The sequence below is a fragment of the Strix aluco genome, chromosome 1 (assembly GCF_031877795.1).
Source record: "Strix aluco isolate bStrAlu1 chromosome 1, bStrAlu1.hap1, whole genome shotgun sequence".
Classification (NCBI taxonomy): Eukaryota; Metazoa; Chordata; class Aves; order Strigiformes; family Strigidae; genus Strix; species Strix aluco.
The window spans coordinates 119,392,608-119,536,786 of record NC_133931.1 but is presented as its reverse complement, the minus strand read 5'-3'; the positions used below and the strand labels follow the sequence as shown (position 1 = coordinate 119,536,786).

The window sequence follows — 144,179 nt, the reverse complement described above, 5'->3', positions numbered from 1 at the left end:
CTGGTGAGTGTGGTTATGAGCATTCCTTCCAGGGAAGCATAAACTATGGATGGGCTCTTCTGGGGCACTAGATAACTGAAACATATAAACAGTACACAGATATATGTTTAGTGAAAACCAAACTTCATGGCTCAAATAATTTTCACAGGAATGAAATGGGGAGCATGGGGGCTAGAGCTTTAGTGGAAGAGAGAACATCATGGAAACATGAAGAGGGGAAAAAGCCACAGAGGAAAAACAGATTATGGTGTAGGAAAAAAAAGCTGATGGAGAGCTTTCCAAGCAGAGAGTTGGCTGAAAGGAGGTTTGGAGCTGTGACAGAAGAACGTAATTCCTATTTGACTCTTGTTCTGTTCAGGAAGACAGGCAGTTATATATTATTTCTAAATGAGGAGCTTCGCATCATAGGAATACTTTATTTTCTCCTCAGAAAAGAAAAAAATATCCACATAAGACTCCAGTTTGGCTCAAATAGTTTAGGTCAAATAGATAAAAAATATTTATCAAGACTTTGCTACTTGTGTCTTTACAGTGTGCCCTTGCTGGGGTTTATCAATGCCAAGAGCATGTTATAATTCTAGAAGAAGGGAGGCAAGGGAGCCCTAATAAATAAGTTACAGGGAAATTTATGCTTCCAGCCACCTGCTACCCAGTCAACTGTGTTAATGCCTGGCAAAATCGAAGTCCCTGTGAGATTTCCTGTCTCTTGAATATTAGTTTCCCCTGTAGTAGGTAGATACCTCTCTAATGGGTTTCTGGCCACCTGCAGACCTGTCCAGCTGGGTAAATTGCATTGCATTGTAATGAACCTGCTTAAGCAACCAGGAGGAAAGTTGCTTCAAAATTATTTCCATAATGGGAAAAAACCCCCTTAATTAAAATATTATGCTCTTAAGTATCAAAGAGAACAGTTAGAACACTGAAAAAAACTAATAGTAGCTTGCTTTTTTGTCCTAGCTTAAATGATAATGAAAGTAGTTGATGATACCTATTGCAGGTCATATTACAGGACACACTAAGTTGTGTGATCTGTGTAGTGAGACATATGGGGACATTGCAGGCATTATCTGGACATGCTGTTTGGATATTTTATTAAAATACGTTTTCTAGACACTTTGTTATGCACCTGGAGCCTAATGTATTCATAGTTAATAAATTCTAATGGATATATAAATGTACAAAGGAGGCAAGGTCAGTGAGAAGGTAGATGTGTCCCATAAATAGCATACTCCAGAGACTTGCCTATGAAATGACAAATTTCACCCTTCTTTCCTTTTCACCCTCCCCTCCTAAAAATACCCCTCATGGGAAAAGTAGCAGGGGGATCCAATGGATATGTGACTCATGGAAACATCAAGGAAGAATGGAAAGGATAATAACCTAGTTTTTCACATTGCTGCGTGACTTGTCTCAGAAAATGAAGTGGCAAACCTTGATAAAAAAGATTTTTCCAGCATGGCAAAGGTGTCAGGCAGGGACAGTCATCTCTAACCATAACAACTGAGAAGGTGTTGTCCTTTCTGGAAAACCCCTGCCTTCAGGATGAGGAGGCGAATAGCCCAACCTCACAAGCTAACTCCTGCACACAAGCAACTGGGAAATCTTGATTGATAAGTATAACCTAGAAGGATATATTCCTGCCTTGTATTTTTTGATTGCAATTTTATTATTGCAGATCTCTGTTTTAAACTGTGTATTACAAAATGAAATGGTCCTTATCTTTTATCCCTATCTTGTATAGTAATAAACTGATTCACTATTACCAGGTAGACACTGGGTACTGTAATTGCGATCATTATAATTGCTGGATTTCTCCCAGAGTACCGCATACTGTAGGCATGGTTACAAGTCCCCCCAGACTCTGTAAGGTAGCGGCTATATGTCTGAAAATGCATGCTGTAAACTGGTAAATTTGACTGTTGTGATGCCTCAGTGGGGCTGGGTTACTTGTCTGCTCTGGTGGCTTTCCTAGTAGCCAAGATTATGGTGTGACTCTGGGTAGCAGAGATGCCCTGAGAGATAGAAAGGATGTTATGTTTGCAAAGAGGAAGCTATTGTGCCTCTTTTTTCATAATCATAAGGAAGTGAGAAGAAAGGTTGGAACTATGAGCAGTTCTGACCTTCCATGTGGCAAAATCACCTTATGATCATGGTAAATAGCTGCCTCTTCTCTGTGTTATGTCAATGCATTGGAGCTTTGGAGTTTGCATTTGGCTTTGGTTGAGTAAATACTGTGATTCTGTCTGGGCTCAGGGTTCTTCTAGCTTCTCTTGAGTTGTTAAATGAACCTCTGTGTTGAGGCATTGCTCACTGGGCACATACTCCCGAAAGAGAGAATGAAACAGTCAGCAGTTAGTGACAGCAATTACAAACAAAATCCATGCCAATTCCAGCTTTGAAAGTTAAAATATGGCAGCTTTTACTACCATTTCTGAGTCTTTGCTCCTTTTGTGATCTTTCTACAGCTACATGAAATGCCGTTAATTAACCTGCCATCACCTTCTTTTCTGTGAATCAGTAGTCACACTATCTACTTGGTATGCTGAAGTTTTTCACTGATGTATGTTCCTCCCTGTGCTGACATTTTATTTAACCTCTTTGTAATCTACTAAGTTAATTCAGTTTTGCATGATTTTTTTTCCCTGTATGCGGGTATTTCTAGTGCTCCTGGTCTTTCTATTAATTTTGAAGTAGATAACCCACATTACTGTAAGGTGACCCAGATGGTCATTCTTTCAGTCTGATTCTGAGCCCTGGCTTGGATTTGGCCATGCTTTTGTGTAAGGTAAGGCTTCTCTGTCAGAATATACCTTACAAAGGGAGCTCACTAACTAGCATTTTTTTATTAGATAGTTTATTTGTCTGTAATTCTAAATTTTCAATGAAAAGAAAAACTACAAAAGGAGAAAATTTGCATTTAATAAAGAAGCTATGAAAAACTGAAGCGTGAAAATGTCCTCCAGTTTGAGGCAGCCTTAGGGTAGTGAAATTAATAAGTAAAATTTAGATAAAATGGAGAAAGATATCTACCACTGCAATGCAGAGAAATGGAATTAAGGAGTCTAGTGATTCTTTCTTGTAAAGGTCAACATCATCGACTGAATTTTTGTGAACCTAATAAATTCTAAGATATGCTATAAATAGGAGCATCTCAAGGGCAATACTTAAGTCATTGAATTGAAAAATGGGACAAAATAAATAGTAAAATGATAATGAGAAATGGCAAATCAAGTTAAAATGGTACGTTTAGACCTGGCTTTCTTGATAATACAATTTTAAAATGTTACCAAATCAATTCTTATTTATAATGCATTTTGGAAAGAGATTAAGTGACTTCGGATACAAACCAGGTTTCTACACAGGTTTTCAGTAATGCCAACACTGTATGTATTTCACTATTTTTAAAGGCTGTCACAACAATAAAAATATCTATTTACATATTTACAATTTGATATGAATTTTAACCTGTAAATTCAGTGTTTTATGAGAAAAGGAACCCATGTTTTACTGTGCTACATTCATTATAGAACTACAAAATTTTATCTCAATTTTCACTGATAGAAGTACAATTTAGTAGTAAGGAGGATAATTAGTCACAGGCTTGCAATAAATTTTGTAAAAATATTTCTTTAAATCAAGAATTCAGGGAATTCCAATAGTTAATGCCCTGTAGGGGATCAACTTAGATGATCACAGTGGTCCATTCCAGCTTTAAACTATATTCATATCTTTATAACAGATATCCCCCAATTGTATATTTGTGTATAATTTTTATTTTTATACAATGAATCAGACTTCAGACTGGTCTTTTCTCATGAAGAAGAATGTCTGTAGTCAGTGCTCAGCATCCAAAAATGTTCTGTTCCCAGCTCTGTCCTGACTGTAAAAGCTTCTGTTGTGTGCTTTGTCCTGACTGTAAAAACTTCACTGTCCCAAGAGCATGTCATGGTTCAGAGACCAAGTTTGTCTTTGATGTAGTTGGGGCTTGATCAAATAATTATATCATCAGAAGATGAGCAGGACCTGGAGAAGGGATCTGAGCTGGTGACCAGTCTCTGCATCAATGCAGAGGAGACAGCTGCCTCCTGGGCTGGCTGGCACCTCTCTGTGTTCTGCCTCCCATCAAGGATGCGCCAGCTTCACCAGCCAGCCAGGTGCACACTACCCTCCAGCAAAACAAAGGGTTTGAGCTGGTGAGATGGAGAGTAAAAATTCAAACAAATGGTGGCAGCCCTAGGTCCATAGATGAATATTTTCCGAAGTTGTCTTATGTAATGTTTAACCAATTTCCTGAGCTAATGCTTACTGAACAGAGTGGTGAAGGATAGCACCCAGATTGTCACTGTAAACTGAACTGTCACATTAAACTACATGAAAAGAAAAATGGGAACCTGTGGACACACACTCTTCTATCTAGTACACCTCTTTGTTTGTGAGGTCTTTTTCATTCCCCTGTTCCTCAGAGAGATACTATACTTCCAAATTAATGTATTTTGACTACAACTTCAGCCTTCTCCCACTTGTATTTTGTCTGCTGGGAGTACACACAGCAGATCAAGGTAAAGCAATAACAGGAAAGCATCTGAGCATAGACACACAATAACCAGAGGCACTCACACAGAGCAAGTGGTAAGGTCATGGTGAAGTCACAGGGAGAGCAGAATCTAAAAGAAAAAGGGACCAAAACAGGATACATACATAGAAATAATGCTGATAGCATCTTCATCTTGTGTTCAAGGCACTCTGCCCCCTCACAAACAAGAGCAGTGTGACTCGATGGGTAGGAACTGAAGGATAAAAGAGTAGCAGGTAATGGATCACTGTGGCCCTGGGCCTCTGTAATTCCTGCCTAGCAGAAGTCAGGGTGGTGATGGATAGCTGCTCACCCAGGCCAAAAGGATGCAGGATCCCAGTAGAAGTGTGAGATGTAGCAAAAGACCTGAGAGCACTGTGGGGAACAGCTGGAGCAGCTGTGGGTGTTGTTGGGGCAGGGGACGAGCACCTGGGAAGCAGTGAGCCAGGTGAGGAGCCGTCCCTGCAGCAAATTACACCAGTTAAACTGGCCCTTGTTCCTCATGCTGGAAACCTTTAGTCAAGCAAGTATTTTTGACCTAAGGTTGTGAGTGAATTATACTTTCTTTCTGTGTACTGAATGTCACATGAGGTGAACCAATGATCCCTTGGGATCTTAAACTGTTAAATGAAGTCAAAGCTGACTGGGACAGCAAAAAAAGTGGAATAAGTTGTTATAGGTTAACCCTGGTAGGCATGGTAGGCATCTCAGCCCCACACAGGCACTCACTCTCTCCCCCATGGCAGCATGGGGGAGAGCATCAGAAGGGCAAAAGTAAGAAAACTTGTACACTGTTACATCAGTACGACAGACCCCAGATACCTCCAGACCCCAATGGAGTTTGCCTGTTAAATACATCTTGTGTAACAGAAAAAAAATGTAAGAAATTGACTTTTTCACTTTTGTAAACCTTTAGGAAAACTTGTGGATTTATTTGAACCTCTTTAGGGCAGATGAGATACTCTGAAGGAGAAAATACATACTCAGACTACTAGCTTTCAGCATGTATCAGGGAATCTAACAGCCAAAGCTGTGCTCTATAATTATGGTATCCAAGATAGATGAACCTAAATAGTTTTTGTATAGATTTCTGAAAGATCAATATTGCTGCTTCTTTTTTAAGCCTGTCCTATGACATAGATAGATACATCGCTAGAAAAGTTGTGTATTTGGCTGCTGCAGATGTGGGAGAATTTCTGACAGGTTCCCTGAAGATACTGAAAGAAACAGTTAGAGCTTTCATTATATTCTCTGATGTGTAGGAGTTTAAGATGTTACATATAAATGTAGCATACTGGTTCCTTTATAAAAGTGGTCTAGGTTTGGAGTAAAAATTATCCTTTAAGTGTTAAGTCTTTGGATATCTAAACTTGTAACATAATTTGAAGGGGTATTGGTAATGGTGAGTGATTTCTTTTCTCTCTCACAAACCCCAGGAACAATAGAAGTGAAGGTCATCATGGCTACAATCAAGACCCGCTCTAATTTCTGAGTCCTGATATAACATACATATTTTCTTGGATTCTGAATATTAACAACAAACAAAAAAGCAGTTTGAATCCCACTGTTCTTTTTCCCTCATAAGCGGAATAGAGAAGACGAGAAAACAATGTCAGGAAACCCTTGCATTTATTTTTAGACCTGTTCGTTAGTGGTTTTCCCTCCTCCCATCCAGACAAACTCTTGCTGAAGCTGATGGCTAAGGATTGCAAGACCTGTCCATTTCTTGTTGTGTGGTTTGCTTTTGGCTGAACTGAAGGCCTGGTGAAGTTCAACAGTTCAGTGAAGCAAATAGCAACCCCCTACCCAAAAGGGTAATGCCCTGCCTGCATAAAACTGTGACTGTGATTAAAACAGAAAAGTGGTAGCTGGAAAGAATTTAAATGCACATTTCTTCCTGTCACTGTGCGGTTTTTGCACTTACCAGACAGCAGTTTCATGCATGCTGTAAATCCATTCTTGTGCCCTGAGGCCAAAAGAGACAGTCCTGCCTTTCTCTTTCTGCTCATAGCCCTGCTGTCTCCCTTGGTCAGGCATTAACTGATCTCCCAGAAAATTTACCCTACCAAAAACCCACAAAGAACTGAAAGAACAGTTGTGGTCTGGCTGACTGTGTGGTTGCACAAATGGTAATGCCAGTGCCAGAAATGAGGTGGGAACATGCACCCAGGGACGTTGGGATAGCAGGATAACTCTTTCTAGGTGGCCACATAGTCTTCAGGTGGCTTAAACCATTTGTGAAAGCACATCCTGAAATATAGTCAGGCAGGGAGACTTAGGAGTTGGTGATGTGAATTATTGGGGGGGTGAGTAGTGAAAGAGCATAGCCCCACAGGAATTCAACAGTAGATGCCAATTAAAGGATCAAAGAGCAAAGATTCAAGTGCCAAAATTAGGTGATGATATTTGCAACAGAGAATGATTAGAATAGTGAGGTGTTAATATATGCAGCTGGAAGAGAACTTTAGAGAACTAATGGGTAAGAGTGAAGTAAAAATAATTAAAATTATATTTAATGAGGGAACCAGGAAATCAGATTAGCTCTGTTTGCTCTCTGAGGAAATGAGAAGGAAGATAAATGAGAGTGAATAAAGATGATAAAAAAGCAAAAAAATATTAATGGAGGAAAAATGAAAATCACTAATTTGCTTCCTTTGTCTAATGGCATTATAAGAAGAAATAAGAAAAATATAATTGTGACATTAGGGGAGTTTCGTATTCCTTGATGATACATCAGTCTCTGTTCCAGCAGTATTTGATCATCTGGATAGCTATCAGTAGGTAAATCCTTTGTCAAAATTAATCAGCTTTAAGAAAGCAAGATTTAAAAATCTGTTCTGTATAGGCTCATCTGTAGTGGAGGTAAAGTTTGCTTTCTTTGGCTGTACAGTACCATATTTCTGCCAATATGTTGTGGAAAAGCATCTGGCTTATTCTTGCTCACAGAAAAAGACACAACAGTGCATTGTACTGTATGGTGAAACTACTGACTTGAGCATCTGTTGCAGTTAGGGAGGAATTTATTGATATATTAATATCAATGCCATATGGCATATAGAGAGTTCCTTGCTCTTAAAATTCCTGGTATTTTTATGAGGCTGGTCAAATGTAACCAGCAAGTTCCTCCAATTGTGCAAGTGTTACAATCTTGTGTATGCATGGGGAGGGTGAGAGCCCTGAGACGATGCCGATGGCATGGAGGGAGGCAGTGCCAGAACTGGGAACAGAAAGAAAAGCTCTTGATTTCCTGGTTATGGTGTTTCGTATTAACCAGCTACATTTCTTGGGGAACAAAAAATGGCACAAAGATAACTGGGAGGTTCAAATAGCAAAATCAGTGCACTCTGATAAATTTAAAATTATTAGTGTGAGAAGCCAGTGGGAGAAACGTCAGGGGGGACTGAGTGCTTAGCTGCATCGCTACAGGCTTGGGGAGGTGTGGCTGGAGAGCTGTCTGGAAGAGAAGGATCTGGGGGTTCTAACTGACAAGCAGCTGAACACGAGCCAGCAGTGTGCCCAGGTGGCCAAGAAAGCCAACAGCATTCTGGCTTGTATTAGAAATAGTGTGACCAGCAGAAGTAGGGAGGTGATAGTCCCCCTGTACTCTGCACTGGTGAGGCCACACCTTGAGTATTGTGTCCAGTTTTGGGCACCTCAATACAAGAGAGATATTGAGGTGCTGGAGAGTGCAGAGGAGGGCAACAAAGCTGGTGAAGGGCCTGGAGAATAAATCCTATGAGGAGCGATTGAAGGAGCTGGGACTGTTCAGTCTGAGGAGGAGAAGGCTGAGGGGAGACCTCATCACTCTCTACAGCTACCTGAAAGGACATTGTAGAGAGGTTGGTGCTGGTCTCTTCTCACAGGCAATTAGCGATAGAACAAGAGGGAATGGCTTTAAACTGCAACAGGGGAGGTTTAGACTGGACATTAGGAAAAATTTTTTCACAGAAAGAGTGGTCAGACAGTGGAACAGGCTGCCCAGGGAGGTGGCGGAGTCACCATCCCTGGTTGTGTTTAAGGGTCGTTTAGATGAGATGTTGGGACATGTGGTGTAGGGGAGAACTTTGTAGAGTAGGGCTGATGGTTGGACTCGATGATCCCAAGGGTCTTTTCCAACCTGAATGATTCTGTGATTCTGTGATTCTGTTTGCACAGCATTTCTCAGAGGGGGATACAATCCTTCTTTGCAGACACACAAAGGTGGCCCACATGGCTACACACAATCTTCCATAGCTCATCCCTGCACTCCCAATAGCTCCTCACACCTTGAAGTCTCATCTCTGAATACCACGTGCAGAAAATCTTCATCAGAGGAGACCATGAGTTTCAAAGAGTGTCTGGCAATATGCTTGGCCGCAGATAGTGTGATACAGTTGTTGATGTATGCAGGAGATTGCTCAGTATAAATCCTTAGAATCTGCATCTTGTTTTTTTCACAGGCTCAGTAGCTGTCCTTATCTCCTAAGCACCAGAAGGCTCCACAGCTCAGACTTCCAGCAACACAGGCTGTCAGTTCTTCCTGCCAGCTGGGGAGAAGAGCAGAAGCATGGCAGCCTTTACAAGGACTTCTTCTTTCTGTTTTATTCCACAAGTTTCTTTGGAGGTGGCCTGTTGTCTTCTCCACACTCTTGTAGCAACTGGCCCTGGTGCAGAGGCCTCTTTCAAGCTAAGTCTGATGTCTTCAGAGGAGGTCTTTGGTGCTTCTAGCCAAACAACCTATGTGTACCTGAAACGCGGCCACTCACATGGATTTGTTTGTCCATTAAGAACTGGTGTATGGGAGCAGGGAGAATAATCAACATGAACCTCATGAGGCACTTTTCTTGAGATCTGTGTATATACTTACCTGGTGGTTTCCTGTCAGCCTCCAGGCTCCAGCCTCCAGGAAGCCTCCAGCATCCTTATCTTATGCCTCTTAGGGAGGACAGAGACCAACGCAACATACTCCTAGCCCTCTTAGCTTCTATAGTGTTATTTACACTTTGCATGTTTTAAAATACAATTAAGGATCTAATTTGATCTGTCTATGGTTTGTCTAGAATCTCTATATCTGCCACAGAATATTCTTATTAATATATAATTAATTAAGGTAGGTTAGCAAAGCACCAGGAAGGCTTTAATGTTTGTTAGGTGATTCTGAAGAAGCAAAATCTTGCAAAGAGAATTTTAATACTGTCTTTCCTGCTAAGGGGGCTTGTCAGGTGTGAACATATCTTGTCACACAGAAATACAAGTGTAAAAACCACAGGCTTTAACAATAACTATATACACACACGCACATATGTATATCGTTGTGGTTTAAACCTGGCCAGCAGCCAAACACCACGCAGCCTCTTGTTTGCCCTCCCACGCTCCGGGGAATGGGGGAGACAACTGGAGGGGTAAAGGTAAGGAGACTCATAAATTCAGATAAAAGCAATTTAATAATTGAAATAAAATAAAATAAAAATAATTATAATAATAGAATATACAAACGAGTAACACACAGTATGATTGCTCACCACCCACCAATTGATGTCCAGCCTGTTCCCAGCTAGTGATCCCAGAGCAGAGAAAATCCTGAAACTGCAATCCTGGAAGAGAGAGAGTGAGCTTCCTGGCCAGCCCTCATCTATACACTGAGCAAGGTGTTGTATGATATGGAATATTCCATTGACTAATTTGGATCCGTTGCTCTGTCTCTGCTCCCTCCCAGTTTCTTGTTCACCTGCACACTAGCAGGACATGGGGAGTTGAAAAGTCCTTGATTTCTTATCAACAGCTAAAACCATCAGTATGTTATCAACATTCTTCTCATACCAAATCCCATACTGAATCCAAAACACAGCTACTATTCTAGCTACTAAGAAGAAAAATTAGCTCTATCCCAGCCCAAACCAGGACATATATATATATGCAAATGTACACATATGTGTGAACCTTATCAGAGATCTTAGGAGAAAAATCTACAGTGTAGTTTCCTGTTTAGAAGTAAGAGAACTAAGGGGCTACTAGTCGTTTATGATACATATGCACACAAATACTTTCAGTTAAAAGAAAAATCAAACATATCAAACTAGAATAAAATGTTTGATAATTTCTGACAAAATTTGCAGGAAATACTAGACCATATTAGTAATGTGAGTTGGGCTGTGTACAATTACATTATAATGTTGGCACATTGACAGTTTTCTATAATTTTAGCTGAGATCTTAACTTTGGATCTCCTTGATTTTAAACCTACAGGAGCATTTCCTATTTCTTATAGCTTGCAACTGAATTTACCTTGCTAGGTTAAATAACTCAACCTTTACTGTGTTCAGAAAAAGATAGTGAGAGAGAATTGACAGCTTGTGGATAAGATGGCTGCTAGAAGTCCATGATTCTGTTAGTGATAAAGCAAAGACTTTTTGAATTTTAATGCACATGAGCTGTAAATAGTATGCTATTATTGCATATGGGGCATTTGTTACAGAGCTGAACTAGTCTGTCTTCAGTAATCAATCTTTTGCTGTTATGGCTCTGGGTAATATTTTTATAGGGTAAACTGTGCCACTTGATTGTGAGAGGTTTCATCTCTTGCCCTCTGAAGCTGATGGCGTTAGCATTTCTCAGAGACAAGATACTAGAGTAGATAGAAACACAGGAACTGCCAGGTCAGATCAGTCTATAAACTTCACAAAATACAATAGGAATATTTTTAGCCAAGCCTCAGCACAACTTTCACAACTGCACTCATAATACTGTGTGACAAAAATTAGGTTTGATTGCAATTTCTATTTATCATGATACGGTTTTTCATCTGCAGTAGTAATTTTTTTCAAACATGGAGAATGATGGACATAAAATAATGTTCACTTCAAAATAAGTTTGCCAGTTAGAGAGAGAGAGAGGTTGTTTCCAGGTCTGCACCCTTATGAAACATGACTTCTCTCATCCTCCATTTGGGACTGCTAAGTTCATCCCATGAGCCCTCAGCAGTTCTCTGCCTCTCTCATGTCTTTTTCCATGATTCCACTGGTTCCCATAAATACCCAGCAGTCACTAAACCATCTTCTTATTGAGTCTGACTTCCATGCACACTTCTTGCATGTTCCTTCTAATGCATTTATTGGTCTTCAGAGATTAAATGAGGCACAAGTAACACATATAGCTTTTGGAGATTAATTGCTCTATTTTGGCTCTGTCTAGACCAGGGTTTAAAAATTTGAGCTCACACTGAATCAACTTAGTATTACTGGTATTAAAAAAAGGTCAAACAGGACCTCTAATGTCATTGTACTGACTTGATTAGTTTAAAAACTCAAGAGGCTTGTTTTTAACTAATATTTTTTTGGTGCTATTCTGAGCCTTCAGGTGCAAAACTTGACTTTCCCAGGGTTCCTTCTCTGCGAAGAAAGCTGGAAGTGTCCCTGTGCGGTGTCCTGAGTCCAGCAGCTGAGCTCCCGGGAGAAATGCCAAATGTACGAGGCATGGTAAAATCATGAATTGAAAATACTACTAACTAGGCCAATCTAATTAATGCCTTCTAAACCCAAGAGTTTACAAAATGAAGCATGTAATTAGAAGTAATACCAGTCCTTTGAAATCCTCGTCTTGAGAGGCGTGGATGTTATATGGTATAACTAGAAAACAGGACTGGGATCATTAATAATATTCCTAAAAGAAAAGACAAGGCAATGAATGGAAATGACCAGGCTTGGGTGTCTTTGATGGTGGTGGGTAGAAGTGCCTAATGGTCAGGACTCCTCGAGTCCTGTGACTGTGTTCAGTGAGTTGTGCAAATTGAGTGTGGGAGTCAGTATGATGCAGAAGTTCCCTTGTGTCTTGAGCCCCTCTTCTACTATTTAAGCTATGAAGCTTCAGCCTGAAAAATACATGTCCCAGTTCACAGGGATCCTGTGGGCTTTGAGTTTATCATCTGGAAGGTGCAGTAGGTATTGCTGGCAGGAAGCTGTGGCATCCTTTATAGCTTCAATATGATTTAATGGGGGAAGGAATTCCTTCTTGGGCTACAGAGGCTTAAGCTATGGGCGTCTGAGTGCCAGTGAATTGGGTTGAGATTTTTCTTTTGAAGGGGAAATCCTGTTGGTGGGATAATTTGGAGTGGAAATCACTGGTGTGATGATATTTTCTTTTTGACATCTCAGCGTGTAGCCTGCACCTGGGTTCAGTTTTCTTGAAGTAACATGGTAATAAACTGTGCACTGGAAAGCCCTGTCTTTGGCTATCTCTGCTGCAGCATCCTCTGTTTCTAGGATGCATGGAAAATACACAAAGATCCAGACAACCATGGGCTTTTTCTCCTCTCTCAGTCCTTGTCTTTTCCATACTGGATCGCCTCAGTTCAAAGACCTCCTACCTGCCTGGTCTAAAAGGGGAGCTTTGCCATTAACTTTCCCCGTGCAGTTGCTTGGCAACACAAGGTAAAGATCTAAACAAAAGGACAAAGGAAAATTATTTCATTCACAAGACAGCCTGAACAGCTTTGGAGGTAGTTGCTTGGTAGTCTTTCTGTGGTTTATGCTACAAAATTTTGCTCACAAAACAGTGTGACACCCCCAGTTATCACCGGTATGCTGAAAAAAACCCTTGTTGCAGACACACATATGGCTACAGAAAAGTGTTTCCTGGCTTGGCTCTTGCTGTCTGGGGAAGAGGTGTAAATAGATCAACAGAAAAATGCAGCTTGGTGGCATATGTTACCCCCACCCCAGGGGCTCTGACAGCAGAGTTCTCAGCTACTCTGTGCAGAGTCACACCCTAAGCATGTGTCGGCTGCGACCCCTCATGTCCTCGCTCCTCTCATCTCTGGCCAGGAGAAAACATCAGGGACTGATTCATTCATGTCTCCTTGCTGTCCCCAATGCCAGGTGACATGTCTCATTATGTACCGCGGTGGCACTTGGCACTTCCACTCAGTGCTGGAATGAGATGCAACTCCTCACAAGGCACGTAATGTATGCGCTATCGGTGCCAAAGTGGAGCCTATCTCTTGTAAAATGGCTTTGATACGTCGATAAATGGAGCTAGCTGACAAAAATTCCTTAACAATGAAGTATCATTTCAAAGCCAATATTTTTTTAGAGTGCTGAAGGTACAAGGAGCCCTAATGACTAACAGAGGATCGTTATGTATGCAGGTGAAAAAGAAAGATGACAAGGATTTTAAATCAATCTATCACATTATGCATTTACCTGCCAGCAGTGAGTTTTTCACCCCTTTCATTTTCCACTGCCAAATACCACAGATTCAGGCTGGTAAGCAGAGAATTTGGGGGCAGAATTTACATTAAAAATGAACCTTTTACATAAATTATGACCTCTTTTGTTTCCCTGCTGACTGATGCACTTTAGCTGTCACATGCCCATTGTAGAGGGACTATTCTTTCCCTGATGTGTGCATGTAATTCTCATTAACATCAAGGCGACTTACAAGTGCTCATTTGGGAAAGACAGAACCCAAAGTGCCTCTAAATGCTTATGACAGGGTTCCCAGATTGCCAGGTCCTACAAGCCACAATCCAAAATTTTCATCTGTCTGAGCCCCTCTCCCTCCACAGTGTCTCCCTCAGCCTCCCTGTGAGTCCCACTGCCCTAACTCAGAGGTTCCTCCCAGACCCTGCCACAATCCCCCTCTGCCTCCCTGAATCCTTCCAACAATCTGAAGGCCTCACGGTCTCTCCTAAACTCGCACTTCTCCAAACAGCTTGAGTGATCACACCTTGCAGCTGCCAGCCCACGACCTCTGCTGTAGATCCCTGATGATGCCTGCTTGGCCAGCAGCGGCTGTGGCAGCAGGCAGCAGGCAGCCCCTTCACACCCGCAGTGCCACATGTTGCCTCCCTCCAGGCACCGCATGGCACAGGCATATTTTGCAATCTGCTGGCTCCTTTGCATGTCTCATGGAGCTCCCTGAGCTGGAGAGAGGCAAACACATGTGAATCATCCCTCCTGCTTCCAGCAGACCTCCATGAGCAAAGGGGCCTCCTTACCAGCTGCAGCCTTCCCAGTCCTGTGGTTTGACCTGCTGTTCTTCCCCCAGCTCTGGGACATCTGGTGTAAAAAATGAGAGCAGGCTGGGGGTGCCGGCAAGATGTGTGTGGATCACACAGAGTTGTTTGGCCACCCTGTATTGTGGTCCCGAAGTGCTGGGACTGCAAAGTGAAGGCGCCACTGTGGGAGGTTAGCTCTTAAAGAGAGGAGGCTATTTGTACTTTGAGAAGTGCTTTCATCTTCTTACGCAGCTAGACTGATCTCTGTGCTAGGCACAGGCAGGGAATCTAGCTGTCAGTGGCTTCTCTCATTCCCAGATGCTCTTATGGTCTTAGTACTGTCACGGAAGGTGTGGGACCAAATCAATCCCACCTGCAGATATGGTGGGATTGGTAGGCAGGGAAGGAGTGGAAAAATGGCATAGTTATTCCAAGAGCAGGGGAAAAATGACCGATAAAAGTTGACAGCACTCATGTTTAGTGTCTGTAACTTGTTTCTTGGTCTTGTGGGTGAAAGATCACAGAGAATTCTTAGATCATCATTTGATTAGAGCTATCAGTTTCTTTTTTGTGACACTTCCCCATACCAGTGTAAAATGAGAAATAGCTCAACTAATAGTCTAGCTGATGTTAGAGGAGCTTAGAGCATAGAAATACTTCTAAATCATTTATCTCTGAGGGCAGTCAGCCCCTACTGCAGCCTTCCAAGAGACTGAAGACTAATCACAATAATAAAGTAACTCATAAAGTAACAAGATGTCTACAACATGATATAGAGGAGGGAACTGCCTCACTGAGGAAAAGAAAATTGCCTCCCAGTGTCATTGGTATTTCTTAAAAGTAGAAGTCATGAAGGAGAGAAGTATGGCAAAAGCACAGACATGGATCATCACTTCACCTTTGGGAAGATGCCTCAAGTGGCTCTGTGCAGAAGGGAGCAGTGAGCTAACCGCTCACTCCCTGGACCACCTGGCTGAATACTGAGACTGAGATGTTTCCTAGCAGCATGGGGTTATTGGGCACTTGAGGTTTAGATGAGTTTAGAAGGTGCTTTTTAATCTCCAGAATTTGCTCAGTATGAAGCCTTGTGGATCTATCAGCTTTTGCAAACCCTAAATTAAAACAACAAAACAAAACACGCCTCTGGCTATTTTATAATTTTGTATAAAGATGAATCTGGGCACATGCAACTTTGAGTTAGACATTTGCCTCCTGCCAGGTTTCATAATATGCTGAAGTCACATAAGTTCAACAAGCCTAACAATGCACATTGTGGTATGATTTACTCCTTAATAATGCAGTTATTTTCAGTAAGAAATGTCTTTTCTTTTTTTTTTTCCACTTAATATCTCCTTCTTGGGCACTAATGTTCTTTGTCTGGCAAAAAGTCTTCTTTTTAACGTCAGTATGGGTAGGCAAACTGAGAGTGGCAAAACGCTCTTTGCAGAGAGTGAAACTGGCAAGTGCCTGACAGGTTGTAACGGTATTAAGTGGCACAACTTTCAGGCTGGTAAACATGTGCACTTCTTAGTATTTGCTTTCATGTGGGGAGGGGGTGTAGTCTCAATATTTCACATATGTAACCTAAGGGGAAACAGAGCCTTCATACTGGTACAGACCGGTATCTGTGCTGAGACTAGTCTGTTTTCAGTAGTTCTAAAATATAATGAAACACTTGCTCTGTGCTCTTTCCTTACCAGCAGTATTCTCTCTAAAAGTTTAAATATCTTTCAACAGTTGTTTCCTATGCCTGACGAAGGGAGTAAAAAGATGAGGAGTAACAGTTAGATGTGAGAGAGGATTAAGGTTGTGGGAGTGGTGCGCGATGCATATGTTGACATTTCAACTCTAATTAACTAAGAAGCCTTGAGTCAGTGGTGGCATGTAGCCACACGGCTGCTGGAGCACACTGGGGATTTGTCTTTTTCTAAGATAGACATCCAAGAATTGTGAGCTGAATTGCCATCTGGAGGTGCCCATCTCTATACACAGAAGAAAATTGGATGGCTGGCTTAGACCTCACTTTTGGATGACTAGAGAAGATGAAGATGAATCCCACTGCTGTGACTCAGCACTTGATCTCTTTCTCTGGTGTTTTGTGGAGGATGTTAACTTACTCCTTTCAATTTTCCTGCTTCCAAGCCTCTTTTGTTGCTTCCTTCCACCCTTGTCCTCTCCTCTTCCCCATGATATGCCTGAGCAACTCTTTGGCAAGAGGCAGCAAATAACCAAGGTTTTTGTTTCACAAATAATATCAGGTTTTAAAATTTGTTGTATGTGGTGGAAAAAGATGAGACCTCCATTTGGTGTTGGTTTGTTTTCTTTTTGGTGAAAGAATGGTAGCCTGGTGACTATACTTACCCACGTAATTCAGAGCCCTTTCCACCATAAGATCAACTGAACTGTGACCTTGTGTCATACTCAATTCCTCTCCACCACTAGGAGGTTTACCACCTACAGACTACTGACGTGTTTTAATAGAAGTTTTGTAACTTCCTTGTCACAACCCTGCCCCCAAGAAATCTACTTCTCTGAAAGCTTTTGCGTTTAACTATGTAGGATTTTGAAAGACAAGTAAAATGAAGCTGCAAAATACTACCCCCCTTCAATACATTCAGGATTTTGGCTTCACCCTCTCTGGCACTCTGAGGGGGAAATCTCTGCCCCCTCTGTAATTCATAATGAAGTCGCTGCACCTTGTCTAAACTTGTCTATTACAATTTTGAAGTGATAACTTGGCTTTTGCTCTCAGTACAGATGATGCCTTTCCAAACTAATTTTAGTAGTCTGCGCTGAGTTCCATGTGTGGCTACGCTGTCACACTCAGTATGGGACCAGAGTGTGAACACAGCTGCCTGCCTCAGACAATTTGAACATGTAAATGGTGGGACACTTTAGTCTTAAATAGTAGCTTTGATGTTACATCCCTTATATGCAAGAGGCTTTCTGTATTTGAGGACTGCCTTTATTTGCATTCGAATGCAATGGGAGAATCACTGCAGCAGTTCAATGGGAGCAGGCAACGTAGTGTCTGGAGCAAGAAGGAAAGAGAACTATATCCAATTGAATCCAGACAGATGGATTTGTGCCAAGCTAGAATTTAATTAAAACACTGGGATTAAATCCACTTCTCTAGCAGCACCCTCTTTAATTAAGTGCTGAAGGCAGTAATATGACTAAGCTGTGTATCTTCTTGTTAGGCCTTCAGTGCAAAGTCTTCAGAAGAGAGAGAGATGAACCTGTACATTGAATAGTTAGAAAAACTAGACAATTTGCCACAACAAAATGCTTTCACTGAAAAGCCAACAGCATTGGTGACAACTGGTTCTATTTCACAAGCTAAAGAAAACAATAGAAACCATCATCTGTACAGAGATGAAGACATATGTTAGGAAACTGCAGTCACATTCTTTGCTTAATAAAGTACTTCTCTTTTATTTAGTCATTCTGTCCATGTAGAATCTAGGGTCATATATAAAATATATAGTATTTTAAGTGGTCTTCAGTACTTTGTTCAATATACTTGAATTTGTGTTCAGGAAGGTTTCAAACCAAGCTTTAAAAATGTTCTCACAATGCCAAAGCCCCGCTTCAGGGGATCACTTAGTCTTGATTGGCTGACAAGATATGTTTTTATTCTGTCCACAGGGGTAGCTAGTTTTAAAGGTCTAAAAATAGCCATGATATTTGGAATATTAATTCTCAGTTGGACCTGTGTTGCTCTTCAGTGTTTGGAAAAGAGTGAAGTCTTTACAATCAAAAGATAATGATGTATTGGAAGGTGGAACTCAAGCTTCTAGCAGCCGCACCAGAGTTCAATTACTCTGGAGATGAGAAGGAATTTAAAAAGACAAGTCCTGTCACTACCAATGACCATCAAATACATTTTACAGTCATATAGTCTTGTTGTGTGTGGAATATTGAGATGATGCCAAATCTTACAGATGTATTTTAAAGTATTACTTTTTTATGCTGCTGTACATGATGGCCACCAGGTTCTTGGGTCAAAAATCTTGGACAAATTCTATGTGCATGTTAATCTATTGCCTCTGTTTTCATTCCTTCCAGTGAAATAAAGAGCAAAAGAGTTTAAAAAAAAATCTGATAAACTGCTGAATGATCACAATATGTTTGCCAATAGCAAACAAGCCAGCAAGTTCTTGAGACTTTGGCTTACACTGAATAGTAATTTACATCAGGAGTTGAGCACTGGAACTGGTTTGGGGGGAGAGGAGAAGAGAAGATTTGTCTTCTAATGTTTCTTTTGTACTGAGAGAAATAAGCTCTCACAGACAGTAATTCAGGACAGCTAAATTGGACGTTTAATGAGTTCTGTGAATTAGGTGCCTAAAGAGAACCAGTATCCTCATGCAGTTATGCTCCTAACAACATGTCTAGAGATTAGAAGTTATTTCAACTGCTTGAGGAATGAGGAGCTACTAACTTTAGGAAATTATGTAAAAAGTGGCTTTGTATATTTGTTAGCAACAGTAGTTGTTTGAATCTTGCCATCTTTTTACATTGTCATCTTCCTTACATTCTGAATGTATATTATGAACTTACAGGTCCTGGTTTTCATACAGTAACATCAACTACTATACTGCATTTAATGTAAAAAATAGTTTCAGTGCTGGGACCTATATCTAAGCTGTAAAGATAAAAGCTAAAGTTGGGTTATAGGCAAAAGATGATAACGATTATTTCATATTTGAAAGTCTGTGTGAATTACTAATGACCAGTTTTCTCTGCTTCTGCAATTGGTTAACATTTACTTTGCATTTTTCAAATTTTTCTACAGTCTTCTTTTGCTATGGCACTTATTACTTGTCTGCTAATAGTCGTCTAAGACACTGTCATTATTTTTCAGCTGGCAACAGTGGAGAGTGGCCCTGAACATTTTTCCTTCATACAAAGCTCCATCTGATTTTCTGGACTGTTTTACTTGAGTAAGGCCCATAGAATTAGGTCTGGCAGCACCATTATCAGGAAGAGCAGGCATGTTTTGATTGCTCAGTGCTTTCTCCAGCTTCAGCATAGCTTAGCAGATTTTGGGATGTCTGATTACTCCTATTTAAAGGGCTTGGAAATGATGAGCCATTTCCTATTTCTCTATCATTTGCAGATTTTGTTTGTACAATATCTTCCAGCCATTTGAGAACATATGCACCTAAGGGATCACAGCTGCCTCTTGTATGCATTTACATTTGTTTTAGAACATACACTGACTCAAGGCAATAATCATAAAAAAAAAAAGGGTATTTTTTTTAAGAATGATTGAAGAGAGACTTAGAAAATCTTTATCTTCAGTGAAGACAGAGAAACAGAAAATGGGCTTGGAAGAGATGAAATATGGAGATTCCCAAATATATTGAAGAGTAACATGAAGATAATATGGATGCCTCTGTCTTTTTGGTGTAGCAAGCACTAAAAAATTCAGAACAAACTTCATCAAGATGGTTATTTACATGACATATACTGGGCCTGTCCTGTTTGCCCACATAAATGCAAAAAGGACGAAGACATGTCATGACCCTTTTGTTAAAATGCATATTCAGGTAAAAAATATGAGTTTTCCTAATAAAAGGTAATCAGAAAAGATCTCGAGATTCACTGCAAGCACAGTGGTGTCAATAACAATATCTATAATGATGCTTACTAACACTTCTGATAGTTTCTTCCAGGTCATTTCAAGGTTCTGTCAAGTTTCATTAGTATGTTCACTAGGATTCCTTCTGTATCAAAAGTAGACAGTGATTTTGGGTCATCCTTCATGCTGCCTGTCATGGACATAAGTGTGTTTTTTGCTGAGAAAAATACTTAACAAACCATCTACAAACCAAACAAAATAATGGTTTGAAATGCAAGGGAAGTTATGAAATACAGCTATCAGTTGCGGAAATTTGAGACTTCCTAGAGAGAACGAAGAGCTGCGCTTCTGAAATACATGTTCATGTAGTCAGAAGGAGTACCAGAGAAAAAAATTGTAGGTGGATCAAATCTCTAAAACAGCATTGTATGAAGTTATACACGTAGATCAGAATGAAATCAAAACACAACATGAGGAGGTGAGAAAATGAATAGATGATTGTGAGGTAGGCAATGATCAGTCTGAACTGCAGCACTATAGGAGTACAGTATAATTAGCTAGTAGCAGCCAGAGCAAAACCAATTTAAGAAGCAACTTTAACAAGCCTATAAAAATCTGGGTTTAATTCTTAGTTCTAGACTCTGAATAAAGACTTGACCATATCCAAATCTGCCTAAATATGAGGGTAGGATAAGACTTCTTCAAGACATATCATAATTCTGTAGGTAGAAGTGGATGACACAGTGATAAAGACACCAATGTTCACACATTGGTTTGCATACCTCCACACTACATATTTGCCTCCACTACTGAAAACCAGTGGGTTTTTAGACTCCTACCATAACCTAAATGGTTAAGTTTTGCTTCTGCTAGCTGGTTAGCAGGTGGACCTTTCATTGGCTTTAAGATGACAAAACCAACTATCACAAAAATCAGTCAAAGCAGTTCAGATCTTTGTCCCTGGGAAAACCAAATAAAACCACCACTTGTTTGTTTGTAATTAGAAATAGTTAGGAAATTTTATTCATTTCACTTTACCCATCTAAAATATAGGCCTTTAAACTATTCTCTAGACAAGAGAAACTGATACTGTAAGAGGAAAATTCACCCCATCCTCAAGTAGGTGTTTGAAACAGTAGATATAACTTGCACTTCGGAGATGATGTCCAATTTAGCCAATGGTAGATAAGCTGAATGCTACCCTTGAAGGCTAATTGACCACATTTGTAGTAGCATCTCATACTTTTGATGTATTAGTCACAAAAAACATCAACAACCATGGAAAATACGAAAGACAGAGCTGACAATAAAGGCATTTGATGAAGACACTGGGTTCAGAACCATCTACACTCACAGCAGCCACATTACTGTCTGTGAGGTAGGAATGTACATTTTCTGTATCTTTTCATGTTGTTTTACACTATGGGACCACAGTTTGTTATTCTGTAGGCACTATCACAATATAAACATGAAATACAAATTCCTTTAGCTCAAAAAATATTATATGCATAAAGTAGTAGGTGAAAATATTTGCCAAATATTAAACTCTCTCTTTAGCCTGCAAAGTCTGAGCTAAGAAGTGAGCTAGAAGAGCAGCATGAGAGCAGCCTGAAAATCCTTCTGCCTGTAGAGATGCTCTTTGCATTTCTAAGTGCATTACACTGTCACAAGGAATCCCCAAACCTGACTAAAACCTTCAGATGTTTAATAATCATACAGACCTTTATCTTTAAGCAAACTCTCTATTCTAGCACTTCTAGTGCTTCTTCACCTTCTGTTGTAGAATCATGGTTGCACCTCAGAAGATATGTATATATGTGTGCTTACTATATTTAATACACACACAATATGTTATTTTCTAAAATGTATATATTGGTAATCACCAGCAGCTCCAAAGAAAGCTGGTAAAAAGGCTGAAAGCTCTGTCGCCATTGGTGTCTAATGAAGGGCCTTCAGCAAGTATGTGCCAATATGAAATCACAAGGTCAGACTTGTGCTGAGCTGTGCATTATATTTGAAGCCCAGAAGAAATGGCAATCTGTATTAAAGTTCACAACCTGTGTGAAATGAGACTTGATTAAAATAATACAAGTTGTTAGCTCTGAAATGGTTCTTTATGTGAAAGGAACAAAACTCACCACACATAAATGTACAGTATAAAAAGTACTGAAATCTTCTCATGTGCATTTAAAGCAGTGCTTAGCATTGTAATAAAACACATGGTTCAGTTATAATGTGGGGTCAGTAATGCAAGGAGCAAGAAGAATAGCGTTAAATTAAAGAAAATGAGAGATCTGACTGACTATCAGTTTAGCACTATTACTCATGATGAGAAGTAAAATGAAGTTCATGACCCCATCTACTCTGCCTCTACTCTCTGCTCCTTCATGTCCTTCATCAGAAGGTACTTCCTCAAGGAGATTCATAAATCCATAGTTTTCTCCAATGAATTGGCACACACTTATTCTAACTGTTCTAACCAGCATACTTCTGTAAACAGAAAAAGCTGCTACTCTGAGGCAAGTTACTATGTCCTCTGCTTGTGTCTGACAGATGTTTGGTATTTTTCTCTTAAACTAGATGGTGACATCCTCACAGCATTTATTCAGTCTGTTTGTCTATATAGTGCTGTGCACATTTACATTGTTATGTACAGTACCTATCAAAGAAGAACGAAATAGTCCTTCATAATGCATATAAACTATTTATTACCCATAGTAATAAACTGGTACCGGTTTATTTCAGCCTGGAGAGTAACCTGATCTTTTCCAGAAAGCAGCTACCATTTAACTTTTCATAAGCAAGAGTACTAACAGGATCTTTGGTAAGACACTTTTGCTATAGAGAAATCCATCTTTTTCAATAATAGCTATTAAGAGCCATAAACTAATTGTAGATAATGGCCTACCATTCAGCAGCAGTAATTCAGCCACTTTATCAAGATATATGGCTTTAAGTTGACCACTTTAAGACCTCAGTATGCATGAAGAAAAGGGAATAGATTGTGAAAAGGCTTGTTAAAAGTAGCAAAGATGATCCTTAGTCGCCTAGAGTTTATGGCATTGAAATAAGAGTCTAGATTTCAAGTGAACTTTCAATGACCTCCTATTGCAAACAAGATAGTGACGCAAAACAACCAGCAGGCCACGAGCGGCTGGGGCAGCAGAGCAGCATCAGCTGAGAGAATGGGAGGATTGGTCCCACACTGGGCTTCCTAAGCTGATAAATGGGAACTGGGGTACCCTGCACCACACAAGACAGAGAGTCTGGGGAAACGTGGCTTGTTTAGCAGGACTTGTCTTAAGAAGAAGAAAGGCCAAAGAAATGCAAAAGGAAGATATTAACGGCCTACAGCAAGAAAAAATACATTTGAATATGCAGCAACGGGTACAAAGTGGTATCACTTCCTGCATGTAACCATTTGGAGGACATGCAAAGGAGTTGGTGTTGAGGGTCAGAGATCTTTCACACAGAGGGTGGTGCCAACCAACTTCTCCTCGCCTCAGTATCAGAGCTTCATGATAACTGTAAGATATGAATTAGTCAACATGAGCTGTAGCTAGGACTGTGTTGTAGTTGAGTTTATTCCTTGCTTTGCCTCCCATCTTCTGAGGACTGATTAAAAGAGAAACTAATAGAACCTAGAATAAAGAGGTCCTTTCTGATCTGCTCTTAACACTAAGTATTTTCCTGCTTTTCCTCCATTTTGTCAACCATGCTTGGGGTAAACCATTACCTTCACAGCCTGCCTACTTTGATAATCCTGTGCTCCCACCACTTTGTGGAGTTAAGCCTTTTCAGATGTTACAGGATAGTTTACAGAAGGATCCAGTGTCTGCCTCCTTACTGCTTCTCAGACATGTCAAATACCACCTCCAACCAGTCTGGTGGCTTTCCGCTTCACTCCACAGAAATGTATTTCAAAATAAAAATAAATTTATTTTTTCTACATATTTAATGAGTTCTTTCAGTCACATAGATAGAAAGCGGACACAGGTATACCTTAATTTTTGTGGTTTTTTTTTTTTTTTTTCTTGCTGATAGAGCTGAGACACAGAATCAGATTAGAAGGTTAAAAGGAGAGAAAGATAAAACACTGGGGTCTAGAAATGAGAGTGACCCACTCTGGTATGCTAACAGTTATGAAGCTGGTAAGTAAATATTTAGTAGGAAAATTGGTATCAATATTTAATTAATGAATTAATGCAAAGATATTAGGCCTGATGTAGAAAACATTTGGCTCCTTGAAAGGTAGATTATTTATTAAAGGCATAGTGTCTGGGTTGCTGACATGGAGAACACAGCCCTGGTAGCGATGTGGAAGAGGAGGTGTGGGATGAGGTAGGCTCTTCTCTCTTCTGACATGGGATATGTGTGGCACCAGGTGGGGTTATTTCATGTTATGCATCCCTTAGTAATGCACAGAGAGATGTTTATAAAAGTGTTTGAACAGTGAGAGAAGCATAAATTGCACTAAGGAAAAATATATTAACAGTAGGAAATCATAAACAGTAGTTCAGCTCAGGCAATGTACTTCTGAAACAAATGGCATAAACCAACATGTTACAGAGGAAAGGGAATAAAGGCACTCAAGATGAAAATGATGCATGAAACATGCCAAACTTACAGTCCTGTGGTGCTGCCTGGGTCTTCAAAGACACATCCACACCTGTTGCCCCTTTGAGTGTAGAAATCCACCATTTAGGTTCAGCTAACAGATGGGTTGGTACCCCCACTCCCTTCTTCCATGCCTGAGGATTTAAAAGTGCATGGCAGCTGCCAGAGACATTTCTGCAATGCAGACATTTTTTGAGAACTGTAAAGGTTTTTTTTGGGGAGTGAAAAATGAAGGAAATAAACAAGGGGGTTTTCTGGTAATTCCCTTTGTAGCTCATGTCACCTGAAATACTTATTCCTCAGGCAAGCCCGTCATCCTCCAGCCTCTCATCATTAAATCCCTCAGTCTTTGTCATGGCCAAACCTTCTGTCCTGGTTTGTGTGGATGGTGAGGGTTTTTTGGTAGCAGGGGAGGGGGCTACAGTGGTGGCCCCCTGTGAGAAGCTTCTTGAAGCTCCCCTGGCTCCAAGTTGAACCCACCTCTGGCCAAGGCCAGGCCAATTAGCTGCACCCCTGTGATAACATATTTAAGAAGGGGAAGCTGGGAGGAGTTGTGGGAGTTGTGAGGAGGAGGTGCGAGGAGAACATCTGTGTGAACACTGAGGTCAGTGGAAGGAAGGAGGAGAAGGCGGGGAGATGTGTCTGAGCAGAGACTCCCCCATATCCTGTGGTGAGATGGCAGGGCCAACCCCACCCCCTGCCACCCATGGAGGTCCACAGTGGAGCAGATGCCGATTTGCGGCCTGTGGGGGGCCCCATGCCAACCCCGGTGACTGCACCCAAAGAAGGCCAGGACCCCATGGGAAGAAGCCTCCACTGTTGTAGTTTGGCCCTGGGAGGATTGCCTCCCACGCCGGTGGGAGGGACTTGTGTCAGAGTTGGTTTGTGGAGGACTGTCTCCTGTGAGAGGGGGACTATGCTGGAACAGGGGAGGAATGCCAGAAGTTACCCCTGCCTCAAGGTGGAAGAAGTGGCAGGACTGACCACACCCTCCATTCCCTGCCCCCTGAGCCGCTGGGGAGAAGGAGGTAGAGATATTGGGAGCAAAGCTGAGACCAGCAAGGGAGGGATGGGGGAAGGTGTTTTCAGGATGTGGTAATGCTTCTCGTGATTCTACTCTGTCTGTTAAGTGTTGTTGTTATTAGTGTCTGTATTGAATTTATGTTCTCTTTTCTTGCCTTCCCCTAATGAGTCTGTCTTTTGCCTTTGCCTTAAAGGGTGAGATCACCCCTCTCTATCCTTATTTCAAGTTTCTGGGTCTTTTGTTTCTCTCCTTCTCAGCACTCGGGGGGGAGGGGGGAGTGAGCAACTGCATGGTGCTCAATTGCCCTCTGAGCTCAAATCATGACAACTTCTCCTTACCTTGTCCCCTTGAGAGCACCACCTAATCTCTCTCTGGTATTGAAGGTGCTCCAGTAAGACTGCAATTCCTTTTTCAATCAGGACCCACCTCACCCATTATGGAAACACAACTGTCTGTAATAAAACAGAGTGCATGGTGCACAGTGATGCTGTACAATGACAGGGACATGAATCAAATGTCTGAGAGACGAATAAAAACAATATAAATTTAAATAAGAGAATATGATTATTGAAGGCGAAATTAGGTTTGGACACACGATAAGACTTCATCCATCTGTGAAAAATGCCAGAAGATTTTTTAATGAGATTTTCAGTTATGAATGTTGAGACACTATCAGTCCTGAGGTGATAAGATTAGAGTTTGATTGTGTGTAGCTATGAGAATAAAAGTGTATATAGAGAACTGACCTACTGTAGAAAAGCAATTACGGTCTACAGGGGGACTAATCGGCAAATAAAACAGCTATACAAAGTATCCCATGGCAAAAAAAAAATTAGATACACTCTGTTATAATTTAACAAACACTTGTAGATAAAATTGTGGTTATGGGTGACTTGAGGCATAAAATGATATAAAAGAAGAGATTAAAGTTCTAATAAATTAATGTTGCTTGAACCAATACGGTGTTAAGCATAACACATTGCAAAGGAGAGAACAATTAAGGAATGGGAAGAGAATTACTCTGGGATCTAACATCCAGATGCTATGATCTGAAAATTGAAACCAGCTTCAACATCTGACTTTAGCAAAGCAGATTAGGAGAATTGACTTGGAAATGGACTAGTTTTACATAAGAAAAGACTTATGAAGGTCAAATTTAGAGCTATGTTAGTATGCACCTGTTAAGTCTTCATATGCCTCATAAAAGATAGTTTGTGAGGACTGAGGAGCCTTCATCTCTCCTGGGACTGGTAGCTTCGGTCCAGTGGGCAGGTTTGTACAGGTAGGCACTGCTGTCATTTCTGTGATGCCAGTGGGCCTTACCCAGCCAAACATCAGCTGTGCTGCCCCTGCCTCTCCTGTACATCTGCCTTTTGCTGTGTAATTGTGTTTTACATCTGCCAAAAGGTAAGGAAATGGGACTGGGCTCAGCACTATGGCTATGTAGCTGCTGGCTCAGGGTTGGTACATTTGATTGAAAGTACAGGTGAAATAATAATAGGGTTTGCTTGTCACTACCTGCCAAAGACCCTTTTTACAGACCATGACCCTAATATCTGCGCCTCAGAGTTATGCACTCTTGGCACTGGTTGCCTGTAGCTGACCCATCTGTTATTTCCATCTGCTCTTCTTTTTCTTTCAAATTTACAAGTTATGTTCTGAAGTGTAATTCAGATCCCACTGCACCATTTTTGTCTTTCCTTTATGCAGCCCATTTATTGTGGAAAACTGAAGGTTTAGTGCTAAGTAGTTGTCAGCTTCTGGGCTAATTAATTTCCCCGAAATGAAAGGAAGAGAATTTTCTTAACTTAAAATACTTTTTTCTCTTTTCTGAACTTCATCCTCAGTGGATTTCCTTTATAGATTTCTTTTTCTCACTAATTAATTCCATTGCCATTTATTTTCCCTTAAAGAGCCCTGTGGCTGGTTATCACAGAAGCAAACAGAGTGTAATGAAGTACATTTCTACGGAATTTAGGTTTAGTGATTATATGGACAATAACCTTCACATCTGTCTTTTGAGAACAAGCCCTACTCTGACCACAAAGGAAAGCTTTGCTCAGGTGCCTTGCTGTACTTCCATCTCATATTTTAAACAGGTACCCACAACACCGCTCTCTTGAGGACACAAGATTTGATACTTTCTCTTCAGGTGTTGCAATCATCAAATATGTGGTAATAAGTACAGTATTTCACCCAGAAGTAGTAAAGTCACTGAAGTAAAATCTCCAAGAGTACTCAACCTAATGACATACTGACAGTATGTGCATTGTTCAAGTGTGCAATGTAAAGAAAGGATTTGACAAACTTTAATGTACAGAGTGCTCAGTATTCAAAAGAAACAAATAGCTAAGTATTACATAACAGAAAATGGGCAATCTAAAGCTTCTGATCTGGATGAAAACTTCTTGAAGGTCACCCTACCCATGATCATACATTCCACAGATGAGTTCAGCACCCAACTAAATGCCAAATCAGGCCCAATGAGCTGCCCTTGCAGCATTTGCTTCCATCGGCAACTTGTGCTCTACATTGGGAGATTTGGCCATGGTTGGGTAAGTCCTGATGACTTCAGTGGAAATTTACAGGGAGCTCATCTGTACAGACCTTACTACTGGAGCAGAGACTTAGTGGAGCAACTTGTCAAAAATGGACGTAACTCCACAGTGTATCTCACCCCCCCCTAAGAGCAATCCGCAAGTGGCACGTATGATCTACATAGGGTGGGTGGCTTGGGCTTCCCACAACAGCGAGGTGAATTACAACCTAAGAGCAGTGGGGGCAGATTTGTCCTCTTAAATTCCAGCTGTTTGGTTAAAAGTTAGGCATGTAGTGGGACTGTCTTCCAGCAGGGAGAGAGAATTGGGCAGGCAGAGGGTGAACCCATCCATCCTAAACCATGAATGGTTCCACCAAAGTGCTGTCTGTTGGACTTGCCTACCAACAAATGCAACCATGATTAAAACATTGTGCTTGTTGCAAGATGCTAAATAAAATCAGCCATTTAATAAAACCAATTCATTTTAGTATAATAAAATACATCAGGTATGGGATATTTTATGAAAATGTTTAATTCAACTGTTTCTTTGGAATGTAGTAGTCATAGTTTGGAAATTTAAGTTACAGTTCAGTTCTATGTGATTTTTTTTTATGCTACTCAGTGTCTGAGAATACAAATGTCATTTAAAGTTAAGGCTTCGCTGTTCATTTTGAAACAACAATTTACAAGTGTCATATTGTCATAGAAAATAAAAATTTCTGTAAAAAAAATTTGCACAAAGTTTTATGATGGTACAAAACATGAAGCAATAATATACCAGTAAAATGAAATCATTTTACTACAGAAGATTTTTATAGTTTTTCAATAAAGAAAAAAATATGTTATTTTACACTTTAAAAATTATGAAACAATCTAAAACAATATAAACTGAACATTTTGTAACACTGCCTTTACAAATTAATAACTTTATAAACATATAATTTTTTTAAATATATTTATCAGTGCAAGATACTTTTCAATGTAAAGTTGCAGTATCATTTTTCCTTTATTGAAGGGCAACTTTCATTCTATTACCTTCAGAGAAATCAAATCTTCAGTGCTAGATCCTCATTATCATACTAAGGTCTGAAGACCACAAAGGAGATACATTTCTTTTTACGTTCACTATTCTCAGTATGTTAAAAGAAGAAAAAAACCCACCAACCACCAGCTTTATTGTTCAAACAGATCAAGACCAAGAGCTGGTCCAGAATCTATTGAAATCCATAAGAATATTTCAAAAGGTTTTGGGCTTGGGCTCCCCAGTGGGATTTTCTCTTCAAGTCAACATATGCATGTAGCTCTCAGTCAAGTTAGTGGACTAGAAATTTTTTCAGCTAAGAACAGACCCTAACACCTGAATCACAAGGTGGTGGTGTGCTGAAAATAGTTTTGAAAAATCCTTTTTTTCTTTGGGTTAATTAGCTAGCTGCTGTGATACCATTACGGTCAAATTACAGTGTTAGATACAAATGAAAATTCTACCTCTGCCAAAGTGAGTTTGTCACCTGGGACATTTCATGGACTAACTTTCAGGCAAAACTTTCAGGCTTTAGGTGCTCTGTCTCACCTTCTGGAGGACCCAAGGTCTAGAGCCTGGGGAGGTAACTCTTCCAATTTAAGCATCTAAGGTTTGATGACCTGAAGTGACTGTTTGAATTTTCACTATAGTCTTTGCCTTTAGGACTCCTTTGAAGTAGCAACTGTCCACCATTTTTTCTATTCAGTCTTCCTTTAAAGTATTTTCAACTTCAAAACTCATATTTTTACCTCCAGTCTCCCTCCCTTTTCTTCACTTTCTAGGTTACTGGTGGATTTTCTACAGATTTTTCTGGTTTATGGTTCATATTGGTGAAATTATATGCTTCAAAACATTTAATTGATAAATAGGGGTGGATTCTGTTACTCTATGTAGTTCAAGGCTAAATTAGCCCTTCTTCAGTCCTAATCCTGGACAGGATACTTCACTGCTCTACTACAAAAGCAATTTTGGAAAAGACAAACTCAAAAAGTCACAATCACTTCCCTGACTCTACTTGGGGAATTCAGTGAGGAAAAACATGAGTTCAGCACTTTGCAGGACATTCCTTTCCCCATGTTTGCTCTGGTTTTATCTGCTGGTTGGTAGATACCTAGGGGAAGGTTAAAGCTGCCTTCTTCCACTGCCTCCCCAGTTATGGCTGTTTTGTGTGAGGGTCATCGTGGAAAACCCAGGGTGTCCCCTTGCACCGGCAGGAGGGGAGCGATCCCTCTGGTCCCTCACCTCCTCCTATGGACCCCTGCAGGAAACAAAATCTTGTTTCTCTTTACCCTGTTGGACCAGCTGCATAGGCTGTTGAATATTATTTTTCCAATAATATTTGTCCTAAAATATTTAAAAATTGCCACATAATTGTCATACACATTTTTTCCGACAACCTTACATTACTCAGCTCACTGAATCTGTCACTATCTGCACTTCTGGTCAAACAGAAACCTTCTGGTATGAAATGCCAATTGGATATAACAGGATGGTAAGAACATACCCTACATACACTGTGGGATTTTATTCTGCCCTCAGTACCCATGAGTAAGCCCAATTAGCATTGATTAGCATGAAAATACACGTTTACTGAGAGAACAGAACTCTGGGTTCAGGTAGGGGCAGGAGGAGGAAAGTTTCTCATTTTAAAGGCAATCTTTTCAGTAAGGGAATAATTTTCCCTAGTGTAATTAACAGGCAAGCTGTTCAGAATAAAAGACATGTTTCATGACTTCAGGAAAAAAGATACTGTCACTTTATGCTGTTAAGAAGAAACCCAAAGTTCGACTTTGGAGGGTAAAGTTAAGAATTTTCCCTTATTTTTTTAACACAAACTCTAATAAAATCCTTTGCCATTACCAGCAAGTTAAAGCTGCAGTTTTCTTTCCTTGGCAATGGCAAATGCTTATGCAATCTACTCAGAGAGAGAAAGAGACAGAGAAAGAGAAGAGAAAGGGAGAGAGATTTTACATTTGAAAATACATTCTATATGAAAGAACAATAAAAGGGGATATTGCAGCTTTATACAAAAGGGTCAAGAGACATGAAGTTGAAATACAGAAAGCAGAACAATCGAGCCAGGTTGTCAAATCTGATTAGCCCTTGCCTTGCTAAGGCTACTTTCTTACACTAAAATATACTTTTCTTTTAGTCAGTGAGCCATTAGAATATGATTAAAGACAAGGGCATAACTGCAGAGAAGCAGAGCTGTAGTTAATGTTAACACAATGAGAAGCAGTACAAACAAAAAGGCACTTGAGAGGACATACACTAGCCAGTGCCAAGGACTTTTTTTGTTTAGTTTTTAGGCAGTACACTTGGTTACCAGTTGTGTCTGATGATGGCACATACTCTTTTATGGAGTTCACAAGCACAAAATTTAGTACAACACTGAAAAACATCAATAAAATCTGACTGTATTGCTTCGTAAACAGAGCTGACACACTATATCGGTACTGATGCAGCAGTACTTTCAAAAACATCCTAACCCTTCTTTGCCTATGCACAACACGAGCAATTATACACAAATACAGGTGCAGGAGTCCACTAAATTGCTTTTACTCCAATATTTTCTGGGCACTGAGCTACAGACAGCATGTCCATCCAAAGGACCCTACTGAATACATTTTGTGACAGCATCTTGGATTTTGCACAGTAAAAACAAAATTATCCATTAACGGAGAATAAAAGAGGGAGAGAAAGAAAGACAAAATGAACTATAAGTCAATCATACTTGGTCTCAACACCAGCATTTGATTATTTCAAATAAAACCAACAGAAAAAGCAGACTGTACATGATTCAGATTGTTAACACAGATTGTTGTCCATGTTTATCGGTTACACACTCATTGAAGCTCCTGAGAAAAGCTTGGCTCAGTGTCATCAATGCACTTTTCAGCCTGTACAGTAAAAGAAGATCAACAGTTCCCCAGCACGACCGAGCTATGTCCTTCCATCCCGATTCTCTGAAACTTCTCCAGTCGCTTTATACCTTCATGCTTCTGAGTATGAATTCTGTGTGTTTAGTTTATCTTTTTTCAGTTTTACACCATCGACCAGTTCAAAATTGTAATTCTCCAGTGCAGACAAGTTCCTCTCTGACATCCCATTGTGCCAACAGGCACAATACAGGACAACTCCACAGATGGCTCCTAAAAGCACCCCGAGTGCACTCATGGCTATGATGGTAATAAGGATTGGATCTAGGGTCTTCAGGACGTTGCCTGGTTTCCTGGAGATGTTATCATCATAGTCCTCACCTGTATGATATGGAGGCGTAAACCCTGAAATGGAGTAAAGAAGTGTAAAGTTTTCAGAACTGATTCTAGTTAGAACTTGGTTTGATGAGTTGGAAATCTGGAAATTTTTTGACGTAAATTGCTACATAATTTGAAAATGTAGCTTCTAGGAGGTGGTCATAAAGAGCTGAAAACTATAATGTGGCCCAAATAGGTCTTTTTTCCCATACTATTCTGCAATCCTTGAATCTGCTGCATGTTAATAATGGTCTGATTCTGACTTGGATTAAGTGGGAGTCTTGGGAATGAATAACCAGACCTTTTGATTATATTTTGCCAGCTTGCAGTATTTAGCTCAAAAATGTTAATTAAATCTTGTTCAGCTCAGTGTGAATGTTTATAGCCTTAGACACTGGTTGGGAATCTCCAGCCATTTTGCATCCATCTCCACTTCACTGACTTCAGGTTTGGACCTTGAAATGGAAATAGTGACAGAACAGACACAGAAGAGTGCTCTGCCCCTTGTGTAAAATATTCACTAGGTATTATAATGTTTTCCCTCAACCCTTTCAGTTTATGAAAGAGTTTCAATAAGCTTGCAAACCCTACTAATTGTTGCAGGAAAAGCCAAAAAGTCTTTGGACAAACCCTACTTTCACCGAAATCAATAATAGCAATCCTGTTGACTGTAGCAGAAAAAAATTAAGCTCATTGCCTGAAAAACGCAAGTATATTTTATTATTGGGACAATATGACAATTATGATCCATTTAATGATCCATTTACAGCTATCATCATTGAAATTGATAATGCTTTGGTAGACTGGTCACAAAATGACATTTTCAACCAGGTCTGAAAATGACACTGAGTCATAAATTGTAAGAGATAATGATAACTGTTTCTTCAGCTGTGGACAAACCTTCTAGATAACAAAATATTAAGGAGCTATAGTGTGGATGCACATATATGTATACAATGTAACAAATTAAGTATATAAAATTTTATAGGTTTCAGATAGGTATAAATAATACAAGATCCATAAGATTATATAACATAGAAAAATAAAACTATTAAATCCTTCAAATAAATGTAAGCCTTCTTAGCATCTGATCTAGATAAATCAAAAAACCTTAATACAATATGCAGTTAGTGAACTAATCTATAAATAAATAAATAGAATACATAAATTCACATGAAAATGCCCTTTAAAATGCATTCCTTTCAACAATAACACAATTTTTACCTGTTTGATTACCTTCTGGGTCTTCTTCTTCATCTATTTCTTTCTCCACATCAGTTGATTCTAATGAAGCAAAGAGAATTGACATTGATTATTAGGGTTACAAACACTGATTGACTATCATGCTGGCAATAATGGTATAGCAGATTTTCCTGTGTCAGAGCATTATTATGTCAGCTTGACAGAACTGTTCATTATGATGGGCTCTGAAAATTAATGGAGAAAAAAGAAAGATTTAAAAACTCCTCTCCGCCCAGTCTTGGCACAGTTTTAGTTATCAGCAGGGGTTTTCCATGCCTGGGAAAGAGAAATCAGTGTGATGAATTAGCATCTCATTCATTGTATTTACAATTTTGGAGCCCAATTCCACAACACTTCATCAATGTAGGCATAGTTAATCACCAGAACAATTTCACTGACTGCAGCGAGACCACTTGTGTTTGAGCTTCAGACTGAGTTTTTGGCTTTAGTGCCCACAGGTCAAAGTCTTTGCTCAGGATTTGGTTTGAACAACCAAAACATGCGGAGGTAGGAAAGAAGTTACTTTCCTCTCTCATTTTGGAGTCAGGTGAATATCATCACTGCAGTCCCAGCACCCTTCTTGGCACTGAGGACACTGCAAGAAGACCAAGCAATGCATCCTGCCTCTCTTTCCTGGTAACTGTCACTCTGGCAGCATATGATGAACCCCAGGACTGTGTGTTAAAAAGAGACTGTACAGTTTTCTCATCCTGCAGTGAAAATACCATGTAGTTGGAGTCTGTCATGATAGCCTCAAAAGGCTATTAGCTACAAAACATGACGAACACCCTCTATTATTGCTCTCAGTTGTATTGCTCACATGGCATAAATTTATATTTCTAATGCTGAGGGTTCTCAGTTCTATCCCCTCTCGTACACAAAAGTCATTGCTTCATCTCCATCATGAAGGGTTCAGTTGCTTGTGTTTATCTGAGGTTGCAGCTGCCAAATTACATGCAGTATGCAATGCACGTATGATCAGTAGTGACTGGAATAACTCAAGACTGGCCAGAAATAAAAGGACTCAAATAGCATCTCAGGAATAGCCTGGCTCAGATGTGGAAAAGGCCATGTTCTAACATTACTTCATGTTCTATGTGTCTGGGTGACTACAACAAACGAGTCCCAGCAAACTCAGAATTACAGGACAGCAGAGGACAGAGCACGGGCCATTTCACCCTATCTGTGTATTCTGTAAGGGTTTGATATGGTTCTTTAAAATAGAATTCAAGTAGGCTTGGTAGTAGGTCTTCTAAAAAGGGTGAAGAAATAAAACTAGATTTTGAGTTAAAACAGCAAAGAGGATTCGGAAAAACAGAGAAATTTAAAGAGAGCAAGAGCCTAAAATATAGGGAGAGATGTGAGAATGTGAACGTGCTGTGACTTATGGCAGTAGGATGCCAGTTCTGATCCAAAAGACTGCAGCTGCTGGGGTGCTGAGGTGACACCAGTGGCACTTACTATGAATAAAGCTATGGGTCAGATCAGGATGTTTTCAGTGCAAAACTTGCTATATAGACAATGATTATCTATCCCTTTCTCACAGATAAAAACCAGCTATCAAAACAAAATAAATAATGCTTTGGATGAGATGTCTATATGTTCTTGCTATTCATACTTACTTCGGCAGTCCTCTTGTGCTACGTGATTGTCAATTTTAATATCATCCACAGCAATTCCTCCAGTTCCTTTTCCAATTTCTCCCTCAATAACCACCTGGCAAAATAAGATAATGTTCACATTGTTTTCCTGTTAATACACAATTGCAGCATTCAGGATATCTTAATTAGTTGTTAACACACATCTTCACTTGTCATGATGCCCCATCTACATGTACTTTGATTGTGGCCTGCCAATCTGCACTGCGTGCCTTTATGACTTTATATATGCAAATGTGAATTTATATAATGTCATAACTTCATTAAGGACTTTTACATCAGCAGCAAAACTGTGGCAAGAATGCAGTTTTGTGACAGATGAAAAATGATTCCTAAACTATTTCTTTGGCCTTCGATAACAAATTACTTATATCACTGTCATCTGAGATACCATGAAATATGTCACTATTATTACTGTCACAGCAACAGCACCTCATCTGTAGGTATAATACTGTCTACATAAATTCTTCAGTGACATTTTCTCCTACGGTGTATAAAAAACCCCAATACCAGCAAGGTCTTACTGGCCTCAGCTCTGTTAGTTTAGCCAAGCTCACCTGATAGTGTTTCACAGACTTGTGAAGAAGAACACGTCCTTCCTTCCAGCAGTTTGCCTGGTGCCCGCTCAGGGACCACAGCACCTGGTCATATTCGTCCGGCTTTTGGTACCGCAGTTTGATCTTCAGGGTGCCAACATGTGCGCCGGACATGTGGTACCAGAAAGTCATGCAGTGGGCAGAGTTCTGCGAGTAAATCACGGGGCTCACCAGTCGGGCGACTTTCCCTTTCTGGCTTTCATCAGCTTGTGAGTAAATGAAATTGCCATCTCCTACTGTGACAGAAGGACTGCGTTAGGAATAGCCACCAGCTTTCATTTTCTTTGTTTACCTAAGAAGCCCCAACCAGACCTGATCATTCTGTTTTCTTTCCAACACTAACGGGTCAAGCCTCAGGGGGCATTGGTTTGGGAGCTCCAGGAAAGCTGATGTGCTCTAAGGAGAGTTTATTTCTTCTGGAAGTCTCCTTTGCTTTCATTGGGATGCTTTGTGCCAAGAGTGAACCATAACAACATGTTCACTACAGGGCACACACAAGGTGTCTGATTTTGCTCAGAGAAGGAGGCAAAAGCATGTTTAGTGTGACAGCATATGCTCCATTAGTCAGTGTGCATCTCCTGAAAAGAACCAACCCTAGCTCAGCAGGCTAGACAGAAATCCCTGGGGCCTACTTTACACTAATTGTGCAAAGAGGTATTTTTAATCTCTGTTTAAAGTAATCTGTGCTTGAGAAGGCAAGATTAGAATGGGAAGAACACTGGAGGATAAAATAGATTTGAACAGCCATGGTCGGAGATCAGGAACTGAGATATAAACAGTGCTCCTAAACAGCGTCTGAGCATAATCACAAATGGTGCTGGAGTTATTCCCTTGATTTTTGTAATAATATATTGGGCTCTGTATATTTGTGAACCATTTCCTGAAAGAGTAAGATTATGGCTGGTATTTTCTGAAGAGCATAATGGATTTATACACACTGAAATCTGAACACCTAATAACTTTAACTTGGAAAATTACTTGCTTAATCACACTGGGAGAGAAGCACGTGGGAGTGTGATTAGTTTGGTAACACAAAATTGCTAAGTAAGATACTGACTACAGAGAAGTGCTTCTGATGTACACCAGCCAGGCATTCATTCCAGTCTGCTTTTGAACAGCTTCTTTGCAGAGAATTATGGTGGAAAAATATGAAGTTCATCCTGGTGTGTGTAAGAATAGATTGCATGTGCAATGCACTCATGCAAAAGGATGGAGACAGCATTTACTGGCATCGATGTATGGTTATTTTGAAAGTAGGAAGGAGAAAAGTAACAATAAGAAATACTATACCTCAAATGCTGAAATAAGTATACATATCTCTCTTTATACCAATGCTTAAACAAAAAAAAAAAGTAAAAACAGGCAAAAGAAGATGTTTTAGAAGGCTGGTGTTTTATCAAATTGGTCTTTGCTTATACATGATATTCTTGAATTATATTTGAAATAATGTATAATTGAGACTTGCTGGATTGTAATGGTATAGTCCTGCACCAATGAAGAAGGGAAGATGAGCAATGCTACTCTGGGAAGCATAAGAAGGGCAGGGTAGTAAAAAGTGAACCAGGAACAAAGAGGAGTGGGTTAAACCCAGTGGCTGGAAGGAGTGGGCCTAATAAATGAGAGAGAAATATTTCTTCTAACATGAGAAAAAGACACTTTCTTCTGTTTGGACTTTTCTGTGGGCAGTCAGAGGTATCCCGGCCAATATGCTGGGAAGATGATGATAACGTGCCCCAAAAATTTAGGCTTTTTATTTTTTTCTTTTTCCTATCTTACTGCAGTAACATCTTGTTCAGCTTCTTCAGCAGGAGCGCTTGTGCCTGTATGTTCTTTCCAACTTTGCTTCTGCGCAGAGGTCAGCACAACATGTGCAAATCTCATCAAAGAATGGTGACAGGAAAATCCAAAGGGAGGTAAAAAGGAAACTAATCACAGCATTAGGATGGCTGTCTCAGTTGGAAGACTTAACTCTGGTCAGATGTAATCATAACATGTATAATTTGAAGCGACATACAGCATATCCTGCTGTCTTAAAGCAACTGCTGTTGAAGATCACTTCTGTGGAGTTTCTTCAGCTTTACACATGTGCAGCTGAGAGCCAGATACCGCCTGGGAGTTGCTCACTGTGGTTCGCCCAATATATAGGGTGGCCTTGCTGTGTAGCAATGACACTGAGGGGCTTGTTTGGGATGTCAGTGCCATTCAGGCTGCTCATGGTCTGTGTTCACACCCACCCCACTCATTCTGTATATGCTGGCAGGTGAATGACAAACCTGGCAGGTGAAGGTGCCCTTATAGTTGAAGGAAAATTTTGGAAAACATTGAAAATTACTGTGGTAAGGAGAAAAAGGGTCTGCTTGTGAGACTTACTGAGGCTACGGCTAATGGAACAAGTAAGTCTTCTGCACTAGCAGGGCCCAGCAGAAACAACAAAATCTCATTTGAAGAATATAATTTCTTCATCTCTTGATTGAAGACAGGTTCAGTCTCTCCATAATCCTTGGTGGCAAAGTGCAGATAGCTCTCATTTCCAGAATATTATTGCAGTGCTGGGTCAGGAACTCTGTCTTCATTGTCTTAATTAGAGCTTTACTTATGCATGCCTTTTAGATTTTGTCAGTCTCTGGCTAACATAGCTTTTAACCTCCTTTCAATGTCAGAGCCTACTGAGCCATTTCACTTTTCTCTACATCAATTTTTCCACCATTACAGCCTTCACTTCAGCTAACTGCATTTAGTTAATTTGATGCCATTTATTTGTACAATGCCATTTATAGTCAAAGTATTATAAGTTTTTTTTTCCCTGAAACTACTGTACTTGTCTTAAGATTCAATTGAAAGTGTCTTAGAATTTAAAAAGTCCAATTTTGTCTAATTTCCTTGTCATTCTCATTAGGCAAAGGGGTTGCAGAAGTGGGAAGGGGGATTCATCTCAACACATTTGATTAATTTGCACGTATGCAAGAGAGAACACTAAAGCAAGAGGCTGTGCAGGTCACGCAGTGCCCTCCCTTCACCACTAGCCAGCAGCATATTTATTGCCTAATTATGCAGAGCCATGAGTTTGATGCTACAAAACCAACCAATCAATTTCCCCGGGTGATATTTCTGGAAAAACTGTGTGTGAACAAAGTGATGGTTATAATCTACAACTCCTGCTGGAGAGGAGGAGGTCATGGAAATATGTTCATTTGGGAAATTTCACTTACAATTCCTTTCTGTGGTGGGCAGTCCCTGTAACTACAAACTGGAATAATGTGAGGTTTGTTCATGACTGTATTACTTGGTAAGTGATATTTGCAGAACATGTGGTTATTCAGAATTTTTTTCTGCCCCAGATGATGGTTAACCAAAGGCAAGACAGGGAAAGGGAGTATCTTCAATCCTGACAATAAATGGTCTTTATTCCCGAACAGTTAGTTAGTTGTGACTATATATAATGGATTGGATTAGGTTGTCTAATCATCTTTGTAACTCTACATATTTTAGGCATAATTCACTCTTCTATGGTTTTGGAAGGCAGGTTGGTACGAAACAGATCAACCTCTTCCTATGTAAAATGGCTAAATCATGAACTCATGATTACCTGTGTGGTCTTGAATTGGCCCAGTTTTGCTGGTCAGGATTGCCCACTTTAAATCCACCTGGTTGTCATGCTCCCAGTGGCACAAAGTCTTTTGGGATCCCCAGCCAAAGGCACAGTTAAAGTTGTATAGTGGCAGCTCTGCAGGGAAAGAGAGAAAAGGAGGGATGAAATGTGATTATTAATTGCATAATTCAGATTTTGTACTTCAAAATGAAATGCATGCATTTGACCACTCCTACTTGAAACTCTGAGAAGCTGTAGCAAGAGCATCCCTACTGGGAAACAGATGAAGCATGATTATTTCTAGTAAACGATGTGGTTGTTTCTTATCTCTTTGTGACCTATATTTTGGGATTTTTTGTGGTTAGATTAATACTTCTGATTTGCCCACGTTAGCTGATAACTGTGCTGTAACATATACAACTCAAAAAGAAAACTCTGGCTTGTTTATCAGATATATTTTCTGGTTGTTAATATTTATTTGAACCATAACAGTGCAAAGTTTTGCAACAACTCACAATAAGATTTGGACAAAAATAAGAAAGGACAGAAACACTAATGGAATGTCCTTGGCAGGAAAGGATTTCTGGTGAAATGTATAGTACGTGCCTTCAGTAAGGAACTTATTTCAGCATCTTCCAGACAGTTAAGTAGGCCCACAAGATGGCAGCATTGAAATGGACAAATTGAGACGGAAAAGGGACAAATGTGGCTGATTGCCAAATGAACTCAAAATAAGCTTCAAAATAAGATCCATGTAAAAGAAGGGAAGTCTGGTATTATGGTCAGGATGAGATCATATCTTGTTTTCAGCTTCTCTTCAATTCTGCCCAAAGGTTTAATACATAGTAGCTTATTTTCTTCAATAGAACTTGGAATTTGAATGGAAAGATTATACAAAGATAGCATATAAATCCCTTGCATTTCTTATTTTCAGAAGCAGTTTGAAATCTTTTGGGCTTTTGGTTCCTACCCCACTGGTATGAACTTTTACCTCACCTTGAACAATGACAAGTCCCAGTAAAACAATACCCTTCCCACAGCAATGTGACCAAATCCAGAAGTCTTTTCTCAGGCATGACTCAAGGCTTATTAAAAAATAAGGTTTACTTTAATGAGATGCTTTGTGCAAGTATGAACTAAGAACAAAGGACTCTGTGCTCCCATCAGTATCAGCTCTGGGGGAAGAACTGTGTTCCTTGCCCATTATTTAAAAAAAGCCAGGAAAGATAATGCAACCCCTAGCACATGTTTTATTTACTGTAGGAAAATATGGAGAAATATGGGAAGTGTGTTTGGGACCTGTGGCTAGCCAGACCTTTGAGATGGAGCTCTTCCAGTCTGAAGAAGCAAAGACTTCCTCCATGTAGTGAGCTGCCCAGGGAAGACTGGAAAGGCTTTTATACTCACAACCCAGATTTTAATGGCAACTAAACTAGACTAGTCATTTTATCAACCAGAAAAAAACCTCAGGTGAGTAGGTTGAGACAGAATGGCTATAAAAAGGGTTCATCTATCATTCTCTCCTTGCCTGCTGTGTCCTTGTTTAGTAGGTACTTGATCCCAGACACAGTTTTAACTCAGCTCACTGGATTCCTGCATTGCAGGCACTGGTCCATCTCCCCTCTGGCCCCTAGAAAATTTCTTTCTGTTAGCAGAGAGGTCTGAGTGTATGGCAGCTCCTGCCCCTCTCCTCCGCCTGTCAGTACCTTGGCTGTGCTGCGGCATCCCTCCACACTGAGCCCTCATTCTTCACTCCTTCCTTTCATCTGCCCCATCCTGCTTGCCTCCCCCCTCCCTCCCGCTGGCCTCCAGAGGGGTCTACTCCACATTGTCACGAATACAGCATCCTAGCTGGGAACAAATGAATTAAACAAATAATGTCTGACACAGGAATTCAATGTGTAGAAAACATGTTTCCTGGAGGACCCTAGCCCTTTCTAGGAAAGGGGCAGATCACGGTGAATAATTTCTCTTTGGGCTGAAAATGTTGAAGAAGCAGAACTCAGCCTGTGTGCACGTGAGTGCAGAAAGGCAATCTATTAAGTTTCTTACTTCAGTATATGGTGTTCTTTTCCTAGACAATGAGGCCATGATCAAAGACATCTTGCCCAAAAGGGGACATCTGAAAATCAAGGGGAGTTTCTAAAGAAACAGAGTGACACTGAGATGAATTAAAGGATTTTAAGTTTGTGAAAAATAACCTTTCATTGTCAAGGAGGCCTAGGGAGAGCTATATTGCATGACTTTGACATCAGAGCCATGAAACAGGACTTTAGAAAAGGTCTTAGAAAATGTAAAACAAAATTAAATTTATTAATCCCAAAGGATTATATCATGCAAAGGTAGTGATAGCCTGTGTGGTATTCAAACGACAGGAAAGGAGAACAGTGGTACATAGATCACATCAGTCTGAAGATATCACACAGCATAAAAGAGCACATCGTACAAAGACATTGAAAGGACTGGTATTGTTCAATTCTGAATAAAAACAAATAGCAGAAGACATGGGAGAAGTATGTAAATGGGTGAAGAATCCAGAGAAGGAAGATTACAATATTCTGTTTTCTCCATTTCATAGCCTGAGAACTGTGAGATATCCAGTCAAGTTCAATGCAGATCAAAGGAAAAAATTTCTCATATGACGTGAGTGATACTTGCTTCCCTTGAACGCTGCTAAGGCTGAACACAAATCAAAGAGAACTGGACACTGAAATGGATAAGGAAAATATCCAGAATTTAATTGTTAATTCTAAAGTGCAGAGAGTGACAAAATCCTTTTGCTTCATAGTCTGAAGTCAGCTCTGGACATTAGGATTAGAAGGAGAGTTTCAAAACAGAGCTAAATTTCACAGCATCATCTAATAAAGAATCTTACACTTTCATTTGAAATATGTAGTCCAGGAAACTGGCAAAGGGCCTAAGTCTGATACGCTTTGGCCATGACTGTGTTCCTTGGCTTTGGACTCACAGACAGCATGGTGTAGCATAAAAATGAATTTCTTTTCCACGCAGAAGTTAATGAGAATCCCCTGAAATTGAGTAGAATTTGACCAGTAACCTGCTCTCAGGGAGCTATTTCTTGATAGGTTCCTATTGTTTTCTTAAAAGTGATTGTGTTAATATATTCCTTAGAAAATCACAGCAATAATATTGAAGGTCAAAGGCAAGGCATTTCAGAGTGCTCTTATTTTATGGGTTCCTTAAATATGCCATCTTATTGTCTATTCTCATGTCTCTTCCAATGTTTCTCTCAGGGACCCATAAATAGAAAAATTAGAACTGCTAGTCAATTAATAACAGGCACTTGTAGCATCAGGATAGGTTCATTAGTCGTATGGACAATGGATCTCCCCCAGCAAAAGACAGAATAATTCAACACTTATATTAAAGGTCCCAGAGGGCTGATACAGTAGCTCACAGTAAGCTATGAGCAATCTGTCCTCTTTGTCCTTGAACTATAGCTTGGCATCTCTGGTGGAAGGAAGGAAGGAAGGTAGGGACAAGTAGCATTTGGTGGGCTCCCTCTGCAGCGCTGGTCCGTTCCCCTGGTAGGATAATTCTCCTGTTAATAGGTGATTGATTCTGGGTTTGTGTGTATTGAGAAGATGAAGAAAACTAGCTATTATATAACCAAATAGCAGCAGTTCAGATGAGAATCTGAGAGGGAGGTGTGATGAAATCCCATATGCCTTTTACAAAATGTAGGGTACGTGATACTGAATTAAAACAGATTTATCCTCTCAAAGAATAACCAACAGCTGTACTTCTTGACCACATCTTGCTCACAGCTGGAACCATTACTGCACACAAATAAGAAAGTAATTTGAAAATCTAGTTGAGTGAGTTTCTGGCAAGTCCATTAATCTTTTGTGGCCCACAGACTTTGACATATTTTTATAACTCCTCCAACAAGAGGCAAGAAGGAGCATGATGGCATTAAAGATGCTATGAAAATTCTCTATAGGATGCTCTTGCCAAAGGGTAAATCAACATTAAAATGGGAAATTACAAACATCATTTGGACCACTTCAAAGTAGTATATTGGGTCTAATTCATATTTACATTTCACCTTTCTATATCACTTATGCTGGCAGCACAGAATTACCTTAAATGATAGTAGATGATAATTTAACTGCTTTAATATCCCTTTATTGATGCAAAGTTGTCCCACCGAAAATGAGAAGCAGACCTATTCTACCTTTAAATGATTTCTTAGCATAGATTTTAACCTCAGGATTTCTTAGTTATATTTTTCTGAAATAGCTTTTACGTGTGTGAAAAACAAGATAGTTCTTGAACTGTCTGCTTTACAAAGGACTGAGCTTGCATCCTGAGAGCACATAACGTAAATGAACAGCTTGCTCTGTATGTAAACAGCTAAGAGTCAAGCATTTCAAATAGTCCTTTGGAACTGAAAAAGATGTGTTCAAAAAGACTACATGTTGGTGAATCTTAGGACTGAGGCCTGAAAGGTATTACCTTGACAGACAGATTAGTTAAAGGCATCTTTTTAAGTCTGAGGAGGAAACTGGTTCCTCTCAATAAAAATCCAAACCTTTAAACATTTTTAGCAGTTTGAAATCATGATTCTTTTTAATTTTCTTATAATTCAGTCCCCTTGAAATGAACTGTGAAAGTCTCCGTGATGGAAATCTTGTTTATACATGGAGGCTTTCCAGTTATTTGCTCTTAACTGTTTCCATAGTGTATGAAAGCTGTTTGGAATAGGATAATCTCAGGCTTTGACACACACAAGCATGTTAGTCTGGGATAACAAGATTAGCGGTGTTTGCAGGCTTGAATGCAGGCAGGAGGACAGCAATACATGGCGCTAGCACCTATTGCAGAAGTACCTGTGCCACAGCAGGTGTTGCTATTGAGAGGGCTGATAAATCTCTGTCCTCAGTCACTGTGGCATAAGCTGCTGTGGCCAGCACTGGCACAGTGTAGCTTGTGCAGGGTTAACCACTGTAGCCTGCAACCAGCAACTGATCTGGAACAGCTCTTTGGCTTGAGTTCATAATTTACCTCAAGGTGTACTGGCATCTTAAGGTAAACCAGCCCTTAGAAGGAATTAAGGCTGAAGCTGAAGGCTTAGTCCTTGGTGAGTTAAATTCATACTTTGTTCAGCTTGAGAATAGCTGAAAGAGCTGGAGTGCATTTATCCTCAGCCAGCTGAGGGCCAGGGGGCCCCCTGAGCAGCTTTGTAACTTCAAGACCAGTTTAAACTACGTTATTCGTGGCTGCTTTAGCAGGCTCTTGCTTCCAGCTGCATGGCCCCTTGCTCTGATATGCTTCATCATGCCAGCCAGGTCCAGCCATGCCCCTTCAGCAGAAGGAAATGCTTACACCACCTTCATGCCAGGAAGGGTTTCCCCATGTTGAGGGGGATTTCTGTCTGCCCCTTTTTGGGAGTTTTCTGGATGGTTTTCAGTGAGGGATTATGAAACAGCTGGAAACCTTTATGTCTTAAACTGGAGATTCTGGAAACCTTATTCTTATTTATTAGCATCTGACTGATCTCTATCTATGATCTTTGTAATGTGCTGCCATGTGGGAGCCTGGAGTTTGGAATGTGAACTTGTCCCTTATTCCCCGGAAGGAAACAGTTCCTACCAGCACAATGCAGGGAAGTAACATTGGCATGCTCTGAAGGGAACCTCAGAAACTCCTTTAGTATAGAAAAAAACTTGGCTTATCACAGAGTAAGCAAAGGTGGTGCAGAACGGAAGTAAGGAGAGAAAATGAGGATATCTTCACCTCTGGCAGAAACAGTCAATCTGTTACTGGAGAGTCCCACCCAAGCCAAGGGGATTAAACACAACCTGCAAATGCAGCTGGCACTGGGGAGGAGGGAGGGAAACTGCATTGCACAGAGGCACTTTATGAATTTGCTATTTGTTTAAATGCAAGAAGATAGTTTAAAAAAAACCTGAAAAAATCCTTCATTTCAATAAAATACAAAGCTAAAAGATAATTTCAGACATAAATTTAAAATGTTTCACTCTAAAACCACTGCACAGCATCCTTTCTTCCTTTGCATCCCCCACCCCTTTCCAAACTGTGGGATCACCAGCAGCCCTCCAGCCCTTCAGCAATGCTGACTGTGAAAGAGCAGTGTGGAGAGGTGTCCTGCGAAGGCAGGCCAGCCAGCCATCGTATTTCTCGTTGCACTAGTACTCCACAATATCCCTCTGCTCATAAAACAGGGCAGAGCTAGAAATAGTGTGTGCTGACTAAGCCAACTGGATGACCCTGGAGACAAATTTTGAGAGGAGTAAAAGCATTCACCTCTGCAATATCAGAATGCAGAGACCAAGAATGGGAACAACATCCAAGATAAGTCAGCTCTATCTCTTAGTCAGGTCGACACCATCAGTGTCCTTTAGGACACTTTTGCATTATTAGTCCCTTTCTTTTATTTGAAGCAAGAGTGGATTGTATCACATGGTTGAGGAAACAATGATAAACACTTACCCAACCCTGTTAATAAATCACTTGCAAGACTATGCCTGACTGTGCTTTAATGGAGGAAATGGGAGTAACTGAAAACTGACCTCTTTACTGCTCCACAATTATTAATGCAAAAGATTTTAAACTCATGTTCCTAGTTTTTGGAGTTTGAGTTTTCTGCCCAAATCTACCCTCTCCCCCACTCCCAGTAAACTGTACAGGATATTAAAAATGGTATGAAAGCTGTGGAAGCGGCAAACTAAGGATTTTAAAAGCTGCTAGTTATTGATTAAGTGAAAAGGACCTGCTGCCAGGGACAACTTGTTTTTCCCTTTTCAAGTTCATGGTAGCAGTTTATGTAACCCCATTTTGAGAAAACTTGCTAGAAAACAATATTGTAAAACTGCCAGCTCCCTGGTGGAGAAAACTAGCAAACTTTACTTAGTTTTGTAAAACCATGGATATAAATAGTGAGTGGGCCTGTGTGGCTCTGTTTTTGTTTTCCTGGAGTTTGCAAGCACACTTTGTGTCACTGACATGCCACAGAGTGCACTGTGTGATTAAGTTAGTTTAATTTTGTCAGCATTTGGCATTTGCTGATGCAGAAGGAAATCTTGTTCTCTGCTGTGTCTACATGTGGATGAAAGGAATAAAATATTTACTGTACAGAGCTGAGAGACCAGATGCTTCTTTACTTCAGAGACTTTTAGCGAATGGGAAGTCAGGAAGTGCTGCAATTCATTATTTTGTCTCTGGCATGAAATTTGGGTATGGAATTTATTACGTTTTTAATAAGAAAAAAAACTTTTTTTTTTTTTACCTGGTTGTAATGTATTGTCTATTACTGTTGGTTTTTCTGTATTCAGCACTGTAGTACCACCTGGAAAAGAAATTATGCATATCATGACACATGGGACACAACAAGGGACACAGCAGTCATTAGGAATATCTTATATATAAATCTGAAATATTGCCATCTTTATTAGACATGTAGGTAACTGAGTATGTGAGCTTCAGCATGAAATTATGACATTAAAGATCTGGTTTCCTTTATCAAAAAAGAAAACAAGAAGTCATCATTAAATAAAGCTGCATAACTTTGGAGTCTTTGCGAACACCAACTAATCAACCCTCACCATGTCACTGTGGCCTTTGTTGTTTTATAGACACTGATTTGCTCCAAATCATATGGGAAGTCAACAGCTGATCTCCATAGCACCTCCGAACAGTCACCAGTTTGTGCATTCACCCATGACATGTTGTTTCTTATACCAGGGATGTGAGGTCCTCTAGCCCCTGCCACGCTGGCTCCTCCCTGTGTGTTGTGTCATAGCTGCATAGTGAGACAAGCTCACAAGAGAGGTGCATGGGAATCGCCTGACTTTAGGCTATAGTCTAAGGCAGGTTTCACTTCTGTCTCAAAGAGCAGGAGGAATTAAGGACTTCCTGTTTGTGTTCTTCAAGCAGATGAACAAGGGGTGAGTAGGGTCATGGCCCTCTCCTAAACTCACTAATTGATATTTTTAAAATACTTGACTTTTTAAAGCAAGCCTTGTATTGATAAAGGAAACAAAAAGTAAATTAGCACAATTATAAATGCACAGTGGGGTGCTGATTACCAGTCAATGGCTTTTCTCCAGCAAGCAAGTGCTTAAAGCATTATAGAAAGGATGACTATGATGACTTCCAATGACAATGAATGCCCAAGCTATATCAGCTTTATGTTTGTGAGAATGATCTGATGGGAAATGCTATAAGCCACACAAATAGAGTAGCTCTGTATGGGGTCCAAATAGAGCAGGAAGGAATCTGGCCTACAGCACAATTACAGTTAATTGCAAGGGAGGCTTCATTGTGATACTCACATATGTGCAAGTGCTATCAGGGAAGTGACTTTAACAGTCATACCCATGAGAACACAGGCACCACACTTGCGTTGGGAGTGGATGAAAGAGGGTAAAGCACTGAGAAAACCCCCTCTACACTGCCATGCTATCTTTAATGGGCCATGAGATTTACATACTTGCCTTCTATGAACTTTGGAGGAAGCAAAGAATGTTTACAATTAAATTATTGGTAAAATCGCTTCTGTGCATTTTAGTGTTATAAGTAACATCATACATACAATGCAGTGTTCCTAAAGTGTCCGGAATAACTAGGCATGCACCGCTCAGGATTTCTAGGTAGTATAGTAATAAATGATACTAAAGTGTCTACACTTTTGTAGAAGTGCAATGCAACAATTTTGAACTTTAGTACTGAAATAGGTTCAATTCCCCCAAAGAGCTGGTGCTCAGGAAGGCTGGTGGCTGTTCCCTTGTCTTAGAGATTATAAACCGCTCCCTAGGCACAACCTGCAAAAATTGCCAGAGGGACTTTCTTCTGCTCAATAAGCTTTCCCTAAGGGATGTGTGGGATGCAGTCCTGAGCTCCCTGAAGTGCAGAGACTATGAGTGAACCAGGAAGATGCTTGCACAGATCTATCTCCTTTCCTCACACAGCCTCCATCTATGTGAAATATGTCTCTACCTACCGGGCTTTGCAATACAGCCCTCAGTGCAGGGCTTTGCAGGAAGCCCCAGTGTTTCCTGACCTGGTTCTTTCCTTTCAGAAAAATAACTAACTTAAAATGTTTAGTAACACTGAAAACTTTCTGAGCTACCTTAGCACAATATAGACTATTTTATCAGAATCCCTGCATAGCTGTTTTCAAAAAGAATAAGATTAATCTGCGACACTGACTTGAAAAACAGTGATAGTGTCTGTGCAGTGTCTTTTCCACTCAAGAACTGTTTTTCAATTTATGATTTGCAACATGCATTTACAGGAGACATTGGCAAAGCTCAGAATGTGTTCAATGCTGAAACGGCACTTTCATTTGTATCTGCTGTTGGATGTTCTACTTGGCTGCTCCAAAAAGCCAATCTCTTACCTAAGGTTTACCAATGTCCTCTTGGACAGCTATTGCCAGATTTTAATGCTATTTCATATCATGGATATAAGAAGCAATAAACATTTATTAGATAAGCACACCAGAGAGCAGTGATGGAATAACTTGTGTCACTGTGCCCAAAAATAAGCTCAATTACTGTAGATCTATAGACCTGCTACAGGAAGATCTCATCAAACAGGGCCAGAGCTTTGTGGAGTAAGTGACCTCCAGGAAGAGATCAAAAACCTAGTGGTGCAGTGTCAGGTCTCTCAGAAGGACAGTGGTTCTGTGCAAAAGTGGGAGAATATGAAAACTATCAAGCTTCCTCTGCTCCAGATGCAGACTGTGTTATGTCTCTCCCTCCTATTTTTCTGCTCACTGGCAGCTCGGAGAACATCAGCCCCTCTGTGGCTGTAATGCAGTGTTGGTGGGGAAGCTCATGGAAATATTTCTGGTGGTATATGTGTGAGTATGCTTGGATGAAACAAATCTACTTTGTTTCTGTCTGGGAAAGGTTTGGGGCTGAGATTTGAGTCCTAAACTAAATTTTAGGTATGGAAGTATATACATATCTTGAACCTAAACAATATTTCATTTTGAGTTCTTCAATCTCAGACAATAAACCTCAGAACGTTTGTCCAGCTTTTTTCTTAATAAGAGAAAGTTTGATTAGGACATTTGATTAGACACAATTCCTGCTCAGAAAAATTGCCCTCTCTTCCAGCTAGTCACTATTATTTGCTTCAGAAATTACATAGCTGAGAAAACAATCAAAAGTATTGTCCTATGTAAAAGGCAGATGCCTATGTTTTGACAGCACTGACAATATGAACTGCATACCAATGTCCATTTATGTTGAGTGATTTAATCAGTGCAAGCGTTTAGCTGGTAACTGGTGATGGATATGAGCTACAATGAAGCTGCAATGGAATGAGGATGGTTTCTGCACCTGTCAGTTGGTAGTCATCACCTGTGCCACTGTGACAGTTTGCCTGGTCATCATCACACTCATCCACGGGTTTGCCTTCAGAAACAGTAGGAACAGCGGTAGGAGCTGAAACAAAACCCAGTTGTTCAGTTAAAACATGTGCTGGAGAATCGGCATGCAATTGGCAGTAACATTTTGATGAGCACCATATGCTGTCTTCATGTGTTGCATCTGAGGAATGAAGTCACTCTACTTTGCAGGTTAGTTAGCATTTCTTTGCAATGGGACGTATCTGTTCTGCCTCCTTGCACTAAGGCACTCTGCTGTATTTGAGCTCAAGGGCTGAGCGGAGTTGGGCAGCAAAGCCCTGGACTGTCTATTCACTGGCTGATGAGTGTTTGTTTTTCCTACCAATGAAGAGTGAAAGCCTGGCAAGGCAGAATGGGAGTCTTGGGACATGGGTGTGGGGTAGAAAACCCATCGTTTTATTGCAGGCCAAAGTGCCTGTGAGTGGATTTGTACAGAGGAGCAGGAGGTGTGCATGCTCAAGGTGGTAATTCTCCAGCACTCACTACATTGCTGAAGAAACCTCTCTGCAGAGCACATATAAGAGAGGAAATAGCTGAGCAGAGTCCTGGTAACAGTGGCAGGAAGGCAGTGTAATGTAGAATCACTTTGTGCACAATGAGGAGATCTGGAAGGAGTTTCTTTTGTTTTTGTTGAAGTTATAAATAAATAAGACATCAGTGATGTCAGTCATCCCTCCCGGCCACCTGCCTGTTTCTCATTGGCGATGACTTTCCAGTAGCTGCTGCATAACCAGTAAAAGATTGACCTTTGTTATTACAGTTAAAATCTTGAGATTTGTGCAAGATACCAGAAAATATATCTATACCTCAGTATCTGCAAAACATACCACATCTGGAAAATTAGAATACAGATACTTGGTGTTATTTTAGGTTTATGTTTTATGCTGGAAGTATAGTTCCCTGGCTTAAGATAACCACTCTGGGAATGTGATGCAGGCTTTTGTCCGTTCTCACCTACTGTTATTTTCATTAACAATCTTTTACTCTCATTATAAGCAACGCAATAATGCATCCCTTTGTCAGATTCTTCTTTGCCCTTCTACTGCCACCAGAGCCTGCTGGCCACATAAGATCATATGCACTGACAGCTTGGCCTGAAAATGTCAGGAGGGGTGGTAGTTTCTGAAGTAGCTATATTCTGGGATGAAACATGGCTCTTTCCCTAGTTAAAGAAACAGTTCTGTACCTATTATGAATTATGCAGAGTGTCTCTTCCCCACATCACTTTAAAAACCCCTCTGGGAGCTCTCTCTAGCTTTCTACATCCAGTTAACTTTCTTATCTTGATCTTCATGCCCCTCTATAGCCTCAAGCTTGCCTACATCTCTGCCATCATTTCATATAAGCCCCTTGGGATGCTTCGAACACACAAAACTTCCCCTTGCTCATTACTGCTGGAGAGCTGATTTCTACTCCTGTCTGTGCCTACCTCCATGCTTCTTTTCTCATCTCAACTCCTTTCTTGTTCAGCAAATCTCAAGTGACTTCTCTTCATTCAACTCCCTCCTTAAGATACAGTTATACAACAAAGTTTTCTTATTATGCTTCTCCCATGGGTAAACGGGAATTGACCACATCTGCCCATAGGCGACCTACAGGTGAACACCGTTCAAAAGTACACCATAGCAGAAAGAAAAATGCAAGGAAAATTGTACTTGCTGCTGCAGTTTGCCTAAAAGCAAAGGTGTTTTGCCTGGTCAGTCTCCTCTTTGGCTCTTCCATCTCACTGAGCAATGAGTTCTTGTAATGTGGTCCACGGACTCACTTCTTGATATCTAGGTGGCTAAAGGAGCCCTGTGGCCAAAGGGCTTTGCCCACAGGTTGTGAGTTTACATAAGGCAGGTGCTGGGTTTTCTTTTTTCTGAGCAAGTAGTACAGTAGTCTTCAGGAACTAAGTATTCCCACAGGAAATGAGGATTTCCTGCAGGAACCAAGAAGTATTTCCAACCTCCCCACTTTCCGGGCCAAGTAAAAAGCATACTTATTCAATGTGGCCTTCACTAAAAAAACAGCACAGAACTCATCAGTTCTCACAGCAAATGCCTCCCACTCTTCCGCCTTGGGGGAGAAATGGTGAGAAAGACATGGCAAAGCAGTCCGTTCCATTCATCTTGGGAGCCTGTTCAGCTACTTCTATACAAGGTATCATATGAAACCCTGAATAACACAGTTTGTGTATTGTTAAGCTGTGTGGTTTATAAGCCATGTCACTATACCATCATCCACCAGATAAAATTGTGAAATTCACATAGTGTTATCTGTAGTTATCTATGAACTTAAATAATTATTGTTTATGTAACAGGAATCAAAGCTTGACTTCATGTCACAGTCCAAGGATAAATGTCTAAACTTTGCTTTTCCTGTCTTTCATCTCTTACATACTCTTGCAAAATTAAAGCTTGGTAAAGAACAAAGAGGGCCCCTTTACCCCCCAAAAGGAACAACACAGACACTGTCCAGCCAAGGAATCATGGCCCATCATAGTGTCTGGTGTGACTTTCACATCCTTTGAAGGAGCAAGGGACATAATTGCTATATTTAGTGCCAAGCTCCCTCTGCAGTCTCAGAAAACATCTCTTCCAGGGTTGTATCATGGTAACATAAAATTTAAGTTCCTGTCTTTTTTCTCTCCTAATAGCTCTATGCTTCTCAAAAGTATAATCATAAGGCTGCTTAAGGGAACAGAAAACCATGTGGAGAATATCACTGTGATTCAACAAAGGAATGGGAGAGAGAATAATATTTGTGCCTTGGGCATATTCAAATGTCTGCAGAGAAGGAACTGATTAGACTAAGAAACAGCACTAATGGCAGTCATGGAAGCGAGAATCCGACATGCTGCCTGTACCAACACAGCAGTGTTCAGCAGTAGTCTGAACAGTAGAGAATGTATTTATGAAAATAATAAAGTGCATTCGTCTCTAGCAGAGCAATTACCTTCGAGTTCACAGCCCAGCAGCTCCATTCGCAGACCCAGTCCTCCGTGTGTGGCTCTCTCAGGGTAGACGCGGATGAATCTCGTTGATACAGGTTCAAAAGTCCGCAGTTCAGGCGTGTCATAGTTGTTGTTGCCTTCAAAAGTCTGCAGAGCATGACAAATGCTACTTGTTAAAATAAAAAAGCTATTGTCAACAATCATCTTTTTTCCTTCATTCTCTAGTCTTTGAATTAGGTGAGCAGTAGGCCAGATTCTAACCACTTAATAAGTGTCAGGCATTCTTGTCCTAAATGAGAATGGAAAATACATAGTTAAAGCTTCTCGGAAAAGTAATACATTTCATTTTTCATAAACTCAGTAGCAACCAATCCATCAGGGTCATAACAAGAGCTGAGTGTTTAATGAGACATGATTTTAAATGACGCTCTGATCTGGGGTTTAACTGGGTGACATTTTCAACACTTCTCAGGGAAAAAAAAATGGCTGAGGTGAAGATCCTGTCACCTTTTAAGTGGTTACAATAATAATCCAACTATTCAAGAGAAAATTTCAATCTGATTTCCCCCAGTGACAATTTCACAAGTTGTAGTTATTTCAAAAGGCATAAATTAAACTCCAGGAACAGTAGCTGCAAGAGTTCTTCCAGTGAGCCTGCTATTGAATAAGAATAAAAAGAAAGAAAGAAAGAAGAAAGCTGCTTCCTGACAAAACTGCAATATAATCCAACAGGCAAGGCAGGTCAGCAAATCTACATTTCAGACAAAAATCTCTTCTCTGAGTTGTGCTCTGGGTTCTTCAGCCATAATGCAGCTCTCAATGGCATTTTTTTGATACCTTTGGCTTCTCTTGTCAGTGATCTTTTGCATACAGAACAAGTTATAATTTGTACTTATAGCTACACCTCAGGTGCCTCCATGGAGATGATCGGTCCTTAGAATGAATTAACTGTACAAAGAAACAGTCCTTGCCATGAAGAGTTTATAAACCAAGATAGGCAAAAGGAACTATTTTTACCCTATTTTATGGTAAAAAATGGCTTCAGAATATCATGTATAGAACACTCTAAAGTACAAAATATGAAAACGTATATGACAATGAAGTAAAAGTAAAGTATTTTCTGCTTTTCTTTTCTATGAATTAGTTAAATGGCAAAACATTAAAAAGTTCTTTGAACTAGAGTTCAAATTTGGGATTAGAAGTGCTATTATAAGATACTTCCAACTCATAGCTGTGAAGCCTGAAGCCTTCTTCAGGAACAAACCACCAGATGCCCTTCATTTTGGATGAGAACAAAATCCAACCTGCAATGAACAGAAGTTGATCAGGGGCAAAGAAAACAGAGGCCATGGGAAAAGCTGGCTCTATTTCCCAAGGCACAAAACCAGCATACGTAAACCTGATTGCTGCTTGTATTTTCAGTGCAGTCCTAAAAGCCTTGCTTGTTTTTACTGTACACCTCTGTATTATGAACCAATGGTCCCCAAACCTTTCTGGCCATTGGTTAGAGTGCAAGTCGCAAAAGTCAGCGATGATGTCAGACTATGACCAACTAAATTAAAAAAGTAATTTCAGCATTAATGCTTCTGCTCCTACTTCCTAGGGGAAATTATACCTTCAAGGTGGCTTCAAAGTGCACTGGTTGACCTGGTGTTCTGCCAGTGCTTGGAAGACAGTTGTCAAGAATTCACATGTAGATGGCCTGTCAGATCTAATTAACATGGAATTGCATATTACTATATTTGAATAGCAATATAGTGCAAACGATCAGAAAAGCTACCTACCATATGAGAAAGAATGAATGCCATTTTATGTGTAAAAAGTAGACAGACACATGTATCTGAGGAATCCTTGCTTCCTTTTTAATAGTAGTCTTAATAGCAACATATAATAATGAAAACTGTTTTATAAAAGACATCAGTACTGGAGTACTGACACATAGACATTAGAATTCAATAAGCATCTAGAATTATATTGAATCATTGTCCTTTGTAGTGCAGAGCTGCCTGTGATTCAATTTTGACTGTTCATTTAAAACACATACTGATATTCTTTGTGGGGGAGGAGAGAGGAGTATACAGTAAAACTTCACTTTGTCAGTGTCTTTTATGCAGGCTATGTCACAAATTGCTTTACTTTGTTACAAAGATAAGTTATAATAAATAATAGCTAAACAAAAGAGAAGCTGAAGTGGTGAGAGGAAAAAAAATCTTTTTAATATCTTTTGAAATCAAAATAAACATTGCAGAAAAATCTGAAAAAGTTGTTCCAAATGGCAGGATATTCAGAAGTTTCTTGTACCAGAAATGATGAGAGGAGGTGTAAAGAAACCAAAAAAAGTGGAAGGGAGAAAGAAGTATGAAAGAGAAAGATTGCTTTATGGAGTAAGCTTGAGTAAAACTATGGACAAGAAATACAAATTGGGTCTGAAATGAAAATGGGGTTCTGCATGGTCGTTTGAGGACTTGTGATGTTCACTCCTCTGAGTGCTTAAGCTAGGCTAAAGCGGGAAACATTCTGCACATTCAAAACCAGGAGAAATTGAGTTAGCCAAAGAGGAGGGACTTATGGTAGTCCTAGTGAAAGGAACTGCAGGCATGGATGACAAGATCATGTTGAGAAACAAGGTGATGTTTCATCTTTTGGACATATTCTGTTGTTATGTTTAGCTTGTCATTGTTCTTTCTTTTCCTAAAATGCAGTTGTTTGTTTACTGAAAGTCAAGACTTTAGCCAAGTGAAACGATGTGTTTCATTTCATATAACAGGGCTGTTTCTAATCCACATTCCTGCTGTGACTCATTATAGCATGCTGTCCCATCCAGCTCCACTTACATTTAAAAATACTTCATTCCAGTATTAACATTTTAAATCCCTCAGACTCCCAAATCATGGGATTTATCTGATTCTCTTTAAAGAAAACTTGCGCTTCGGAAGAAAGTTTATTAAATGTCTTGAATTTTTGGGAAGGATTATAATTATACCACAAGAGATTCAAGAGATTTGAATTCCAGACCTCTCCATTCCATTAATCTTGAAAGTTAATTTCTGGTAGTGATGAAAGCTGAGGATGGGCTCAGTGCATTAGTTAGCACACTAGTTTTCTTGTCAAACTGCTAACTTCTGACAATGATGGCAAGTGCTTGTATTAGAAAACAGAAAGCCATGCAGCAGACGGCACACTGCTTTGAAAGCATATGGCATTATTTTTTTCCCTCATTGAGCCACATGTAGAAGTACATGTCAAAACAACATCTATTTTAGAAAGAAAATGGTTAGATCCCATTGTTGATTTACACTCTCTTCACACTTTATGATGAAGTCAAAACTCATGGTAACAAGAGAAAGGAGCTGACTGTAAAGGCTGAATTCATTTACTTTTAATCCCCAAAACAAATGATGAAAAGTGATGAGAAGTGAGAAAATGCAGACATATTCAGTGAGATTAAAACAGGAGGGAATGAAGTCCAATATTTACCAAATGTGCCTGGAAAAGCTACATCCATGGGCCCACTCAGATTTTCCTTTAAGGGAACACAGGTTTGTCCAATGGATGAGTCTATATAGCAAAACAGCTTCTACATCTAATTTTCAGACTAACACAGATGAGCAACTCTCAGGATTCCCATCTGCCAAGCACCACATCGGTTTGCCTTTTGAGGGAACATTTTGGTATATTATTCCCTGATCATCCCAGTACTGCAGCATCAGTTTGTGAATGGGACTGTGTGCCCACTGGTTTCCTCAAGGAACAGGGCAGGGGGACTTAAAAAAGGGTTGTGTCTTTTGAGGCAAAAATGCACTTTGTGAGCAATGATAGCAAAATGGGATGGAAGACTTAACAAATGGGATTTGGGGTAAATAACCTAAACACTCAATCCAATTTGTCCTGAAAAGCACACATTCAAAGACAAACCAAAATAGGTAAATTCCCAGAAATTTTTCTGGGCCACACTAATTTTGTTTTCCTTGGCATCTAACCCAGCAATTCATTTGGCCCTCCCCTGTCTTGCAGTTTCTGCTTGAACCTATGAACCAGCTGCCTTTTATTGCCAAGCAACCTTCAAAATACTTCACTTGTGACAGTACAACAGTACTTTTCACTCAGGATGGGATAACATATCAAAAACTCCATCACTTTCTTTTGGAGGGACTTGGATCAGACCATTACAGAGAGCCTGTGAAGCTTTCAGAGCAGTCTACAGGCAGTTCAGAAATCCAACAGGTACCCCATTGAGTTAAATAACACCATTCTCATTCTACAGCTCAGACAAAAGAGAAGCAAAAGAAAAGTAACTCAGTGTCTCAAGTAAGTTTGTTCAGTCAGTGGAAAAACTGCAGAGGAAACTCTACTTTTTTGGAAGTGTTGCATATTACCATTGTATGGGATTTTGCAGTAACCTAAGGGCCACGGAGGCACACCACCCTTGTCAGAAGTCAAGTCTGAGCTAGCTGTTGAATAAACAGAACCTTTGCCACAGAGAATGTCCTAAGGCCAGCTCCTGCCTTCAGGCGTGGGATGGTTCCCACAGCATCCCTTCAGGGCTGCTGCCCTAGGAGTCCTACTTGGCTTCACCCCAACTGTGTGCCTTTTCTAAGGTCAGAGTTAGATGTGTAGAAATTTAAGGTAAACTTTTTTTTTTTAATGCAACCTCTTTTAGTGCAGAGCTTTCCTCCTTACCTTTATCTTTTTCTTGCTGGAATCCATGATCATTTTCCAATCTGATCCATTGTTGCTATAGCCAATTTTGAATTTTTTCATGAACACTTTGTTTTCTCGGTGTTTGCCTCCTTGGACAATTATGCCCCTCACTTTTTTTTCTTCACCAAGGTCTATTTGAAGCCATTCATTTGTATATGGATGAGTAGTTGGTGGCAGCGCCCAACCTGAACGGCTTGTTATGAGGCGAGCATTTTCTGGGATCCAGTTTCGATCAACTTGAGTAGATGCAGTAATCTGAGAGTCAGGAATGAGCCCAGACACCATACCCAGCATCCCAGAGCAAGGATAATCTACAGAGAAAAAAACAAATAATTAAAATAGTCACTCTGAACAAGCACCAAAACAGAAACAGGACACATCAGTTAATTCAACTATCATAAGCAATTACTTATTTCTTTCTTATATCCAAAATAATCCCTTTGGATTTGTATATAATTTTCATTTGTTCAAACTTGCACATCCTAGTTTTGGCAGGAAGTACCAAAATACCACAAGTATTTCTGGCCTGATGGGAACCAAAAGGATCAGAAAATCCTATGCTATTCTTGTTTTCTATTCTTCTTGTTAAGGCACAGAGTGCAGGGTCACATCTGAATTTGTGAATATTTCCCTAGAGAAAACCTCCAAAATCAGCCAAAACCTGGTTGCAGATTAGTTAATTTTGGTGACACTGGAAATGGAAATCTTTTATATATTCTGTAAAACAAAATTTATTGCCTTACTTGAGATTTTCCTATTGTATTTCTTGGAACTCTCAGGTATTTTCAAATGACACAGAAGATAAATAGTTGCTTCTTTTATGGTCCCAGATAAATACAAATTAGAAGTAGGAAAAGCTGCTAACAAAGAATGAAGATTTCCAATATAGAATGTAACAGCAGTTCAGCTGATATTACCTTCATCTAATCTGAAAAAATTTCATAGAATGATCTGGAATTCTATAACAGAGTAATCAGTAATCTTATTTTCCTGCTGTATGGAAACCAGTCCTCAGGAACATTTTCAAGAGTCAAGAAACACCTTAAAGGGGAAAAAAATATCCCTAGAACTGTGAAAAAGTAGTGCCAATAAACTGTATTAAGTGCTATAAAATGACGCTAGGTATTTTTTAGAAAAATCAGCTTTGTAAAAAATATCAAATCATTAGTATTTTATTTAATCTATAACTTTTGTATTTTTACTTTACATATAAAAACGCCTCCATTTTGTAGGAGTTATAGAAATCCTAAAACTAGAAAAAAAAGACTTCTAAAAAAATGTCTGCTTGTGCCTTTTTTTTTTCTGAATAGTATTTTGATGATAATGAATGCCTTTTGCGTTACTTCAGAAATCACTTTGGACAGTTATTTTGGTAGTTGACTGTGTGATATAAAGGAGTTACATTCCAGTACTGATCACTAGCAGGAACCTGACTATGTATGTCTAGTTGCTTTAATAGGCCTCAGATCTAAGTGTACCTTGCAATGCTTTTAAACCTAGTTATGTATGTTTGTTCCTTGGGAAACCTGCTGTGAACTACCTACAAATAGCAGGCATGAGAGAGAGGGACTGGAGGGTTAGGAAGGAAAAACAAGATGGCAATTTGCAAAATTTCTGTGTATCTCAGGTATTTTGCATGGAGCTGTAAAACAATTGCAAGAATAGTAATTAAAACTTTTTTTTTTTTTCACTTAAAGCTGAACATCTAAAAGATAATGCCAGAACAACATTCAGATAACACAATGTTTGTGTTGTCATGTTTTATTTTCTCTATGCTTTTTTTTTACAGTTTACATTCAGGCCACAGTGGAAATAGTGAAGATGCATTTCACTGATAACCCCACCGCATAGGCATAATAAATTCCCTTGGTTTTAAAAGTGTTCCCAAGACCTACCTGTTATCTTGCAGCCATAAACTTCAAATCTCAGTGATACTCCATTTTCCCAAGACACAGGTCTAATTCGCACAAACCGTGTTAAAACTGGTTTGGCAAAAGGTCTGTAAACAACCTCAGTGGGATTGCTATTCCCTTGAAACACCTTTGTGTGGAAAGAAAAAGTATATATTTATTAGGTTTTCTCTTAAATGGTGTTTAGAATTCTGTGTTTTACAGATGGTTATGATACAAGGTCTAACCAGGGTTGTTTGAAGAGGGGTATGAGACAAAAGACTTGCATGTGGAACTATTTCATTAAACTCTTAACACAATTGTTGCAGACAGATAAGCTTTCCTTGGGGAGGAAAAAAGAAGATGTAAGGTGTTCAATGATACTAAAAAACACTTGTCACCTGCAGAGTCCCATAAAACACCATAACGCTGCAGAGCAGACCAGGAGAGCTCAGGGCCATCTTGAGAGCAGACCACCTGAGTGCAACAAGGGTCTGCCACTCCCTGCCTATTTTGAGGTGTTCCTAATGCCCAGATCTGTACGCGGGAATGACATACACTGGTCTTTGTCATCCAAGGACTGCCATGTCCTGGAAGAATCCCTCAATGCCCCATTAGGACAGTTTTATTCCTTGTACGCTCATAGAATGATGCAAAAAGCTACAGAACCTCAGGCCCAAATTAAAGGTTTGGATTTCAATTAGACCACATAAAAGTCCTATATGGAGTTAGGATAAAAGCATATATTATTTTGCTTTTTGCAGAGTGTATCGTGCAAACCTTGCTTTGTTAACCATCCGTTTTTAAATCCTTTTTATCAAGTACTCAGACTTTCTTTCTCCTTGCATACAGAGATGGAAGTCTATTTAAAATCTATATAGCAGGCTCGAAGATTTTCTCTGTGTCCCCTGAGGCTAACAGTCAAATTAGATGAACAATGAGACTTCCACAAGAAGGGACAGGATTGTGCTGTGCTTTCATGTTGAGGATCCTGCAGATGCACTCCTTCCTAGCAGAGCTGAAACTTTGCAATGTTCTAGTCCAAAGAAGGTGATTCAGCTTCCTGCTTCTTTCTCACGTAGAGAGGACCACTTTCCTGTTGTTTTTCATGGATACAAACCCCTCTCCTTTTATGGAAGATTCTCCCATTTCTTACACACACTGTCTACTTTCCTGTTTGTTACTTGCAATAACTGCACTAATTTGGAGCAGAGGCCAGCAGCGCACAGCTGTCAACTCATCAGGCTCAGTTATATCTCAAGTAATTTAATGTAGGAGTTTCATATCAAGAAGAGATTTTAAACAGAGCTACATTCTTTTCAGCAACTTTTTTTTTTTTTCTCTGGGAGGACCTACTGTAGTTTTCTCAAGGTCTGCATCTGATAGAGAAAATGAGTCTTTTTGCAGAAGTACACAGTTCCTTATATGTGGTTAGTGCAATGCTTGTGTGAGGATGCCTTGAAGAGATCTGTGGCTGCCTGCTTTCGTTGTTCCTTCAGTAGCCAAGTCTCCTTAACTTTTCATTTGAATTAAGATGTCAGAGGGAGACTGGTGCATAGTTTTTTCTTGTCCTGATCAACAACAAAATATTGACATTTTAGAAACCTGATTTTTTTACGAACCCTTTGAACAAATAACACAGGTTTAGGAAGTGTTCTCACTAATTAAGGACAGCATGTACAAGAGAAACTCATGTAAAATACACTCTTGGAAAGTTTACAAATAGAAGCTGGTAATGAAAATCAGCCATGGTCTGATTTTGAAAGAGGCATTTGTTCAGATTGCAGGAACCAGAGCCAGGAAACCCCGTGTCTCATACCAACCACAGTGTTGGGTCCTCTTGTGACTTTGAGCAAGCCGGTTATTGTACTTTATACATCATTATACAGTGCCCACATTGTGGCATTTGACCTTCTAAAGTTCCTTCTCTGTAAAATGAGGATAATACCTGTCAAAGAGAAGCTTTCAGGATCCATTTTTTATTGTTTTACAAAGTGCTTCAAAGAAGAAAGATGTATGTGTTAAACACTGCTACCATTTTGATTAGATAAATGTGGTGGACTTGGCAGAGAGTACTTACAGATGAATCAAGGACAAAGCAGTAACCAAATATTTAGAGCTAGATATGGTTACACTGATAGAGTTTAATATTACACAGCTCTTCTGGGTCTTCACAGAAGGGTCACAAAAAAGCTATTTTGAAGGGAGGTACCACAAAATCTTTCCAGTTGCATCAGCCCCTGGGAGCCTCTGGGGATGCTGCTCCTGGGCACATTCTGAGCAAGGTGGGAAGGGAGGCACAGCCTCATTGGGACTATTCATGTGAGAGTTGGAGCAGAACTGACTTCTCAGTAACGAGCTTTATGCTCATGGTAGCGGATAATGAAGATTTTTCTTACAAGTGTCTAAAGCTGTTTCCTTGGGAGGTCACAGAGAGCAAATCCACTGATAAATGGAAAGGTGATAAAAATCTATAAGGATGGAAAGATGTGCCTAATTATCTGTCTGCATGACCCCCATCATTGAGATGCTTGGAAGCCTAACAAACTACTAATGACTTGCTAGCACTCCTACAAGACAGCATGGCTATGCAGGGGGAACTGAGGCGCAGACACACTGCATATCCAGAGCTTCACTGCAGATAAGACATCTACATATTTTTTAAAATGTTTCCCATAATGTTTTTCTCAAGGTCACATAGAAAATCTCTGGCAAACTGGGAAACAGCAGCAACCACACAAATTACGGTAGGTACAACAGACAGGGCGGCACCTTGCACCCTTTTAAGCTGCTCTAGGCTTTGGATAAACAATCTTGGATTTGGGATGTTGTTAACCCTGATCAACCTGATTAAACCTGTGATACCTTATTCCTCTTTTTTTTTAACAACTGATAGTAACTAAATAGTTCAACAACCTATTTCTTGGCCAAATAGAAATAAAAGGGAAAAGACTTACAGCAGGCTTGTTTCCCTCCTTCAGTGTAATCCAGTCCTCTCCGTTGGAGCTGACATCTACGCGGTATGTTTTCAGATAATATTCTTTCTTTGTTTCTTTTGAGATGGCTCCTTGGGTCCCAATGCCAGAAACAAAGCGGAGAAGACCTAGATCTACCTGTGGTAATGAATGAATTAGGACATGAGGACAATCAGTTCAGAGCACAACAACACTACAAAAGTGAGTCCCTCCACTCCCCTATGTTTTACAAAGATAAGTATTTTATATAAAGGAAATTGCAACATATTGTTGATAATAACATAACCATAACGTCCTCTTTTGTAAACATTGTCATCACAGGAGATAGGAACATTTGTCTAATTAGCCAGGAGGGCAATTCACATGTCAGAGAATTATCTTTCCTCTGTGGGGGAGAAACCAGAGACTCCATCAGTGTGAGTGGGAACCACCAGACTGCGGAGAAGTTACTAGAGAAGTTCCTCAAGGACCAGTCGGGTGAACAATCTTACTTAATACTTTCATTACTTACCTTGCACACATGCTAATGAAATTCGCTAAGGACACAAAGCTGCAAGGCATTGTCAATACAGAGGAGAGTCATGCAGTGCGAACTGAATGACCCTGAGGACTGCAGTATTAGAAATGGGATGAAATTTCACATACAATATCAAAGTCGTGCACTTAGGGAATGATAACAAGAATTCTGCTAAAACCCAGGAGCTCATCACTTGCAAAGAGAAGAGAAGAGAAGAAAAGAATCCCATGGTGTATTAGCTAGTCACAAGATAATTACAAATCACTGTGTGATTTTTTTGGGAAAAAGGCAAATGAGTTTATTGTACCCTATGATGTATTTGAAGAAAACAGAAAGAAACATTAGCACAAGTGCAATAGCTCTGTTCCAACTGTCAAATGTAGTGAACTTCAATAATTAGAAAATAATGGTGTTTTGAACTTGCTGGAGAAATGAACGCTATGGTGTGCACATGAATGCGTGTTAGAGGCCTTCTCTCCACTCATTCGCCTTCTCTCATGAAATTACACTGCAACCAAATGGACAAGTGATTAGGTTAACCTTCCCTTCCCAGTTATTTGTCATCCAGATCTGTTTCCTCATCTAGTTCATCATGTGACATCACAGAAGATGTATAGGCATATTTGGGAGGATAATGTGGGGTGCAGGAGCGTGGCTACTCAAGTCAGTTCTGCTGGCAAAAAAACCCTTTGTCCCGCTGCACAAGTCCAGCTGCCAAATGGCTGAAACTAGGCACAGAAATTTCTCACACCCAGGTTGGTGATCACAGCTTTGAAACACCTGCCATTTCCTTATGGCCATAACAAGAAACCAATTAAAATCAAATTCATCAGCCTCTTTCTCTGCAGCTAGAACCTTCTCTTTGTTTCCTAAAGCAAACCATTTAATTTCAATATAAAATGACACTATTCACAAAGTATTAATCAGAGTAATTTATTCCCCTAAACTTCAGTTGTCCAGACTTTAGTAGGATAATAATAGGTTGAATTAACCCTTCTCAAGTGAATGCCCCATGAATGTCTCAGACTTTTTCATTATTTCCAAAGTACGCAGGATGCAGAATATACGTCCCTTGTGTCCCACAGGCATCCTTTTTCCTGTATGTATGTCATATATCCAAAGGCGCTGGAGCAGTTAAATCAACATGCTCTGCATTCTCTCTCAAAAGGCTGAAGGAAGTGCCATTGAGGACAGACTGGCTGCTCTCTCAATGCCCATGTCATATGCAAGGCATTTTGAAGTCTTCCAACACAAGAATAGCAGCCTTGTGTGTGACAGATAGAACTAGCTTTCAGGGCAAAGCCCCTGCCCCAGTTTTTCAGGCTGGTAAAGTCTATACGTAGCATTTTAGCCCCTGTCTTTAGGGGTGAAATACTGCAACATTTTTTTTGTCGTGATAAAAAAATTCAGTCTTAAAAAAAAAAACCCAACAACCCAGCACCACCTTACAAAAACAATCAAGTGATTTAAAGTAACTGGAGAGTCTCAGATGTTAGATTGTTGCAATCTGAAAGTTAATGGGGGAATCTGGGCATCATTGCGCTGAGCAATCTCAGCTTAACTTCAAATGCTCTCCAAACTGTACTCTGCTGATTGTAAAGTGTGCTGCACTGAGTTATGTCCAATACTACATTCACTTCCAGGCTGAAGTGCTCTTGAAAATCTGGAAGTCTGAGGGAGTGCAGAGCTAAGTTATTTAAATGATCTGCTTCTCTTACAATTTGAAACAGCTCTTCAGTTTTGAAATGATTAGGGTCCCAAGCCTGTACCATTCCAGCTGATTTGAAATGATTCTAGTAGGGTCTTTTTAATATACAGTAAGTACTTCATTGTGAATATAGTCAAGCAGTGGCCTATTACAAGAGTTCTAGGTATTTGAAGCCAACTTAAAATTTAATATTAGGGGCTTAGGGGAAGGTTTGATTAGTTAATAGCTAACAATTACAGCTATCAATCACTGACCATTCAGGTGACTCGGGCTTGTCCCATCAAAGAACTTCAGGCCCCCCAATTTTGCTTGGTCCCAAATGCTGGTATTCAATACCCCCCCTTAACTTCTGGGGTGCTGAATATCCTACAGCATCTATCCACTGCCCAGAACTAAGTCCTAAACACACAGATGATATAGACATCTACATTCATGCCTAAAACCTGGCAGAATTGAAAAGGCAGGCAGAAATTTTCCTGCCAGTAGTTAACAGCTCACTGGGAAAGAGAGAGAGACTCTGAGAAGACCTCTAATTTATTACCTATAGGTAGGGAAGAGGCAACCTCATTAGTGTTCCTGGCTCCAGTAGCTGTGTAACACAGTACAGGAGGAGGGAGGCATCTCTTGTTGTTAGGGAGAACATTTCTTCAAATAGATGTGCTCTCTCTGGATCAGCAAATCTTTACGTGCTTCTTGAAAACTGGAAGTGCGTCAATGGCAGTCCTCTCCTGGAGTGCCTGGAGGCTGATGGCTCGAGTGTTCAGCTGTGTGCCACAGCTTTAAACACCTTGCAAAAGCAAGCTGTAACCCCAGACCTGCCACATGTGAGGCGGTGTTTGCCCACAAGCTGATAGAGAAAAAAGAACAACCTTTCTCCATCAGTGCTTTGTGAGAAAGAAGCAGTGCAAATAAGAAAGGTGGAGCTAAGCATCAGGGAAGCAGAAGGGTTGGAGTTTTTAGTACTAACTCTGTGTCAGTGCAGGGGTCCAGGACAGAGGTAGATCTTAAGGCATTTTCCTCCCTTTGACAGTCCTCTGCAGTGGTCTCTGTCCAGAGAGCAACTCCTCCTCTCCAGGTGCATACAAACAGAATTGCAACACTGAGCACCCCTCTGTGGTGCCTAAGTATGTTTGTAAATCAAGCTCTAAAAGTACCAATCTTCTTCTCTAAGTAAGGTGATAGAAATAAATCATGTAGAAGACTACCTTGGGAACTTCATGACACATCGACACATCTTAAGGGGCTGTTAAGCTCACATTCATTAATCACTTTGTGGTGTATTTTGTTGCCTTTCTGATGTCTTTTGAAACTTTGCTTTCTGTAAAATGCAAAATTGTGCATAAAATACACATTCTAAATGTCACAGGGACTGCTCAGAGTTGAAGTTCAACCATATCAACTGCTATTAACAATTGGAACCTGAAGGTACCAAAATGTAGCTGTGGTAAGACACAGCCCTTCTGTACCACGTTATCCAGAGGAATCATTGCAGATGACAGTAGCCTTAGTACAGCTGTGTCACCTAACTGATAGGAATTCTTATGCTTTTTAAAGGCTTATGCTTATAGGGTCCAACTGTCTATGTAATTTCCAATCAATTTAGTATGTCCTCGCCACAGAGGTCTCCAAGTGTTAACATGACCAGAGGTAACCCATTTGTCTCAGATCCAGTCTCCTCCAGCTGAGACAGTAATACAAATCTTTAACAACTATCTTTCTGTTTTGGCCTTCTTGTCCTTTTTGTTTCAAGAACTTGTGTTTCATGTTAAAATGAACCGTGGAGAGAGGTGGTGATGAAATACAGTACTTTTGAAGATGAACATCAAATGCATTTCCCTGCAATTATTTGACATTTAACTTTCTGTGCGTATGATAAACAAACATCTGGTATTTATTTTAGAGGATGCAAGCGATTTTCTAAGTTACTGCATGCTATATGTCTGTGATCTGAGATAGGCAGCTGTCTCCAAAACTGAAATCTTGACATTTCATTTCCATGACCAGAGTTTCAGCTTTGACTAACAGCAGTATGTTGCTAGTTCTTTTTTTTCAAATTTTGTTCACTTTCATTCAGATTTAAAAGCATCTCTCTCTTGGAAAATGATGCCTTAGGGCCTTTTCCAAAAACACAGCCTTTGATAATTGCCTGTGCTGCAATGTGACCACCTTTACTCGTAAGTACAAGACTGGGAACAGACTTGCCTATAGGAATGGGCCCCTAACTTACAAGAAATGAGGAATATCTCAAGTGTGTATTTTTTTTCAGGAGAGAAAAAATCAATTTCTTTTCTGCAAGAGCATATTACAAGATACTAGCTGTTTCTACACATGAATTACTTCCTCTCTATTTATTCTGAAATATCTTTTAGCATCCAGGAAAAATATTTTTATTGCTGTCTTACTGTCTCCAAAAAATGTGGGTGGGTGACACATTTTCAAGACATAGATATGCAAGGGATAGCATACACATTTTATTAGAGACCAGTTAAGGAGAAGGAAAAAGAATAACATTTAGCTCTGCACAATGCATCATGTAGCAAATCTTAGCAAACTGCTGGATAAAGAACAACACACAACATACACGACTTGAAATTAATATCGCTGCTTCCTGTCATCATACATAACCATGTCATAGTATGGAAGACCTTATTTTCAGAATGAAAATCTATCTTGCTAAATAAAACACAGTCATTGAGGGAACTGTAGCGAGGGAGCAGTTTTACCAGCTTTTAACACTCCTACTGTAGGTCTGTTCAACAGCCTGAGAAAATAAAGGATAAAGTGCTGGAGTTTGATTAACAACAGGAAGCTTTTTGTTGTGGGCATCTCTTGTGGCTTGAAAAGCTGTATAATCCATCACTTGACACAACATACCAAAGTAAATATTTTTAGAGAACTGTGTCATTTCCCTAGATAGCATACAGTGCTCTGAGTCAGATTAACTGTTGTGACGCTTCACTGTTCTTCTGTCAAATATTTAATTAAGCAAGAGTTGATCTTTTTTATTAGGTGTTGCTGTTGATTTGTCCAATCATTCTCTCCCATGATGTATATACAACTATCATTTAATTCATTTATTTATTGAGCTTTAAGTAAAGAAGCTTATAATGCTAAGTAAAATGGCACAGGTTCTAGCAGAAATTCTGAAAATAGTCTAATTAATTTGGTTGTAAAATTATTTCCAAAAGTCTTCATCCTTGAAATGAGTAGTCATTACAAGAGCACAACTCCTTGATTAATGACAGAGTGTAAATATTCATCCTGGGTTTAAGTGAAAATAGTTCAGGCTGTAATCCATTTCAGATCTTTGTGCAAAATTCTCAGGGATATTTGTGACAGCTCCATAAAGAAAGTGACGAGAAAATATTGCTGTTAGTAAGATCTCTCCTGAGTCACTGAAGTCTTTCTCATTGACCTTGACAGCAACATCCTGAAAGTCCCAGAAGAGAAAGCAGCTAATCACACGCTCAACTTCTAGTCTGTGCCTAACAACTGTCCTCAGTCAGTATGCTTTACTGAACTGATGCTTATGTGACTTGGCAAAAATGGGGAAGCATGAAAGAGAAGATGAGCAAACATTCATGCCAAAGAAATAGGAATGCTTGGCAGCAAAAAGGAAATGAACTTTCTTTAGCAGTTGAGATATTTCTCGCAATCTTCACCTTCTGCCCAAATCCTTTTCTGCAGCAGAAAAAACATAAGTGTAAAGATTCCCCCCACTGAAAACAAGGAATAGACTTGAAGGTTGTTATCGCATTCAGATACTGGTGCTGGGATTGAAGTATTGAGTACAGCAATTTTTTTTAGAAGAAGATCAGCCAGTTTCTACAAGAGAAAATTTAAGATAATGATGAAAAAGTATGACTGATGAACAGAAGAGAACCTCAGTCATCATTATGGGGCTGGTTCAGGAAGGAAAAGATGCAGAAAGTGTAAGAAAAATGAAATCAAGAAACAAAAAGGAGAAAAGAAAAGACAAGAAAAAATGAAAGAAAGGGCCTCTGTGTCTCTGACAGAGGAAAGATAATGCTTGTGTGGGCTGTGTTGCATCTGGATTCATGGCACATTCTCCCACTCTTATGTTAATTTTTTTTTGCATAAATCAGAAGCAACTAATTAAAAAAGAAATATTTAATTCTGACATGTTCTTTGAACTGGTGTTCCATCTGGTTCTGTTTGAATAGTAAAATCTGCTGTAGTTGTAAAAATTGGCAAGCAGCACTCTGGTAAAGAGAAACAAAAGAGACTCAGTACAGCAGGTTAATACACTAGCATTTCAACTTGAGACATTTCCAGAATTCAGCAAACCAAATCGCTCCAGTATGGAAACTATAAAGATCAAATGTGAAAGAGAAATGCTGCGAGTGGGCCGGGAGAAGCAGGGCCACTGGTACACATTAACTCTGTGTGATATTTTAAATGTGAGACTTTGAAGAAGTTTGGTTTAAAAGCAAGGGCATTGCAATGCTCTCCTGAAATGGGCTCACTGTATTGTATGAAATGCATCCAGTGCACATGCAGTGATAGGGAACGATCCTTCTACTATTCATTTGCAAGCTCCACCTTATGCATTCATGTGGTGCTCTGATGTAACACGACCGTTATTCAGAAGACTCAGAAAATACCTTCTTAATTTATTTTTTTACTTGAAAACTACTTAAAACCTGAACATCAAGATACAATAAACTCTGATAACAAAGGGAGGAAAATGTAATCGTATTGGGATTTCTATAGACTCTGGGTCTAAGTAATCAGCATCTTATGCCATTCGAACCCTCTCTCTAGCAATGAAGAGAAAGGCTGATTAACTCCCAGTGCTTTAGAAAAAGATTGTTTTACATCTTGCAGGAGCATATCTTGCTGTGAAATATTACTTCTTTAAAATTAAAACCTTTGCTTTGGCACTACATTAACTTGCAAATGGATAACCTAAGACATGTACAATGACTTGGTCAAAAAAGGAGGAATGTGAATGGCCCCTTTCTCCAGCTAAGATACTTAGGAACCCTTGCTGAGCAATAAATGAGTCAGGAACGTAATACTTTTAATTAACGTTTTCTGAATACTTATTTGTAATTTACATTTAATTTTAAACCTGAGCTTAATCCTCTGATCTGGAATGAAGACAACTATTTAGTGCAGTTTGAATGTAACCTTCCCCAGTTTGTGTTAGAAACTATAGAAAAGGGAAACTCTATAGCAATACTTGCAGAACCACTCTTTTCTGAGAGAAGGACATAATTGTAGGACTTTTTTCCCCCTAAATGTACTGAGCAACTAATGCACAAATGACAAACAAGTAATCTAAAGCTTCTCTATCAGAGTGCTTCACATGTGAAAAATGGGGCTTTGGGTGGAAAACATTGAATTGTGCCTAATAAGTTCTTCTGTAGCTTTTTTTTTTTTTTTTTTTTTTTTTTTGCCAGCTGCTGTCCTGTTAAAATCAGAGGGTACAGGCAGAAGGGCTTGATTTCTAATACATTTTGGTATTTTGAATGTAAGTACAATATTACACATGTGTAAACACAGAAATAACCTCTGTTTCTTCCTGTTTCGTAGCATACCTATGCTAATTGAGTAGGAAGCTGGTGAGGGGATGATATACTATGCAGAATTAAACCTCTGCTGTCTCAGACGGCACACCTTGATGGTGTAGATAGATCTGACTGTGCAAACACTGTGTTCAGTGCAAGTTCCACTGAAATCACTGGAATATGGTACTCTTAGATATTTTTGAAAGTTCAGGCTTTGGATTTTCTGTTAAAAATAGCAACAAAAAGAGGAAAAAGTGCCAGTGTCTAAGATTTAATACTTTTTAAGCCTAATTTCACTGGCAATTGGAATAGGTGTATAACCTGTGTCACATAGAAATATATGTATTTTCTTGTGATCAGCTTTCTCATCTTGGAAAATCGGCACAGTCTCTTTAAATCAGTCAGTCAACCACAGAATTCTGCATTCATTTATTCTCTGTTAAATGGAACTGTCAGTTTTGTTGCACCAAAATTCGATTTTCTATTTCATACACATTGTGTATGATGATTTTAATTTACTACTGGGTCACCAAGCAAGTCACTGCTTTTTTAAAATATGAGTTTCTGCTACCTTCTAGAAAAATGTCAGGTAGCTGCAGTTAGGTGGTGTGGTGAGGGTACTGTAAATGTATGGTGAAAAAAGAGAGACAAAGACTATACATGCAAAGGTCATTTTGTTTTTTCCTTGGTATGTCCCTCATAGCTCTGAGTTTTTACACATGTATAGATTTTATACACATGTATAGATTAAATAATTCTGAGGCTGTGATTTGGAAGACCTGCTGTTGAGAACGGTGCTCTTGTCCCGTGCTGGAGGAGGAAGTGGGACAGCAGAAGGGATGGTGCAGGCCAGTGACTACCGAGACAACTTCCCCTGGTGCTAAAGCAAACCAGGGAGACTGGCTGCCCCCAGCTCTGTTCTTCTCTCAACAAAGACCGCTCAAACTCTGGCCATGGGATTTCATTTCCAGGGTTTCTTTGGCCAGTTAATGGTGCCTGGTTTGTTTACCCCCACCCTGCTTCCCTAAAAGTTGCTCTCTTCCCTAAAAGTTGCTCTATCTTCAGCTATGTAAAGAGCAAAGCTATTGATTTTTAAGTGCTGTGGCTTTTTAAAATAAACACAGGATGTATTTTCTTATTTAAGCATATCATGAAAGGGGGGAACACTCCTACAGACAGTTAATTTTTATGGCCTGATAAGAGCATTTAAAAATTATTCTGTGCTATGTTAGCCTGTCAGCCCATAGCTTGAATTTAATACAATTTGCAATGGAAGAGCCTGATCCTGTCTCTGTTAAGGCTGAAAGACACCTTAGTCTATAGTACAATAATCTATAACCTAAATACAGCCAGTTAAAATACATCCTGGTTTTATAAGTGATAGGACAAATCAATCTTTTCAGCAGCTTCAGAGGATCAACACCACAAATGAGTTTGGCCCAAAGTGTTCAACACAGGAGGCTGCAATGAAGAGAAAGACCAGACTACGTAGGTACAGCTGGTTGGTGGAAGTTATGTGTAAACATCGCTTCTCTGATGAGAAGCCAGTTGTTCCTGAAAACAGAGGAACCGAACCTCAGCTTAATGTTTGGTCAACTGTGCTTTCTCTGCTAGTAGGTTTTGTTTACCAGACAGCTATGGAGTTTACTCTGATGCCTTTTTAAAATCTTGAATGAAAACATTAGATGTAAAGCAAAAATGGAAGTATTTCCTTGTTGAAATATACCTTTTTTTTTTTTTTTTTCTTTCCTTGTTTTCTTTTTTTGTGAGAAGAAGAAAAATTGCTTTCTGAAGGGCAGGTATTTACCACTTGGAAGAAATCTCATTTATCCTTCCACTTTACCTATTTTGCTACTGCTGTGAAAATGTCACGTAATGGGCAGAACAGAATTAAACTGGGACAGAAAATCAGGATGACACAAGGACGGGGGAGGCAAATAATAGCTCAGCAACAGAAAATCTGGAGCACGGATGCTGGAATGGGGAAGGACCCACAGGACTCATGAACTCTTCAGCTTTATACTACTGTGCAGGTGTGGAAAGAGTGAATAAAAATGCACAATCGTCTCTGCAAAGCACTCAGCAGCACACCTATCATCTCCAACCAAGGGCTGGCCCCATGAGAACAGAGACCTTTAGCTCAGTAACAACTCCGCTTATTATAACATGCCTCAGCTGTGTGTTCCTACCCAAGGCTGTGTTTCTAGCCACTACCCTTAGTCACTTAACTTCTAGCCTTGAGCTCTACCTCACCTGCAGTTTGACACCTGCCTAGTCTTGCAGATTAATTTATTTCTGCTGGACTCAGAAAAATCTCCTTCTGAGATACCTTCTTTCATATCTGCAGAAAGTCCCAGCTGTGGTGGAGCAGATGTGCTGCAGTGCCTGGTAGCTGGGTGGGCAAGGCTGCCTCAGCCCCCATGGGGTCTGCAAGCCATCTGGGAGAGAACTCCCCTACCAAGCAGAATGGCACAAACAACTGATTTTTTGGCTTGATGGCAGTTTGAAAACCAGAAAACAATAACAAATGTTTTGAGTCAAGCCAAACATGTGAACCTGGTGAACAGAAGAAAAAGAAAGAGAGAGAAGCATAATTTTGTACAGAGTTTTTAAAGTGGCTTTAATTTCTGTGAAAGAAAGTAGAAGAAAAAGTTGTGATTTAAAAAAACCTGTGGTATTTAGTTTAAAAACATATTTAAAGGTTTTAATTTCTTTCCCTCCTGGAACCAACTAGTGAAAGTGAGATAAATTTACAAAATTATTTTAGTAGATGCTGAATCAGTGCTTTTGCTGGACACATTTTTAATTCGCTATCTCAGCTCTAAAGGGCCATCTGTCTTGCAGCCGTTGAGGGGATATAGGGCTGGACGGGAAAGTGGATGCATAAGTAATTACAGAGTTATATACAAACTACTCAGATCTCTGCATAATGGATCCCCTGAAAGAACTGAAACTATTATAATGATTAGGCTGGTAGTGGAGGCTCAGAGGGGCTCTGCTTCTGCTGCTCCTCCATATGTTGCACGCAGGATCGCTCAAAGCCACGCAGGACTCCCCTCTGTATTAGGGTTGATGCTGAAACATGTCAGAGGGAGGTAGAGAGGATTTTCTTCTAAACTGCATTTTGCACCTGCACTTCTGGAGCAATAAGGTTGCCAACGGTTTTCCACAGTTCTCTGAGCATCTCTTCAGCCTCCCCAGAGTGATAAATCTATGGCTGGGAACTTTCTGGTACTAAAATAGCTCTTAAAGCACTTTGAATAATCAAAAAAACCTTCATACTTCATAGGGCCCTTTTATTTCTCCCTCTCCCTCTTGTCTAATTTCAGTACTTGCCTTTGTGAAACACTACCATTTATTCCCATGTCACAGTAAATAAAGGTACGAATGTATCCTGCTGGGTCAATTAACCCCAGTTCTACGCTATGTCATAGTCTGTACTGGCTGTGATTTCCAGAAAGGAATATTCTTTTGTCATTCTTTGCCCATGTGCAAAGTATGTTAAGACCGTAAGATAACTGTAACGCTTTTCTACACAAAGCTAACTGTGCGTTTTGTAATTTCTGGAGTGCAGTTATGAACTGTAAAATGACATGAACCAAATACATGTCTTGTATTCTAAAGTGGTAGAGAAGACAAAGGACTGACAGTTTTTGTGCTTTCATGTCAGTATGCTCCCTAATGATGGGCAAGCCCTGCCACAAAGCCTCTGAACTTCAGCTCTCAGGCAGTCCTTCAAAGGCTAGGAGAACTGGGAGGCTGAGGTTTCCCAGGTTTCATGTTATTCTGTGCAGTAATATGATGCACTTCACTGCAATATCAAACTCCAAAAGAAACAGAAATAATAAAAATAAAAATAACAGGCATTGTTGACTTGCACTTCCTTGAGCTTTCATGTGAAATATTTAGATAAGCTTGCTTGGTAAAGTCAACCTAAACAGTTGCCTGATGTAAGAATAAACCTGTTAATGAAACAAATCTTCTGTGCAGCAGCATATATAAAGACTGACTATATTTTCAAGTGAATACCTGATAAGGAAATAAGCTACGAGACAGATGAAAGGTCAAGACACCAAATGATGAACGGCAATTATTTTCAGAAGTGCTACAGGAATAAATCTGTACTAATCTATATACCAGTTCACATCAGTGATGCATGCTCCTGGGTTTCGCTTACAAAGGAACAAATAATGAAGAATGTAGGTTACTGCAAATGTAAAGGAATGAAGACAAATGTGGAAGGAGTATTCCACCTCAGAGGTCCCTTCTCATTCTGGTGAAGTAGTGTATACATAGAAGTGTTTTAAATCAATGGAAGTATATTTTCCTTGCATGGGAGAGTTAGTGTTAAGTAAACAACTGATATTTCAATCAGTGGAGGCGAGGGGGATCTCCCAGGTTGCTTTTTGAGGAGGCCTATTCTTACCTCTCTGGCCTTTCTCCAGGTCCCTAAATGCTGCAAGATGCATAGAGAGAATTTTGTGCCAGATCAGCTCATATTTCTAGGGCTGACCAGTCTAGAGGTCTAGAGAATTACTCTGTAAGGGTCGTAGGTGCCAAAGGAATGGGTGGGGGACAAGATGGAGACGGTCAGGAAAGGCCAGAGGGAGCGACCAGAGCTGCTCCCTGTGCCAACCTCTGACTCCAGCCGTTTCCATATGATACCAGATCTGGGCCCTGCTGAGAAACCCAGCAGTACAAATTTGGGCTAGATTAACCATTTATGTCATATTAGCCAGAACACACAATAAAGAGTTCATCTTAGCATACAGCCTTATGTCAGCTGCAGAATGACAGATAATACCCAATCCAGAACAGAGAGTCTATTTATGTTAACTCCCTGTTAAACTTTTTTGAACAGATTTGAACTGACAGAGTGTGTTTATACCAGAGCAGTGCTTTTTGAGTTCTGGCTGCAAAGTTTTGACCTGATACTAGGATTCTTAAAGCTGGATTTATGGTTTTGTCCAACCCCAGCCACAATATGAACTGAGGATCTTGTGTTATTAACAAACATGTTTTGCTTTCTGGGCAAGCTGCAGGTCTTTCTCAGTGTTACAGGATAAGAGAAAAATTGTGCCACCCAGAAACCATCATCCAGCTTGGCGGGAGTGTAAAGGTTTGTGTTATATGCATTAGAAGAAACATTTTGATAGAAAACATACCAATTCTGCAGTAAAAGTACCCAGAAGGTGTTGTTCCTTGCGGGTTTGAAAACCCACACCATTATGAGGATTGATGATAGCACAGGTTCCCAGTGACCCTGGTAATAGGCAATCAGTCTCCCTTCAAAACCACACACACGTGGGTCTCAAGTGCCTTTAGCCGACGGCACCTATCCAGCCAGGCACTCCTCCTGGAGCTTCTCCCGTGCCTGTACTGTCCTGGGGGGCTGCTGGCCACCACCCGTCAGGGCGTCCCCAAGGCGCAAGGACTTGCTGTGCATAGCAGCCCATGGGTCCTGCTCAAAGGTTTCAAAAATAAGATGCAAAAAGTTCCCTAAATATAAGGATTTTGCATGTTACTTTTTCAGATGAGTGTAAACGAAACTGCTGTTCTTAAAGGCAAACATTAAATCTACTCTGTAAAAACACAATTACTGCTGCCATGGCAGAAATCAGTCGTCCCTTTTGAAGGAATGCCTTGAAAATGTAATCATAAAATCCCTGCACGTTATGGATTTCATTAACATTGTACTCCCTTAGGATCCCCAATTGCACAATAACAGGAGTTCTTTAAATTTTAAATACCACAGACAGGAACAGTTTCACTAAAACCAGATGTGAAGCCCTTGCACTAGCCTTCTTACTGGTTCTGAGTACTGAAACTGGCTGGTAATTGATACCTATTAACATGTTTGTTGTTCAGATTACAGAAATGGAAACACTATACTATTTTTCCTGTGAAAGGATACGTTAATGAGGGACAATGACTTATGTTGCAATGGCAGTTCCCTGCTCTTGATTAAATTAAGGGCTGTTTTTATTTTTTATTTTAAATTATGCTATTTCACACTGAAGGGCAGTCAAGTGTGTGAAATATAAGTGTAATAAACAAGTAGGCTGAGCTTAGGGTTGAGGAGCTAATAACATCCCATATGACAGTAAACTGACTTCATGCTTATTTTTGGCAGCCCTTGCCTCATGCATATCTTTATTCCATTCATATTAGAAAATCCACAGACTTTATTAATGTGTTTTTAAATAAGGAATTCAATCTGGAGTGACTCTGTTTCTGATTATGGAGTCACTCCAAATCTCAAGTTAGTCAAGCAATTTTAAAAAGCGTGTTTGAGTGTAAAAATAAAATGGAGAAAGTACTGTGCAGATTTTGAATCTAAGGTTTGACATTGATTTCAGACTAAATAAGGAAAGGAATGGACAGACAGCTTTCAGTTAGCAGAGCCGGGTAAGCAGGCGGCACTCGAATGAACTCTGGAGTTAGTACCTTGTAAGCCACAAAGGAGCAATCTAGTTTTTCCATCAAAGAATGGGTTCCACGTCCACAGATGGAATTCATGCAAATCCATTACTAACAACAAGCCAACACTATTTTCCTAATTCTTTGCAGTGAAATGGTCCAAAAGACGTCAACACCTCAAAGGAGACAATCATATCGCATGCCCTCTAGACGTCCTCTGTAGATACCAATCTCCCTTTGCTGATACTTAACTGAGGGTTTCTGTTTCTTTTGTCTTAGCAAAAACATTAACCTTGAAGGGAGGGGTAAAAGGAAGGGAAAGGAGAACTATAATATTTTCCCTATACAAAAAAATTATACACTAAGGAAATTAGGATTTGGAGCTGAATTTTCAAGCCGCTTTGCCCATGTATGATTGTACATATCTCATATATATGTCATAGCTGCATATGCATATTAGCAGTTCAAAGGCAGACATCACTACTTAACCAGCTGCCGTGCGTGTGCAGGTATGGAAACCTGCAATTGTGAAAAGATTAATGAATACTGATATGCACAAAATCTTTGTCTCTCAGACAAGGGCATATAGGCTGAAATTTTCACTTTAAAAGTTCCAACTTCAGCATTGCTGTATCCTTCAGGCTGGTTTTTGCTGTTGAATATTTTCTAGAGTTCTTGCACTGTGCAAGAAAAATACATTTACGCTGTACTGCACAAAAGCAAATACTTCACATAAATGACTAGTTTACAATAGCATACAGAACAAAACAGAACAGTGACCTCAGTCCTTCATACACAAGTGTCTTCCTCCTTTTATTAAATATGATTTTTTTTAAACAGGTAATTTCAGAGTATTTTATTAGTTGCATGTCCTTGGTTGGTTGTCTGTAAACTCTTATGGGGATGAACATCTGTTCCTGGGGATATTTGTACAGAGAAAACATGGGATTTCCATATTTTATCCAGATGCAAACTTGCAACATGTGCTTACTGCCAATGGCATCAAGCCTTTGTGGAAGATGGCGGTTCACATGTGCAAGGACCCTGCTATTGAGCTGTATGATGCACTTAGCACCTGCCTTAAGTTTGTCAATTAAGTTTAACAGGAAAACATTTAGAACACATTTGGAAGTTTGAATTAGCAATGTTAGTATTGAATTAAACCATAATAAATAAGTATAAGAGTTAATATCCTCCTGACCAAACAGAACCAAAGATGAGTTAAACTGTTGTACCTTGTGAAAAGCCAGGGGATGGCATACTCAATCTCCAAACTAGCTCGGTTTCTTCTGCTGTGTAGGTTGAGTGGTAGAAAGGATTAACAGTTCTTCTGCAACATGTGTTAAGCACAACTATTCAATGCAATGAATCTTCAAGCAAGACTTTTTAGGCTCAGTCTTAGAAACAAGACCCAGCTCTGCAGCAATGGCACGGTGGCTATAGCCTAGTTGTTCTGTCATGAAGTCTGCCTTGGGGGTGCCAGTCCCTCTGCATGGGCCCTGGGCAGTGGAGGAGATGCCCTAGGGCTAGACTGCTCAGGGAAATAGTTCATGCTGCCTTTTTCCAAACCAGGGATTGGGCGAAGTAGGTGTGAGCTTTGGTGTGAGCAGTACAGCATACAAATAACCACCAACTTCTTGGCTGATGTGGTAGCTGGAGGCAGCGTAAAGCTGCTAAAAATTGCACTCAGTGGTTGTTTCAGCCCCTGAGCACCCTGGTTTATGGCAGAAGACAAGGGAGGCTGAGAAATTCATAGGCAGGAGGCCTGAAGTACCCTGAGCTGTTTTAAGCATAAACCCAAGAGTAGCTTGGATTCTGTTATGTGTTTGTTATTAAAAAAGTTAATGGTTAAAAAAAGTCCTTTGAAACTTCTCAGAAAGATCTAGTTCTAAGTGAAAGGATTAAGCTATATGTATATGTACGTAGTCATCATAACTTAATAAAGTTAATAAGCACACAGAACACATGAATGAGATTTGACTAGCTCTCTTGTTTTGATTATCCAGTCATAAATGTGTAAGTGACAGCAGAAAAGAAGGAAATAAAGAAAAAGTGGCGGCCCTCTGGCCAGATGAAACAGATGGAATTTGATTCTGAGGCATTCCACCCCTATTCCATGTGCATTCCATGGATTGCAAGTGGCAATGATTAATAACAAGCCTCGCACTTAGATAAGGATGGGGAGATTTTAACGTTTATTCCTAGGTAAGGAAAAAGGATCAACAGGATTTTTTTGGCCACTCTGAAGTCTAATTAGCTCCATCATACACTATTACCAAGTTGCCAAGAGCTCAGGATATGTTGGGGCCCCTAAGCAGGACACCTGAGAGTCCCATTGTGTGACAAGGATCAGAAATGAAAGATTTCCCCCTCTTTCTTCCCTTTACTAACTACAACTCAACATGTTTTTAAGCTTTCTTGCAGACAGCAAACCTCACAGGAAACACCAATGTGAACATTCGTATTGACGGCTAATAAGGCATTGTTTTTATATGTCAGTTAGTAATTTCCTATAGAAAACAACAGAAGCAGGAGGAATGTTTCAGCTATATGAACAAGTTTTCGATATTAGTAATATTGATCTAATATGCTCAAGTCTTTGTCTTAGCTTTTGCCAACAAAAATAGAATCTAGTTTACAACTAAGAAGTGTAAGTCAACATACTATTAAGACTATTTTTTTCACCTGATGATATTAATACTTGCCTGCTAGTATAGATTATTTGTATATAGTAATTCATATGAAGAAATTTAACCTGTCCAGGAATCATGTGCCATTAAGCTATGGACCTGATAACAAATAGCAAACAAGCCCAAGAAGACTGACTGAACTCAACGGAGTCTTTTTGTGGCAACAAATGTTTGCACGATTTCTCCTATATTAACAGAGCAAAGCTGAGGCAGCCAATCTTGCTAACGAATGTTGTGTTTAAGGATGTGGAAGAATAGACACTAGACAGAGACCACCAAACTAATTTCATGTGAAACATATTCTAGAAGGGACATAGGTCTTCTGAGGTGAAATCTGAGTGCATGAAAACACCATGCCGTATTAATGCTTAACTGTAATCAGCTAGAGACATAGCACATGCTCAGTTTACTGGGACATTCCACTTTAAGTGCATGTTAAACTAATATTGACTTTTCCACTAAACCAAAATCTCTGTTATTTGTGCCCAGAAGACTGAAAAAACAATAGATGTGGGAAGCAGAAGAATTAATCTTCCTGACCTTTCCTTTTTTTATACCTTTGGGAGTCAGGCTTTTTTTGTGTGTCTAATAGAGAACGTGAGCTGTTCACTTGCAATGATTCTTAGATTATGTAGAAGTACTGTACTGTGTTATTTTTTTTCTTTCTTTTGCATTCTCCACATTCAATAAACTCCACAGAGTATTATTAATAATATCTTTAAAATGTTATCTTTTTACCTGTATCCATTCTCTGATAGAATCTTCCCCTGGGGTCCATCCATTCTCAGGGTAATTTAGCCGGGATCTTTCTGAAGACCAGATAGCGCTGTACTGGGAGGAGACAGTGATTTGATCAGAGTGAATTTCTCCTGACTCCATACCTAGTGGTTCCATGCACTGGAAATCTGAAGAAAAATAAATTACCATCATTATTATGGTCAGCTTTTTGATCTAGACTTTGAATAATGAGAACGTTTTCCTGCTTTGAATATGAATATCTAAAGAATTTATTTTTATGTGACTTTGAATTCTTTAGTAACTTTAAGTGAGGCAGTATTGGACTTATGGTCTCATTCTTAATACTGTCATTCGAGTTGCCATGGCAATTCCTGCAATAATAATGCTATACAAATATTTTTAGCCCAGCATTGTAGCCATTTCAATGTAGGACAATAGAATTCTCTTTTCTAGGGTAGCACAGGCACTTCTGTGGATTCATAATATAAAGCAACGTATGTTCAACTCATAATTATGCATAAAGCCAGGAAAGACAAACCAGATGACTGTAAAAAATAATTTTATTTTAAAACTAGTTACTGCAGTATAAAAAGTATAAAATGCTTTAAAAATATTATTAAAATTCTAGCCATTCTCTTTGGATCCTGGGCACTGGAAAGAAACAGATCAACAGAATTTGAATCCAGGTCAGAAGTTTATTGACCTAAGGGAATTGCTACCTCTTCTGTAACGTGCTGTATTTTAAATGAGTTGATTGTCTCTATTCAATCTCTTTTTGTTGACAAAAAAATTACCTAGATAATTTAAAATCAGTTGACACCCCAGTCGCTATATTGAGTTCACAGGCTGATAGGACATGGAGACTAAATTATTCTCTCTTCAAAAAATAAAGGCTCCAACCCCCAGTGAAGCAAGAGCGGATGGTGATGTTAGACGGATCCTCACACCCAGCTGCTCATGCAACCCCCTGTCATAAATTTACCAACCCTTGCAAGGGCATGAGAAAATAACATGTGGCTATGCTTCTGTTCAGGGACTTCATAGTATATAAATGTAATTCATTCCTTCATTAACAGTTTAAGGTAAAATACCAGTGTGTGACGCAGAGGCCCTGACATTTGGGTACACACTTCTTTTTATCATACCTTCTCTGGAGCGGACACATCTCTAACAGAGAGGTGGGTGCTGAGCTAGAGGTTTCAAAGTCAGTGAGTTGGAAAAATGAGCTTTTAATAAGCAGAGTTCTGATTTTTCAATGAATATTAGAATATTCTGAAAAAAAAAAAAGTTTTAAACTTTTACCTGGGAACCAAAAACTTCTTCTCAGAAATGCTATCAGGGTGTCTCATAGAGTTGTAGTTAGGGTGCCCCCTAATAGAATTATCAAACTTGTTGCCAAACTGCCTTTCCCATGGCGTACCACCCTTTCCCCCATTTCTGTGTTGCTTCAGTGTATTAGGGGCCTTGGGTGAAGTACTGAAGCTGAATTACATTAGGGTTAGACTCAAAGTAAATTAACTTCTGCTTGGAATCAGAAGGAGAGTTATAAGGCACTACAAAGAGCACAAGACATGCTAGGTGGCAGTTGCATTAAAATATCTGAAAAGTAGGTGTCTAGGTCTAGACATGTCGGCTTTCCATGTACCTCCTGGGGAAATCTCACATATCTGAGATAAGTAGGCTGAGTTGTACTCTGGAGGTGACCCTCTCTGTATTGACAACTCAAAGAGCAAGGGTGACTCAAATTAAGTGAGAGGAATCATTCTGCTGTCTAAGCCTGCATCCTAGAAAATGTTTCCTCTTATCATCCAAAAGGGTTTTCACACACACTAACTTCTCCTGTTCTGTTGTCCTGTGTTTAAGAACTGAAGGTATCCCAGCATAGCAGATAGTATTAATTCTGGCTCTAGTGTAATGATGCCTCTACAGCTCAAGGAGGATGACTGTGGAGGAAATGGAACTTGGGGACCCAAGTTGCCTGTGCTAGCTAATGAAGAGGTAGGAGCAGCACCTACATAAGAAGAAGCCAAACCAGCTGGAGGTACAATCTGAGAGAGATGGAGGAGGATGCTCCCCATCCACAGAGGCTAGGTATGTCCCATTCCCTCTTCCTGGTTATGCATGTACAAGAAAGCTATTAAAGAGGCAAGGGGGAGAAGAGAGGTGGGGAATAACGAGGATAATTTCAGTTTACTCATTTTTCTTTTGTTCCTTTTTTGACTAAACAGGTACATAAAATCTGGGTGAATCTGCTCAAAACTCAGTCACAGAAAGGAGAGTTTGATTTAAAGTGTGTGTTTTATCACTGAGCAAAGCAAGGAAATCTGCAAGGACATGGTGTAACACAGCCTGTTATTCTCCTGTGTCTCCCTCACTTAGTTTCATTCTCTGTCCAAGGGCTAAGCATTAAAATGAGGCAACTGGGAAAAAAATACGAGACAGAGAACAAAGCTTAGATAGCTTATGAAATGGTTTAACAAGAGCACATATATTAAATGGGTTCTTTTTATTCTAGAAATCGATCATCAAAGCTTATTCCATGTAATAAAAGAAGGCTTTGGATAGTGCATTCATTGTTCATGTTTCATTGTTTTAATGCAAGTGTTCAACTGCTCTGCATTCCTGCGTTTCCTTGGTCAGCACAGTTTTTCACAATAATTATCCCAACTTCCTGGCAATACTGCAGAATAAAACTGTAAGGAGAAATCTGCTTCTTGCACTGCTTTTCAAAGGGCAGCTGTTCTTTAAAAAAAAAAAAAAAAGGCAAAACAGAACCAACCCTTCCCCACCATCTTATTTATTTAAGGTTTCTTTAAAGTTTCATGCAACACCTGGTGTGCAAGAGACATAACAGAATATTTTCCAAGAAGCTCTGCAGGATAGATAAATACTGACCTTCTGATACACTGCTCTGTGACACGCTGTAGTTTGCTGAGAATCCCTCTTTTGCTATTGCACTGTCAGTGTAAAATACCATTGAAAGAATTCCTGTTGAAGACCGGACACGTCCTGGGTTGTTCTGCCCACAATAACGCCCTATGTGTGGGCCAACTGCAAAGAGACAGGATATAATAGTAAACTACCAGTTCTACAACAATAGATGCCACTACAATAGCCTCTGAAGGAGAGTCCCTCAGCAGGAAATAGTGAACCTCTACAACAGTGCAAAATCACAATCTCATCAATAACATAGCAATGAACAATAAATTGCTTATCCTACCCTAGTAATCTTACTTCTAAAATGTTCCAGATAGCACTCCATAAACCTCTGAAAATGTAAAGAACCAGGATTTCAAAACGTGCACTCTAAAATGTGCAGAGGGGGGAACAATGCACAAAATTACATGCACAAAACACCAAAAGTATTTTCCAAAGTGTGACTGAAGCACCTATTTATGACAAGGACATCTGAATGGCCTGATTTGCCCACCCGGTCTACAAGATGCTCTGGGAATAGGAGTTCAAACAGCACCTTCCAGGTTTTATGCTCAATACTGCAGATAATCTGTTCATTTTACAGCAAACTTAGAAAAACAGTTTTGCACTCTTATTGAGGCTATGACCAATGACTCTTTATGCCCTCCTATTTAGGCTTTCAGCACAGCCTCATAGATCTTTTGCCCATATGCTCAATATTAAAGAATACTATAAAAGAATTCAAGAGGAAAATCTTAATCGTTTCAAAAGAGCAAGGATTTCTTAAGTATATCTCCATGTCACAGAACACACACTCATACGCACATACATGATCTCTCTTAGTATTAATAATATATAAACCAGTTTATGATATTTTTCTGGATTTCCTGTGCAGTGAGATAATCTTTTTCCTTAATTAAGCTACTCAATTCACAACCAACATATGTGGCCTTCTAGCACTTGAGCATTCCCTACAGATAGGTCCCTAGGCTGTTGAATAGTGGTACATCTGTGCTTACAAACAATAAGAAAAGATAATGTTAAAGCCCATCCATGGAGTCAATCATGAAAATAATCACAAGACGTCATTCTAATGCTTACACCACTGGCTTTTCAGGTCTAAATTAACACCTTGTCATTTCTCTAGGAAGTCCATTTCACTTTCAGTTTAAAATATAAAATGTTTATATATCCTAATTATTCACAGTTCAAAGAAAATCCTCAGCTAACATAATTTTGTAGTCATTTATTGGCATTTTCCAACAAGTAAAACAGTTCCAGCTTGGAATAACTTTATTATGTAAGCTACACATTTCTGTAAGGCCCTAGAGTTGCCAGAAAGAGGGAGCTCAGATGTTAGAGCTCTTGCTGCCAGCATGTGCTTTTCTATCCATATTCTGGCCATAGTTAGTCTTCAGTTGCCTTGGCAATCCCATGGCATTTAAAATACCTGCCAGTTCAACCCTTTTCCACCAGGGTTGTTCAATGAAGTATTGACAGAATGAAACACCCTGTGGAAGATAAAGTTGAATTCTTCCTCATCCTAGAAATTATTAAAGCTTTGCAGTTTTATTATTTGGAGTGAGAAAGTTGTTTTAGACTGTTATCATTAGTGGCTTTTTAAAAACACAAAATAATGCCCCCACTCCAATTGCTGCAGGTTTTTTTTTCTTTTCTTTTGTATTTTCTATGTGCAAACAGCTCTAATCCTGTTCTTTCCTGCGATGGCTTTCAACATTATAGCTGCTGATGTTGCTCTGAACTGCAAGAAAATAAGGAGGATAAGGCCACCATGTTATGGCACTCTGAGCCTCCCTCCTCCCATTTCCTGTAGGGAAGTCGCTTTGAAATGACAAACAGAAGAGAACTTTGTTTAAAGCAGACAGGCTTTAAGATTCCTCATGACTCACTGTTTTATAATTTTTAAGACATATTTAGTGATTCTGCATTTCAGTCTTCTACAGATTGGCCCTGTTATCAGAGTACTATTCCCTTTGCTAGCTATGTAGATGCAAGAGCCAAAAACTTGCAGAATGTGACACAAAGAGGTATTGAGGTTTTTTTGCACAACATGTAAACTTTAGCCTACTGAGCTAATGATCTGAGCAGAACTGGATGAACTAGAGATTCTTATTCTTCTTACATAAATAGCTAATACAAAGTTCTCTTTTCTTCCATTCAAGTCTTGAAAACTTTTGAACGACAATAAATTATCAAATGTTTCAGGTGTCACCACATCAAATAAATGCTGTGTGGGGAATCATTCAGAGGATGATACTGCTGTCTGCTTTTTTTTTAACATCTTCCTGACCTTTCCTTATGAACTGAGATGGGCTTTCATAATAGACCATATTCAGTTCCTAATGGGAATTTTAGGGTGTCAGGTGCTGAAAAGGCATTAGGCCCAGAAAGATCTTTACAGCCTCTACCTCTAGACCATCATGTCACTTTGTCAGCATCTCCAAGGAAGGCCTACTCCAAATATGAGTCACTTGGAAATGTCCTCACTCAAGGACACTTCCACATTACCCACAGAACAAAGGCATTTCGGTGAGCCAGTTACTTCATTTGACTGCCCATGCTGTAGCTATTTCTGGGACCTTGGCTCCTCTTTCCACTGGTGTAGGATGACATAGTGGAAAACTGACTAACTTTCAGGTTAAAAGATGGAGGGGCAACTAAGAAACCTGGTTTGCAAGTTTTTCCCAAAATGTAGAATCCCATTCTGGAACTTGAATAAATCCTTGATTATTCTTTAATAGGTATGTTAAAGGTTTACAGATCTGAGTGTGGAACATATAGAATATGGCTGGTGGTTTAAGACTAAACAGAAGCTTTATTCTTACTAATTCTTCTTTCTTTTCTACTGTTTGCCCTTCTGGACAAAGAGAATCCGTATCATGAAATGTTGAGATTTATTGAAACACATATTTGCCCATCCGGTTGAAATCTTAGCTTTTGGAATTCAGTTAAAAAAAAAAAACAAAACACAACCAAGGAAAAATGGTATATCAGACTTCTAAAATATTAAAATAAATGTTAACTAGCCATTTTACTGAATTTTAAAGCTGGTCTTTAAAAGTATGCTTGCGTGCTGAGGACAGTATTTTCACAGCAGTATGATTGTTATTGACAAAACATTTGCACACAATTTAGGATGCTAAAGCGATAAGAACTGAAAAATGAATCCCATCCTCACAATCCAGTAGTCACCTACACTGAGCTTGTGTATACTCTTGTATCTTAATAGCTTCTCACAAGAGCGTAGAAAGCAACCACAACAGAAGAGAAACTCAGATTAATAGCAACCTTCATTTGCACTGATGTTAATGACTGAAGTAAAGCATTCTGTTTTGCTCTGTAATTCAGTGGAAGCTCTCATGGTATTGACCGAAGCAGCAATGCTTAGCCTGTGGTTCTCAAACCATATGTAAACTTCTTTAAATTACTTTTGAGCCCATAGTAGACAGTCTACAGAGCTTCAAAGAGAGCTGCATGATGAATATGTGCAATTTATCAATTAAGCTAGTTCTTGTTTTGAGTGGGCTATTTTTCTTCAAAGTCATCAATGGACTGTTCTCAGTTGAGGCTGGCTGAGGTATATTTGTGCCTTGGGCAAAGATATTTTAGGTGTCTAGTTTATTCATGCTAAATCACATATTTCTATTCTGTGATCTACTCACTCTCCTGCTCTAATTCCACCTGTTATATCCTTCAAACCATGGTCCCTTTTCTGCACAATATTTGCAACGTGAACCTGTAGTTCCCAAATATTCTCCAACAGGGTTTGTTTCATTTACTGCTTTGTTTTAAAGAACAGACCAAAGGATCTCCTTGGCATGCAGTTATGCAGAAACAAAATGCCATTTTTGAGGCATTCCTGAATGCCTACCATTCCCCTCCTGAACCCACTTACACCAGTGTTTAACTTCAGAATCGTAAGTGTCCTTGGCGAATTCTTTTTGAAGTCAATCTAACTGCTCACATGATTCAAAGATAAGCACATGTTTTGCAGAATCAAGACGCAAGTACTCAGCACTTGCCAGATTCAATCCAATAAAAGGACAACCAGGTAGTCTGAGGATTAACGTTTTTGTGAATGACTGTTATAGTTTCTGGCAAATTTTCTATCAGAAAACTGTTTTCCATCAGAAAAATGGCAATTACGTAGAAGCCAAATGTAAATGGAAGCATACTGATTTTGACATATCCTTTTAAACATCATTGTGAAAATTTGTTTAAGACAACATTTCTCTTTTGTTTTGCTCTTTTAAGAGAGGAAGGAAAAAAAATCACAACCGTAGAAAACAAAAAATTCATTTCCTGCCAATGTCTAGTGATGGTAGCTGATCAAATTCTACAGTGAAAAGATTGTCCACTTCTGTTGGGTTTCATCTGCTTGAACTTAGGTATCTAAAGTTTATGTCTGAGTTAGTGAGCCATAGCTCCCAGTACAGTCACATGAGATGAGAACCTCCAGAGGTCAATTAACTGCACCCTAAAGTAGATGTCTGAGACAGGTCAGAGTAGGGTGCAGTTCTCTGCTGAGAATAGAGGGACTGACAGTGCCTGGCTCAAACATTGACACCTAGTTTCCAGAGCTGGGTGAGAACAGCATGTTCAGGGGGCTGTCTATCTAATTCTGTCTGGGTTGCAGCCACAACGATTTTCCATCAAACTGTTCTCTGTGTCCTATTAAAACACTGCCACCATCCCAGCAAACCACAGCTGTGTTGCTGTGGAGCAGGCGATTTGAACTGAAGGATATACATTTTTTCCAAACATTAAAAAAATCTTTCTACTTCATGTTTATGTCAGTGTAGTGCAAGGGCAGCGTTGACCTCTAACACAACTGTAACACAAGTGTAACAAAGCAAAATAGCTTCCTTTTTTATGGCTATATCACCAAATAGAACAGGCCAGGGACCACCCTCCAGACCTGCAGCCAGTGGCCAGGGACTGTTCCTGGGACCAGACTAACAGTGTGACACAGCTCGCTTCCATAGGGCTCTTCCCTCTGAAGCAGGATGGCTGTGTCCAGCATGCCTGTTGGGAACCACCCCTGGCTTTCACTGTCCTCCAAAGTGTGCTTAGGAATTGCTTGGGAAAGTGCAAACTGATGTGGGCTAAAATTGTGCAAGGGAGTATGTCAGCAATTAAGAAGTACACACAACAGTGTCTTGGCCCTGTTTTAGTTAATAGTGTAGATGTAGCTTCAGAATATTTTTTCATGGACTAAAGGGAAATGGACAAATGGCTGAAAGACTCACCTTGGGTGAGCCTCCCTTCATCAAAGGCAACCATACAGTCTAATATTTTTCAGAGATTTACTACTTCCATGTGGGTGCAAATGAGATTTATTTTGCCTTCCTTTCTCCTTTTTTTTTTTTTTTTTTTTATTTGCAAGATTATCTGGATACTCTTTTTTTCATATCTAGAAATTTTTAATCTCTATCTTCAGTTTATGGCCAGGTCATACCAGTGGTTTCCTGTGTCAGCTTTGCTCTTTGGTTGAAATAGCTCTTCTTCCTCCCAGGGATTCATCCTGTGATGCATTTATAGAGAAGCAATCACATTCTCCCTGCCTTTGTAGTGTAAGTTAGGTTAAACAAGAGAGACTGACTGCTGGCTAAGGATCACCCTACAGTGAAATGATGCAGCAAACATTTCCCTATAACTGCTGCAACCTCGAACAGTTTGTATCTAAGAAAACATTTCTTTTGAGTCTACAAGTTCAGCTGAATATTTACAAACATCTAAACACCCTTATTGGATGTCAGGATCATTTTGGGTTTAGACAGTTTGTGAGCAAATTGGAAGGCTGATAATGTCTGCTGTTAATTGCTCTTCAGTATGGCTCAGTCACTTTCTTGAACCAGGAAATTACCGCTTTGAAACCCTCTGACACTAACAATAATGCATTTCTTTTTGGTAATATTACACGTAAATTGATTGATTGGATCATCTTTTCACATGTCAGTTTAAATGCAAGTTCTGCAGGAATTCAGCTTGGACAGATTTGGCCTATATACAAATAAACCTATTATTAAATGTTCCAGACATCATTATTGCAGTGTTACAATACTGTTTTCCTAACTGAGGCATTAAATACTAAATAGTCTTTCAGCTACTGTTATGGATCTTTCTTCATTATTTATTGGAGTGGATTGAAAAGAGCCATGATAAACCCATTAAACATAAAAGAGAAAGGAAAAACAAATATACGTTAAAAAGCACATACCTATTTTCTGCAGCATCAATAAAAGCTTTAATTAAAATTATATTCAGATTTATCTAGGAAAACAGGCAAGTTTAAATGTGTTATTAAAATATGTTACTTAAGTTATATGTTTTCATTTAAATGAAATATTAATGTAGGATTAGCAGTTTGTAGAAACTGCCACTGCTGTTCATAAAAGCAAAAAAAATATCTATTAATATGGGTTATCACACCAGTGGAAAACTGAAATAGCTGTAATTAGTGCCCAACACAAACAGTATAAATCTCCAGTGGTTGAATTTTGCTACAAGTTACAAAATTAAGAAAAAAAGGACAGCTTCAAGATGCTTCTCTTTATCAGCTTATGCTGTAGATAGAAACAGTGAAAATGGCATCGCAATCAGTTTTACATATCTGTTTGCACAATTTGTATAGGCATTTGGGCACCCTAAAGGTTAGGCATTCAGCTTGAACAGTCCCTTTTAGGTTGGAGCCGCAGACTATTAAGCTGGGGTCCTTGAAGAACTGGTACATGGCTGCCCTACTTACAGGGGACTTGATCTTGTGGACCTATTGCCATATATGAAAAAAACGGAGAAATTTTGTTCATCAGTCTCAGTGTAAAACAGGGATATGAGGGTGGAGGGTGAAATCAGGGCTCACTGGCTCTATAGGCTTAGCTAATATCTAGCTATGTACTTAGTGAATTTGCACAAGGTCAAGTATGGTCAACAGCTAAGTGGAAAATTACTGAGATGGCAGAGAAGTAAGTTCCAGAAGGGTACCAAGCACACCCACCCTGACACATGTGCCCAGCTAATCAGAGATTATAAATTAACAAATAAAGATAAAACCTTTGGATTTGCTTATACTGCTGGAAGAGAGAGCACTATAACAGAGGAACCCTGAAGTGCCCAGTCACCAAAGCCACCTGAATGAATAACTCAATGACTGTTTACTGACCTGGGTAATCATTTAGTCACTATGATACCAATTGTATGGACACCATGTTTTCTCTGGCAAAGAAATTCTCTTCTTTGACGGCTGGTCTGTAACCCCGTTCCTACACAAGCTGGAGGGTTAGTACCTGAAGTCCGGTTTGTGCAAGTTGTTGGAAATTTCTGGACAATACTCATGTGTTAGCTGTGAAAGTTTGGGGACCCATTATAAGGCTTCAGATTTAATTTATTTTAGTGTAGGAGGTCCACCACATATTCCCTCTAAAAACAGAGGCTTCCCCCAAGCCAACTGTTCAAAATTAAACATATTTCATTAAAAAAAACCATTCACACTGTGGTATGCTTTACTGAATGAATTTACAGAGCACTTTCCCCATTTCTCTTTAATTCAACTTGTTTCACATAAATCAGGCATGATGACATTTAAAAAAATGAGAATATGCCTTCTGCAGCCCACTACAGAGTAATGGTTATGCATATCACAGTCCATTTTTCTCTTACCATCAGGGAATCCATCCCAGATTTCCAATCGGTCATAGCGACAGAATGCTCCCCCTGGAGTATTTGAATCAGGTTCTAGCTCAAAGCTTTCAAATTCCAGTATAATCTCCGACATCTTTGGTGCAAAGATAATATAAGTGCATTCAAGGCTATTAGGATACTTTTCAGGGAATCCAGGAGACTTTATCACTCCACTTGAAGAAGTAAAGTTTCTGGAACATTCAGGTCCTGCAAGAGAAAGAGAAAAATCATTTGGGTTAACACTATGCTACTAAGCAAAGTAGTTAGCTGGAAAACAAATTAGGTTGTATTGTCTCTCCAGCAGCAAAGGTGGCTTTTCAATGAAACACCTCATTTTAATCGCTGCATTAATCATTCAGCCAGCTTGTTCCTATTATTGATAGTCAGGTTTTAAAGCGCAATTCACATATACTGTCGGATCTCCAATTTTCAATTTGTACGGAACAATATGAAAACTTGTACCAGCTCTAGAAAAAATTATGACAAATACAAAGTCATGTGGGAACAATGAAAGTGTAAGCTGCAGAAATCTCGACAGAGCCCTAGAGAAATAATTATAGTCCCTTCAAGCTCAAATCTTTAAATCTTATGGCTGACAGGCTTTTATTGGTGAAATAGAATTTTTTACGAAAGCGGGTGAGTGAATTCAGTAGAGGGAGTAGTGGTTTCAGATTCCTGGAGCACTGACTCAGTAACTCTGCCAGATGTGACCTATGCCTCCTTGACAAACTAAATGTGAAAGGTAATTCGTACATGTACCAAGGGTGAGTGACTCATTCTGAGTGGTGTTGACACAGGTGCACCAGTAAAATGTTGCTGTTAGTGCAGGCATGATAAACTGTGTGATTACAGGCAGTGTTGCTAAAAGTCACCTAATGTCAATGTTGACACACCAGCTTTCTCCAATGTCCCCACCATGGCATAATGGGATGCTCCAAACAGTGCTCTTGGTGGAGCAGGAAAGTGGCAGTAAAGATGCAAGGATATAAAAGGCCAGATCACTGGATTTGCCTTTGTGAATCGAGGGGACTAAAACCAGAGTCCCTCTCTTGCTGACAGATTGCTTTTCTCCCTTATTTAGGTCCCTCAGGAATCCTCTCTGTGGATCCCACATCTGCAGGTGTGCTCAGAAGTCAGCTGCAGGCACTGCCCACACATCCTCCCACAAGGTCAGCATTGGTACCCCTCTCTGACTTTTGACACTCCAAACTTAATGGAAAGTGATTTATAGGATTTGGGGCGTTGTTGGATAGCAGCTGACCTGGGGAGTTTGAGTAGGATGACTCAGATGAAGGTCTTTGGACATGGAGTAGAGGAAGGACACAGGCAACACAGTTTGGTTGCAACAGGCAGGTCTGTGCTGGAGGATGAGTATGTGTGAGGTTTCAATTTGGATGAGGATGCCCAGCATCAGAAGCCTTAGAGGATTTCCAATGCTTAACACAGATCATTGAGGGAAAACAGTCTGGCTTGTTGCATATATGAATACTCTTATTTCACCATAGAAAATGTTTCCCTTGTGAATGTGCCAAACACATTACCCCCCACAGATTTGGCTACCTCCCAGCTAAATTCAGCATGCAAGAGAGAGGTCTGAATGAATTTAGTCAGTTCAGGTATTTTTGTCCTTCAGCAGACACTGATAGGAAATGCTTGAGCTATCACATCAATATTCAGAACACTTCATGGCATCTTTTGGAAGATGTAGATATTAATGCTCACGTAACCTGACCCATTCCAATTTGGGAAATTACATTTTGCCTATAATTAAATTTACCCCTTACACATTAGTTGGATATTTCTCTTCTCTCCCTGTCATTCCCTTGTCTCCTTGTCGTGTATGGGAGGGTTATATTCTGATTGTTGCTCCTCACTCCCACCAGTAGCTGCTGTTCCAAGATAAAATAGCTTTGCTATGCCATTCATAGCATAAAGTGCTCTGTACTCCTCTTGGAATCCAATAAAAGATGCAATATAAAATGTAAGCCAGGATCATTATTGCTTTATTAAATACAGCCAGATCCTGTCTCTGTGAGTGCACAATCGTCAGGCTCCTTATACTCACACATGGTATCTCAATACCAGCTTGCTTTATTTTAAACATGTTCAAGTCAATCTGGTGCAAGAAACAAAAACTGTTTTCGAAGAGCTGCCTCACTAAAATGCCCTCCACTGATTTTGACCCTTTATTGACACTGTGAAGAAGCTTCAGGAATTAAATCAACACTGAGGGTACGAGGAAATTCATGGGGCGATCTTCATGGAAAACTGGCAGAAAGGGTTCTAGCAGAGACCTGACAGAATAGATACTTCTGAAGTGGAGAAACTACATGTGTGTATGTGTATGAAATAAAGGAAGAGATATAAGCTGAAGGAAAACAAGAGAGGAGGCAATAGAGAGAGCAAAGAAAAAGAATTGACATTGGGGATAATTTAATTTGCTCTCTGTGGGTGTCACTGAGTCAGAAAATCATTTGCCTTCTTGGTTGACACTGTCTTTTACACCATAAATTTAGTCAACTAAAGTTAGGAATGTTGAATGTGAACCATGTAGATCCTCTTCTAGTGAACAGGCCACTCATCCATCCTAAGATAGACTGGCTGCCGAAGCCAAAATTATTAGCATTTCAGGTGGGCTAAAAGTTGGGCAATATGGATTTCATATTTTAGTCTGGTGTCCAACTTCTTCAGGGTCTTTCTGGCTAAGGAGCTGGATGAGAAGTAAAGGCAGCTCTTACTCTCAAAGCTCATGCTTCATTTACCATAGTCACCATGTGTGCTGGTCTCTCCTTACAATTTCCATGGCATGCGGCATTTTAAAGTTTAGAATTCAGCTTAGGATACAGGTATTGTAATGCAGTTTTTCTTTTCAAAAACTAAGGATGCTCTCACAGGAATAATAGGCAAAAATATACTGTGTACTGGAATACAACTGAGCCTTGAGCTCAGCACAACAGGACCTTGAGCTCAGGATCATTTTAATACCTCTCACATTCGGGAAATGGTGAGCTAGATTGTGAATATGCTAAAATGAAGCATACTAGTCTGGTGTGAGCCACTGTTTCACCTGTGTAACAGAGTGAACTTGTCAGCTTTATTTGTACAGATACTAAAATATAAATTTGGAATAGCGTATATGCATTAACTCAAAAGTTAAAAAGGGCTGTGTTCCCACAGCAACTATAACTTGTATCCTTTGTGTACACACAGCATTTTCTAACACTGTACCTGGTGATAACTTTCCTGCCTTAATATACAGTTTATGTGGAATGAACCAGAGTTAAAGTTGCTCTGGGAGCCATAATTTTGAGTTTCTTGACTTCTGTGTGTGTAAAATCACATTCATAATGCCATCTTAACATGGTTAATGTATATCATTGAGAGATGTAAATGACCACACAAGGAAATAAACACAACGTTCCTGTCAGAGCTCTGAGTTGTTACTACACTATTAGGAAATAAATAAAAGCTTTTTTCTTGAAAACGCTCAGTTGCTAAAATAGATTGTTTCACAGGTCATTCTTTCACTACTTCTTGTGTTTCAGCCTTGTTCTTTGTGAAAGATGGTACTGTATATATAAGCACTGAGAAACTTCAGGACACAGTTTCAAGAGTTTAACCTCCTAAAGACACCAAAATAAATAGAGATATTTTTTCAGGAAAGCTTGGTGTCATTTGGATGCTGAGTTCTTTCAAAAAATGTGACCCTGAAGGTCACCACAAGAATTTCTGGGAGCCAAGAGTGGATTTACAGACAGGGAAGATGGTGAACAAGAGGTCTGTGGCCCCAATTAGCACTGTGCAGAGCAGCAATAGCATGCAATAGAAAGAGACTTTACTACTGTGCTTCTCCTCATTAACAGTACAGCTGCCACCAAGCGCATGTGCTGAACACAGCTGAAAATCTGGCTCTGGTTTAGGTGTGTAAAAGGCACTTGAATGGGTTCTGAAAATGGGCACTGTTTGGGAGTGGTGTGCATTGGAAATTTGGAGTTTTGACCTGCTTTTGTAAATATGACCCTAAACATTGATTTTTCTATAAAGTTAAGCTTATTGTCTTTTTATATATTATGAGTTCCGGTCCTGTATTCTCCAGGCACAGAATATAGGAATTATTTATCTCCATCCAGCTATAGGGAAGGTGTATGCAAAAAAAAAAAAAATCTTACTGCCCTTCTAGCAATTGACTCAGGGAGTTATCAAAGAGGGACTGTCTATAGGTCTGGTTAATCCTGAACTGTTTGTTTCTCTGGGTTTTCTTGGTGCCCCATACACCAATCTGTGCTCACCAGCACAAACATCCAGCAGGATAAGCCTGTGAACAGTGTGAGCTTCTCCCCTCCTTTACCTCCCAGACATGATCTGTGAAAGCAACAGCAGCATCATCTGCTGCCCATGTGTACTCTTGTCCTTTCCGAGCCACAGCCATCTCTTGGGAATGCAGAGCAAAGCACTAACCAAAATAAGTCAGGGACTCAGAAGGTTGCAGTGCTGTTAAGGCAGTAACATTGTAAATCATACAGTAATTATTATCACAAAAAAAGGTTTTAAGAGGGTCGAAACAAACAGCTGATGAAGACTATCACATTACAGCCAGAGGAGTCAATCCTCAGATGAAGCTGACCCATTAGATTCATAAAGATTTACGCTCACTGAATACATGCCCCACCTTGGAATGACAAGGGTAATAAAATTTTCTCTTTCAAGCATTTCCATGCATTCCCCCCATTCCAAAGAATTATGGTGAACTTTTTGATTCAAGCAAAAACCACAGGTTATGAGCTATATAACAATGAATTGTTTCTCACCTCTTTTGAAAACTTCATAACGGATAGAAAATCCTGCTCCATGTGTCTCATAGTCGGAAACAAACTTAATGAAAAGATATGGTCCCGAAGACACTAAAGGAGGGGGAGCAATTTTTCCACAGTACTTTCCCCATAAGCGTCCTTCAGCATTATCTCCATCAATCACTTCAACATAATCATACCTGGTAGATAAATGGAAGGAAGAAACTTTTAACTTCCAGGAAAGAAGGAGACCTAATTAATTTAGAAACCATAACACAACATAGATAATCAAGAAAAATGCTAGCTTGCTTGGAAAATGCATTATGCTGAAAGATGTAAGCAAAATGAAATAATTAAAATGGACTACATTATGTCTGTAGACATCATCTGGCAACATGGAACTATTAGGAAGAATGGTGTCCATTATGCTTGCAGACAATGTCAGCTAAAGTAACCAATTAACAAAAAAAAAGGAAATCTCATGAGCACAATTCTGTATTATTAAATTGTGTTCCTTTGTCTGTGTAGTGTTGTTATCAATACATAATGCATAGCATTCTTTTCAAACTGTGAAGTTCTGTTATGAATTCAAAAATGTCTTTTTGGCTGGAGCTCTTTATGAACAATACTTTGATTTCCATATGCTGTCCTCCAAACATATGTCCACAGAATAATAAATAAATCCCTAAACATTAGATTTTGTTCAAAACTCTACCATGTTTCAGATCAGTGGTAGAAAAATATGTTATTTTCCTTGCTAGCTGGACAAATAGTTTGGAGCAAATCACAAAATCCACATGTCAGAGCACTTGGTTGTGCTCAGACAAAACTTGTTTCATTACAAATCATCTTTGCTTAGGTATTTGAATCAAGAAGTGCATATTATAATATTCATACTTGTACAGCATGTGATTACTGAACAGGCTGGTTACTTGCTTCATTCCTAAGGACTCCAAAAGCAAAAGCATACAATAATGCAATAATGATTGGTAGTAAAAAAAGTTTGCCTGGGAGCAACAGTCACGTTAGGGTTCCTCAGCCCTGTCACCAGAGATGTCAATATGTAGGGACTGGCCTGACAGATTTGGTTTCAGAGGACTGAGGAGAGCCCAGCAGCTTGGTGTACTGAGCCAGCTGAGAGAATACAAATGAGAATAAAAGTCACGGGCAGGCAGAAGCTGCAGGTGCAGAGACAGGTCTCTTTCTAAGTTTTATTAACAGATGATTTCACTCGACCCCGGACAGGAAGAAGGAGCAGACATAATCTGTAGAATCAGTTTAATCTTCTCCTAAAAGGTGGTGGCATTTGGAGCCTCGTGGTGCTCTGGGCCTCTTTCAGACTGCAGCAAAAGGCTTTTCTCTGTCCCTGACTCTTCGTGTCTCACCCGTGCTGCCGTTTTATTTAACAAGTTGTTGTTAGACAGACAATCTCATTTACTTTTCATTATCCTACTACGACTGACATTAAAATGTTGCCATTAATTTGTTTAGACCTTTATTCTACTGTTACATTCACTGAAATGTTCTGAGCATATTAATATACAAGGAAGAGCTAAAAATGACAGGACAATAAAGTGTGTCTGACATTTTTAAAGAGATCAAAGGAAAAAAATGTCTTCATGATGACCAATGTCATTTTTAACAACTCTGCTCCAAACTGTCCAGGGCACATTACTTATGTTTACATGAAGTCCCATGAGACAACTGCAAAGATGATATCACTAGTTAAAGTGGACGGCTTAAGGCTTCTTAAATTAAAAATGACATTACCTCATCAGTTAAAATTGTGTGCCAGCTTTGCTGTATATCAAGTAGAAAATAAAGCTGACACTGATGGAACTGTAAGCATTAACATATGTGAAATATTGTGTTAACTGTATTTCCTCTTATGTATTTCATTTTTCTCGTAGCAATTGCTCAGCTAGTTAGCTTCACTGTCCCATTTCAGATTAGTGGGAATACACATAAGAAATGTTCATTTCTGAGATAATTTTACAGATGCTTTAAGTAGCCTGCATTTTTTAAAATTAGACTTCTGTTCTTTCTATAATTTCTTTATGATCTATGTATAACAGGATTTGAAAGTTAGGAGGAGAGTTGTAAAAAGACCTCAGAATTGTTCTTCTTTGTTTGTTTTCTTTATTTTTTTTTTCTTTAGAAATATCCTTGAAAATACCAGCACTAGGTTCCCTGCAAAACCTATTGGAAGTACTCAGGGATGCAGGCTGTTAGTTTTTAGACTTTATGAAAAAAATTAATGTTGAGAATTTTTAACAAGACAACCTTTTTCCAAGAGCAATCACATAAAACCACAGCATCTGAGTGACAGTCTTTGCTCTTCTCCCCATGATGACATTATTTCACCACTTTCCCAGGTACCATTCATTGCTCAGATCTCAACAGTAGATAAATTTTCAAATGAACATCAAGAAGAATCCTATTTCTGAATTATTAAATTATATGAAAAATTTTAACTAAAAATGCTAAACAAATTTTTACATGGTTTTTTACTTCATGTATAAGGAAGAAAAGAACAAACCAAAAGGTTTGAATTTAGTATTTTTATTCTGCAACACCCTAAAAATAATCTTCTATAGTCTAAGTCTTTTGTATACAGCCAAAAAAATAATTAACCTCTAAGTACCAATTTTGCTGTTATATGAAACAAATTTGCAAGAAATATTCACATTAGATTCTATCACTCTCCTATGTTTCCTCCTTTATAGAGACAGCCTGCCCACACCTTTCCGTTGTCTCTTATAGTGACAGAATTGTAATTTATGGTGCTCTTTCTGGCTGCTGTGCAGTTGTAAATGACACAATTTGGTTACTAAAAGGCTGTCTTCTAATGGATTTTCAAAGTTATAGGTCATTCAGCCCTGTGGAAGATTGGACAATTTCTCAATTTTTTTTCTTTTGCTTTGAAAAATTACTGACAGAGAGAAGAGAAGTTTAGCTGGGAGACAATGGGTACAAAGTACAATTTGAAAAGGGGAAGCTTTAGAGAACAGCGCTACAACCTTCATATTCTAAGGATCAAGTCTATCACTTGGCAGCTAACAAACGGATTTAGATTCTCCCACACAGGCAGTAACATCTGATATCTGGGCTGCAGTAAATGAGTATCTATATTATTTTTTTCTTAGGGAAATGAAATTACTCTGGATTTTACTAGTTTATACTTGGAAGCCAATGTCCTGCTGTCATTTTTGCACTTTTCAAAATCCTACCAGAGACCATAGTGTATCACAAACAACTGTTCTTGTAAATAGGAGAAAGTACAGTCACAACTTGAAAATGGAGTTGCTGCCAAGGAAGCTCAGAAAGCAGCTTGCATCTCCCTCTGGACTTGGTAGCAGTTCTTCTCCATAAGTTTGTCAGGAGAAGATGCTGTGCCAGGGATGCAGTTGGCACATTGGCATCCCTGTGAGGAGACTGAATGTGTCACCTCCACAGCACCCAGACAGTCTTGGCGTGCAGCCCAGAATACTGAGTTTGCAAATTTGGATTTCCCACTTGGCAATTCTTCACTCAGTTACTGCTGTCAATGGTGTGGCAAATATTTCTTGTAATATTATAGTCCTTTAGGGTTTATGGCACAGAGATGTAAATAAACATGGCACTAGCCATTGAGTGTAGTTTCAGGTGAAAGACTAAAGCACGAGTCCATGTGCGAAAACAGGAGATGCCTGCCCAGAAGAGGGGGTAATCAGCAGATAAGTTCATGGAGCCAGTGTGCCACAATGCAGAAAGCATTCCCTTTTTGCTTCTCTGTGTCTTCCCAGATATCCCATTTTTGTTTGCTTTCTGCTTGCATCTCTGGGGTGTGCAAGGACTGTGCGTGGCTCTGGGGTGGGAGCCTACTGAAATACACTGCAGAGCTCACACACTCCCCCCACTCCTCCCAGCTGGTGCCTGAACATGCCATTACTAGACAGTCCTAATTTTATGGTTCAGTAAAACAATGTCTGAGACAGAGTTCCATTAGAAAGATGACGAGATCTAGAATTCCGCTACAAATTCTTAAAGGAATTGCAAAAACCTTTCTCTTTTTTCTGGAAAGTGTAAGTTATGAGTTTGTGGAAAAGGCCAAGCAATACCTATAAAATGAGCAGCGGGCAATGAAAAGTATAAACAGCTGCAGAATACAGATTTTGGTGAATTTTCTATTTTCAGTTTCTAGGAGGTGATAACAGTGCTTACATCTGGTTTCAGTTCTAAACACGCTGGTGACCCCTGAGATGCACCACAGCACGTTGTGCTGCAGAAAGTGAAGTGAAAGTGCTGGAAAGCCCTGCCTGCTGCTGAAGCCAGCCACTCTGCCAAGCTATACTTCTACTTCCTATTATTAGGACAGTGAGATCTTATGCCTTTTGCCTAAAAAACTTCCTTCCCAAGACATATGCAGAACTCAGCTGAAATCTAAATATCTGCCATTTAACCTCATGAAACAATCAGTGAAACGTATACAACTATAATTTACATTTGAATACGCCATACTTTTCTGCAGCCTACTATGATATGCATCTATAGGGTGGTTATGAGTATTTCAGTTATTCACCTGTTAGAATGAAAAGATTTTCCACCTCTCTGTTTCTTTTATCACTGTGATTCCACTTCCACCAAGCTGCTAAATCTCTCCCTGACACAAATTACCCACCCTGGTCAGACTATCTTCGGTTCTGAGAATTTGCTTTAGTATGCATCTTTCTTTTGCCTTTATTTTATAGAGAATTTTTATTTATTCCTTGAAAGACTCCATTTTAGCTGAACAGAAGGCATTGCAAGAGAAAATCTAAATAAAGAGTTTGAAGTTGTTCTGCCCTGTGGATTTGTGCCCCATTAGTGACTGAGGGTTAGAGGTGTGGGATTTACTGCAGTGCTTGTGGCACAAGGCAATCTGTATCCCAGAGCTAAAAGCTTAATAACTGAAGGCACTCAAGGGACACCAACCTTAATCCCAATTTATTAGCAACAAAAGAAAGAAGTACATACTGTTAAAAATAAAAAAATAAGCACAGACCCAAACAGGCTGCTTTTCTGCCTGTAACCTCAGTGTCTGTCGGGTTGCTCTCCATCTGAGCCTCCATGCAGCCTGGCTGCTCTCCTGGTCTTCTTGTGCCCCACCCTGGCAAGGTGACCTGTCTAATGGGTGTTGGAGGGGCAGCCTCCTCCTGCAGAGACATGTCAGACTTCCCTGGCAGCTGGGACTGTCTGTGCAGGTATTCACACGGAGGGGATATAAGTCCTCACACATAGGCCTCAAAACACACCTTGGTGGAGGTGAAAGCAGCACATGGCCCTCAGAGGATCCTGGGTGACTGCTGGGTCTGCAGCAAGCCACCTGGCCTAAGCAGGGCACAGGTACTCCTTGAACACCAGGAGGCATGGGAACTGCAGGGAACTGCAGGTTTTTTTGCTTTTTTAGCCCCTTCCAAGTGTGCTTGGTGTCACAGGGTCCTGCGTGGTGCATTCCTGCCTGGCTGCTCACTCCCGTCACACACTGCAGCCTTCTCAACAGAGAATTCTTTCTCCATCCCACCAAGTCAACTGTTGGTGTGGACGTGTCTTTGACAGGATAAGTAAAGTGACTTTCTTTCTTTCTTTCTTTCTTTCTTTCTTTCTTTCTTTCTTTCTTTCTTTCTTTCTTTCTTTCTTTCTTTCTTTCTTTCTCTTTCTTTCTTTCTTTCTTTCTTTCTTTCTTTCTTTCTTTCTTTCTTTCTTTCTTTCTTTCTTTCTTTCTTTCTTTCTTTCTCTCCCTTTCTTTCTCTCCCTTTCTTTCTTTCTTTCTTTCTTAAATCTATTAAAAAGGCCAACAGATCATTTCTCCGAGCACGGACAAGCATACAGTTGAATTAGCACCAGTCAGGCAGTGCAAACTCTGTGAGAAAGGGGGAGGTGGGAGTGAGTGCCCATGGCAGGAGGCTTTTAAACTGGTTTTGCTTGTACTGGATTTATGGTGCGGATGAAGCCCTGTAAGGGAGACAACATACCGTTTGAATCCCACAGTTCTCTAAAGTGCTGGATATTTAAATACACAATTTGCAATCGATTAACGATTTGTAATTTACTGAAATCCCAGTCAGTTTGGGGGGCCTTTGTTTCCATTGGTCTTTTGTGAGCTGGTGTTTTTATGGTCTTCACCCAGGGCCAAAATTCACTGAAGTTACTCATACAAAGGTCCTGTCAACCTAAGAGATTTCTGGGAATAAGGCCATTGGAATTTGGCCACTGTTCAGTAATTTACTAATGCCATTAACTGACAGTGGGTCTCCATTAAGAATGAACTAGCGAGGGTCTATTTTAGTACAAGACAATGCTGTAGTGAAAAAGAGAAAAGATGTAACAAAGACATGGATGAAGATCTACAGTTACACACTGTAACAGTTTGATTGTGACTAATGTTAGCAACAGTTTTGTTATTACACTGGTTTCTGGAATCATCTAATGCATTGGGATTTGCCTTTTCATTTTAAAATTAAGCTTTTAGTTCTCTGCTGAACAGAGGAATCTGAAATACAACACACCTTAACCAATAAAAGTTCAAAACCCAGAAGTAATAAAAATAATCAGTACTATTTTAAAATCTGATTATTCTTCATCTTATCACATGCTTCTGGTTGTTTGGCTCATGCCTTTTGAATACCTAGGACTGGCAGAACTGAAGATCTGAACCAAATAAGCAAAATTATATCTGCACTTTTATCTATACAGCTCCACTGAGAACAGTAGACAGATCTTTAGCTGCTGCAAATCAGATTAGCCCCTTCATGTCAATGGATCTAAGCCAGTTTACACTGATATATGGCTAAAGAGGGTGCAAGTGGTGACAGAATATTTTACCTTGTAAAATATTTTACCTTCTATTCTATTTACAGCAAATAAAACCTGGAAAATTCCTCAACAGACATGTGAACACCAGGATTCACTCCAGGAATGAATGTAACAATGTCGTGCAGAAAATGAAGAATCAGAGGTTGTGGACCAGGTTTTGCCATTTTAGTATTGCAATGTCCTAGGGGAAGTAAAAGCAAAATTCATCTGCTAAGGTCTTCAGCATATCTATCTGCAAAAAGCATTTTACCAATGAAAAAGATTTGATCTTGAAGTTAGGGCAAACTCTACTGATTTCAATGCTTTCCACATAATGTAATAAATTATAATATAATGATCCCAGTATATAAAAATGAAAACCTCTTCTGGGAAGAAACATTCAATTTTAAATCTCTTCACTGAGGAACTTCAGTTCATAACTTTCTGGCATAGAAAAATGCTATCTTTTCATGGAAAAAGGTTTCTGTCTGTCAAATAAGACAAATTTACAAATCCATGACTTCCACTTTAAGAGGGGGAAAAAGAAACACTTAGCAGTTTAAAGACTTCAGAGACGAAGGAGCTTTCTAGTGTCAAACTGGTGAAGTTTAGTATTTATAGGAAATTCGCATGCCTCTAATTACTCCAAACTCAGTTCCCAAGTAAAATATGCCATCTGGAAGATATTAGAGTCATTTACAACTTGTTCACCTCCCTATTTCACTGCAAAATCTTACCTCTTGCCAACTTTCCAGTGTTCACAAAATAAAATGCAGTCTAATTTTTACTGGTTGTTTCATAGTTACTTTATCTACATTGAGTCAGCTAAGGGCTTAAAAAACTGGAAAAAAATTACATTGTTTTAAAGGTAATTTTCTTATTACTCACTCTACCTCAAGCTTTATATTCTTTCATATGGACATTTCAGGTGTGAGGGTTATCCTTTGGCTTAGTTTGGTATTTAGCCACTAATTTGGCATGGTTAGATTTAGAAAGATATTCTAGGTGATAGGAGAGAGAAAAAGGATGGCACAAGCAGTCATCTTGCATAAGAGTAGGGTCTTGTAAGCCAAAAAAAATTATTTCTGAAAACTCAATTATACAGTTTTGTTTTTGTTTTTATGACCTCCCAAGAGATGCCCATCAATCAGGAAACCTCTCGTTAGTTGAGCAACTTCATCCAAGTATGCCAATCTGTTTATAAGTGAAGCTTTGCAGCATTCCTCTGAGGTAAAGTTGTCATTCTCATTTTACATATGTGGAGACAGAAGAGAGAGACTGAGTGCCAACAGTCTCCCAGAAATTTTGCAAACAGCAAGGAACAAAGCCTAGATAGCCAGATACCATGTTTTAAATATAAGAGCCCAGTCTAGCTCTTTCTGAAATAATGGAAAGATTCCTAACGGCTTCTGTGGGTTTCGAATAAAGCTTCTTAACAGAGGCTCGAAACTTGGAAGTTTTCTTAAGTGATAGAATGACTGGAAGAAGGGACTGCAAAGTCTCACACAGTCTCACAAATACATTTGTGTGATTTCTGAAGGAGATCTAGACTAAATTACTTGCATACAGAGACTCATGCATATATACACACCCTCACTGCTGCAAAGAGTCAACTGCTATCTGTACACCTCTATATCCATTAAACATTGTTTTCATGTGCCTAACTAGTTTAATGATTTGTGGTTGGATTAGTGCTGTTAGCATGTTCTGCTGAATTCACTAAAAAGCCTGCTTAATTGGTAAGTTATAGAAGCTTCAGTTTAGCTTTCTCAAACGCTTACAGAACAGAGTTGTATCAAATGAAGATCAGAATCTTTTGTGATTTCTTTTTCTTTCCATGAAAGTAGAAAAGGAATGCTTTAAAGTGATGGCAACCTTATAATACTCCATTTGGGAGTTTTGAACTGCTGATTAATTTGTAATTATCCTGTTGGGATCTATGTGGTATATTAATCATAACCTTAGGAACTTGACTTTTAAAAGTATTAGGTAGATGTTAGCTTTTCACAGAAACTGTGAAAGTTCAGAACATAAAATAAGTTCCATGCTTTTGAAACTCAAATATTTGCCCCTTGTGTGCTGTCTACAACCTCTCCAAGCAACACCCATAATTAATGAAACTAAAAGAAGCTAAAGGAGAAAGGAAATTGCAGACATACGTATCAGCTTTAGAACACAAGTTATGGCAATTTTCTTCCTTGGCAACCATGTCCTGAAGCTCTGTAAAGGCAGTAAAATGATGGGTATTTTCATTTATTTCCAGTTAGGAACTATATTAAGAGAGTATTCAGGATGCAGTGTTAGGCACTTTGAACTTAATATTTCTCAATGTTGTTCCCTTTGTTCTGATTTCTGCACCACATTCCCTTTGGGCAGACAGTCGGTCAAGTGAAAAATCCACTGTGGAATTAGTGTCTTCACAAACCTAGGCTGTATTGATAAAAATGATTGCTATGGGTCTTCCTTGCCTGAAAGTGACACATGTAAATGAGTGGATTGATTTTTGCTGAGACTGTATCTAAAACCTGTATATAGCCTCATGACTAGGCATATGTACAAACAAGTGTAATTACTGGAAAAAAATACAGCTTTGTTGTTGAAACTTTTGACTTGTCAGTGTTTAATCATGTACACATATTAGAGCTTTTCCTGAGGTTTTTTTTAGGGGGAAAGGGGGCAGGCTCACTTAAGCTATCACCAAGGAAAAAAGAGTTTGAATTACAAAAAGGAGATCAAAATTTCCAAGGCTTTTCTGGATGGAAAATGGAGTCCTAAAGTGTGTGAAATGTGTGGCATTATTAGCTAAATATTCTCATAAAGCTGAGAAGACCTTTTGCATTCTGCTGTAACACTTGGAAGATGAAAACCATCTCTCCTTACCTCCTTCGTATAATACAAACTTGGAAAGACAAAGTGCCTGGCCATAGCACCTAGAAGCCCTCTCTGGCACAGGAGGCACACAAAGCTGAATAAGAAGCATTTACAGTTCACAGATCAACCCACTTACAATGTCTGCATGTTTCCTGGTGGGCCTTTATCTCAGCACAAAACCATTTGGTTGTGTACATTGCCACTTTAACAAACAACCCTTAAGCAGCATGAGTAATACCCATAGCCGGCACCTTTAAAGAAGCCCTGGCTTTGTGAAATCTAAATGATATTTCATAAGAGCAGTGCAAGGAACATTTACTCATGGATGGTGCTTTCAAATTTCAGCCTTCTGATCTTGGTAAGTGTGGTTGAAGAGCTGCCTGAAAAAGTCCCACAGTTATTCCTCTGTCTTGCAACGTGGGCATGTGTATGCATGTATGTGTGTGTGTTTCTCTGTGTATATTTTTATATTCTTTGTACAAAAGAAGACCTGAATCATTTTAGCGGTCTCTTTCCAAAGTTCATTCTCAAGCAGAGGAGCAACCTGGGAAATTTTCAGCTTGGAATATGTGCATTTCAAAACAACTAAAGCAGATGAGAACAGGGAAGCAGAGCGGAAACCTCTATGCAAATTTAACTATAGTAATTGCTACCAATCCTTTTCTATTAATTTGCTGTCCAATTTCAGTACAGACATTATGAATCCTATTGATAATGTGTTTTCTTGTAGGTGTAGTTGGGTTTTGCACACATCACTGTGTCGGTCCAGGATGTTAGTACAGACCTCTCCATGAGTTTCTGGTCTTGAAATCTACATTAGGAAATTCAATAGCATCTTCAGCATCATTTTCTTATATATAAAGTACGTGAATACTTAACATTTATTGCAAACAGATCGCTATTTCTCTTAAACTCAGTTTCATACAGAGTTACAGTACATTGTTTTTGTAATAGAGCTCACAGTTAAACTGTACCAATTTGAAACATCAGTATATAAAAGTTTGTCCCATTGAGCAGTTTTATTACCATTTTATTGTGTGTATCATTGAACTAAAAAGTATATATAAGCTCAATTAATGTATTTATATTATGATAAAATATACCATAGATGTTTAAAGCTGCTAAGCCTGAAGTTAGTTCATTTGTATCCTGTATCACAGAGAATGTCACAGTTTTTATGAGTTTTGTGACCTTATGATTTATATGGGTCTTGAGAAATAACTATGTGTTTAGAATGGAGGAAAACAGTGGCCAATAAACATTCCCAGTAGCCTAAAAACAGGAACAGCTTGTTAGCTGAGGTCAGCCATATGACCCAGCGCCTAGTGAAACTGCATTGTTATAGCTGGAGCATGGGGCAAACCAGCCATATAAAAAAAACCCACCCCAGTGATCCACCTCTCATAAAAATGTCTTTCTTAGAAAGAGAGGCATGTGATAATGACTTACAGGAAGGAAAATGTGCACAACAGATCAGCATCATCCCTGGTACAGATTTACAGATTTTAATAGAGTTGCATCAGAGGGGCAGCGGCCTATGCTATTTTAAAATGGAAAACGAAGTTGAAAATCTGCCAGAATTCACAAGTATCCGCTAAAGAATTTTGCATACTTTTCTTTTGGGACTAAATACTTATTTGTGAAAGCAAGCAGGGTAATGAACATACACACAACACAAACACATACACAGCTCGTGGGCTTCAGTAATTGGGACCATACTGCATACATGCACGCCAGCTCAAATCCCCAGCAGGAGCTACACAAATGTCAAGGAAGTATTCATTAGATGGGACTGAGTTTGTCTTCTTTTCACTTCCTTTTCCTCCCTCATCAGTGCAACTTCTTGAGATATACTCTCTTAAATCTGCTGAGCATTTGGACCTATACTCAGTGAATGCTAAATCTTGTCTAGAGTCGCATGGCTGTGAGGTGACCCCTGCCTTTGGAATCAGGGCAGTGCAAAACCTAAGTCAGGACTGACACTCTAACACAGAAATTGCTGGTTTTGAGGTCAGCAGTAATGTTCTCCTAGAACCATTCTCTCCCATCCTTGTCCTGGCTGCTTCCATAGCTGTGATCCAGAAAAACAGAGTCTCAGGAAAGGGCTGTTACTGGGTCAGAGAAAGCATGGGATAATGATGTTGATTGGTCTTCTGGATTTAACGGGTCAGGCTTCTGTTCTTGCCTTCTACTCAGGGAAATGGACAGTGTGACATGGAGCTATAATAATGTATTACCTGATATATGAAGGGGACCTGTAGTAACTCAATGAATTGCACACATAAATGGCGTTGCAACTTCTTTCCTTTTGTTACCCATAAGAAAGTGGTGCTCTAAGTCTTCATTAGTCAGTCACAATAAATATGCCTTGAAAGGCAATAAACCATTACACAGCTGATGAAAACACTTACTCTGCAATTAAATGGATAAAATCCTGATTTGATGGCTTTTGTTTCATTTACACTTCTAGTCAGGTATCTATTAATGCTTTTACTTTTGTTTGTCTACTCAGTGGTGATAAGCATACAAGAACAATCTGTATAAGACTCTGTGGTATTAAGCATTGATTCTCTCCTCTCCTTCACTCACGGCAAGCAGCATGCTAACCCAGACAGACAAGCCATGAAATATATTTGGGCCGGATTCTCTTGTACGTGCAGAGAATCTGAGCAAGATAATGCCATGCTTCCCTTTGCAGTTTAATAATGCAAAAGACAGGCTTTCACACACTAGGGAGAACAAGGTTTGTTTGCCTTATGCATTCTTAAAGGTATAAATTGCCCAAAACAGTAGTAGGAAGTCTGGGAAGGAAATGAGATAATGCCCCATCCCTTTCCTCACTTCGAGCCCCCTGAGCTGGCTCACAGAGAAGTCTGGCTTGCACAGAAGGAATCAGGGACTTTTTTTGTCAGTGTAGTCTCCATTGTCCTGTTGCAAACCCTCCCCGTGCTGTGTCTGAAGTGGTGCAGCTCCCGGGGTGCACTGCAGGTCACAAGGTGCACTTCTGGAGCCGTCCTCCCTCTGTCAGCAGTACAGCCAGACACCATCACCTTGTAGCATGTTAATGAAAAGAAAGCACGCAGTTTTGCTCTCTCAGTGCTAAAATACCCAAATAACCACAATCACACCCAGTTTTAAACCAGATGATATGTGCGTCTTGTTCATCCCCTATTCTGAATAAAACAGTTGGTACCTGGCAGGGGGGAGGATCTGTAGTTGAGGGAATCTCAAACTTTTTGTCAAAGCACTTGTTTTTTTCGAACTGAAACATTATTTTCATAATTTTTAAATACAAGCCCTTCCTGTCTGAACAGCTCACGTGTTTCATGCTGTTGAGCCTAGGTGTCAGCGCGTAGTCCCCTTTAAAATTTTACAACGTAACATAACCTCATTTTGTTACATTGTAAACATTTCCAAGATACAGGATCCTGTTTTTTATTACAGGGGTGAAATGGTAATAATCCCCCCTCTTTCCTGAAACATGCAGAAAAACCCTTTAACAAATTAAATGTATGCATTCCTCATTAGCTTTAACCTGAATTTGGTCTCGTGGGCTCTGTAAAGCCAGTCTTTCTTTCTCTCTCTCTGAACAAAGAGATCTTAAGAGACTAACAGCCTATTGGGGAGAAAAGATTCTGCCTGACTCATAGTACCAATACATGTTGAGATGAACAGATTCCTGAAACAGCTCCAGTGAACTGAATTTTCACGTATTTGGTGTATAACATTCCATATTTCAGCTTTTCCTCAATTACTGCACATTTCTCCTCAAACAGATACCATGAAGTGTCCTCCTTGCATGATTGCCACATGTCTAATGTAGGAACCACACCAGCCAGAGAACTTTGAGAAATATTTCAAACCTTTGTCTCTTCCCCCCGTGAAAATTCCACATGGGAATTCACAAAAATCAAAACTAGCAGAGGGGATAAGAGAGGAACTGATGAAGGATTGTCTCTATTTTCCCCATAGGGATAAGGATCATGGAAGCGCCTCTCATGCCAGCAGCAAAAGGATGTATCATCTGGAAAGAACCTGAATAAGGTTTCTGTGCAGCATTATGCTCTGGGAAAATCGCAGTATTGCTCGTTAATGGTGCTGCTCAGAGCAGTGATAAACTCTACCAAAAATTGCTATTCTTGCACTTGGAGATGTGATTACAACACAGGAACACATGTCTAAACTATTTTTATTTAACTGGGTGAGGTACTAATAATGTCATAGACTCTGCTTAGTGCTGAATGTTCCCACCGGGGACAATAAAACCTATGCCACCACAGCTTTGCCACTAACTGGGTAAGGATTTGGCACCATTATGGATGTCGCAGTCATGTCTTCAACTGCAGCGTGGATGCAGATGTGCACCACGCAGTGGGTGGAAAGCTGGGAGTCATTCTGCTTTCATGAGAGCCTCTGATTGGGAAGGCCGGAGCACTGGAAGGGAATTGGGCTGCCCAGGGGTTGCCTGTTTAATCACCTATAAACTTTCTGTGTCATTACAGCTCTGTACTGTCCATACAGTAGCTAACAGGGTCATAAAGTTGTGAGATTAGAGAGTTGAGATTTCATGCTTCAAATGCAAGCAAATGTGAGCCTAGATGGCCCTCGGTATGACGGGGATTAGGTCACTTAGGGAGATAGGAAATGATGGGAGAAAGTGGGCAGAGACTGGACTGGAAGGCTGAAAACACAGGCTCTATTCCTGTGCCATCGCTATCCAGTGAAGCTAAGTGTCAGCTAACCTCCCTGTGCCTCAGTTTCCTAGTCTGGAAAATCAGATATTGATATTTCTCTGGAAGAGTTTGAAGGCATTGGATGAGCTGAGATGGCCACAATACTAGTGACACTGTCACTAATTTTGTGAGTTAATACATCTTTTGTAAATAGATAGTTGACAGCTCTGCATTCTTGCTCCTAACCCTTTTTAGCTTTGATTTAAAATTTTTACCTTTGCAGATGAACAATGCAGAAGGACAAAGACACTTAAAATACTATCCATTTTTTGCTAGCGTCCATTTCAAAATATTCATGGTGAAATATGGCATTTTGCTACTCTTGCCACTACATCAAATCTCATTCTACTAAGCACATTATAACAAGCAATAACATTTCTTTACAACACAGGAATACTCATAGATGTAGTCTTGTCTAGATGTGCAGGGATTTACACAATTAATGCTCAAAAGTATTAATAGGCCTTCTGCATAAATCCCTAGGTGTGGAAAGAGGCCACCATGTATCCCTAAGCTCCTTAAGACGGGTACTTACAAGGAGCCTGAAGAACAAAGGTTTTGAAGTAGAGTCTGTTTTTAAGCAGAAAATGATTGTCTGACATCTGAGAGACTCAGAGTGACTCTGAATTACCCTGTGCTGAACATCCTGCTGCTCTCGACAACTGGTTATCTGAAGGACACACTCTGGTGTGTTGCGGTAGGGTGCCCCAACAGGTTATCCACACTTGTTTCACTCTTGACTAAACACATTGGGCAAGTGGATTCAAAGTATTTCTTCTTTGAAGAAGCGTATTTCCTGTACCTGAGCTCAGGTGTGAAAGGTTGGCCTCCTTTCCCCTAGACTTTTTAAATAAGTGATGATGGTGATTATACTTCAGTCAGTAAAACAGAATAGGAAACAAGGAGATGTGTTACCTCCTTCATAGTCCTGTATTTTCTATTTGAATTTCAGCTGGTCATACTTTTTCACCCTTTGAAAATCAGTATTCAATCCAGTAATTGTGCTGTGGGGTGGAGTCTTTTCACATAAAGTTATTGCAAAAAAGGTCTTGTTGCATAAAAGCCTTAGCTAAAATTGTATACAGGATAGATTACACACACACCATGAAGTTGTCAAAACATTGTGATTTGATTAATGAGGCTGTTAATTTTCAGACTTGTCTCCCATACAGATCTCGAGCCTCTTCAGTCACATCAAGGCATGTGAGGTTAACGATATTCCCTGCCAGCCTTAGCATGAGTCTGTCACATTATAAATGACTCTCTCCATGTTTGCTGTGTAGCAACTGTCTTAGATACCTGGGGCAAGACGAGAGGAAGCGAGCACATTAGCAAACACTTCACTATGGCAAGTCATTCTGAATGTGAAATACCTTTCATCCAGTACAACCAGTGCCCTTTACACCCAGAACTTAAGCTTGCTCCTCTCCAACACACATTTTGTCTCCTGATGCTTTTAATCCTTAAAGATTCAAGTCCTGTTCTCTTCAATTTTGCAGTCCCCTGCACATCTACCTTAAGCCAACACACTTTGTGAGAAGAAAATCAGGGAGCTGCTACAAGGTAAGTGAAAATGGTTTCGTACAAATTGAATCCTAAACATAGCCCATCCTGTTTTCCTTAATCTGCAATATCTGTGTTATTCTGTAAAAGAATTGTAAAGGCACTAACATAAGTGAGGAAGACAGAATGATGCTGAGATCTTCTTTTCCCTCATTTCAGCCCATCCTTCATACACACAGACACACAGACATGCAAATCCATGATTAGGAGGCATGGTGAAAACTGCTTTTAAGTGTGGTCATTAATCGTGTGTATATTGATGACTTTCTATTTGTATTTCTTCTATTTTAAGCACATCAGTCTTGGCTGATTGGTGCTTTATTAAATCAGTACTATCCACTACTCATGATTTAGAAACATGAATTACTCAGTAACCTAGAGAAGTTTAATATTCAGCCAGTCTCATGCTCAAGCCACAGGCTTCACCTTACAAAATCTGAGATGAAAACAACAGCATCAAGAATTGCTATGTACATGAGATATTTTAAGAATTAGACTGTACAGCCCTGCTTTTGCTGACATCAGTGAGACTACTCATGCACAAGGATTTAGCAGCATGGAGGTTGCACATAGAGTTTGGGAGAAAGATTTTACTATTCTGCAGTATGACATCAAGTTGGGACAGTATCTATCTTTCTGCAATAAAGTGAACATAAATAACAAGAAAAAAATCTCATCTTCTATGGTTTTAACAATTTCAGTTGTTGGAAACTCAAAAAAACCTTTTGGTATATGTATGTGAATTAGAAATACACAATTCTTAAAGTTGAATCACTTAATAGAATTACAGATAAACCTTCTTATATTCCCTAAGTGCTTATCAGCCTCACCTAATGCAGGTTTCTTTTTTTTTATCAAATTAGTTTTATTTCAGTCAATACTGGTTAAGAACCTGTTACAAATCTCCCAGCATCTACATGATTCAAATACCTTTGAATATTAAATTGTTTTACAAAAACATATTTTCAAATGTTGTCCAAAGCGATGCTGGAAAGCAGAAATACAATTTCTACATGCAATTTGCACCAGCCTGTCAAAAACAGCATAAAAGGAGAGAAGAAAACAGGCTATGTGATATGTTTTGCCATTGTTAAAAACAAGAGGGCATCTCACCTAATAATTTAAATAAGATCCTGTTGCCTGACATTTTTAAAGCCTTTTGATCTCTTTCTTCTGATTCCCTGGGTTGTGGCTCTGTAGGGTGCAGTAGATGGAAAGCTATGGATTAAATTTCATGTTGCCTGTGCCTCCCTTTACTTTGCCAAAACCCCTGTTAGTGGGCACAATGAATGTTTGCTTTTATAAAGCACCACTCCATTGGAGATGGTGGAGAACAACGTTTACTAAAGCTTTTTAGACACGGGTCAATCTATAAAACTGCCAAGTTCAAATTTTCTGTTATTATCAAGGCAATAATTCTTTGGCCCTTTGTTAAGATGATTTGCCAATTTCGTTGGCATAAATTAGGGACTGAGATTTAACCTCCTGTAATCCGATTTTGAAAATGAATTTAACACACACCGCACCCCCAAAATAACGTAGAGGTAATGCATTTGTTTTGCAATTCACTGCTCTTGGATATAATGCTAGGAAATGACAAATTTTATCTTTCCAGAGCAAAGACAGAAAGAAAGATACCTTATTATCGCTGGTTCAGTGCAAGCGGATAAGCCTGAACAATCTGAAGATAAAAACCTTAGCAGAATATTTAGAACTTGAGCTACACATCTAGCTCACGCATTTTCTCACAGGATGTAATGTTAACACATTCTTTAACTCTGACAGTGGAGGAGATTGGTTAAAAACTTAGAAATATTAAACTATAACAAGAAATTTGTGAAAATAAATATGAAACAGGCATAAGAAATCATCGAGATTGGAGCAGACTTTTTCACTGTTGTAACCCAATTAGTTTTGAAAGAATTATATGAACCATTACTATGACCCCTTAAATTTCCAGTGGGTAAGATTTAGTGTAGGAGATTGCAAACTGCTTTGTGGCGAACAGCTCAAAGTATTTGCATCAATTTACATTTAGAATATGTAACGCAAGCTGAGAAGAGGCTGGAAAAGTCCTTTCAGAGAGCTCCATTTTATCTGTACATAGGCATTAACTCACAGCGTGTCTGTGAGATTCGTAGGCTCATTTGGTTTGGCAGAGAGCTCTAGCGGAGCCTGGTGCCCCTCCCCCTGTTCAAAGAGAAATGCCTATTAATTATTCTCCAAACCAGCTCTGATAGAAAAGTGTCACTTCTAGCCTTGACTGTCTCCCTTGACAGCCTGCTACTTTGCTTAAGTGATCTCACAGTTACAACATTTTTCATAATATTTAACCTAAATTTTCCTTGCTGCAGATTAATCCCACTCCTTCTCTTATCAAGTACAATAGCTTCACAGCTCACAGACAGTATTTCTAATATGAAACAGGGATCCAAGCGAGGGCTCTTTCTTAGAGTATGTGATGTCAAACTGACCTTTGACTCTCACACTTTAAATACATCTCTTGGCATCCTGTGCAAAAGAAAACAGACACCACTTGTTTCCTAAAGATTTTACAACTCGTTTGGGCTAATTAATCAGTTTCCAGCACACACAGCTCTGTGCTTACCTGTCTGGAGGAAGTGCAGATCACAGGAGCAAAGTGAGGTTTCTCAGATCTATCGTTCTCCAGGTGCTTCATTAATTACTGAACAGACAAAGGGATATCTGTTCATGGCTGCTTCTTCCCTTCTGCTACTGTGCAGCAATCCCATTACCCATTTGGCTATTTCATTATATGCAAAAATATATTTTGGTTCCACGGCCTATTTCGACTCCTGGTGTAGTTTAGCCAAAGCCAGTGAAATTCCAGTAGGAACAATTTGGCCCACTGTGTTTAAGTATTTAACCATCTGCACAAAAACCACAAAAGAGACGCCCAAACCAAAACCACTCATTTACATAATAAGGATGTGAACCTACTACAGCCATGTGAAACTATCATTTTTCACATGTGCTTGTGAATCTTTTCCCAGGCTTTTGCAGAGGGAGGGGCAATCTGAGGGTTGGGATATATGAAGTGAAGAGAAATGTGTGGGTGGGGAAAAATGAGGGGTTTAATTTTTTTTTCCCTTTTATTCTTTAAGAAGTATGCGGCAATTACTTCTGTGTTTTAAAGAAATGGTAAAAATACCCAGAGGTTATAGATTGACGCTTTTTCTTAATGTTTATACAAATATAAATACACAGCTAAAATAAATACAGAAGTAAATGGAATACACCCACCTCTACAATTACAAAATCACTTTCCCATGGGGAAATTTCATCGTATCCCCATCTGTTAGAACTTGGATTGTGCCGTGAACCATTATGGCTTATATCCCTTAATTATTTTGTATCATATGAAATGTAATTGTGGATATTCCACGTCTTCACTGTAAATCCTTCATTTTCTTTCGTAAAGCTACCTATGTTCTTGGCCTAGTTCTGTGTTGTGGAAATGAATTCCCAGGGTTAATTAGGTGTAACAGAGTAAGCCACGGTCCTGATCCCACGGTCTCTGCATAAGTTAAATTCTCACAGAGATAATAGAACTTTTTCCAGGCTGTGAAGAAAAGAAAAAGGGAAAAAAGCACCCATAACAATCTGCCATGCAGCTGAGATGAGGAGCTCCAAGGGAGCCACGCACCAGCTGTCCTGTGCACAGGACTGTGGCAGACACCTTACCCAACAGGGAACCCAAAAAACCTACACTCTGCAATCGCAGTCTCCTCTCTGGCATTTTGTGAAACTCTGCAGACTTTGGTAGCAGAGGGCATGGCAAGATGCAGGTTCTGCTGGCAGAGCCAAATATTCTCAGGAGGAGAAAAGATGTTACCGATTGAAGAATCTCAGCTCTTAAAGAGCGATTTGAAATCTGAAATTTGAAAATATGTTCAAGTCCTTCTCACAGACCTTTTCTGGTCCTGCTTGCAGGATCTGTATGGTATCCTGTCTTGCTGCTCCAGCTCCACCAAAGTTGGAAACTGACACGGCTCTATTAATTTAAGTGGATGCAATTTGACCTGCTGAGGCCTAGCCCAAGGCAAGTCCTCCTTAGTACACCTATAAACATGTAGCAGTAAGTATATTTAATAGCTGCATTTATACCTTGCAGATGAGATGTGGTTTCAAGTGTTCTTCCTCCAGTGAAGAATGTGGAATTTGTAAATTGTGGTGCTTTGACAAAACTTGCATAAGACCAGAAATCACAAACCTCCCTATGCATCCTACGAGCAACCGCCCATCTTACTTCCAAAGTTTGGACGTTGGACTCCTAAGAGCAAAGTGAATCTATACTCCCAGATAGTATTCCTAAAAGAAATAGTGCTTGTGATATTACTAGCTGATGAAAATTACAATTTTGTGATTTTGACTTGAAAACATGGATTTCATAACTTTTCTAGCAGTACTATTTCATAGCTTTGAACTAATGCCTGTTTTACAGCTGTGCCCATTTTTGCATACTGTATAGCTGCTTTGTCCACTTCATCAGAAAAGAGGCTTATTATGGCAGACATGAAAATATCATGAAGGTATTTTCATGATGGTTCAGCAGAAAGCCTCAGATCCTCAAATCCAGAGGGTCGATAAAACAAAGAAGATAGACAGCCTCTGTTTGAAGGCCCTCCTGCCAGAAATGAGGTGATGGATTTCTTAACACATCATTTCTTACTGGATATTAGATATCCTCTAATAGACTCACGATAAACTACAGCAGATGTTTGAAAAGCACATAATTTGCAATTGATTACACACATATATCACAAATCAGACATTGTATAAATAATAGTTGGCCTGTAATCATATTGCTTTTGTGAATAAGAGATTCAACTATTCAATCCAATCAATTGTTGAAATTTTATCACCGGTCTTCTACATTAAATATAACTTTGAGGTACTAATATCTCCCAGCTACAGTGACATTTAGGATACAAATAAAAAAGCTGACTTGTGGTTTCCCTGGGTGCAAGCACATTTTGCACCCGTAAAATGAATTGACCAGACAAGAGTAGGGACATTTGCATTACTTGACTTTCACTTGCAATTCATTACTTAGCATAGGATCTACTCAGGTATACAGATAAGATGTGGTAAGGAAAAGAGAAGGTATTTTGCTTTGCTGTCAGGTAAGGAGGGAAGTCAGTACTGGGTTTGGCTTCCATGCCTGAATCGGATGGAGCAGAGGAGGAGGCTCAGAGATGGAAACGCAGTGTCAGGGTGGAAGGGTCTGAAATGAGCTTCCTTGTGCTGCTTGGAAGCTGGAAAAGGAAAGGAGGGTTTCTTCTGAAGATTTTGAAAAGAAGAATAGATGCATCATGATCACTTCAGTATTATTCACCCATTTTGACATAATCTTTGTCTCCTTGGTTTGTTCCTGTCTGCTTTCACATGAACTGAGCAGTGTTGAAAATACACAGACATTTTCACACAAAAGAACACAAATATATCATTTGAATGTGAAAGAGGTGCTAAACAGTGCTCTCATTTAAATCATGCCTAAAGCCAAGAGACAGAGGGTCTAAGATATATGAGAACAAGATACAAAACCATCTCTACCATGTTTAAAAGCACATTTGTTTATCTACTCCATGCTGAGATTATGTTCAGTATTTTTCCCTAGGCCTGGAGTTGCTGAGACAGACAGAACATAGGTGACCTTTGGAGTGGAATTTTTGTAAAATAAATAAACTGGATAGCAGAGTATAAAAGTTACAAACCTCTTTAGAATGCCATATGTGAAAATCTTGTAAACAGTCCATAAATATCACCTACTGGGTAGGACTTGCGGAAGCTGCTGCAGAATTCTCTGCTAACATCTTCCCCCCCTGAAACATTGAACCATCTGGTAATGGCAATTTATTCTATAGCTTTTCTGTCGGCATGTGCCTATAATTATAAAACATGTTATTACCAGCTTCAGTCTGGAAGATACACCATCCCACGGCCCGGGATCAGAAGCACTGACACTGACCAAAATGCTGGGAAACTCTAAAGCACCCACAGTGACACTAGCACAACGTTTGTCTTCCTGTCTTTGGAGGCAACTTTACTGACATTATAGATGAGCATTTTACCAAGTGTTGTGATTGCAAAACTGAGCTCTTACTTTTCCTTCCAGAATCTAACTTCCTGGTGAGGAAGTTAGCATTTGATCTAATTACCAGTGAAGCAAATGGGATTTTTCCACTAGCAATGCAGAGCTGGACCAAGCTCAACAGCACAGCAGTGGTTTTAAAACTTGGTAACTTGTTTGTGACTATCTCTGCTATAATTAATTTTCTGAAATGACAAAGCCATTGCTTTAAGAGTTAATTTTTTACTGAGTTAATTTTTCAAATAGATTTAATTTTCAGCTACAGATCAGCAAAAAATATTTTAAGACCTTATTCCTTTCTACACATAAAACTTCTAAACTGCAAAAGTTACGTCTTTTTATTTTAACAAATTAGGTTTAAATATTCACTCCTTGGCTGATTTCTATCCTGGGTGTAAATTTTTATGGCTCATATTTAAATCCTTGAAAGTAGGGGTTTATAACAGAATCTCCAACACATTTTAAACTACTGTGCAGCAGTCCTGACTGGCACTGCTTTAGTTGGCACTCCTTTTAATCTACTGTTTGAATACACTGCTGAAGAAATACTTTAGATTTTAGTGGACAAAATAGTTATGGATCCTAAATGACTTGCCATGAGAAATGGAATTAAGAACAGTACATACGGTTTAATAGCTTTATCATTATAAACAGGCACAAAGGCTGACATTTGAAAGTCATTATCCTCTTGCACAAGCTGGTATAATTATACTTTTAATCAAGAATTTCTACTTCTTTTGTTACTTCCTGCCTTTCTGAGTTCCTGTGATACACAGTTCCCATTTTGGCCTCATCCTGTTTTGCCCTGCTTCTTGTGTGTTAAGGAGTCTAGCTCTACTGTAGGCTAGCATTTTTCAAATGCAGCAGCATACAATAAACAGGAAAGATTCCCTTAGAGACACTGTTGTTTTTAGCTGATCAAAAGGCCATTCTGGCATCCGCTTCTTGCTCAATAAAAATATTATTTAAGGAAAAAGAGAAACAACTGTAGATTAGCATTGCATCCTTAGCTTGGCTAAAGCTTCAGCAAAAGAAAATGCTGGTGTCATTACTGCTTAACCTATGTCTGCTTAAGTCCACCCTATTTTAGTTAAACAAGGTAGAGACAACAAATCAGACTGTAAGTGAAAATGCAGAGTCCTCTATTTTTCCTGAGTTTTAAACTATAGAACTACTTACTACAATTTAACAAAACATCAGAAACTTAAGGACACTGCTCTGACAATCTGCCAGGAGTCTATGAACTGTATCCAATTTGCATGTTTCAAGTCCGTGGGAGTTTTGCAGCAACAGGAACTTCAGGGCTTCATAGCTTGGCCTAAGACACAGCCATTGCTTTGACCCTGATTAAGAAAAAAGGTTTGGACTCAGATCTAAATGGATGCATGTGAACAGTCTTCTGAACAGAAGCATTTCATAGTGCCTCATCATCTATGTGGTGTGGTCTGCAGTGGTTACAAATCCTAGAGTGCAATGCTCCATCTTAAAAAAAGCAGTCTTGTTCATGTGTTGAAGCAGGAATATTTTGGCCTTAATTCAGTCACGTTACTAAACATGTGCCTAATTGTAAGCACCTGTTAGCTACATTAAATTAAGCAGGGTTCAAGCATATGTTAAACAGGGCTGTGTGCTGAGAGAAGAATGAGGAAGCTCAAGTGAATGAATTGCATTTGCTGAATTAGGCAGTCTATGTCATGTGCACATATACTCTGGTATTTACCTTTCCATTCCCTCCCACTTCAGGGATGTTGCACATATCCTCATGTCCTATCAAGTATCTTCTTTGCTACAGAAGATCTCTAACCAGTGTGCTCCTGCGGTGCATGTGCTCTGCAGGAGTGACCTTGAGTGCCACAGACCAGTGAGCACAGGTCTGTCAGCCTGCCCCACCGAGATTCAAAAAGGCTTTGAGCCAAGCCACAGAAGCTGCAGGTAACACTGCCCAAGCAAGCTTAATTTTACACTGTAAGTACATCAACATGTGATATATTTTAAGACAGCAGTTTCAGTTCCTGCAAAAAATGTTTACTTCTATATGAACAGAACATAAAGGTCTTGTGCTCATTTTCTGTTATACCAATTGTACTGCTTGGTGTGCTGTAAGCCTGTGACATGGCAACCAATTTCCAAACAGTTGCAAGATTTTTTTTACCTCATTGACATGGGCCATATTGTAGCAACCCTGGCAATCAGCTCTGTGACCACCATGACAGAAATGAGCTTCTACAGCTATCTAAGTCTGCCAGCTTTCCTGTCCACTTTGGGCAGCCATTTCTGAGGACTTTGGGTGGAATTTAGTTCCCCTTACAGTAGGTGTGTAAAACCCAGGGAAATACTTTGAGCTAGTTATTCCTTGGTAGTCTGGGGAGAGAGATAAAGGCACCTTGAAAAAATGATTTATCCTGGTGATTAGTCTTAAGGTGGGACGTATTTTTGCTGGAGGTATCTCCCTCCCTATAAGCCACAGAGGAAGCCCAGATATCCAGTTTAGAGGAGACATACAGCTTTTAGAAGGATGAATTAGGTATAATTAGGTGCTCTCTCTGCACTTTCTCACTATTTAGATCATAATAATTTCTAAATGACATTTGCTTATCACTCCTGATCATGCCTTGCACTTCTATCTACACAGCAATTCTGCAGCAAATACACTGCATTTATTTCCTCCACACATGTCAACACTGCTTTTTGATACGTGTTCCCTTCTCATGGTAATTAATACTATGCAGCACTTTTTTTTTTTTTTTTTTGCCAGGAAGAAGCCTCTTTGGCTTGTTTTAGACATTAGCAGTGATCCCACATTTAAATTGAGAATGCAGTTACAAGGGTGGATGAGAAGGGTGTAATGTTGGTGTAAAAGATGAAAATTAGCTTGCAACTTTGGCTTCTGGCTCTAACTTTCATGTATGCATCATACAGTTACTAGACACCTGTGCTTGGGATTTGAAACTTGGCTAGTTGTTGCATCCACGTGGTGTAAAATGGCATAGTAGGACTTTGATCTAATACTGTGACCTAATCTTGCAGGAAAGACAACTCTGGCCCTGACATTCTAGGTCTGGGTGAGCTAGCAATTTTTGTGGATGAACATGCAGCAAGTTCGGAGAGTTCAAAAGTGAGGGTAGCCACTCTTGTGGACAGAGCCAACAAAGGCAGGCACTTGGCAAGTACAACCAACTCCCGCCTCTCTTATCTTTGACGTGCTGCCACAGCTTTACAAACACCTTTCAAAGGAAACGTTGCAGTCAGGCCAAAGTAGCAGCATGTGCTTCCACTGGTTTTGGCTCACCAGGGTGCTGAAGTGGTTGCGCACGTAAGCACGGAGGATGCTGGGCACTCCCAGAGGAGCACGTACTTTGTGCGCATCAAAGGAAGCTGAAACCCATAAGCCAGCCCACAAAGCATGTGTTCCCGCTGTTTGTAGCCTGCAAGAAGGCAATGAAGCACTCCCAGACAAGTGAGGTACAAATGTGGGAGCTCTGTTCATGAGAGAGGACTCCAGAACCAGTCTTTCAGATAGCAGCTACAGAGATGTTTAAAGTCTGATTTACTGCAAATGGACTGTTTGTTGTTTGGCTGTTGCATGTGATTAAAATGGGTAGTCCCTGCCAAGGGAGTCAAATGCAATTCTGTCAAAACATCATCTAAGTGCTTCCTTTGCTAAGTGGAAACAATTGCTTCTCCTCACTTTGCAGACTCCTCTTCAAGTTCCTTAGGTGGCACTGACACAGTTCACAGATCAAGCATGCCACTGCTGCTAATATTAAAGAAATAACTGGAAGGAAATGTAGGAATGGGTTTTTTTCCCCCACTAAAATTTCAACTTCCACTGCAAAGAAATATGCAACAATGTTACCGTCTGTGTCACTTTATTCAGGCTAGGTCCACATTACAGCTAGAACGGCATTCCCATGCTGACACACTGCATCATTATTAGCAATTACCAACGTAGCTTTTTTATCAGCAATGGGATGTCTACAGCCAGTTTGCATCGTCTGAGCTGCTTTTATTTATCTTGGAGAAACAATGAACATAAAATGACTCTGCTGGACTCTGACATGGTGTGTACAAAGGCAGATGTCTGCTGCAATCTAGGGGGCAGACAGGGAGGAGGTGACGGAGGGAACTGCTCAGTCACTGAAAGTTACTTTCATCAGTGTTTCCTTTGGCAAAGACTGCTCAGAAAATGCTAGGGGAAAGGTGGGAGGGAGGCGAAGGGGAGGGGGAAAGAGTGAGACAGAAAAAGCCAAAGATGAAAAGTGTTTTTCTTACTGTAGTTGGTTCAGAAGCTTTTTTGACAGATAATTGCTAATTATTTGAGAGAGATGGGCATTTTTCTGCAGATAACTGGCTCTCATGCCTTAAAACCCTGTAGAGTTAGGCTGGAATAGCCTTTAACACCTACTTTAAAAAACCCTAAAAAACAGCAGACAGCAAATGGTCTATTTAACACCTGGGAAAAGTAGATACACTGCAAGAAAATACTACTCTCTGTTCAAAAACAGATGATGATTCAAGAGACTATTTTACAGTGCCTTTTAACTTAGACACCAATTCAGTTTTCTGTTTACTGGGTCAGGATGCTTAATGGCTGCGTCAAACACAGGGCGATGCAGGAGTGAAGTCTACGGCTCAATGACTAGGGTATGAGATCTGCTCTAACGTATGAGTGCACAGTTGTGACTGCTTCTCTTCAGAATTTGCCAAGAATGCACATTAAAAGAGGCTGCAGGGTAAAAAACTACAGCTGCCTGACAGACAGGCAGCAGCCTCATTTTACACAACTCTTGTCTGTACTCCACTGAAATAAAAACAACAGGCTGATTCATAACTTCCAAATTATCCATGCAAGAAAAGTGGATTTTCCCCTGCTATAATGAGAGTGTAGGACTCTCCTTCCTCAGCGCCGTGCTGGGGAAACAGTCCACAATCTGCCCCCTCTCTGCAGCCGATCCAGACCATATGCACTAAAACAGGCTTTAGCAACTTGCTTGTTAAGAGCTTTTTCATTGCATGCACTTGATATGGTCCTTAACAGAAAGCCTATTTTTGATCCTTCTCTCCAGATCTCAGCCTTGGGCCTGGATACTCTGGGAGAGTTTGCCACGCTGGCTGTGGCCATGACCACATCCTCACATGCACAGTGCTGGCTCCCCAGGACAGGGTGGAAACTGGCAGACACCTGCAGCCTTGGTGAGCTTTGGGCAAAATGTACCTCCATTTGGACCAAAGCTGGCTATTTTGTCCTAAGTCCTGTCTGCCCTGAGCCCTGATACTGAGATGGCTCACCTTCCTGCTCTTTTTTTTAAAAAGGTCTTTTCTGGGCTTAGCTGAGATGGCCGACGGGGGCCCTGCAGCCACCATGTAGGAACATGCTTGTGGCCCTACCCCTCAGCCCTCCTCCTAGGATTGGTCAACTGTACATGATATTTGCAAGTATTTTAAAAATGGAAAACCAGAAGGGAACCTTCTTTTCAATAAAAGCAAGCAGTCTAAAATTTTAAAATTAATAAGGAGAGCTGGTGAGAAACTAGTATTTACTTCAGCAGAAGGGCTGGGTTAGGCCATGAAATAAAGGTTCTGAAACATCCTAACTAGGTCTTCTTTGGTTTTATGGAAACATTTGGTTTTACATGGGTTGCTTCATTTTAGCTTTTGTATTATATAAAATGCAATTCCTTTGAGTAGTAACTTGGACGAGGTGATTTCCTGAGGTCCCTTCCAACCCAAATTATCCTATGATAGAATGAAGCAAATTTAATACAGCTCAGTAAGATTTTATTTTCATATAAGAATCAAAGAAAAATAAGCAAATTAAAAAGATGTTTCAACATTTTATCATCAAAATTGAATGAAATTCATGCCAAAAATTGAATTGAATGCCACCACTTTGCTTTCTGGGGGAAGAGAACTGGACGGTTTGAATTTAAGCCATTCCATGGCAACTGGCCTCAGAGCTAGACAGTGGACTTTGCCTGGTTTATATACTATATGTTTACAATAAAACTTCTTAATATGATTTAAACTTGGTTTTCCCATGAGAAATATTTTTTCTACAAAAGTCTTCGACTAGTAGCAAACTGTTGCATTTTTCAGTGCAGTTCCCACACAAGCAAAATCCACCAGACATCTAAGTAACACTTTTGCTGATGCCGAGACTGAACTCATCTGGAAAATTCTTGTAGTACTTTTCTGGCAAAAGCTATATAAGATCATACTTTACTAAAAATGCATTTTCCCTCCAGGTTCCTTAGTGGCGATAGAGCAAAAAAGGTGTTCCTTGGGATACAATAAATAAGCACGTGCATGCGTGTATGTGCAGATGTGTGAGATTTCTCCAGCACAGAAACATACAGTTGAGGTTACAGCAGTGACAATTCCATATTAATCCCATTTTCACGTGCTCAGAGCTTTCTGAGCTGTATTATTTTGTCACAGAGGTTTACGTTTGGCCCCTAGCTCATAGGTGATTTTTTTTTTTTGAGGCTTCACAAAATCTATTAATCCATTTTTAAGTTACCAGAGGGTAAAGAAACGCGTTTCCTGCCTTTTAGATTCTTGTAGCCCTGTTATGGCATTGATTTTTACACAGAACTCTCTGCAGAGTTTAATAGCAATCAGCAGCTTGATGTGCCTTAATGACTTCCTCTGTGCATTCAAAAAATGGCTAAACTTGACAAGTTGAAACCTTCCAAGGGGCCAGTGCTCACTGAGTAATAGCTCCCAGGTCAGTTTGGGATTATTATTTTAAAGTAATAACAGAATAAAGACATTAAGATTTCCTTAAGTTTATAAAAATGTTTTGAAAATTAGTTTTGTCCTCAGAACAGCTCGTGAGTTTAGAAATATATGGCCACTTCTCAGCTTGTGCACATCAGATTAGACCCACTGCAGTTATTGTAACTGCAGCAGAGAAGGCTCCAAACCATAAAGGAAATACAAAGCAGTCAGTCACTGACTTCACTAGAAACACGCAGACACAAAAATGGTATAGTTAGGTGGAGGACGGGACCCTTAATGTCAACGTTAGCTATTTTGCACGGTAGTTTTGTGTAGTATTTGCAAGAGAACAATCCCATGAAAACCTAAGCCTGCACAATACATAAAAGAACATAGCATAAGAAAGTTTTTTCTGTCAGTCCACCTCATTTATCTCCAACTCGCCTGCTAGGGGATAGTAGTGGGACAGTGTGAGGATCCTGCAGCAGCCAGTGTGATCTCTGTTCCAAACATGCCAGCAATTTGCAGATCAGGGTCTTCCTGAGACAAAAGTCATGTCCTTCTGTTTAATGGCCTTCAATCAATTTTCTTCTCATTGGTGTAAATTGGCTTTGAAGCCAAGCAAACATGTAGCCTCCATAACAATAGGACTCCTAATGCTATTTTATGTATACTCAGAGAAAAAGGGTGATAAACACAGAGGGGTTTTTTTGCTGGAATTAATTTTGCTTTCTGAAAGTTTTAATCATGCAATGAGGGGTAAAGAAACATAGTCAGGCAGTGAAATCAATATAAATGAATACTTCCATTTCCTTTCAATTTTTTCTTCTATAAGTCTATCACTTGAGTGGGAGTTTCAGGGCTGTGACTGAGAAGAGAAACAGCATCAGGAAGTTGGGACTTTAGCAAGAATCCAACATTGCCAGCTCTCATGATTTTTATCACGAGTATCATGAAATTTGGTCGCAGGTTTTAAAGCACCAGCTGCTGGCATCATGGTATTGCCAAACTTCTCATTTAAAGCAGAGGAATTTTTTGGCTATTATTATCACAGAGGAAATCCCCCAAAATATACTAGATGGAAAAAGAAAGCAATAGTAATTTTTGAGATACAAGGATTTTTATAAAGTTTTACAATTTTCTGAGGCCTGACTTACAATGTCCAAAATTTAGAGTGGGTATTATTGAGAAAGAAAACTGATGTGTTTTACTCATGAGAGTGAGCTTTCACATCACCTATAGAGAGGAGATAGGGAAGCCCGAGGCATCAAGTGGAAAAAGCAAACCACAAAACAGCCTGAAATGTTCTGAAAGGAGGTTAAGAAACAAGGTAGATGACCTAGCAGAGTACTTCATGCATTACATGTACTTTAAAAACAGATATTTTTTTTTTTATTTCATTGTTGTTCTAGCAGTATGAATGCATTTGAAAACTCATGAGCCTCTTTGTTCCCCTACATGCACTGTGTACACTGAAAGAAAAGTAACGTCCAAACTGAGAAAAATTCTATAAGATACACTGGCACCAGAAAAGTGCTCTTCAAAAAAGGGTTTTCTGGAGCCTAAAATATTTTTTTTCACTCCAAGCGAGATTGGGGAGAAATTTTGACATTGACTTGAAGGAAGCCAGAATTTCACTCTATGTGCAAGGATGGGAAATTCTCTCCCAATAGCAGACAGAGCAGGCCCAAAAACTTTGTGTCATCTGCTTCCACCCAATAACAGCTTTATAGAACTTAAGAATGAATAAGTTAACAGCTGCCCAAGGCAGCTCTAAAGTGCTGCTTTCCCTCACTGCACATGAGAAGACAGCCATTAGCGTTGCTGCTGCTTAGGTTCACTACTCCTCGGGGGACGCTGTGTTTGCAGAATGGTCTGGTTTTGTACTGGCAGTATGCACACATTTGGAATTGCTTGCATTTGGATGCTGTTTGGTGCTCAGTTTTGAGTTAGTGCTGTGTCTGTTATAGATTCTTCTCATCACAGAAAATGTGTCTCTTGTGAGCATGAGTCCTATTCTTTATTTTTGTTTGGATAACACTTCTCTATGAAAGTCAAAAGATTGCCACATGCATTTTTACACAGCAGTATTTTGTTAAAAAAAAATTAACAGCTAGAAGATGAGCAAATACAAAACAATGGCAAATAACTATTATACTGCACTAAATTTCCACCCAGCAATCTCTAAGGACTTCACAAACACTAATAAGCACATCCTCAGATATTTACAAACCAGAGAAATATTTTCCTCTCTAGGGAAACTGAGGCACAAAGATGATGACTGATTGGCCCAAGATCAAGCAGTATGAGAGAGTTAGCACTGCAAACAGCCAGTGTCCTAGCACCCCATCCTGTGTACTTCTTCAAAGATGTTAGTGGAAAAAAAGGTTTGTATACCTTACAGAAGGACTTTGGGTTTTGTTCCACCTATTTTTAAGAAGCTCCTACCCATTCTGCTCGAGTATTAAAGTCTGATCTTGCTGAATGGCAAAACTTTAACTGACTTCACTCTGAGTTAATGCTGTTTCAGCTACAATACTGGCCTTTCTTCTGAAAATTTCTAGGGAACTGTAGAAATGTAGAGTCAGCTCCTCACTCAACTGATATAAATCACTGGTGCCCCACTAACTTCAGCAGAATGATCTTTGGACAAATTAAGAATATGGCCCATGAAAAACAGCTTCCTTTTTTTACATATTTAAATCAAAATTATCTGACACCTTTCAGATGAGAAAGAGCTGAAGCTGGGATGTGGCAAGGAAGGATCTGTTTTCCTTTCTATGCTGAGCATATGGGGACATGAAAAAGTTACTCAGTGATCAGATGTTTATTTTCAGAGCACTCAGAGTTTGATTTCAGAGTGTCAGCTGAGCTGCGGTTACACCTATAAGCATGTTTTTACTTTGTAATGTTGGGGGTGGGGGAGGAATAACTAAGAAAAGGGATAAACTACCTTGCACGTCATATGGAATATCACGGGGTGAGAGTGTGCATATGGACAATTTCCATGGAATAAGCGAGGTGCTTGAAGGTCACACCACAGTAATTTATCTAGCTGCCTAGTGAGGCAAGTTAAAAAAAACCTTCCTGGAAAGCATAAGTTACAGTAGGCAGAAGAACTGCTTAGCTTAGAGACTTTGCCTAAGCTTTTCACAAAGTAAAAGCTGGGAGAAAATGGACGTCTCAGTAAGTTCCCCAATATGAATGTGTGTGTATATATATATACACACACACACATATGTCTCTATTGCAATTCGTAACTTGCAATCAGTAAAGCAATCTAATTAATTTTTGCAACAAATTTACCTATTACAATATCCAAAAACCTGTACTAGCATTTCTGACTAGTTATGTAAAACAGAAGTCAGTTTATACATTGTTTTTACAGCCACTTTAGCTATACCACTTTAGAAACCATCATAGGTAATGCAGTACAGTTGCTGCTACAAACTGCTGACATTAGCAAGGTTTATTTCTGCAAAAGTACTGACACAATACATCTTTATACCAGAATACATGTATCCCCCAGTGTGTGCTGAATTGGTTTAACTATAATCAAACAAAACCTTAATTGAAATCATTAAATCGGTACAAAAATCAGTGTAAGAAGACTAGGCTTTAGAAGACAAAGATTCAAGACTCAAGGAGTACGCAGGTACAGTTAGTTAAAAAGTGTAAAAATGTGCAAAGTAAAAATGTAATAGCCAGTAGAAGGACTCTAATTGCCTGGGAAATGTGAGACTGGCTCTTGGAAGTAAGTTTTAAGTTTAGTTTGCGGGAGAGCTATTTGTGTGGGAAAGGCTGAAGAGCACTGGTTTCTTGAATAATGACATGCTATGATAGGAAGAATGAGAAGCAATTTGGGCACTATTAGCCACACTGTTCAAGAGTAATAAGGAACTTGAAAATGATGTCAGAGAAATGAGATAAAGAAGACTATTATACTGTTTGAAAGCCATCATCTAGTATAGCTGTGGAGGATAAATGAAAATGGAAACCAGTAAGGAACATAATACGATATGCTTATGGTATTTTGTATTTGAGCTATTAGCAGGTGCAACACTATTGGCATCAGTGGAGCTGTCTTCACTTGCTTCGCAGCTCAATGTTGTCCTGTATCTATTTTATATACCTACATTATATAGTGTATGTGCTATTGAAATACAACAGAAAACTTTTGAAATGCATTAGAAGGTTAGACTATATAGAGTGGTTAAAACCTGTACCTGCTTTAACTGCTTGCCATCTGAAATACAGGGAAATGAACCTAAATTGTCTGCCGTAAAGGCATGTAAAGAAGTTTTGGATTTAAGCCCAGATATGAATATACAAATAGATAAAGTTTATAGAATTTTGACACAAAGTCTCAGGGGTTTTGTGGGAATGTCAAAAAACACTCAGCAATCAGAACGTATGCCTGCCATGTTAATACATCTTATGCCTCTGTCTCCAAAACAGATTATGGAGATGGCTGTGAAACAGAAAAAAAGAGCTTTTATTTAAGAGCTACCTTTGCATATTTTTCCAGACTTAACTAAAGCTACTCAAATGGAGCGACAGCCTAGGATTTCCTCTAAGAAGGGCTTTTAGCATGAGGGATGTAAGCCTCCCATTTTGCATCTGGCAAAGCAGAGTGATCACTATGGAAATAGGCAGGGTAGCCTATTTCTGCATGGTGATCAAGCTAAAGCTTTTCTAAATTGCTGATCTGCTTCCCTTGTTACAGATGAATACATCAGAGAAAAGTCAGTAGAAGTTGTCTGGCTTAATGACAGATTGGCACAAGATCCTACAACAAGACAAACTTTGATTCATACCCAGGCACTCAGCAATTTGTCCAAAACCTTCACTATTATGAGCTAAGGTCCTGGAGAAGAAATGATAACTTATTTATGGTGATTTATGAATTGAGGGGACAAAAAAGAATGAAGCTGAATTTTCTACTGTATTGTAAGTTACTCTGCAAGCATCTGAAATCCATTGTTACAAAAAGTAATTCTTAATTTATTATAAATGTATGTACTAGCTATTAGCCCTGCACAAGTGAGTCTGTTGTTTTAATTGACTTCAGCAGGACTGTTTATGTGAATAAAATGAGCAAAACTTTGGCTGTGAGGGAGCATCTCTCAAAGCTTGAGGCAGAATAATCACAAGGATGTGAACAGACCTCTCTATTTTTCTCTAGTTACCAACTTCCAATTTAAGGAGAAAAAAAAAAAAAAAGGACTATCTGTATCTTCTTTTCCATCATGAAAAGCAGTGGCTGAGCTGTGAGGGCAGTGCATGACCCCCACTGACAGCGGGGTGCTCCAACCCCCCTCCCACCCCACAGCTCTGATCATCTGTGTCATCACATGGGGGCACGGAGCAGCCCACAGTGCAAATGTGCAATGGAACCCAAGCTGCTGGGACTGTAAGGAATGGATTAGCCCAGACTCTCTTTCGGTGTGAGTGTCGGCCCATCTGTATTTAGGGGAGGCATGGGGCATGTGGTCACTGCAGGTCCACATTAGCATGGAAGGCAGCAGACAACCGCCCAGTTTCTCCTGTACAACAGCTGGTTATTGTGCTTCAGGGGTGTGCATAGTTTCTTCTGAAAGAAATCACCACATCAAATGGGTGTCTTCCACATATGGACATATTTTCTCAATGGTCCTCTTGAGCCATCTAAATTCTTCGTTTTATAGCATTACGTAAAATACTTGTAATGCTATTAACATGCAAGATGAGTCTAAATATGCACAATCCTTTTCTGTTTAAATGAATTATTAAAAAGTTCACACAGTTCACAACCAGCTTTGTGGATCACAGAGTTTCACAGTACCTTATGTGTGAGAGACAATCAGAAATTTGATTTTCTGAGGTTACGTTTTTAAAAACTTTTGCTATTGCCCATGAAAATCAATTTCCTCCATGGAAGTTTAGGACTTGGGAAGGGGGTTATTCTCACATTTTTGTGAATTCCTACAGAAAAGCAAATGACCTATGCTCCCAAAAAGTTGGCAGGTGACTTATTAAACTTCTCTCAAATCTCCTTCAGGAAGTTCATTAAAACTCTATTTGGAAATGGCCAGGTGCTTGCTTCCCACAGTGCAAGAGGGAAATCTGTCACCCTGTTTAAAAAATTGTTTGGTTACTTGGGATAAGAAATAATCATTATACCAAGCTGTGTGGTTTTGTGATGGAAGACTGTGGCTTGGTGAGAAAAGTGCCAAGGTCAATGCAATGAAAGACCCACAGTGAACTCAGACCTGATTTCAGAAGTCAGTGGTGGATGGAAGCCAGGAGAACAAAGTCTTTCCTGTGGTTCACTTGAAAACACTTTTTAAGATTCTGGATAAAAATAACTCCCTAGCCTGACAGAGTTTTTAGCTTGAAAAAATATCATTAGAAAAGATTTTGGTATGTTTTATGAGGATCGCTAAGGCTGACAAAATTACCTTGTTTGACACTGGATCCTGACCTAAATACTATGGCCAAGTCAACTAACAGGAAAATAGTAGGGCTAAGCCTTTTTCATTCTTTATTCTGCCAAACCACTGCCTCTTGCAATCAGGATTGATTACAAACACCCAATTAAGAGGCATTTGGAACATGATCTGAACACTAATCCTGTCTCTTTTTCTCTTTATACCTAATTATCAGCCTTAAGACGGGTATTAGTGCTTTAATTAGTAGATTTACTTTAGGAACTTCTACATAAACTAAGAAATCTATACTATATACAGAGATGTGTGTATATATGCACAGTCTTGAAGAAGTGCATGTAACACATATGTCTATATCCAAGTAGTTCTGTGTGATATAGAAATCTTGACATATACACGTGAGTGCATGTATATCCTGTTTTCAGACATAACTTCATTCTTTGGAAATATTACAAAAGAAAATAATTGAATTTGGTTTTACGTCAGCTGTATAAAAATCTCTACATCATAATTATCAAGTTATGATCCAGTGTTATAGCTTGCAATAAGCTATAATTAAGAAACTAATTTTCAGCAATACATAGGTTTTTGTTTTAATTACCTTAGCACAAGAGAGGGGAGTGGAGAGCAGGGTGGGGTTGACTGAAAGCATATTGAGTGTTTCATGGGGCTAATGCCAGCAACGCTGTGTTTCAATTTAGAAAGGACTCAGTCCGCTGTTCTGAATTTGTCTATCTCTGTCCACAGAAAAGATGAAGAATTAGGCTCATGGGAATCCATATTTGACCCTCGAATTTTTTCCTGTCTGAAGGGTATCTGGTTGTAGCACATCAAGACAGAACTCTCCCCACAGTTCACTTAACTGTCTGGATTAATAGAAACACCTGCATATGATTGTTATTATAATTGTAATGTGCTACTGTACAGAGACCCAAGTCAAGACTCTATGTGCCAGGGAATGCACCCATACACATTGAGTGCAAATCCAGCCTGTGCATCCAACATCTCAGCCCTGAACATGCTCCAGCACAGACTCTATAGCTATGACCAGGCAGTTTGGTCATGGTTTCCCTAATACCTTTTCCTCAGAAAACTCAAACCCAAAACGCTACTCTAAAAGAAAGAATTGTTAAACAGTTTGACAATAGAGACTTTCAAAAGAGTTAAATGCTTGGATAAGTAACAAAAGAGTCAGTTTATTACACTGTGTAATCAGAAAAACAATATAATTTTCAACTTGTTTCAAGTCTTATTTAGTCTCTAAAGCACAATAAAATAGCAGCATTATCTTTAGATACATGCATCTAATACTTATGTGCAAATACATGCTGAATGCTGTAGTAAAGAGCACATACTTGTATACACTTTCATGATCCAAAACCTTTAAGTTAAGAAACTGTGTGTGTCTGTGTCTGTGTGGTAACATACTCCATGTCTACTGCAACAAGTATTTTTTGCTTCCCTGATCCTGCGCAGGCTCTGGGCTGACTCCTTCCCTTGGCATCGCTTACTGTAGCCTTCCAGAGGGTATCAAATAGCCCTGGTCACCAGCAGGGCTGTCTGGAGACTAGCAGCATGCTCCCTGAGAAAGCCTTTTGTGTGCTTTATGTAAAGTAAAGAACTGCCCTCAAAGTGCATCCAGAAACATGAGATATCACGTCCCCCCAAATCCACTGCAATGACTCATCCTAAAGTATGCCAAAAATACTTGTTTCTTGTTTTGGGGACAGAATGAAGGATGTTCTCTTCATCCCTTTAGTACTCGCAAATGATCTCTCAGTAAACCCAAACAGTTTTTGAGGGACATGAGGGGGTGGAGATGCCGCTCCTTTGGCAGGTACAGCCTTCCACCGGGTCGGTGCTGGGCACCACGTCCTGATGACAGCTGTGTGGAGCCTGGCTTTGGCAGAGGGACATTCCAGCCTTTTCCAGCCTTCTGCAGTGGTGGCTGAAGGTGTGTGGGCTGGGTGATTCAGTTAATTCAAATCAGAACAAACAGGGAAGCTTGGGCCTTCCTCCAGCTGCCCTCAGCAGGTGAGGAAGGGGCATTCCTGCCTGACTTGGGTACCTTGTCCTGAGGCAAATCGCTAAAAGCCCGACATTGATGACCAGAGTTGCGGGGCCAGGCCATTAAAACCATATTTCTGTTTGAAAGCTCAGAGGCCTTGGCTCCTTCAGACTTCTCTGCTCAACCATGGACAAATATGGTCCCTGCCTCTCACAGGCCTTAGTGAATCTGTCTCTTTGCTAGCTCTGCTGCTTACCTCGCCTTGTCAGCTGCAGTCACCTCACTGCCTGCCGTGCTCAACAGTGGTGGAGAGAGAGGGAATTAGGAAGCTCTGACTGATGTTTGCCATCAAAACAACTGATACAGTCACAAACCAGTCCTACAGGGCCTGTGCTGCACCCTCCCTCACAGCCTTAAAGAGTAACAGGAGACAGCTCTGTGGAAGCAGAGGGCAAAATTCCCATCGTTTTCAATAATAGTGAGGCTGCATTGGGCTCAGACCCTCCATTACACCTGAGATGTCCTTGGTGCAGTTTGTGGGAGCAGTTCAGGGCTGGTAAACCCGGAGCCAAGCTCTAACCACACCTCTGGGCAGTCAGAAATCAGCTATTGTGTGTGCAGCCATTGACAGGACCCCTCTGACAACCGAGGCTTGACGGGCAGCCCAGCGATGTCCTTTACAGGTGGCTCTCCTCCAGACAGGCAGCTAGGACATGTGCACCACTCCATTGCCATGGCAGCTCAGTGCCATCCGGGGCTCCTCTTACTCCCATCGGCTCAGCCCAAAGGACTCAAACCGCCTCTGCATGAGAGAAACATGAGGCACAAAGTCTGCACAAAGCAGACGTCGCTGCATGGAAGAATAGGACCCAGGATTTAGACAAGAGTAAATGAAAGCTTAAACCTCACAGAAACTAGAGAAAGCCTGAGCCATGGTTTGCCTTGCTCTTGTTTATTTTACCAGCCTCAGTTTGTTATACCTACAGATTTATAGCATAAATCCATTGACATTATTTAGAAATAAAACGGATGGATGAATTTCTAACGTCATTAAGGTCCATAGGAGTTCCATGAGGCTACAGTTTCACTCTGTAGGTCTGGATAGCTATGCTTTCTTCCTTATTCAAGGATCTGGAGGAGCTGTTTTCTTCTATATAAACAAACATAGGTATTTTTTGCTCTGTATTCTATAACTGACTGCAATTTCTATACAGCTCTAATCTCATCAGTGTAACCAATCCCTGGTAAATCCAATATAAAGAATAATTATCTATGACATCTCGCCTTCTACAACTTGAATGTTTCCAAATTGGGCAATTTTTCCATTCCAAGTGATATGACAGCATTGTGTATACACTCTATAATTGTCAAGCAAGGATGATATTTACTCTCTGCATCTATAAATGATGGCCAATAAAACAATTGTGCTGTGTGGTATATCTATGAAAACCCTGTAAAACAATACAGTCAAGTCTGGCAACAAAGTCAATAATTTGTCAGTAAGCAAACCGCTATTGGGCTTTCTCTACCCAACCCTCCACCTTTCTTAAGCCCTTTTCTTCTGAAGCTTCACATTCATTTTCTTAATGTTTTTAACCTAGTGTCTGTGAAATTTTTATTGCTCCCTAGATAATGACATCTGATCTGAATGTAACCACACACCTCTTTGCTCAGCAACATTTGTCACAAACCATTATAAATTATCATGCTGATAGTGTGCATTGCTGGGAAACCGGAAAAGTTCCATAAATTCAAAGTACTGTATCAGTGACATTCTTGTTTATTATCTAGGTATAAAGTTTTACTAGATTCAAGATGGCTACATTTACACAGTAGGATACTTCAGCAACACGAGACTTGTACAGCTTGCGCTAAGTGCTGAAAAGCATTTACCACATGCAACAAACACTGGAGCATTTTAACTAATATGTAGCCATATGTTTTGTCTCTTGGATTCATTCTAACCATGTTCCTGACTCCAAAAATGGATGGCTATTATTGGGGCTTGCTTGAGAAAAGGCAAAATGGCAAACACAAACTACTTTTCTCGTAAAGCACAACCATAATTTCTTCTTCTTGGCCTCCTGAAGAGGAGGCATAACACTCATTAAAGTTAAAAGTTAAAAAGAGACTGTGTATTTTTTCATTATGTATGTCCTTGATAACAATCTGTGGTTGACATGATTATATACTTCCTGTTGAGACCCAGTATCTCCATTATGCTGGTTCAGTAGTTCTGGCCAGAAGATTTTTTACTAGATGAACCTAGCTTGTGTGAACATATTTTTAATTATTTGCGTATCTTTATTCTTCAAAACTGTGAAAGTTGAGTCCTTTGGAATGCCTCCAGAGAAACAGGAATTTTCACCATGTTTGCTTGAAATTTAAAACAACTCAAATGGTTCTGATCGTCAGAAAATCATACATATATGAATTTTATTAGGAGTCATCTGAGAAATACTTATTCATTAAGGCATAGCATAATAAGTAGGTAAATCAAGGGCATATTCTTAAAATTAATTCCAAACTCTAACATACAAAGAGACTAACTGGGAACAGCTTCAGTACAGCTAATACTTAAATTTGCTGCTTTTGATTCTCCTCAGAGAAACATCCTTTCACCAGTTTTACATTTCAATACATGTAGCCCTCTGTATGGAGCAATATTTTTAAAAGTTAGATAAGGTCTCTTGGTTTTCTTGTTGGCACTACAGAACAAGAAGGTAACCTTTCCAAAGTCACACAGTTTCCCTCCCTGGGCTCAGGGGGTCCTTGTTATTAAAGTTGTTTTCAACACTAACTAAGGTCTAAGATGCAATGAACAGAATTATAAAGAGGATTTTGGGAGCTAGGCCAGCAAGCTAATCTTCTCTTCTAGTCTACTCTAATTGTACGGGGCATTTTTTCTTCCCAGACATGAATTCCCCTATCTCTCATTTTCTATCTGCATTTCATATTTAAGTGCTTATTAATTTCCAGTGCTAAACCTTTCAATAAACTAGAGTGTAACCTAAATTGCACATTTCTAGACTGCAAACTGAGTTGCTAATAAACTAAGTATATTAGGAAATCAAAACATACTTAGCTGCAAACCCAAAAAGTCTTGTGACAAGTTTTATTGCATTAAACTGTTGTATCCAATACTTGGTACAAGAAATGTGAATTTTGTAAGTAGACACTGAAATTTCAAACCACAGTGATTGTTGACAAATTCCTGTTGCTGAAATAATTTTCTATTATTCTGGTCCTAAGTTTTTTGGCACAGATACAATCCCTCTCAAGTTAAGAACAGCAATTTTAAATATAAGTGAAGTAGCAGCTGAGTAATTTAGCATAGCCTGGAAGATTAGCATTTCAGAATAGACCAAGTAACGGTAAAGTCATCACCATTGTACACTGCAAAGACAATGCAAACAACCCTGTTTAGAGACTTCCTTGCACCCACAACCATCTCATTACTGCACTGGGCCCCCTTTCAGAGGAAGAAATAATGAAGGGGGGAGAGTGGACAATGAATATTGAGAAGGGAGAGGTGGAGGGAGGGAGTCAATCCCTTCCCTGGACCCAGCTCAGCTCAGCCCAGCACTGTTTAGCACAACACTATGCCACAAAGATTACTTGTTCTTCAAATAATTGTATGCTGTGCACCACTTTACTGCTGTCAAAGACCATGTTGGTTTTACAGCATTGGAAAAGCATATATTCTAGCAAGGAACGAAAAGGATTTGACACGGAAATATGCTTGATTTAATTTCCTAATCTCTATCTAAGATAGAAAGAGAGACAGACAAACATTTTAAAGCATTAGCACTGTCCCACAGAACAAAAGCAAAACCTGTATCAAGAAGACACGGGGAACTGAATCATTGTCTGAGTACAACAAATTAAGAATTAAAGAATGGGAAGTCAGCGTGTGAACATATGGCATGAATATGAGCTGCAGCCCCAATACCACAGTGAAAACTCATTTTAACGAAGAGACTGTTTAATTTTATGAGCATAGGGTTTTCCGGCATTATCACTCAACTATGGTACTGAAATGCTGATGTACAAGAGATTATAAAAAACAACAAAAAAGCAACTAAGCACCACACTGCATCATTAAAGAACTTCATTTTAAGGGAAATCAATAATTGTGATCTAAGTAATCAATGTATTAAATAATAGGAACAAAGAAGTGCATGGTAAAAATTAAGTGCTCGAGTACGGTTGCTCTCTTTCTCTAAATCCAACACCCTAACCTCATGGTCTGTTACAACCACTCCTGGTGATGCGGAGCATCCTTTTACAGGGCCAAATCCTGTAAAATCTTGAATACTCCCATGAAATGCCAAACACCAATGGCTATTGAGTTTAATCTTTGACATGCAGAGAAAACCTTGACTAGTAGTGTTCGTGAATAATAACTCTCTCTTGCAGTTGTCAGAAGGAGAAGCAAAAAAACGTGATACTCAAGAAATTTTTAAATAATGAATCACTAAAATATTTTCTTCATGAAGCAAGCAGACTGAATTCAGAGGGCATGCTGAAGGGGGGAATGATCTGACCATCTTGCCTTGTGCAAGCTATGTGGCTTACAGATTTGAGGAAAAGGGGGGGGAACAGCTTCTGGGAGGCTGTGACTCCCCTTCTCACTCTTGGAAATAGATGGTCGAAGGGAATGCAAGCACAGGGGAGCAAAGGGAGCCTCAGCCATCCCCTTCCTCCACTCCGGACACTACTGTAGAACAGGAGGAGGGGAAAGAGGAGCTACTGGCTATAAATCAGCAGCAAAGCGAGAAAGAGGGAACAGGACTATCAGTCCTGCAGTGCGCTGCCCCTTAACGGCTGAGAGTAAATGCCAGACTAACTCTGCGCTAAAAGGATTCGGCGATTTAGAAATTGCCTGTTTCTGCCATAGGCTGTTTGCACTTGTGGGGGTACAAAATGAAAGGGAACTATTTTTTTAAAAACTCTAGAGACTCACTAGAGTCTAGAGACTCACAAGCAGGCCGACAAACACACAGCAGTGCCTCACCCCCTCACCCTAACCGCACCCCCAGAACGCGCATCACCACCGTCACCCACCCGCGTGCCCGTCAGGCAGACAGAACGCAAATATATTTCACGAAGCTCTAAAAGTTCCAGAGGTATTTTTAACCTCCCGCGCCCCCCGAATGCTCCGCTGAGCGCCTCCTGCGTCTTGCCACAGCAAACCCCGGCCGCGGCGGCGGGGCGCGGAGCCCCGCAGAGGGCAGCGCGGTCCGGGGAGGGGGTTGGGGGGTGCCCGCGGCGCGGGGGTTCCGCGGGCGCGGGTCTGCGGCGGGCCGGCAGGTGGCGCCGTGGCGCTCCGAAGCGCGGCGCCAGCACTTACTTGCAGTCGCGGTCCTCCAGGTCGAAGTGGGGGTTGAAGTTGATCATGATCCGCTGGTAGGGCTCGGGAGCCTGGATCAGCCACTCGCACTTTTGGCTGGGGTGGTAGGACTGGGGGTAGCCGGGCGAGGTGAGGTACCCGGGGTTTACAATTTTGATCGTGTCGCCGCACTTATCTGCAGGGGAAGCAAACAGAGTGGCTTTTTTCTCCGCTCCTCTCGGCTCGCACCCGCGTTCAGCCCGCAGCAGCGAAGCAGCCGACCGCCGTGGGAACGCGGGGTGTGTGTGCGTGCGTGCAGCCACCTTCAAGCAAACTTCTGCTGCACCCTTATGCCTTTAACGCAAAGGCATCTCTGCTACTTTTTACCGAAGGGAAGAGGCCTGCCTCTCCGTGCCCATCCTTAAATCCAGCGCCTGGACAGGCAGCAGATAGCAGAAGATACCCCATTTCTAAAGAGTATCCTTTCAAAAAGCCCCCCGCCCCGAGCAAACAGTGCCCCTTACAGTGCTGAAACCTCATATCCTCCCAGCAGCGTTAGTGTTGTCTCAGAAGGGTGCCTGAGAAACAATTATCTCCAAAAAGTATAATCTTCTTAAGTATAAAGTTTTAAGGAAAGCTGAGAGAAGAGCTAAAAGGATGCCATTTGACCCCCCGCCCAGCTCTGGGATAAGCCTGGTCTGTGTCACTGACCACTGGGATTGTCTTGGTGGATCCAAGCTCATTCGCAGCAGACCCTCCCTTTGTTTTATCAGTCCATAAATCTAGGCAGGTTGAAACTATCTGTGCCCTTCAAACCCAGGGTAGCAGAGAACAAAGTGGTTTTAGTGAAGCAGAAATCATCCACTATTTATTCCTTCAAGGAAGTTTATTCAAGCTTGGAGACTGCATCAAAGTAATGGACCAGAACAACATCCTTTCCTATTCCCTCTGTCCCTTCCTCCCCCCAACAACAACAAACATTTAGTTCTAATAGCAAAACAGTTGCAAAAGTTTCCAGAATCACCAAGTGTGAAATGCAGTATGTTGCATCTTGCTCCTTTGACCAGCATTGTCAGGGTTGCATTTTAAGGCTTATAGAAAAAATAAAAAGGGACAAGAAATCCAACCTACAGAGCCACTCACTTCACTGACCAGTGCAGGTTTGTGTTGCCACTTTTTTACTACTGTGGATTTCTTTCTCTATACCATCAGGGAGGAAAAAACTTTCTCCACACATTGTTTAATTTTGAGCAATAAAATATCACAGGAAACTACACACAGGAAGAATGTCCACACTAAAAAGCAAGACTATATATCACTACATCCCAATAATGGTATGTACACGCTGCAGTGCTGTGTCTAATACATTCCCTGTCAAAGCAAAATGGCATTCCTTGCTCTCAGCATGAATTTATAAATGTACAGGATTTATTATACAAAAAAACAGGTCAGATGGAAAAGAATGAGGAAGTGCACATCAAAACCGCATAAAGCTACACTCTTTATAGAAATTATTTGCCATAAATTAGGAGGGAAGGGGATGATATGTACTCAGCTGTATGGTCAAGACTCAGATATTGCTAAGCATGTTGCTGGGAAAGGCTATCTTATTATTTATTTCCGCTTTGCCTTTGCAAAACAGGCTGTTTTCCTCTGACCAGAACAAAAGGCGTCGCAGCTCAAAGCTCAAAAGCTGTCACTGGTGATTTTGCTAATCCGCTGTCTGGGGCTCTCAGGGAATCTTGCCTTTTCCTCCCTGTGTAAGCACACTCGGAAAGTGATCCTGTCTCATTAAGCCCACTCCAGCCCTGCAAACAACATGGCAGAGTCTGGCATCTGTTAAATGCCTGAAATAAAGCAGGGCTGCTTCTAGTCACTTGACAGAGTCACTTCAGAGGACGCTGAGGTGGACTCGCTACCACCAGCGCTCCTTAATCTGCGACTTCTGGGAAAGTGACAGTGTAATAAGATAATGCGGTCTGCTAGACTCCCTGGCTCTGTGCAATCTCTCTCACACTTGATTAAGAGAAGCAGTTTCTAATGACTTTGGACCATTAGTTCTAAATAAGGTTAATGAATTAATTTAGCGGACACTAGTACCGCATGTAGGTGAAGGTGGCATTAGCGGGCCTGGTAGGTTATAGAGGAGGTTAATGGCCCTGGTGACTCCAGCAGGGCCACCCCATTGACCGCTCGCCGTGGAGGCTTCTGCCCAGCAACCCGCCCTACTCCTTTCCACCGGGAGAAATGATCAACGAGAGCACCGGGGGCCGCCCTCCCCGCCCTCGGAGGGTGCAGGACTAGGGGCAGCCCTGGTTTCCGTGGGAGCCAGGGAGGCGGCTGCCCGCGCCCCTCACCTGGGGGGTGTGGGGTGGGGTGTGGGGTGGGTGTGAGCCAAGCGCACCCCTGGGAGCGTCCCCAGGCCGGGTTTGGCGCACGCCTCTGCCACAGCCCCACAGCGCCGGGGGAGGCGGCTCGTCCCGATTAAATTAAGCAGCCTCCTCAACACATATTGAGAAAGAGATTAACTTCCATCATAAACCACGCGATTTTAATACTCTCTCTCTTCCACGACGCTCCACTTGCGGTCCCTTATTAAAACAATATACCAGCATAAGTGGAGGGTGCTCTCTTCTTTTAATTACTTTGATTGAAGACCCAGTCAGGCAAAAGTAAATATTTGATAATTAGTTAATAATAATTGCTCAGGATTTGTCGGGAAAGGAAAACTCGCACGAGCTGTTTCACGTGCGAGAGCTAAACGTCAAGCAGTCTCACAATTAGACCGTCTTTAAAAATGCATCATGCAGTGAGATATTGACGGTGCCCTGGCATTGTTCGGGGAAGGAGGAGCACGTTGCTTTTAATTAGTTGTGTTTTCAAGGGCTGCCTGATAGTACACTAGCTACATCAGTCATTTGTTACGGGATTTCTCTCTTGGAAGGGAGTCTTGAGCCCTCACAGAAAAGCTCAGCTTCTCTCTTGGCACTGTGCAAGTTGCACGTAAACTGAGGACTTGGGAAAGGGGTAGACTAGAGAGCTCTCCGTTTGAAGACTGCTCGCAGGTACGCACACAGCTAGTAAAAGGCACGATAATCTGAAATCTTACTCTTTGGAAAAAGAAAGGGGCGGGGAGGGGGGGGGGGGGAGAGAAAGGCTTCGCTTTAAAGTGTTCATTATCCTTCAGATATCGAAAGCGAGACTTATTTAATTGCCTATGGGCGGAAACATTATTAAGATAATTGGCTGTCCTGATCTAGTGAGAACGAGCAGCCTGCTTTATACAACAAGCCAAAAGAGCAGAAAATGAAGTGGGAAGGCAATGCCAGGGCGGGCGATCCTCGGGCGAGGACCGCGCCACCTCCCGCCTCCGGCAGAAAGTTCCCCCCAACCGGGCTCAGGTCGGTGCCGGCCCCACCGGCCGCCCCCTGGAGCCCAGCCCCGGAGCCGCCCGCCCAGGCTGGGACCCGACGCCCCCCGTGACACTTACCGCTTCGCAGAGCCCTGGCGAGGGTGAAGGTGAGGGCTGCACAGTGCAGGAGAAGTCCCCAATCCATTTTGCGTTCCGAGAGCAGGGCAAGGAGGAGAAGAAAAAACAAACAAAAAAAAGCCCTCCACGCACAACTCTTCCTAGGTCTTAAATCCTCCAGCCGGAGTCAGGAGCAGAAAGCACGGTCCGCAAGGGCAGTCCCGGGGGCAGAGGGAGGCTGGCTTCTTTCTGTGCCTTAAGTCGCCCGCATCCTGTCATTTAGCTCCGGCTCCCTCTCCCTTTCCCCACACTTGTTTCTTCTCCCGGCGCCGCTGCCCCTGCCATTCCCAGCGAGACTACAAAGCCAAATGAAAACGAGGGGGAAAAAAAAACAAAAACAAAAAACAAGAACCAACAAACACACAAACAAGACAGACAAAAATCCTGGCGGCTGCTGGCACCTCGGGAGCGCTCTGCCGGGGCGGGCTCCGGGAGACGGGGCGGGTGTGCTCTGCGGAGAGGAGAGGAGAGAAAGAAGGGAAAGCGGCCGTCAGCGGGGACCAGCCGGGCGCGGGAGTTTGGCGAACTGCGTCCCCCCCGCCTGCCCAGCTCTCCCGCGGCCGCGGCTCCCGCGGGGCCGGCAGCCCCGGGGCGGCGCTGGGAGCCCCGGGGCGGTGCTGCCCGGCGGTGCCCGGCGCCCCGCACTCACCTGCCCCGGCGGGAGGCGGGCGAGCGCGCTGCTGCCGCCGCGGGGCTGCCGGCCGGCCGGCCGCGGAACGGAGAAGCGCCCGGGCGACTCCCGCTCGCAGCCTGAGGAAGAGGAGCGCAACTCAGCGGCAATAAGAGAGGCCGAGGAGCCGCCGTCTCCCAAGCCCCAGTCCCCTCCCCCTCCCCGCCCTCCTCCTCCTCCTCCTCCTCCTCCCCCCCCCCTCCCTCCTCAGCCCCCCAAGACATCGGCAGCGCGGAAGAACCAACAAACAAACACGGCAAGCCCCAGCCCTGACACCCGGGCGGGGCGGGCGCTGGCTCGGGGGGACGCGGGGGGGAGAGGGGTAACGAGAGGCGGCCTCCCCCACCACGGCAGGTAGAGCCGACCCAGGCGGAGGCACCCACCTGCGCCCCGCCGCCCCCGCGGGCTCCTGCCGGGCCCTGCCCCGCCGGCCCGGCCCCGCAGGCAGGCAGACAGACAGACAGACACCCGCACCCTGCCCACCGCCCGCCCTGCGGCCACCCTGCCCCGTCCTCTCCCGGGCCTCCCCCTCTGCCACCTTCCCCCCCCGCCCCCCGCCCTTTTGCTTCGTGCGAGTGTGCAGCCCAGCCCCACGCGTGTCCCTCGGAGTCTCCGCTGTCCCCCGTGGGACACCCCCACCCCCTGTGATCCTGGGGGCTGCTGGCTGCGCTGGTGTGGGGTGAGCTGTGAGGACCCGCTGTGGGGGCCCCCAGGCGGCAGGTTCCCCCGGACCCACCGCCCTTCTCCCCTTTGCATTGCTGCATCTCTGGGGCCCTTCCCGAACCCTCTCCCGCCCCGACCCTTTTCCCACCTCCTTTCTCGCCCACCCTCGCTGTCATTCCCGCCTCCCTCAGCTTCCCTAGCGGCTTTGCCCCCCCAGTCTGTCTGTCTTTTATGCAGCCTCCTGGGGGGCTGAGATGCTGCTGGGGGCCCCCGGGGCCGGCTCTGCTCCCCATGGAGGCTATGCGGCATGAAATCCCCACTGGGGACTGTGTGTCTCCTTCTGAGCAATCCGCACCCCCCCGCCTCGCTGGCACCAGGGGACAGGCACAAAGCGGGAACATAGTGGGCTCTGAATCCAGCTGCTTAGGCTGCACGGTCTGGTGCTCCCCAGCTATGGGGCCTTGTCCCTTCCTTGCCCTAGGGCCCTGCCTTACAGGCTGTCCCGGCACCCGGGGGGGGGATTGCCTAGCTGAACCCCACCGCGTCTTTCATGTGGAGCACTTTGAGCTCCCTCAGTGTGGAGGCAAGCCAGTCGCTGGGGTAGGGGTTAGAAGAAGAGCTCTAAGGCTGAAAGCTGAAACACAGTGTTAAATGGTCCCCAAAGATGGGTCTGCGCTAGGAAAACGACCTGCGGCCGACAGTGGATGTCAGCCACTCTCATCTCCCAGAGCAGAGTTTGAAAACAGTTTGATACTGGTGCACAGCGGAGACAAACTCTCTTAACCCTTCATCAGGAAAAAGGACTGTTAGAGGACCTACTCCACAAGGAGTCTTTCTGAAGGATGCAGAGGGAAAAGAGTTGGGCTTTGCTGGGGGCAGGGTCAGCCTCCAAGTGCAGCCGCAGCAGTAAATCCCTGTCCACTCTGAAGATGTAACTATGTTTGAAATAATTTTCAAACATAGTTATAAGTCTGCAGCCACACAGATTAACTACAAATGTGTTACATCTGTGTACAGAAATCATACACAGATTCAGCCTCCTCCATCCCTTTGTCTCCAGGCCCGAGTTTAAGCCTTCCACTCTCACTCTCCCTTGCTGCCCTTTTGAAGCCCTGACTTTAAGGTCAGCTGAAGTCTGGAGA

General features: G+C 40.3%; 1 protein-coding gene across 7 annotated transcripts; it reads right to left on the bottom strand.

Moving 5' to 3' along the window:
* Positions 1 to 28,822: 28,822 nt before the first annotated feature.
* Positions 28,823 to 142,474, bottom strand: NRP1 (neuropilin 1). 7 transcript variants are annotated; one of them, XM_074832586.1, is made up of 18 exons: positions 142,354 to 142,474; positions 141,666 to 142,155; positions 138,197 to 138,371; positions 95,611 to 95,792; positions 90,782 to 91,009; positions 83,081 to 83,236; positions 80,186 to 80,352; positions 62,561 to 62,716; positions 59,610 to 59,754; positions 57,694 to 58,025; positions 53,016 to 53,160; positions 50,011 to 50,115; positions 46,950 to 47,009; positions 39,674 to 39,811; positions 36,049 to 36,323; positions 35,456 to 35,549; positions 33,816 to 33,875; positions 28,823 to 32,618 (listed from the first exon to the last, which is right to left on the bottom strand). In XM_074832586.1, exons 2-18 carry the CDS (start codon positions 141,730 to 141,732, stop codon positions 32,329 to 32,331), a joined length of 2,775 nt encoding a protein of 924 aa, XP_074688687.1. In that variant the 5' UTR covers positions 141,733 to 142,155; positions 142,354 to 142,474; the 3' UTR covers positions 28,823 to 32,328. The 7 variants fall into 7 exon arrangements, with proteins under 7 accessions (XP_074688687.1, XP_074688705.1, XP_074688696.1 ...); XM_074832604.1 differs by having other exon boundaries at positions 33,828 to 33,875; XM_074832595.1 differs by having other exon boundaries at positions 36,049 to 36,320.
* Between the last annotated feature and the right edge of the window lie 1,705 nt (positions 142,475 to 144,179).

Coding starts and splice junctions, on each gene's coding strand:
- NRP1 (XM_074832586.1), bottom strand. CDS start 141,732: ATGGATTGGGGACTTCTCCTGCACTGTGCAGCCCTCACCTTCACCCTC. Junction 138,372..141,665: donor CGCCAGGGCTCTGCGAAGCG/GTAAGTGTCACG, acceptor CTTCCCCTGCAG/ATAAGTGCGGCGACACGATC. Junction 39,812..46,949: donor AGACAATACATTACAACCAG/GTAAAAAAAAAA, acceptor CTTTCCCTGCAG/AGCTGCCACTATACAACTTT.